The following is a 144,179-nucleotide window of genomic DNA, read 5'->3' as shown; positions in this document are numbered from 1 at the left end:
ATTCGTTGCTTTTTTTCGCCATTAACTTAGCTTTAATTTATTCGATGAGACGATATTAGATTATAACGATGAACAGGTTTCCCAATTTTTACCAGTTTACGGTGCTGTACTTGGGGCTTCCCTTGTATTCACATCTTTAAAAGTGATATCACCATAATATCACAACAGCATGTAGGCTCAGTTTAGATAATTAATGGTCAGAATCACTGCTGATCAGCAAAGCAAATTGACCTGACTGACGTGAAGAGTCGAAGGTTTTACAAATTTATTCCACAGGTGGATGATCACGACGGGGAAATAGTTGTTTATAGACAAGACAATTAACGAAGAGAAAGAAGGATATCACTTCTGAACAAAATAGTATGACAATAGCTTATTTGGATAATTAATTCCAAAAATAACTTGATTAATTTTTTGGATCAGTCTACATTATTTTGATCATGCCACGGGAGGAAAAAATGACAGTCTAGTGAACTTGGCGGAAATACGAAAATCCGGCGGACCTTGTTCTATCGCACCTCCGTGTGACAACAAAATGCCAAGGTCTCACACCCAGAAGACATCTAGATTGTAAATGTACAATGCACCATACATAAAATGTATCAATCAAACAATACACATACAGCGTCTCCGTTCAACCTCAGCAATTCAGGTGTTGTCATTCTCCAATGATTCATCCAACATATCGCTTTTCCTTAGGTCACTCATTATGAAGCTTTTCATGTGAAAGATCGTATTCAAGACCTTTTGTCAGCTGTTTGCTGTCTAATCATCCATACTGTATCTATCTCTTTTGGAATAGTCATAGCGTTGCCACATATTAAAACACACTGTGATTCACAGTGTGAAACACAGTGTGTTATCTCACACTATGGTTACCTGCGAAATTGGACGTAGGGTAATGCTGTGTTATTATCACACTGTGGAAAATCTCAGTATTTCATACTGAGGCATATAGTATGTCATAGTGAGGCATCCCATACTGTGTTATCTTCCACAGTGTCTCATACTGTGTTATCTACCACAGTCTTTCACTCTGTGTTAGCAAACACAGTCAAAAAAAAATCTAAGACAATCAATAGCCATAATAAAATGTATCATAATTTACCCAACAGGCGAGTGATGAATTTCAGGACAACATGTTCCCTCCTATATAACCTGTCCTTCTCGTAATAGTAACCTCAAGCAACTTATACGGCCTATTACCATTGTAGTCCTAAATAAATCTATAACAGTCATCCCATTCCTACTTAGACATCGGGTGTATCAATATATCATATGCCATCTATTCGTAATGCATTAAGGCATGGTTCTCAAATAGACAATACTTTACTATCAAGAAATGAAGTTACACTTTCATAACAAAATTTATAACATTTGGAATATTATAACATTATTAGACAATCTTTGATAAAGTTCAAAGTAAAGACTTATCATAAATACCCTGAAATTAGAAGTATTTATTAGGAATTTTCTAACATTTTGATTGCATTTAATGAATATTTATGAGCTTTATGACATTTTGTGCCATAGTGTTACCACAGGAGCACCACAGGATACTATAGGAACCACAGAAATACCACACGCGAAGTGTCACATACTGTACCTCATCACTCCCACTTAATAGGTTAAATACTGTTTAAATTCATTGTTATAATCATGCTGCAACATATGTGACACGTTCAGTGGTTAGTTTGTGGTAAACTGTAGTTCATGATGAGTCACTGTGTGACTTTTGGGTGACAAACCACATAATCTAGAATTTCGCACTGTGTCAATTCGGTGGACATAATATTCCCACATACTGCAATGTGTCACACAATTCGGTTGTGTGTGTGTGTGTGTTGCAAGCGCTGTAGCAACTGTGATTACTATGTGACTTTCGGTGAAGAACATCATACACTAGAATTCCACACTGTGGCAACTCTGTTGGCACACAAATTTTACATACAGTATGTGACTCACTGTGGTTATTATATGGTAAGCTGTGGTAACTGTGATTTCTATCAGATTTAGCATGTGGTAAGTCACATAGTTTAAAAACACACTGTGCTCTTACGTGAACACATCTTTCCTACAGAATGAAATATGAAACACACTGTGACTATCATGTGGTAGCTGTAGTAACTCTATACTACTATCTGGCTATATAGGAGATAAACCACATAGTATATCGTTTCACACTGTGACATCACTGTGGGGGCGTTATTCCCATAGAATGCAATATGTGACACACTGTGACTATCATGTGGTAACTGCATGTCACATATGATAAGTATGTGCTTAACCACGTAGTCTGAAAATTCATACTATGACAACTCTATGAACACACCATGCCCACATACTGCAGCATATGACACACTGTTACCATTATGTGGTAAGCTGTGGTAACTGTGTATATCTATGTAAGTTATAAGTGGTGAACCACGTAGTTTTCAATTTGAGACTGTGGCAACACTGTGAACACAATGTATTCACACATTTTACACATCGTTAACTATGTGAACACAGTGTGGTAGTACTGTGTTTGTTCCATAAGTTCATGGCTCACGTTCTCTTCGATATTTCATCTGCTTGTCGACAAGGTCCTCTCAATCTAGTTGCACATCACTGTCAAGTGTCCATAATTTGCACAGGAATATTTGATTAGTGAGGGGCAAAAGTTATGAAACTTCTTTTCTCAAGTTGTAGCAGTTGGGCAGAAATCAAGCTGTGGCGCCTTCAGTTAGGAGTCTATTGAAGTAATGATTAAATGTAAGCACAAGGTGCAAAGTTCATTTCTAAGACGTAGCATTTTTTTTTTTGTATTATTGTTCCCCTGCATTAGAACGAAAACACCATGGCGGAAGAAATCACAGTACAAACTGGACGTCAAGCTATTACGATCATTTCTGATAAATCCTTTAAGGGAGAAGATTAAAGTCAACATCATTTCATACTTGTGTGTTTGGAACACCGAGTTACAAATTGCTAATATTTCAAATGCATTTATCACTTCGGAAGTAGCCCTATTCAATTACTGAATTCTCATTTTCGAGTAAATGGCAGAGATAAACAGTTCTATATAATAACTGTAAGTCTTGAAATGAAACCACAACCAAAATAAGATACTCCGTCCCTACGAAGGACCAACTTTTCGAAACTATCGTCCAGTGATAGATATTTAAGAATAGTTTTTTTTTTTTTAATAATGATCATCCAGGGGGGGGGGGGGAATTTCATGAAACATTTTGTCCGACAAAATTGTCAGACAAATTTGCTCTCAGCCAATCAGATGTAAGGATTTCAGTAGCTTGTAACAGTTTGTCAGAAAAATATCCGACCAAAACGCTTAATGAAATTCCCCCAGCTCATACCGCTCAATTTTTTCTTTTTTTTAACGGAAACAAGGTATTCCGTTACGTCATTTTAATGTTTCTTTCACGATTTTTTCTTAACGAGTTGGAATTATCTTCCTTTTTTTGTGATGCGCGTTTGTTTCAGGCTCTGGCTGTGTACACGCAGGTAACGTTATTTTTTTTTATGTGTATGTGTGTGTGTTACTTGCGTTACATGTGTGTTACTTGCGTTACATGTTGGGTGTGTGTGTGTGTCTGTGTGTGTGTCTGTGTGTGTGTGTTATTTCAAGTATGCCTAACTGATTACATTAAAATTATGTTGAATAATGTATGTACAATTGTATGTGCTTGGTCTGAGAGATAAGAAAAAGAAAAACAGTTGACTCACTTCTCTTCTCACTGAGCCAACACCCTAAATCCTACACATATTCGTTGAAATAATATAACCACACACACGCACACACACACACTCACACATACATTCATATAACTTAATGCACACCCGTGCAACAACACGATCAAGTACATCCACATCAGATCTACGTAGCCACACTCAAACTCTTACGCACACGTACAAATGTGAAAACAGAAAATGATACCGGTCACTTGTGGTTAAGCGCCGGGTTACTAAGCAAGTCGGCGAACAGACGTCAATCTGTATTCGATACAATATAGATAAATGCATGTATGCATATGATTTATATACATGAGGAGTTTGTTCGCAAAAACCGATAAGTCCATTTTTTTTAAGATTTTGAATTACGGTCTATGTCATAAAGTACAAAATAATACATTTTATATGATGTATTAGTCACTACATATACAGGTACATTTTTGAAGTTATGGTCAAAAGAAACATTCATTTTATAATTCTCTTTATTTTTCTTGACCTTTAATCGCAAATATCTCCATTTGGCAAATATGGACTTATCGGTTCTTGCGAACAAAAACTCTAAGTATTTGTAAGCTCTTTGGAAGTCAATAATGTGCTCAGACACGATACATGATTCTTTATGCGTTTTATTGAGCTCAATAGATTAGTGCCCTTTTTAGTAGGTACATGCAAGCACAACATGTGCGCACAATCTTGAGAAGTACAGTTTCCCGCCCTATGAGGAAACGGAAATTAAACGTCTAACCATATCTAAACGTTTATTGCCACTTGGTCTATTCCCACTTGGTCTAATCACCAGTTGGGCTAACACCATTCGGGCTAAGCCCATTTGGTCCACTTCTCACTTGGTCTGCTTGCCACATGGTCTAATAACCAGTTGGTCCACTGACCACCAGGGCTAATTGTCACTTTGTCTAATTCCCATTTCGTCTAATTGCCACTTGGTTTAATGTATTTTTTTGCCACTAGGTCCAATTGCACTTGGTCTAATATCAGTTCGTCTAATGTTCAGTTGGTCTAACACCATTTGGTCTCTTGCCAGTTGGTAATTTCCCAGTTGGTCTAATAACCAGTTGGTCTAATATCCACTTGGGCTAATTCTCACTTGGTCTATTTTACACTTAGTCTATTTTCATTTAGTCTAATAGCCACTTGGTCTAATTGCCAGTTCGTCTAATCATCATTTGGTCTAATTCCCACTTTGGCTAATGACCAGTTGGTCTAATGACCAGTTGGGCTACCACAGACTCTAGGCTACTGAGTCTAGGTGTCGATTAATATGGTAATTAAGTTGGCTCAAACACAGATTTAAATTTTAAGGGCAATATTGCGTAAGAAGGTGGAATGGTTAATCATCTTTTTTCGTGAAAGGGTCCGGGTGAAAGCCCACAATTTAAATGCGTGTATTAATTGGCCTTGAATTACTTACTTTTATTCATTCATTTTTTTTTTTTAATGTTTAGTAGTAGCCCTGCAGCAAATCTTTACTGAGGAGTGAGGGGAGGGGGATGATCAGCGATAGTCACCATCACCACAATAACAAGCGCATAACTGAACCGGCGGAGCCTTGGGGGGGGGGGGGGAGAAAAACTTGGTGCCGCCCGCCCCCCCCCCCCCACACACACACTCACACTTTACAGGGATCGAATGTCCCACTCTTTTGCATGAAATGTAAAGTGGAGGAAAGTGGCAGCAAAAATATGAAATATGAAATATGTTTTTTTTTTTTTTTTTTTTTTTTTTGCTTGTCAGATGACTTTCGGTGGAAAATCAGACCTTAAAAGTATGAAGACCTTTTTTTGTTTTTGAAATGTCTGTGCGAGGGAGCGGAGCAACCGAGCGGGGGTAGATTTTGGGAGAGGGGTATCCCCCCACACGAGGAAGATTTTGCATTTCCAGACCTGAAATTCAGCGATCTGGTGCACACTATTGGTGAAATTTTGGATTTTTTTCCTGAAAAAAAATAAGTAAGAAAATGAAATATTAATATATCATTGAATGACTTAATTTATCATTGAATGACTAAATCGTGGTATTTCAGCTCTTGCTCCGCCTGTGTGACATTACTGTGAAGGCCTACTAATCAGTGGGGCCTATCACCGGCGTAGCAAGGATTTGATCTTAGGGGGAGCGGTTATATGCGAAGGAGCGAAGCAAGCGATGGGGGGGGGGGGGAGGTGTGGGAGGGGGATTCCCCCTCCCAAGGTGAGAACTTTTTGCATTTTGATGTTGTAAATGGTGCAATTTGATGTATTTTTTGCGTGTTTTATCGACTTCAAACAATCCCCCATGTTTAAGGTAGCAGCACATTTTGATGTAGGTTATTAGCGAACATTTTGCCTATAAAATTGTGTCATCTGAATAAATGTTTTGTATTAATTATGTTACACTGAACGTCATAAACGCGACCGAGCCCGAGCGAGCGGAGGAGCGAGAGGTGGGGGTTGGAGGGAGATGTCCCCCCTCCCACGGTGAGAATTTTTTGCATTTTGATGATGAACATGGTGCAATTTGATGCATGTTTTTGCGCGTATTGTCGACTTGAAACGGTCCCACTTGTTTGAGGTAGCAATATAACTGACAATTCCGGTTTCCTTTTTATTGGGACGCACTGTATATTTACGCCTGTGGTTCCGTCGAAAACAATTTATAAAGCGCAATTATTTGGATGCTCTGAAATACAAGTTTTATAGACAGATTTTTTTTTTAAATCCCTGGTGTGGGAGGGCTCCCGCACCCTCCCCCCGCTCAAGTCTGCAATGATCAGTCTTGTATTAGGTTTCTGTATCACAAGATGGCTGTATTAAAGATAAAAACACACGCATGTGTGTATATCATAGAGTTGTATGATATATAACGGTTGTTAACACTTCCTTTTTTAAATCCATGGTTCATGTTTCTTATTTTAGACCAAGTGGCATTAGACTAAGTGAGAATTAGACGAAATGGAAATTAGACCAAGTGAAGATTTGCCCAAGTGTTAATTAGACTAAGTGGTAATTAGACCAAATGACAATTAGACGAAATGGAAATTGGACTAAGTGATATGTAGACCAAGTGGTAATAGCCGAAATGGGTGTAGCCCAAATGAATATTAGACTAAATGGCATGTAGACGAAGTGAATATTACACCATGTGGAAATTAGACGAAGTGGAAATTAGACGTAGTGGCAATTAGCCGGAGTGGAAATTAGACCAAGTGGTGTTAGACTAACTGAGAATTAGACTAAGTGGTATTAGCCGAACTGGATATTAGACCAAGTGGAAATTAGACGAAATGGTAAATAGACGAAGTGGTTGTAGCCGAATTGGGTTTAGCCCGAATGGTGTTAGCCCACCTGGTTATGAGACCAAGTGGTAATAGCCCAAATGATAATTTACCAATCTAAACACCCTTTACAGTCATTATATAGGTTAATTTTTTTTTCCACGGTTTCATATTCCAGAAGTTTACATCTGACTTAAAATGTGACACAAAACACACACACACACACACACACACACACACACATATTACTTTTTCGAAACTCCATCTACTTTTTGAGTCATTACAATATACAAAACAGTAAAATACATAATATTACAGTCAGTTTATTGTACAGAGGCTAATACATACATTAACACATAAATAGGTGGGTTATGATACGTATAAATAAATATAGGAATATATTTAACTGCACACTTTAATAGGAATACAGCTTTTCTTCCAGAAGGTAACAACATTATGCCACATAGTGGATACATGTAATGCATGACGTCACACTTGACTTGTTTTCCCGTACTCAAACATTGAGTAATAGAGCCTACATTTCTGTTACAGGCTTCGCAAATTACAATATACAGAGAACTCAAAAAGTAACAAACACACACACAGATCACGTCCTAATGACACATACAAATGCAGGTTGGAAACTGTCAAAAACTAGAATGATGATTAGATTGAAATTTGAACATTATGTGTTTAAAGAGAAAGAGAACTGATTGATCCATTATGCTAACACAGTAGTAGAAGTGGGTCTTAAGCGTCTAACAGTATCCTCCTAACAAGTTGAAAGGACAAGATCACTTTCCTAGACATGTGGATAAAGTGAATGCAGCAATATTAGAACACATCAGCGAGAGGTTGAGGACAATTTGGACAACCCGTTCAAAAGTTTTGAATTTTTGAAGTTTTTGCTAAGTCACTGCTTGATAAGATTACTGCTTGTGATGTCACATGTATAATTATAACGATGTAAATAAAATATAAAGACAATTCAACATATTTTCACTTTCTCGAATGATATAAGAACGCTTGACTTGCCTCTGTCAAAAGGCAGGGGGAATAATATTACCCTTAACATACATCAGTGACAGATTGAGGAAATGTGCACTTTATTCAAAAAAACTCAAAGTTTTTGTGAAATTCCATTTACATCTTCCTTATATCGATGTATGCTTGTGACATCATACACAGTAGTAGACTTCTTTCTTATCCAGCAGTGACTGCACAGATGATTTAAAAATGCATAACTTTTGAACGGATCGTACGATTTTCCCCAAACTTTCACTAATGTGTTCTAATGATATTGCTGCATTTACTTAATCCACATGTATATAAAGGTGAACTTGTTGTTTAAGAAAAAATACTATAACACAAGAGATACATTGCAATTTTACATAACAAATCATCTTGAAAAAACAACAACAATCTACAATATAATTTCTACCTCTCGTTTTAATGAAAAAGACAATTAATCATGAACTTCGAATCATCTATCTAACTACCGCTGCAGCTGTAATTGTTTTTAAGTCAAATTAAATTCTACCTTTTCCTTTTCGAATGTAATCGTCGCTAATTTCAGATTTTCTGAATTTCCACTTTCCGTTATAACGTATAAATCAAAAATATTCATCGATTTGCTATGTAATCATCGTCAAAAATGAACGGAGAAAGTCGATCAGCGTCATTTATACAAACAAACTTCTTGCTCATTTACATAAAAGCCTAATTACATAAGTTAATAATAAATAATTTTTAGAAAGAAATATCTTAACAACAATTCAGTTTTAGTTAGAGCTAGATGGCTCTTGTAGAGCACAAGGTGTAAGGCAAGACTGGAGTTTAGCACATCTTACAAGAATACAGTAAAAATATTTGAACAGTCAATACTGAATACATTGGAGCAAGAACTCAAGACATGGATATTTCACCAACAGCTGGCCTCTTATGCTCGCCTCATGCGCATACAGGCACATGACACAGGGACTTGAAGGGTCCTCTGCTCGTACCGGAAGTGGCCATCCACACACTGGGTCTTCTGAAGGACTTTCATGTTGTACATCACAGGTTGACATCGAAGGTTTGGATCCACTTGGTGTGTGTAAGGATCCAGACATGCAGAACACTGGCACTGAGCCATAGTGATCACCATCGGGATACGGTCGGCATCGAAGCATTCCACGTAGGTCCATGGACACGAGCCGTCCTGGTTCACGATCTCCGGACTTCCAGCGTTTGGTTTCGCTCCTACGGGGCAGTTCTGCGGGCTGGAGACGCCATCAAATGGACAGCTCGACGTGTGGGCCAAGCCCATATCACTGGTCGACAGGTTGAAACTTTGTACGGCGAATGCTGCCGCTTTGGGATAGAAAAGATTAGAGTTCAGTTCTCGTCGATGGGAATCAGCTGCGTCTATTGGCAGACATGCCTGAGAGGTGCTTGGGACTGGTGACGATGTGACGGTCTGGATGATAGCTGCTGCTGCTGCCATCGACGTAAAAAGAAGTAGGGTCTGATGAGGCAAAATGATAAGAAATAGGTAAATGCTACGTCCATACGGCCATATGGATAAAATTTTGTCAAAATAATTGCTAATTTCAATGCAGAAAACATGATAAGTGGAAAACAGCTTCAATACTATTCGCATTTCAACTAGTAACGGAGTTTCAATGCAAATAGGTAATCATTTAAATGGAATACTTAATTACGATAAATCTTGTCCTTTTGTTTCTTGATATAGACAAATTACACACGACTTTTGCAGAAATACATTAACCTGCATTAGTTGACAAATGCAAAATAAATTGAATCTAGTACATAGGGTACACCGCGACAAAATTTTCGAGTGTTTGCTAGATGAAAGACGAGCGCAGGCAGTCAACTGAAATACCATGCGGAATTGTAATTGCAACGATACCAACTGTCAATGTCAGGTGTGATGGTAAGATAGTCATAATGGCACGACTCTTCTTGAATGTCAAACTAAAGTGGTGGTAGGACTCACATTCATTCTGAGCGTGGTGTTGAAGTCCTCTTGTTTCTTGCAGTGTAACGTGCTTTTCCAATTGAGCCGTTTTACACGAGTCCTCTCCACGCAGCAAGTTGACGTTGAGGTATCTTCCAGGCAAGAAATGCTCGGTGATGTTCACTGGATGCTCTAGCATACAGGATTAAGATGATGGAGAAAACACCACACTGACCAGTTTTATACCATCAGCTTACCGGATAGAGATTGTGTCACCTTTATGAACACGGAAGGTATCTTTACAGTACTTCCCACTTTTTTCCTGCTATCTTAGACAATCATTTGTGCTGTTTAAACAAAGGCCTATCGTCTGTACAACCTGTTCAAATATGAGACCTCTCCATGGACAAGGGAATTCCCTGGAGATGGCGCTATAATTACATTTTGTACATGAAATTATAGAGCCAGAAATAGCCTTCTTAAATACACTTACTGTTCCACTTAAAAAAAAATAACAAATTGGATATTTTTCTAATGATCTACTCCTTGCCTTGGAACTGACCAAAGTACTATCAAACAAAAATATTCATTGCAAGAATGCTGAATACAAATTCTGAAGTCATTATTTGATGACGCAGATCTCTGGTGAAATTTTTTAGATAGAGAGAATCCCTGACATAATTTAAACAGTTTGTAACTCTAAATGACCTGTCACTCGACAGGGTTATGTTTCTGAAACAACATTTATGAGAGAAACCCAAACTCACGGTTAAAGATACTGATGCAAAAGGGAAATTAAGAGTCCAGGAAAATTTATCAGCGGGAATATTTTCTGTTTTGCAGTAGGAAAACCAAAGCCGTACAAACGGAAGCAAGGCCAATTTGGTTTATACAAAGACGGATATCTTATTGATAACTTATTAATATATCAAGAAAACAAGGAAATATGAGAATCTGACTTTTTGTGGAGAAAAGCATAGTGAATGATGAATAGCAACTAAGATGTGAAGAAGTCGACATAGCCCTCTCCCCCTAGAAAAGGACATGTAAGGTAGAGTCTGGCCCTCCCCCTCTTTCCGGTTTCGCCACCCTTTTTGAGAATTGCTACGCTTGACACACATATTTGACACCTGAAAGGTGTTCGCACTGATAAATTCAAGCATATCAACAGTTTGAACACATTGTGAATCATCAATTCATAGGTGCGAATCATTAATTGACGGTGTGGAACAAAACATTAATAGTGAGTACCCTTTGAAAAACCACACCACAGTGTGAAATAATCTCCAGACTGTTACATTAAAATAGACTTTGTGGACAGTGTGAACGCACTGTGGGACACTGCGTTCTTTTCAGTAGGGAAGGACAACGTGTTATCTGCCATCTTTAACCAAGACATCGAAAGGATAATATCGAGTCATATTCAATAGCGACATATCTACTTCACTCTGTTTCTATTCTCTACCGAGAACATGCATATAAACCTTAACATCAAATGAGGTAAATACATCGGCATATCTTCCTTCAATTTCTGACACAAGTTTTCTGATACTATGATCAAGGGAAAGTCGCTGCGATAGAACAATTACTTCTGTAATGTAAAGCCATTACGTGCAAGTCATTTTCCAATGTAAAGAAAAAGGAGAAAAAGCCTCCTTCATTGATCTTAACCTTTTCCACTTTTCAAAAAGAAATAATATTTTGTTTAATATCTTCTTAAAGAAAATAATCTATTGATATGCTTCAGTATAACGTCACTGCAAAAGTGTATAATTGTGCAAATATCTTTTATCTCTATTGCTTGAAATCTTCGGCATTTTGAATTATAACAAAGTTGTTTATTTTGGTATACATCTCACGCCAATATTATTCTGTATTTAGGTGAAAAAGAATGAACATTAACAATTCCGTTGTCTCGTTTATGAGATTGGCCATTTCTAATCATAAAAATTGTTCTTCATTATATCAATATAATGATAATAACAATTTCAAACCAAAACACAAACACGAACAAAATCATATCAATCATTATACTTTATTTTCACGAAATATATTGAGTTGAAATATATTTCTTTAAAGTAGCTTTAAAAGAAAACAGAGATGTTCGTGACTTTAGGGAGTCGGGTAAAGCATTCCATGTATCAGGTCCGTGACGCCTCACTGACCTGTGAGCTATAAGAGATTTTGGATTATGTAGACGAAAATCTGTTGAGCGTCTTGTATTGTACGAATGAATGTAAGCATTGTAATCAAAAAAAAGTTTTGAAAGGACTGTAGTGACAAATTGTGCGTCTACTTAAACATAAATACAGAAGTTTGAAAGTTATGTGTAACATCAATTTAATGGTATTCACTTCCTCTTAAACAAAACCTGATTCAAAACTGTTTGATACAATGAAACAACACTTGCAATAGACGTAAAGCTTTACCAACGAAAATGGCATTTCTTTTAATAACATTAGTATTTCTTCTCTCTACCCCTGTCACTTTCGCGCTTGATATTTTACCAGTTATTTTTTTACCTGACACCAAGTTGGATTGCATGAATACGTGTGCGTTGATGACCTGTACTTTCACATGCATTCCGCACTATTATAAATTACGGATGTTGTGGTAGATTTCCTCTTCGTTTGTTGTATTGTTAAGTATTCTTTGAGTAGACGGAAATGGAACTTCCCTTCTGCGAAATCAAAATTCTGCGGGATTCTCCGAAGTGTCTGATGTCATTGTTACACTGCTGACGTATATTATAGTTGTCCGAAGTCTGAAGTTGTAAGTATATCCATTTCTATTTTGTTAGTAACCCATGTGCTTGCCCTCTGTTTTTTTTTTTTTTTTTGATGCAGTTACTACTCCGTATCTGTTTAAAATTTATCGGTAACGTAGTCTAGAAGGCATACAAAGCCGTATGAAAGTCACTCCGTCATTTGAATTCGTTGGCGTTTTTTTCACCATTCACTTAGCTTTAATTTATTCGATGAGACGATATTAGATCATAACGATGAGCAGGTTTCCCAATTTTTGCGGTGCTGTATTTGGGGCTTCCCTTGTATTCACATCTTTAAAAGTTATATCACTATCACAACACAACAGCATGTAGACTCTGTTTAGATGATTAATGGCCAGGATCACTGCTGATCAGCAAAGCGAATTGACCTGACTGAAGTGAAGAGTCGAAGTTTTTTACAAATATTATATTCGACAGGTGGATGATCACGACGGGGAAATAGTTGTTTGTAAAGAAGGATATCACTTCTGAACATAGATGGGACAATAGCTCATTTGGATCATTAACTCCAAAAATAACTATTGATTACATTTTTGGATCAGTTTACAATATTTTGATCTTGCCACAGGAGGAGAAAATGACAGTCCAGTGAACTTGGCGGAAATACGAAAATCCGGCGGACCTTGTTCTATCGCACCTCCGTGTGAATGATGGCATTCTGCAATACCAGGGCGAGGGAAGGTTCAGATTCGAGATCTCTCTCGCCTATGCATTTTGTACACCGTTTGCAACAAAATGTCAAGGTCTCACACCCAGAAGACATTTAGATTGTAAATGTACAATGCACTATACATAAAATTTATTAATCAAACAATACACATACAGCGTCTCCGTTCAACCTCAGCAATTCAGGTGTTGTCATTCTCCAATGATTCATCCAACATATCGCTTTTCCTTAAGTCACTCCTTATGAAGCTTTTCATGTGAAAAATCGTATTCAAAACCTTTTGTCAGCTGTTTGCTGTCTAATCATCCATACTGTATCTATCTCTTTTGGAATAGTCATAGCGTTGCAACATATTAAACACACATTGTGATTCACAGTGTGAAACACAGTGTTTTATCTCACACTATGGTTTCCTGTGAAATGGGGCGTAGGGTAATACTGTGTTATTGTCACACTGTGGAAAATCACAGGGTGAATACTGTGGTAGGTAACACAGTATGTCAAAGTGAGGCATCCCATACGGTGTTATCTTCCACAGTCTCTCATACTGTGGTATCTACCACAGTCTTTCACTCGGTGTTATCGAACATAGTCGGGAAAAAAATCTGGGACAATCAATAGCCATAATGAAATGTATCATAATTTACCTAATAGGCGAGTATGAATTTCGGTACAAACATTTCCCTACCTTTATAATCTGTCCTTCTCCTAATGTATAACATCAAACAACTCATACGGCCTTCTACCATTGTAGTCCTAAATAGATCTAGAATAGTCTTCCTATTCTTAGTCATCGGGAGTATCAGTATATGTGATAAAAAAACCTAAAATGGCAATAGATCTAAAAACGCTTTCTCCTGGCGAGGAAAGCGCATGATTTAGAAACAAGACACCAAACAGGTTAGTAATCACATTCTTCATCAGCGACCAGGATTCGATGTGATGTAAGATTAAAATCCGTTTCTGAAGCAGACATACACACAAGGATATATGTCTGCTCCTGGTCGGACGGATTTCAAAACTAACCTGCCGGTGATGGAATGCGTCTAGTCTGGTAGTTGCCGTCCTCAGAGGGCTAAACTTCCCAGAGCTGCTAATGCATCCTCACAAGACGCCACAAGTTTCACAAGGCCATTCACAATGAGTGAACTGGAATCTGCAATGAAGTCTATGAAAAACAACAAGGCTGCAGGTCTTGATGATGTCCTAGTGGAACAGATCAAACACTTCGGGCCAGGTGCACGCAGATGGCTTCTTGATATGGTCAACGAATGTGTTAAGTCCAACAAGATCCCAAAGATGTGGAGGAAAGCAAAAGTCATTGCTCTACTGAAACCTGGTAAAGACCCTGCCATCCCTAAGAGCTATAGGCCGATATCCCTACTCTGCCACATGTACAAGCTGTTTGAACGCCTCCATTAACTCCTGAACCGCATAGCATTGTTCGTTGATGATCACCTTATTCCGGAGCAGGCGGGTTTCAGACCGGGAAAATCATGTACAGGACAACTACTGAACCTCACGCAGTACATCGAGGATGGTTTTGAGAACAGAAAAATCACTGGTGCTGCCTTTGTCGATCTTTCTGCAGCATACGACACAGTCAATCACCGTATCCTTGCCAAGAAACTGTATGAGATGACCTCAGATGTTAGACTCACAAAGTTGATCTGCAACATGCTATCAAACCGCAGATTCTTCGTAGACCTCGGTGGTAGAAAGAGTAGATGGAGGACACAGAAGAACGGACTTCCTTAAGGGAGTGTGCTTGCCCCTTTGTTGTTTAACATCTACACAAACGATCAACCTACTCAACCAGACACTAGACGCTTCCTCTATGCTGATGACCTTTGCATTGCATCTCAAAAGGACACCTTCGAAGAAGTAGAGGACTCCCTCTCCAGTGCACTGGACTTACTCATTCCCTACTATGCCAACAACCATCTAAGAGCTAACCCAGACAAAACACAAATCAGTGTGTTTCATCTTAAGAATAGGGAAGCCAGCCGTCAACTACGGATTAGTTGGTATGGGAAACGCCTGCAACATGTATCCAAGCCAGTCTACCTGGGGGTGACACTTGACAGGTCCCTCACTTTCAAGGATCACATCATTAAGAACAAGGCAAAGGTGGCATCAAGGAAAAGTATCCTCCGAAAGCTCACTTATACGAAGTGGGGTGCTGATGCGAAGACGGTACGTACAACAGCACTGGCTTTATGCTACCCTACAGCTGAGTATGCGTCACCTGTCTGGAGTAGATCAGCTCATGCCACTAAGATTGACACTGTTCTAAACTCTTCATGTCGTGCTATTACTGGTTGCCTAAAGCCCACAAAGGTTGAAGACCTCTACCTACTGAGTGGGATTGCTCCTCCAAGCATCCGTAGGACCGTTGCATCCCAGAAGGAAAAGCTGAAGCAAGAAAATGACCCTCGCCACCCTCTCTTCAATCATGATCATTCAAGAAAGAGGCTAAAATCCAGGCGCAGCTTCATGCATTCTGTAAAGGCCCTGAACAAAAGCCCTGACAAGCAGCGTGTATCCATGTGGATTGAACGTCTTACCCATACACCGCATACAGTGTCTACTACCGGCCCTAAGGAAACTACACCATCAGGTGCCAGTGAGGCATGGCCTTTCTGGTCCTGCTGCAATCGCCTAAGAAGTGCTGTCGGCCGCTGCAAATCTAACCTAGCAAAGTGGGGGTATAGTGAGAATGATGACACCACCTGCCTGTGTGGAGAGGAGCAGACTATGCAACATCTCCTGGTCTGTCCACTTCTACCAGAGCCTTGCACACAGGAGGATCTGGCAGCTCTAACGCCCTGTGCCAGGCAGTGCATCCAACATTGGACTGGACGAATCTAACGTTCCTTTCTGCGTAGTGACTCGAGAAGAAGAAGAAGAGGTTGGTGCCACAGTGCATGGTAACCGCGCAGTGTGTCTGTGCGCGTTAGGCGTAGCAACGACGCATCCATGGACTGGTTCCCTCCATGAAGAGCCAAAGATGAAAGGATGAATTCAGTGTTAAAAAAAAAAACATGACAAAATGAATCCCTGATAGCTTTTCAATGGACTTACATTGCCAATGTCATTGCTCCGATTTACTATCACGAAGATAAACGGTTCAGAGACCCACCTCATCTCGTCTTTCACTGACGCAACCTCACACCTCCGGCCCCAAAGAGACATCCCAGCCAGTAGTTGTGCCTTGTCAGTGATGGAATACTGTATCAGACTTTCCTGATAGTCAACGGTCTTTCCCGTAGTCAATCAGACTTTTCCTGATAGTCAATCAGACTTTACCTGATAGTCAACCAGCCTTTCCTGGTAGTCACTGATCAAAAACGAACAGAAGTGAATGTGATAAAAAACCTAAAATGGCAATAGATCTAAAAACGCTTTATCCTGGCGAGGAAAGCGCATGATTTAGAAACATGATTTAGAATATACATACATATATATATATATATATATATATATATACTTATCGGTGTTTGCAAATAAACTCTTCATATATATATATATATATATATATATTTATTTATATCAAGAGTTTATTTGCAAAAAAAGTATATATATATATGTATGTAAAGTCCATTTTTGAAGATTTTGAAGTACGGTCTCTGTCATAAAGTACAAAATAATACCTTTTTAAATGATATATTGTTCATACATATAAAGATATATTTTTGAAGTTATGGTCAAAAGAAGCAAAATTTTTCTTATTATTCTCTTTGTTTTTCTTGATCTTTAATCACAAATATCTCCACTTGGCAAATATGGACTTATCGGTTTTTGCGAACAAACTCTTCAATATGATAATATACATGTACAGACCATCTATTCGTAATGCATTAAGGTATGGTTACTAACTTGACAATACTTTACCATCAACATATGAAATTACATTTTCATAACAAAATCTATGACATTGGGAATATTATGATATTATTAGACAATGTATGATAAAGTTCAAAGTAAATCGCATCATAAATACTCTGAAATTAAAAGTCTTTTATGTATTTTCTTAAATTTTGATTGCTTTTAATGAGTATTCATAACCTGTGTAAAGATTTGTGATACAGTGTTACCACAAGAGTACCACAGGAATACCATAGGAATACCACAGAAATACCACATGAAGTATCACATACTGTACCTCAGCACTCCAACTAAATGGGTAATACTGCAGGAGCATATGTCAGGTTAAATACTGTTTAAATCAATTGTTATGATTCACAGCATTACTTATTTATCAATTACATTTTGGAATATGTGTGTGGTATGTTAGTTTGTTAGTTTATTCCAGTAGGACCTACTGCTGTGTGTTACTCATGTGAGGTACTGCTGTGTGGCATATTGTATTGTCTTGTGATAGTCCTGCGATACTGTGATTAGTTTGTGACTTTTGGGGAAGAACCACATAGACTAGAATTCCACACTGTGGCAACTCTGTGGGCACACAAAATTTCACAAATTACAGTATGTGACACACGTTGGCCAATGGTAAGCTGTGGTAACTGTGATTTCTTTCAGATTTAGCATGTGGTAAGTCACATAGTTTTAAATACACAATATTTGTGTATAAGTGAACACATCTTTCCCACAGACTATGTAACACACTGTGGCTATTGTGTGATAGCTGTGGTAACTGTATACTTCTATGTGGCTAGTAGGAGATAAACCACATAGTTTATCGTTTCACACTGTGACATCTCTGTGGAGGCACTATTCCCATAGACTGCAATATGTGACACACTGTGACTATTATGAGTTAACTGCATGTCACCATATGATAAGTATGTGGTTTACCACATAGTCGGAAAATTCAAACTATGACAACTCTTTGAACACACCATGCCCACATACTATACCATAGTACACACTGTGACCATTACGTGGTAAGCTGTGGTAACTGTATGACTACGTGAGTTGTATGTGGTGAACCACATAGTTGGTAATTTCACACTGTGTCAAAACTGTGAACACACTATATTCACACATTTTACACATAGTTAAATATGTGAATACATTGACAGTGGTAACACTGTGTTTGTTCCATAAGGGCATGGCTCATGTTCTCTTCGATATTTCAACTGCTCGTCGACAAGGTCCTCTAAATCTAGTTACCCATCACTGCCAGGTGTCCATAATTTGCACAGGCCTATTTGATTAGCGAGGAACAAAAGTTATGAAACGTCTTCTCTCAAATATTATTGTTTCAGCTCAGCAGAAATCTACTTCTGGCGCCTCCGGTTAGGAGTCTTAGATATAATACCGCCCCCTCCCGAAAGAAGAGTATAAGGACATCAATGAAAACTAAGAAACGTACGTTGTAAGGTACAAAGTTGAGCAGTTGTGAAGAAATCTTGAAAAAAAAATCAGTAGAGCTAAAATCTTCCTGTGGCGCCTCCTGTTAGTAGTCTATTAAATTAATATTTGAATATAAGGGCAAGGTACACAGTTCACTTGTAAGACGTAGCAGTTTCTTATTATTATGCCCCTGCATTAGAACGAAAACACCTTGACAGAAGAAATTACAGTACACACTGGACGTCAAGCTGTTACGATCATTTTTGATAAATCCCCCAAGGGAGAAGATTCAAGTCAACATTATTTCATACTTGTGTGTTTAGAACTCCGAGTTACAAATCGCGAATATTTCAAATCTTGGATCGAATGCATTCTTCACTTTAATTCTCATATTCGGGTAAATGGTATAGATAAACAATGATTATAATACCTGTAAATCTTGAAATGAATTCACAACCCAAATTAAAAACTCCGTCCCTACGTAGGACCAACTTTTTTAAACTTTTGTCAAGTGATATCTAGAAATTGTTTTCAAATAATCATTTACCTCAAACCGCTCATTTTTTAAATGAAAACACGGTATTCTATTACGTCATTATATTGTTTCTTTCACGATTTCTTCTTAACGAGTAGAAATTTTCTTCCTTTTTTGTGATGCGTGCTTGTTTCTGGCTCTGGCTGTGTATACGCACGTTACGTTTGTGTGTGTGTGTGTGTGTGTTACTTGCGTTACATGTGTATGTTGTTTGGGTGTGTGTGTGTTTGTGTTTGTGTTATTTCAAGTAGGCCTACATGATTACATCAAAATTATGTTGAATGATGTATGTATCTACTCGGTCTGAGAGATAAGACCGAGTTGACCGATGTTGACTCACTTCTCTTCTCACTGAGCACACACCCTAAATCTTACACATATTCACTGAAATGATATATCCACATACACACACACACACACACACACACACACATACATACAACCAACTAATGAACACCCTTGCAACCATACGATCAAGCACATCCACATCAGATCTACATAGCCACACTCAAACTCTTACGCACGTACAAATGTGGAAACAGAAAATGATACCGGTCTCTTGTGATTAAGCGTCGGGGGTTACTAAGCAAGTAGAGGAACAGACGCCAAACGTCAATCTGTATTCGATACAATATAAATGTATGCATGTATGTATGTAATATATATATGATATATATATATATATATATATATATATATATATATATATACATATATATATATATATACATATATATATCATTATGTCATTGAAGTATTTGTAAACTCTTTGGGAAGTCAATAATGTGCTCAGACACGATACATTATATTTTATTTGTTTATTGTGTTCAATAGATAAGTGCCCTTTGTAGTAGGTGCATGCATGCACAGCATGTACGCAGAATATACTTGAGAGGTGCAGCTTCTCACCCTATGAGGAAACGGAAATTAAACATCTAACCATGTCTAAACACTCCTTACTATGATTATCCTGGTTAAATGTTTTTTAACGGTTTGGTATAATATAGAAGTATGCATCAGACTTAAAATGCGACAAAAATCCACATTACTCTTTCGAAACCTTATAGTATACATAACAGTTAAATAAATAACATTACAGTCAGTTCATTGCACAGAGGCTAATAAATATAATGTATAAATGAACAAATAAATAGGTCAGTTATAATACGTATAAATAAATACATGAATATATAACTGCACACTTAGGAATACAGCTTTTCTTCGAGAAGGTAACAACATTATGCCACATAGTGGATACTTGTAATGCATGACGTCAAACTTGATTTTTACCGTACTCAAACATTGAGTAATACAGCCTACAACTTGTATATTTCATTTACAGGCTTCGCGAATTACGATATACACAGAACTAAAAAAGTAACAAACACACACAGAGATTACATCCTCGTGATATATCAAAGAAATGCGAGTTAGAAATTGTCAGAGGCTGGAATGATGATTAGATTTGAATGTGTACATTATGTGTTTAAAAAATAGAGAGAAATGATTGATCCATATGTGAGGGTACACAGTAGTAGAATTGGGTTTAAGCGTCTTACAGTATTCCTAACAAGTTGAAATGACAAGTTCACCTTCATAGACATGTGGATGGAGTGAATGCAGCAATATTAGTAAACAACATCAGTGAGAGTTTGAGGAAAATTGGACAATCCGTTCAAAAGTTGTGAATTTTTGGAGTTTTTGCTCAGTCGCTACTTAATGAGACGACTACTATAGCTCGTGATTTAACTTGTGTACAACGAAATAAAGAAAACATAAAGAAAAGTCAACATATTTTAACTTTTTTCGCATGATATTAGAACGCTTGTCTTGCCTCTTTCAGAAGGCAGGGGGAATAATATTAGCCTTAACATACTTCAGTGACAGGTTGAGGAAATGTGCACTTTATACCCCCCCCCCCCCCCCCTCCCAAAAAAAAAAAAAAAGTGAAATGTGATATCAGGCACCTAAGTAGTCTTCTCATCCAGCAGTGACTGCACAGATAATTTAAAAATGCACAACTTTTGAACAGATTATACGATTTTTCCAAACTTTCACTAATGTGTTCTAATGATATTGCTGCATTTATTTCATCCATGTGTATAGGAAGGTGAACTTGTCCTTTAAGAAAAATACTATTACACAGGAGATACATTGCAATTTTACATTACATACCATCTTAAAAAAAAAACTACAGAATAATTTCTACCTCTCGTCTTAATGAAAATCATGAACTTCGACTCATCTATCTCACTACAGCAGCGGCTGTAGTTGTTATTAAATCAACTTAAATTCTACCTTTTCCTTTTCGAATGTAATCGTCACTAATTTCTGATTTTCCGAATTTCCATTCTTCCGCTATAACGTATAAATCAATAATATCTATCAATTTTCTTTGAAATCATCGTCAAAACTGAACAGAGAAAGTCGATAAGCGTCATTTATACAACAAGACGTCTTATCCATTTATATAAAGGGCTAATTACATCAGTAATCAAAAATAAGATAACAAATATTCTTAAGAGAAGAAATATCTTAACAACAATTCAGTTTTAGTAAGAGCTAGATGGCTCTTGTGGATGACAATGTGTAAGGCAAGACTGGAGTTTAGCACATCTTACAAGAATAAGTAAAAATATTTGAACAGTCAATACTGAATACATTGGAGCAAGAACTCAAGACATGGATATTTCACCAACAGCTGGCCTCTTATGCTCGCCTCATGCGCATACAGGCACATGACACGGGGACTTGAAGGGTCTTCTGCTCGTACCGGAAGTGGCCATCCACACACTGAGTCTTCTGCAGGACTTTCATGTTGTACATCACAGGTTGACATCGAAGGTTTGGATCCACTTGGTGTGTGTAAGGATCCAGACATGCCGAACACTGGCACTGGGCCATAGTGATCGCCATTGGAATACGGTCGGCATCGAAGCATTCCACGTAGGTCCATGGACACGAGCCGTCTTGGTTGACAATCTCCGGACTTCCAGGGTTTGGTTTCGCTCCTACGGGGCAGTCCTGCGGGCTGGAGACGCCATCAAACGGACAGCTTGATGTATCGGCCAAGCCCATGTCACTGGTCGACAGGTTGAAACTTTGTACGGCGAATGCTGCCGCTTTAGGATAGAAGAGATTAGAGTTCAGTTCTCGTCGATGGGAATCAGCTGCGTCTATTGGCAGACATGTCTGAGAGGTGCTCGGGACTGGTGACGATGTAACGGTCTGGAAGATGGCTGCTGCCATCGACGTAAGTAGAAGTATGGTCTGATGAAGCAAAACGATAAGAGATTGGTAAATGATACGTCCATACGTCCATATGGATGAAATTATATCAAACTAATTGCTTATCTCAATGCAGAAAATATAATAAGTGGAAAACAAGTTGAATGCTATTCGCATTTCGACTAGTAACGGAGTTTCAATGCAAATGGGGAATCATTTAAATGGAATACGTAATGATGGTAAATCTTGCCCTTCTGATTCTTGTCTTAGACTAATCACACACGGCCTTTGCAAAATTAACCTGAATTAATCGACAAATACATGATAAATTGAATCTAATACATAAAGTTCATGGCGACACAATTTTCGAGTGTTTTTTAAATGAAAGACGAGCGCATGCAGTCAACTGAAATACCACTCGGAATTATTGTAATTGCAACGATACTAACTGTCAAATAATGTCAGGTGTGACGGTAAGATAATCATAATGGCACGACTCTTTTTGAATGTCAAACTAAAGTGGTGGTGGGACTCACATTCATTTTGAGCGTGGTGTTGAAGTCCTCTTGTTTCTTGCAGTATAATGTGCCTTCCCAATTGAGACGTTGACGAGTCCTCTCTAGTAAGTTGACGTCGAGGTATCTTCCAGGCAAGAAATGCTCGGTGATATTCTGGATTCCCTAGCATACAAGCTTAAGATGACGGAGACAACTCCACACTGACGAGTTTTATACCATGAGCTTGCCGGATGGAGATTATATGATACCTGTACGGACACGGAACATGTCTTCATATACTTCCTAGTTCCTTCCCGCTATCATAGACATCCCGAGACTATTATTTGTGCCGTTTAAGCTAAGGCCTATCGTCTGTATACCCTGGTCAAATATGAAACCTCTCCACAGGCAAGGGAATTCCCAGGAGATGCCGCTTTAATTACATTATGTACATAATACATCCAAAAATAGCCTTCTTAAAAATACACTTACTGTTCCACTTAAATAGAATAACAAATTGGAATTTTCTTTCTAATGATCTAATCCTTTAATATCGTGTAACTGACCAAAGCACTGTTAAACAAAAGTACTCTTTGCAAGAATACTCAAGAAAACTTCGGAAGTCATTATTTGGTGACGCAGATCTCTGATGAAATGTTTTAGATAGAGATAAACCCTGAATTAAACAGATTGTAACTCTAAAGGATCTGTAACTCGACAGAGTTTATGTTCCTGAAACAATATTCATGAGAGAAACTCAAACACACAGGTAAAGATACTGATGCAAACGGGAAATTAAGAGTCCCAGAAAATTTACCAGCGGGAACATTTTCTGTTTTGCAGTGGGAAAAACCGAAGCCGTACGAACGGAAGCAACGCCAATTTGGCTTATGCAAAGACGGATATCTTAGTGATAACTATATCAAGAAAACAAGGAAATATCAGAATCGGACTTTTTGAGGTGAAATGTATAGTGAATGATAAATAGCAATTATAACATAAAGATGTCGACTAAAATATAAAGATGTTCTCCCCTAGAAAAGGAAATGTAAGGTAGCGTCTGTCCCTCCCCCTCCATCCGGTTTTGCCACCCTTGCTACGCTTTACACACATTATATTTGAGACCTGAAAGGTGTTCGCAACTGCATTCAACACACTGCAACACATGGAAAGAACACAGTGTCCCACAATGTACAACACTATGTGAAACACAGTGTGAAAACATTGTAAACACAGTGTGAAATCTCTTCACACTGATAGATTCGAGCATATCAACAGTATGAACACATGAAGAGTTTGTTTGCAAAAACCGATAAGTCAATATTTGCCAAATGGAGGTATTTGCGATTAAAGGTCAAGAAAAATGAGGAGAATAATACGAAATGTTTTGCTTCTTTTGACCATAACTTCAAAAATATACCTTTATATGTAGTGACCAATGTATCATTTAAAAGGTATTATTTTTACTTTATGACAGAGACCGTACTTCAAAATCTTCAAAAATGGACTTATCGGTTCTTGCGAACAAACTCTTCACATTGTGAATCATCAATTTATAGGTATGAATCATTAATTCACAGTGTAGAACAAAACATTAATAATGAATACCCTGTGAAAAAACACACCACAGTGTGAAATAATCTCCAGACTGTTAAATTCGAGCGTTTTCTCATAGTAGACTTTGTGAACACAGTGTGAACGCACTGTGGGACACTGCGTTCTTTTCAGTAGGGAAGGACAAAGTGTTATCTGCCATCTTCAACCAAACCATCGAAAGGATAATGTCGTGTCATATTTAATAGCGACATATCTACTTCACTCTGTCTCTATTTCTCTACCGAGAACATGCATATAAGCTGAAACATCAAATGAGGTAAATACATCGGTATGTCTTCCTTCAATTTCTGACACAAGTCTTTTTATGCTATGATCTAGGGAAAGTCGCTGCGATAGAACAATTACTCCTGTAATGTAAAGCCATTAAGTGCAAGTCATTTTTCAATGTAAAGAAAAAGGAGAAAAATCCTCCTTCATTGATCTTGACCTTTTCCACTTTTCAAAAAGAAATATTTTGTTTAATATCTTCTTAAAGAAAATAATCTATTGATATGCTTCAGTATAAAGTCACTGCAAAAGTGTATAGTTGTGCAAATATCGTTTATCTCCATTGCTTGAAATCTTCGGCATTTTTATTAAGCACGCAAGTTGCTTTGAATTATAACCAAGTTGTTTATTTTGGTGTACATCTTACGCCAATGTTATTGTATATAGGTGGAAAAGAATGGGCATTAACAATTCCGTGGTCTCGTTTATGATACCATGGAAAGACTTCATGAATATCTTCTTGACTCCCAGAGCGCCAACTTGAAAAACATGTAACAGACTGCATAGCAGTCAAAGATTGGAAGGACAACAAACCTACTTTTTTTTTAACAGCTTGTTTTGTCAGCATACCTTGATACAGATCCGAGACATGGACCATGAAAAAGGCCCTGCAGGACCGGCTTGATGACACATACAGCCGACTTTTTATGAGAGTGCATGATATCAGTTGGGGAGAGCACAAAACAAGCAAAGAAATCCATTGAGATATTTAATTTGGTTTTTTTTTCTCTCTCATCCGCTTTTAAAGACATTAATTTCAACATTATGATGTTTCCGGGAAAAAAAAAATATCAATGTTAATTATGTATTACAATCGGTCTTTAAAAACATATTTTTTATACATAGGATGTTAATAACGGAAGAAAATATGCATTTTAGTTTTTCCCACGTTTTCCAGCATCTATTTCAATTTTTAAAACACTCCAGACTGCCCGCAAAAAACAACAACAGATATTTGTTCCTTTTTTCCTCCCTGTTTTATTCCCCAGAATTAACACTTTATAGATAGTTCAAAATTCAAAATTTACCAAATGAATCAGCTTTCATTGAAGAAAGAGTCTCTGCATTAACCTTCCATTAACCTCTTGTTTTTTGTTTTTTGTTTTTTTTTTTTTTTTTTTTGGGGGGGTGTTTGGGAAAAGACATAATATATATCTATTCATCTTACAGTACAAGAGAACATGTTGGAAGTCTTTCCTGCAACCACAAATATTTCATAAATCTCTGTCACTAAATTTCCAGACAAATGGTTTGTGTTTAACCGATAAAGTATTATAACATAAAGAGATCCCTTTAATGCGTTCTGATTTGTCTGTGTTACTCTTTTCAAAATACTTCCAGTTTACATTCAAATTTTATGATCTTTTCACAATACACCTCTGTCAAGAAGAATTCAATTAAAATGCTTCCCTGACAAACTTTCAATCATGGGCTTTTGCTTTCGTCTTACAGTTATAGTTGGGACTACAAAAGATACACATTTTGGTATCGCAGATTTTATTTCAATTCAAAATATTCAAAAACCTGTTTATTGACTATTCTTTATCATAATCTATGATATCTTCTGTCGACAACAAATTACTTAGCCCAGTACAGATATCACTCAGATGCGTAAAATAATCACTCCATATACCTATCTTCATTCAAACTACGTTTGAGCTTCATAACAAATGTATTTATTATCATACATACCATGAAATCTCCTTACCTAATAGAAAAAAAAAAACATTTTATTCATCCCGACAATGTAATAATTGACCACGCGCAAAATAAAATATCGCACAATTTGAATGTCCTTATAAAGGATCTAAGATTTTTTAGGGTGTTTTATTACTTTTTACATCTTTGTTCGGAGACAGTGCCGAATTGAATAATGATTTCTCATACTGAATAATATTGTCGTAGAACACGGTTGTCCCTGTTTCCGTGTAAAGGAATAAATGTCCGATGTAATTTTTTAAAGATTATCCTGCCCATGCAGACAAGGGAGACCTCTGAACTATACTGATTGCATTACACGAGATATTGAGCATGAAATATCCGACTTCCAAATTCTGATGACTGACTGAAATATTTGGCACGGCATAGTGTCTCTATCTCCGATGCGTTCGTCTTAAACAATTACTGATTTAAAACCGTTTGATACAATGCAACAACACTCTATCTAATTGTGTTGCAATGAATGTAAAACTTTACCCCAAAAAATATATTTCGTAAAATTGGCATTTCTTTTAATATTATAAGTATTTTGGCCCTCCTGACACTTTCACTCTTGATATTTTACCTGTTATATTTTACCTGACACCAAGTTGGCTTGCATTAATATGTGCGTGTTGATGAAGTGTACTTTCACATGCATTCCGCACTATCATAACATGACGGATGTTGTGGTCGGCTGGTTCTTCCTTTGTTAATGTAGTTTAGTAATCTTTGAGTAGACGGAAATGTTAGTTCCCTTCTGTGAAATCAAAACTATGCGGAATTCTCAGAAGTGTTTGATGTCATTGTTACACCGCTGACGTATATAATTGTCCGAAGTCCGAAGTTGTAAGTATATACCTTTCTATTTTGGTAGTAACCCACGTGCCTGCCCAATAGTTTTCCTTATTTTAATATCGTTAATACTCCTTATCTGTTTAGGATTTATCGGTAACGATAATCTAGAAGACATACAAAGCCATATGAAAGTCACTTCGTTATTTTGCATTCGTTGCTTTTTTTTCGCCATTAATCTAATTTATTCGATGTGACGAAATTTAATCATAATGATGAACAGGTTTCCCAATTTTACGGTGCTGTACTTGGGGCTTCCCTTGTATTTACATCTTTAAAAGTAATATCACCATAATATTACAACAGCATGTAAGCTCAGTTTAGATGATTAATGGTCAGGATCACTGCTGATCAGCAAAGCGAATTGACCTGACTGAAGTGAAGAGTCGAAGTTTTTACAAATTTATTCCACAGGAGGATGATCACGACGGGGAAATAGTTGTTTATAGACAAGACAATTAACGAAGAGAAAGAAGGATATCACTTCTGAACAAAATGATGGGACAATAGCTCTTTTGGATTATTAATTCCAAAAATAACTATTGATTACTTTTTTGGATCAGTCTACATTATTTTGATCTTGCCAAAGGAGGAGAAAATGACAGTCTAGTGAACTTGGAGGAAATACGAAAATCCGGCGGACCTTGTTCCATTGTACCTCCGTGTGACAACAAAATGCCAAGGTCTCACACCCAGAAGACATCTAGATTGTAAATGTACAATGCACTATACACAAAATTTATTAATCAAACAATACACATACAGCGTCTCCGTTCAACCTCAGCAATTCAGGTGTTGTCATTCTCCAATGATTCATCCAACATATCGCTTTTCCTTAGGTCACTCCTTATGAAGCTTTTCATGTGAAAAATCGCATTCAAAACATTTTGTCAGCTGCTTGCTGTCTAATCATCCATACTGTATCTACCTCTTTTGGAATAGTCATAGCGTTGCAACATATTAAACACACACTGTGATTCACAGTGTGAAACACAGTGTGTTATCTCACACTATGGTTTCCTGTGAAATAGGGCGTAGTGTAATACTGTGTTATTATCACACCGTGGAAAATCACAGGGTGAATACTGTGGTAGGTAACACAGTATGTCAAAGTGAGGCATCCCATACTGTGTTATCTTCCAGTCTCTCATACTGTGTTATCTACCACAGTCTTTCACTCTGTGTTAGCAAACACAGTCGAAAAAAATCTAAGACAATCAATAGCCATAATGAAATGTATCATAATTTACCTAACAGGCGAGTGATGAATTTAAGGACAACATGTTCCCTCTTATATAACCTGTCCTTCTCCTAATAGTAACCTCAAGCAACTTATACGGCCTACTACCATTGTAGTCCTAAATAAATCTATAATAGTCATCCTATTCCAACTTAGACATAGGGTGTATCAGTATATATATATATATATATATATATATATATATATATATATAATATGCTATCTATTCGTAATGCATTAAGGCATGGTTCTTAAATAGACAATACTTTACTATCAAGAAATGAAGTTACACTTTCATAACAAAATTTATGACATTTGGAATATTATAACAGTATTAGACAATCTTTGATGAAGTTCAAAATAAAGTCTTATCATAAATACCCTGAAATTAAAAGTTTTTATCAGAAATTTTCTAACATTTTGATTGCATTCGATGAATATTATTGAGCTTTATAACAATTTGTGCCACAGTGTTACCACAGGAGCACCACAGGATACTATAGAAATACCACAGAAATACCACATGAAGTGTCACATACTGTACCTCATCACTCCCACTTAAAAGGCAATGCTGTAGGAGCATAGACTAGGTTAAATACTGTTTAAATTCATTGTTATAATCATGCTGCAACATTATGTCACACGTTCAGTGGTTAGTTTGTGGTAAACTGTAGTTCATGATGAGTCACTGTGTGACTTTTGGGTGACAAACCACATAATCTAGAATTTCACACGGTGTCAATTCGGTGGACATGATATTCCCACATACTGCAATGTGTCACACAATTCGGTTTTGTGTGTGTGTGTGTGTGTGTTTGTGTGTGTGTGTTGCAAGCGCTGTAGCAACTGTGATTACTATGTGACTTTCGGTAATTAATACACTAGAATTCCACACTGTTGCAACTCTGTTGGCACACAAATTTTACATGTTAAGCCTACAGTATGTGACTCAATGTGGTTATTATATCGTAAGCTGTGGTAACTGTGATTTCTATCAGATTTAGCATGTGGTAAGTCACATAGTTTAAAAACACACTGTGCTCTTACGTTAACACATCTTTCCTACAGACTGAAATATGAAACACACTGTGACTATCATGTGGTAGCTGTAGTATCTCTATACTACTATCTGGCTATATAGGAGATAAACCACATAGTATATCGTTTCACACTGTGACATCACTGTGGAGGCGTTATTCCCATAGAATGCAATATGTGACACACTGTGACTATCATACTGCATGTCACATATGATAAGTATGTGGTTAACCACGTAGTCTGAAAATTCATACTATGACAACTCTATGAACACACCATGCCCACATACTGCAGCATATGACACACTGTTACCATCATGTGGTAAGCTGTGGTAACTGTGTATATCTATGTGAGTTATAAGTGGTGAACCACGTAGTTTTCAATTTGACACTGTGGCAACACTGTGAACACAATGTATTCACACATTTTGCACATCGTTAACTATGTGAACACAGTGTGGTAGTACTGTGTTTGTTTCATAAGTGTATGGCTCACGTTCTCTTCGATATTTCAACTGCTTGTCGACAAGGTCCTCTCAATCTAGTTGCCCATCACTGTCAAGTGTCCATAATTTGCACAGGAATATTTGATTAGCGAGGGGCAAAAGTTATGAAACTTCTTTTCTCAAGTTGTAGCAGTTGAGCAGAAATCAAGCTGTGGCGCCTTCAGTTAGGAGTCTATTGAAGTAATGATTAAATGTAAGCACAAAGTGTAAAGTTCATTTCTAAGACGTAGCATTTTTTGTATTATTATTCCCCTGCATTAGAACGAAAACACCATGGCGGAAGAAACCACAGTACAAACTGGACGTCAAGGTATTACGATCATTTCTGATAAGGGAGAAGATTTAAGTCAACATTATTTCATACTTGTGTGTTTGGAACACCGACTTACAAATTGCGAATATATCAAAACTTGGATCAAATGCATTCATCACTTCGGAAGTAGCCCTATTCAATTATTAAATTCTCATTTTCGAGTAAATGGCAGAGATAAACAGTACTATATAATAACTGTAAGTCTTGAAATGAAACCACAACCAAAATAAGATACTCCGTCCCTACGAAGGACCAACTTTTCGAAACTTTCGTCCAGTGATATTTGAGAATAGTTTTTTTTTTTTTAATAATGATCATCCAGGGGGGCATTTCATGAAACATTTTGTCCGACAAAGTTGTCAGACAAATTTGCTCTCAGCCAATCAGATGTAAGGATTTCAGTAGCTTGTAACAGTTTGTCAGAAAAATATCCGACCAAAACGCTTAATGAAATTCCCCCAGCTCATACCGCTCAATTTTTTCTTTTTTTTTAATGGAAACAAGGTATTCTGTTACGTCATTTTAATGTTTCTTTCACGATTTTTTCTTAACGAGTTGGAATTATCTTCCTTTTTTTTTTGTGATGCGCGTTTGTTTCAGGCTCTGGCTGTGTACACGCAGGTAACGTTATTATTCTTTTTTCTGTGAATGTGTGTGTGTTACTTGCGTTACATGTGTGTTACTTGCGTTACATGTTGGGTGTGTGTGTGTCTGTGTGTGTGTCTGTGTGTGTGTGTTATTTCAAGTATGCCTAACTGATTACATTAAAATTATGTTGAATAATGTATGTAAAATTGTATGTGCTTGGTCTGAGAGATAAGAAAAAGAAAAACAGTTGACTCACTTCTCTTCTCACTGAGCCAACACCCTAAATCCTACACATATTCGTTGAAATAATATAACCACACACACTCACACATACATTCATATAACTTAATGCACACCCGTGCAACAACACGATCAAGTACATCCACATCAGATCTACGTAGCCACACTCAAACTCTTACGCACACGTACAAATGTGAAAACAGAAAATGATACCGGTCACTTGTGGTTAAGCGCCGGGTTAATAAGCAAGTCGGCGAACAGACGTCAATCTGTATTCGATACAATATAGATAAACGCATGTATGCATATGATTTATATACATGAGGAGTTTGTTCGCAAAAACCGATAAGTCCTTTTTTTAAGATTTTGAATTACGGTCTATGTCATAAAGTACAAAATAATACATTTTATATGATGTATTAGTCACTACATATACAGGTACATTTTTGAAGTTATGGTCAAAAGAAACATTCTTTTTATAATTCTCTTTATTTTTCTTGACCTTTAATCGTAAATATCTCCATTTGGCAAATATGGACTTATTCGTTTTTGCGAACAAACTCTTCATACATATACATATATATATATATATATATATATATATATATGTCATTTAAGTATTTGTAAACTCTTTGGGAAGTCAATAATGTGCTCAGACACGATACATGATTCTTTATGCGTTTTATTGAGCTCAATAGATTAGTGCCCTTTTTAGTAGGTACATGCAAGCACAACATGTGCGCACAATCTTGAGAAGTACAGTTTCCCGCCCTATGAGGAAACGGAAATTAAACGTCTAAGCATATCTAAACGGTTTATTGCCACTTGGTCTATTTCCACTTGGTCTAATCACCAGTTGGGCTAACACCATTCGGGCTAAGCCCATTTGGTCCACTTCTCACTTGGTCTGCTTGCCACATGGTCTAATAACCAGTTGGTCCACTGACCACCGGGGCTAATTGTCACTTTGTCTAATTCCCATTTCGTCTAATTGCCACTTGGTCTAATGTATTTTTTTGCCACTAGGTCCAATTGCACTTGGTCTAATATCAGTTCGTCTAATGTTCAGTTGGTCTAACACCATTTGGTCTCTTGCCTGTTGGTAATTTCCCAGTTGGTCTAATAACCATTTGGTCTAATATCCACTTGGGCTAATTCTCACTTGGTCTAATTTACACTTAGAATTTACAGAATTTATATTGTTACGAATTTAGTACGTCCTTATCTTTTCCTCGGGCCGGCCATCTTTTCAAGCAATGCTTATAATGGCGGCCCTCTGCATAATCGTTTCTTAACTATAAATGTTATTCTTATCACTGCTGCATAGACATGCATACTGTATATTAAATTTCTTTCATATCGTTGTTTATGCAAGTCAAAAGACTGTGTTAAATTTACTTTACATATGTCCTACGTGTTCATGATTATGTACTTAGTATGTATCTTGGTTTATGCAAGTCAAACGACTTTGCGTTTAATTTACTTTGTATATTTCCTGCATTTTCATGATTATGTAACTTATGTATATTGATTTGCAGAAAATAAAGTATCTATCAAACAAACAAACTTAGTCTATTTTCATTTAGTCTAATAGCCACTTGGTCTAATTGCCAGTTCGTCTAATCATCATTTGGTCTAATTCCCACTTTGGCTAATGACCAGTTGGTCTAATGACCAGTTGGGCTACCACAGACTCTAGGCTACTGAGTCTAGGTGTCGATTAATATGGTAATTAAGTTGGCTCAAACACAGATTTAAATTTTAAGGGCAATATTGCGTAAGAAGGTGGAATGGTTAATCATCTTTTTTTCATGAAAGGGTCCGGGTGAAAGCCCATAATTTAAATGCGTGTATTAATTGGCCTTGAATTACTTACTTTTATTCATTCATTTTTTTTTTATGTTTAGTAGTAGCCCTACAGCAAATCTTTACTGAGGAGTGAGGGGAGGGGGATGATCAGCGATAGTCACCATCACCACAATAACAAGCGCATAACTGAACCGGCGGAGCCTTGGGGGGGGGGGGGGGGGGGGGGGGGGGGAAGAAAAACTTGGTGCCGCCCCCCCCCCCCCCCCCACACACACACACTCTCACACTTTACAGGGATCGAATGTCCCACTCTTTTGCATGAAATGTAAAGTGGGAGGAAAGTGGCAGCAAAAATATGAAATATGTTTAGTTTTGTTTTGTTTCGTTGTTTTGCTTGTCAGATGACTTTCGGTGGAAAATCAGACCTTAAAAGTATGAAGACCTTCTTTTGTTTTTGAAATATCTGTGCGAGGGAGCGGAGCAACCGAGCGGGGGTAGATTTTGGGAGAGGGGTATCCCCCCACACGAGGAAGATTTTGCATTTCCAGACCTGAAATTCAGCGATCTGGTGCACACTATTGGTGAACTTTTGGATTCTTTTCCTGAAAAAAAAATAAGTAAGAAAATGAAATATTAATATATCATTGAATGACTTAATTTATCATTGAATGACTAAATCGTGGTATTTCAGCTCTTGCTCCGCCTGTGTGACATTACTGTGAAGGCCTACTAATCAGTGGGGCCTATCACCGGCGTAGCAAGGATTTGATCTTAGGGGGAGCGGTTAGATGCGAGGGAGCGAAGCAAGCGATGGGGGGGGGGAGGTGTGGGAGGGGAATTCCCCCTCCCAAGGTGAGAACTTTTTGCATTTTGATGTTGTAAATGGTGCAATTTGATGTATTTTTTGCGTGTTTTATCGACTTTAAACAATCCCACATGTTTAAGGTAGCAGCACATTTTGATGTAGGTTATTAGCGAACATTTTGCCTATAAAATTGTGTCATTTGAATAAATGTTTTGTATTAATTATATTACACTGAACATCATAAACGCGACCGAGCCCGAGCGAGCGGAGGGAACGAGAGGTGGGGGTTGGAGGGAGATGTCCCCCCTCCCACGGTGAGAATTTTTTGCATTTTGATGATGAACATGGTGCAATTTGATGCATGTTTTTGCGCGTATTGTCGACTTGAAACGGTCCCACTTGTTTGAGGTAGCAATATAACTGACAATTCCGGTTTCCTTTTTATTGGGACGCACTGTATATCTACGCCTGTGGTTCCGTCGAAAACAATTTAGAAAGCGCAATTATTTGGATGCTCTGAAATACAAGTTTTATAGACAGATTTTTTTTTTTAAATCCCTGGTGTGGGAGGGCTCCCGCACCCTCCCCCCGCTCAAGTCTGCAATGATCAGTCTTGTATTAGGTTGCTGTATCACAAGATGGCTGTATTAAAGATAAAAACACACGCATGTGTGTATATCATAGAGTTGTATGATATACATTTGTATAACGGTTGTTAACACTTCCTTTTTTAAATCCATGGTTCATATGTTTCTTATTTTAGACCAAGTGGCATTAGACTAAGTGAGAATTAGACGAAATGGAAATTAGACCAAGAGAAGATTTGCCCAAGTGTTAATTAGACTAAGTGGTAATTAGACCAAATGACAATTAGACGAAATGGAAATTAGACTAAGTGATATGTAGACCAAGTGGTAATAGCCGAAATGGGTGTAGCCCAAATGAATATTAGACTAAATGGCATGTAGACGAAGTGAATATTACACCATGTGGAAATTAGACGTAGTGGAAATTAGACGTAGTGGCAATTAGCCGGAGTGGAAATTAGACCAAGTGGTGTTAGACTAACTGAGAATTAGACTAAGTGGTATTAGCCGAACTGGATATTAGACCAAGTGGAAATTAGACGAAATGGTAAATAGACGAAGTGGTTGTAGCCGAATTGGGTTTAGCCCGAATGGTGTTAGCCCACCTGGTTATGAGACCAAGTGGTAATAGCCCAAATGATAATTTACCAATCTAAACACCCTTGACAGTCATTATATAGGTTAAATGTTTTTTTTTTTCCACGGTTTCATATTCCAGAAGTTTACATCTGACTTAAAATGTGACACAAAACACACACACACACACACACACACACATATTACTTTTTCGAAACTCCATCTACTTTTTGAGTCATTACAATATACAAAACAGTAAAATACATAATATTACAGTCAGTTTATTGTACAGAGGCTAATACATACATTAACACATAAATAGGTGGGTTGTGATACGTATAAATAAATATATGAATATATATAACTGCACACTTTAATAGGAATACAGCTTTTCTTCCAGAAGGTAACAACATTATGCCACATAGTGGATACATGTAATGCATGACGTCACACTTGACTTTTTTTCCCGTACTCAAACATTGAGTAATAGAGCCTACATTTCTGTTACAGGCTTCGCAAATTACAATATACAGAGAACTCAAAAAGTAACACACACACACAGAGATCACGTCCTAATGACACATACAAATGCAGGTTGGAAACTGTCAAAAACTAGAATGATGATTAGATTGAAATTTGAACATTATGTGTTTAAAGAGAAAGAGAACTGATTGATCCATTATGTATACACAGTAGTAGAATTGGGTCTTAAGCGTCTAACAGTATCCTCCTAACAAGATGAAAGGACAAGATCACTTTCCTAGACATGTGGATAAAGTGAATGCAGCAATATTAGAACACATCAGCGAGAGGTTGAGGACAATTTGGACAACCCGTTCAAAAGTTTTGAATTTTTGAAGTTTTTGCTAAGTCACTGCTTGATAAGATTACTGCTTGTGATGTCACATGTATAATTATAACGATGTAAATAAAATATAAAGACAATTCAACATATTTTCACTTTCTCGAATGATATAAGAACGCTTGACTTGCCTCTGTCAGAAGGCAGGGGGAATAATATTACCCTTAATATACATCAGTGACAGATTGAGGAAATGTGCACTTTATTCAAAAAAACTAAAAGTTTTTGTGAAATTCTATTTACATCTTCCTTATATCGATGTATGCTTGTGACATCATACACAGTAGTAGACTTCTTTCTTATCCAGCAGTGACTGCACAGATGATTTAAAAATGCATAACTTTTGAACGGATCGTACGATTTTCCCCAAACTTTCACTAATGTGTTCTAATGATATTGCTGCATTTACTTAATCCACATGTATATAAAGATGAACTTGTTGTTTAAGAAAAATACTATAACACAAGAGATACATTGCAATTTTACATAACAAATCATCTTGAAAAAACAACAACAATCTACAATATAATTTCTACCTCTCGTTTTAATGAAAAAGACAATAAATCATGAACTTCGAATCATCTATCTAACTACCGCTGCAGCTGTAATTGTTTTTAAGTCAAATTAAATTCTACCTTTTCCTTTTCGAATGTAATCGTCACTAATTTCAGATTTTCTGAATTTCCACTTTCCGTTATAACGTATAAATCAAAAATATTCATCGATTTGCTATGTAATCATCGTCAAAAATGAACGGAGAAAGTCGATCAGCGTCATTTATACAAACAAACTTCTTGCTCATTTACATAAAAGCCTAATTACATCAGCTAATAATAAATAATTTTTAGAAAGAAATGTCTTAACAACAATTCAGTTTTAGTTAGAGCTAGATGGCTCTTGTAGAGCACAAGGTGTAAGGCAAGACTGGAGTTTAGCACATCTTACAAGAATACAGTAAAAATATTTGAACAGTCAATACTGAATACATTGGAGCAAGAACTCAAGACATGGATATTTCACCAACAGCTGGCCTCTTATGCTCGCCTCATGCGCATACAGGCACATGACACAGGGACTTGAAGGGTCCTCTGCTCGTACCGGAAGTGGCCATCCACACACTGGGTCTTCTGAAGGACTTTCATGTTGTACATCACAGGTTGACATCGAAGGTTTGGATCCACTTGGTGTGTGTAAGGATCCAGACATGCAGAACACTGACACTGAGCCATAGTGATCACCATCGGGATACGGTCGGCATCGAAGCATTCCACGTAGGTCCATGGACACGAGCCGTCCTGGTTCACGATCTCCGGACTTCCAGCGTTTGGTTTCGCTCCTACGGGGCAGTTCTGCGGGCTGGAGACGCCATCAAATGGACAGCTCGACGTGTGGGCCAAGCCCATATCACTGGTCGACAGGTTGAAACTTTGTACGGCGAATGCTGCCGCTTTGGGATAGAACAGATTAGAGTTCATTTCTCGTCGATAGGAATCAGCTGCGTCTATTGGCAGACATGCCTGAGAGGTGCTTGGGACTGGTGACGACGTAACGGTCTGGATGATAGCTGCTGCTGCTGCTGCCATCGACGTAAGTAGAAGTAGGGTCTGATGAGGCAAAATGATAAGAGATTGGTAAATGATACGTCCATACGTCCATATGGATAAAATCATATCAAACTAATTGCTAATTTCAATGCAGAAAACATGATAAGTGGAAAACAGCTTGAATACTATTCGCATTTCAACTAGTAACGGAGTTTCAATGCAAATGGGAAATCATTTAAATGGAATATTTAATTACGATAAATATTTTCCTTTTGTTTCTTGATATAGACAAATTACACACGACTTTTGCAGAAATACATTAACCTGCATTAGTTGACAAATGCAAAATAAATTGAATCTAGTACATAGGGTACACCGCGACAAAATTTTCGAGTGTTTGCTAGATGAAAGACGAGCGCAGGCAGTCAACTGAAATACCATGCGGAATTGTAATTGCAACGATCGCAACTGTCAATGTCAGGTGTGCTGGTAAGATAATCATAATGGCACGACTCTTCTTGAATGTCAAACTAAAGTGATGGTAGGACTCACATTCATTTTGAGCGTGGTGTTGAAGTCCTCTTGTTTCTTGCAGTATAACAACGTGCCTTTCCAATTGAGACGTTTACGAGTCCTCTCCACGAAGTAGGTTGACGTCGAGGTATCATCCAGGCAAGAAATGCTCAGTGATATTCTGGATGTTCTAGCATACAGGCTTAATATGATGGAGAAAACCCCACACTGACGAGTTTTATATCATCAGCTTACCGGATGGAGATTATGTCACCTGACACGGAACGTGTCTTCATACTTCCTAGTTCCTTCCCGCACGCTATCATAGACATCCCGAGCTCTAATTTTGCGCTGTTTAAACTAAGACACATCGTCTGTACACCCTGTTCAAATATGAAACTATTCCCAGGGCAAGGGAATTCCCTGGAGATGTTGCCAGAAATAGATTACAATATGTACATATAGATCCAAAAATAGCCTTCTTAAAAGTACACTTATTGTTCCACTTAAAAAAATAGCAAACTGGATTTTTTAATGATCTAATCTTTATCTTGGAACTGACCAAAGTTCTATCTAACAAAAGTACTCATTGCAAGAATACTAAAGAAAACTTCGGAAGTCACTATTTGGTGACACAGATCATGTGATGAAATGTTTTAGATAGAGAGAAGCCCTGAGTTAAACAGTTTGTAACTCTAAAGGATCTGTCACTCGACAGAGTTTATCTTCCTGAAACAACATTTATGAGAGAAACTCAAACACACAGGTAAAGATACTAATGCAAAAGGAAAATTAAGAGTCCCAGAAAATTTACCAGTAGGAGTATTTTTTGTTTTGCAGTGGTAAAAAACCAAAGCCGTACAAACGGAAGCAAGGCCAATTCGGCTTATACAAAGACGGATATCTTACTGATAACTTATTGCTATATCAAGAAAACAAGGAAATATCAGAATCCGACTTTTGGGGGTGAAAAGTATAGTGAATGATAAATGGCAACTAAAATGTAAGTATGTCGACTAAAATGTACAGATGTTCTCCCCCTAGAAAAGGAAAGGAAAGGTAGAGTCTGCCCCTCCCCCTCCTTCCGGTTTCGCCATACTTGCTACGCTTTACACACATATATTTGAGACCTGAAATGTGTTCGCAATTGCATTCAAAATACTGCAAATACCCCTGCTGGAAAGAACACAGTGTCCCACAATGTGAAACACTAAGTGAAACACAGTGTGAAAACATTGTAAACACAGTGTGAAATCTCTTCACACTGATAAATTCGAGCATATCAACAGTATGAACACAATAGTGAATCATCAATTTATAGGTATGAATCATTAATTCACAGTGTGGAACAATACATTGATAATGAATACTCTGTGAAAAACCACACCACAGTGTGAAATAATCTTCAGACTGTTAAACTCCAGCGTTTTCTCATAGTTGACTATGTGAAGACACTGCGTTCTTTCCAGCAAGGAAGGGCAAAGTGTTATCTGGCATCTTGAACCAAAACATCGAAAAGAAAATATCTTGTCATATGTAATAGCGACACGTCTACTTCACTCTGTCTCTATTTCTCTTCCTAGAACATGAATTTATAAACTTAAACATCTAATGAGGTAAATACATCGGCATATCTTCCCTCAATTTCTAACACAAGTCTTCTGATGCTATGATCAAGTGAAACAATTACTCCTGTAAATTGATTAAATCCAAGTCATTTGACAATGTAAATAAAAAAGAAAAAAATCCTCATTCATTTATCTTTACCTTTTCCACTTTTCATCTTGTAGAAAAAACAATTTGTTGATATGTTTCAGTGTAAAGTCACTGCAAAAGTGTCTAATTGTGGAAATATTTTTTTATCTCTATTGCTTAAAATCGTCGTCATTTTTTAATAAGCCTGGAAGATGTTTTGAAGTATGAGAAAGTTGTTTATTTTGGTGTACATCTTACGCCAATGTGATTGTATTTTTAGGTGGAAAAGAATGGGCATTTCCATGGTCTCGTTTATGAGACCATGGTAAGACTTCATAAACATCTTCATGACTCCCAGAGCGCCAACTTGGAATACATGTAACAGTCACGTTTTCCAGCATCTATGAAAACACTAATTCTCCGGAAAAAAAAAACACCAAGCAAACACAAAATCATTAATAGCTGTTCCTTTTGTCCTTCCCTGTTTAATTTTCTCATAATCAACACTTCATAAATACTCCAAAATGCCAAATTTACCATATCACCCATTTTCATTTTCTTAGCTCCAATGATAATAAAAAAAGCATCGACTCTAGAAAACACATTTTACCTATTTCTTAAATTGAAAAAAAAGAACGATTCATCTTACAGTACATAATATGTGACCCTGCACCTCAAAACAAACAAAAAGTCGCCAGACTTGAATTTTTAGTTAAGACCATATTCTGAAAGAGCAGACTTTAAGCTTTAAAATGATGTATAACTCACATCAAATGGATTCTCCTAACCTATCTAGATATTGGAAAGAAAGCACAAACTCAGGAAAAGTGTGAATTGAGAAAAGAGGCTTTGAAGTACAGTGTCTATTCAAGCGCTTAATCTTTACCAAACCGTGCTGGCTGTGCGATGGAAGTTATAAAAAAACAGGAAGTAAACCACCAGAGTAACAACAATGAAGGGATTATCAGATTAAACTGAAATTAAGCATGCCTCATTAACACATTCTGTCCATAATTAACGCCAACTTTCAAAGCAGTAGCACTATCCTTTTAAAAGTTATTAGAGTTGAAAGTGAAGAGTGTGGACAAGGTTTTTCAGAAATGAAAAAGGGATTCTAAAGACACACCTAATCACACTATTCTACCAAAAATGTTCGAGATAAACTGCTAAAAAAAACACACTTTCCTGCCCGTTTTGTGATACCAAATGTTAGCATAATGTAAAAGAAGACCCGCTCTTTCAGAAAATGTGAAAAAGTCAAGTTCGGGTAGGTTGACCCATTTCACTTATTTTCAGTCCTCACGCAAAATCAGTGTGTGCGACTTTATGTTCGTTTTGAGGTGCACGGTCACATATGGATGCTGGATGCCTTTCCTACAATCACAAACATTATATAAATGTGGGTCATTACATTGCCGAACAAACTGTTTTTGTTTAAACTACAGCATATCTTTGAAAAAAAAAATGCTTTATTCCGTTTTCCTATGTATGTTAATTTTTTAATACTTCCTCCCAAATTACATTCAAATTTGTGATCTTTTCACAATACAATAAACTTTCATATTTCTCTTTCGTGAAAAAAGCAATAAAAAAGTTGCCTTTACAAATTACCCTTGGGCTTTTGCTTTCGCCCAACGGTAATAGTTGGTATCAACAAAACATCAGATGCTTTTATGTTATTGGTAAAACCACATACTTGATATCGCAGATCTTTCATTTAGAAATATTAACAAAAAACCTTTCTTCTTCTCCGTCATACCTATGAAATCTTTTGTCAACAACAAATAGCCTAGTTGGGATATCATTCAGATACATAGTATTACTCCATATACCTAACTTCATTCAAACTACCGTTGATCTTCATAACAAATGTTTTATAATACATACCATGAAATTTGCTTATCAATATTGAATAAATACATTATTTTGTTCATATTCATATTCTATAAATGGACCACGCACGAATATCGAGCAATGAAAGGTTTTCAATATTTCTTGATGTTTTTAATAGCCAGCTGTGTAACTTTTTACATGTCTATGCGGAGACAGTGCCTAATTGTATGATTATTCCTCTTACTTTATCTAGTCGTAGAGCACTATTGTCCCTGTTTCCGTGTAAAGGAATAAATATTTGATGTAATTTTGTTGAGACTTTCCCGCAAATTCTGAGGGGCCAGACCTTTGACCTACGCTGGTTGCATTGCACAATATATTGAGCATGAAACATCCGACTTGAAAACTCTTAAGATGGACAGATATGTATGGCACGGCATTGTTTCCCTATCTCAGACGTGTCCGTCAAGCTGTATAATTGATTCAAAACCTTTTGATGTAATGCAAAGACACTCATATCAACTTCTTTTGCAACTAAGGTAGAATTTCATCCCTGATATTATTTTTGTAAGATATGCAGTTCTTGTTAAATTGATATTTTTCGCTCTTAATTTTTTTTTTTACCCTGACAATTTTTATACTTTGCCAGTACCATTTTGCCCTTCCACCAAGTTGCCCTGTATGGATATGTGTGTGCTGATGAAATGTACTTTCATATGTATTCCGCACTGTCATAACGTGACGGATGTTGTGGTGGACTGTTTTTTTCCTCTGTTATATAGTTTAGTTCTCCTTGAGTAGACGGAAATGTAAGTTCCCATCTGTGAAATCTTAGTACTCTTTGAGTAGACGGAAATGTATGTTCCCATCTGTGAAATCCAAACTATGCGGAATTCTCCGAAGTGTCTGATGTCATTGTTACACGCATATCGTTGTTATTTTATTCCGAAGTTATAAATATATCCCTTTCTATTTGAGAAGTAACCGTATGTGCTTGTACTCTAGTTTTTCTGGTTTCGATGCTGTTACTTCTCCTTGTCTCTTTAGAGTTTATCAGCATTGATAGTCTAGAAGATAATAATAAAAAAAGGTCATATGAAAGTCATTGTGGTATGCACATTTGTTCGATGTTTTCTACGCTATTTATTCAGGTTTGGTTTATTGGATGTAGCAAAGTCTATTGGACCTAACGAATCTCCATCAAAACAATCACAGGTTTCCTAATGTTCACTTGGAAGCTCCCCTTTTATGCACATTTTCAGAAGTAATCCCACTAAGCAACCAAAACAGTATGTAGACTCAGTGTAGATGATTATCGATCAGGATCCCTGCTGATCGGTACAGCAACAATATCTGATTGGAGTGAACATGAGCGTCAAAATGTGTACAATCTTATTCGACAGGTGTATGATCACGGCGGAGAAATATTTGTTTATCTACAAGACAATTAACGAAGAGAAAGAAGGATGTCGATCTAACGGGACAATAGCTCATTTGGATCATTAACTCCAAAAATAACTATTGATTACTTTTTTGATCAGTCTACATTATTTTGATCTTGCCAGGGGAAGAGAAAATGACAGTCTAGTGAACTTGGCGGAAATTACGAAAATCCGGCGGACCTTGTTCTATCGCACCTCCGTGTGAATAATGGCATCCTACAATACCAGGACGAGAGGAGGCTCAAATTCGAGATCTCTTTCACGTATGCATTTTTTTTACACCGTTTGCAACAAAATGTCAAGGTCCCCAAAATATCCAGATTGTAAATGTGCACTGCACTGCATATCAATTTCAAATTAAGATGTTGTGATTCTCCAATGCTTCTTCCAACATATCGCTTTTCCTTAGGTTACTTAAGATCCTTAAGAAACTTTGCATGTAAAAGATTGTATTCAAAACCTTTAGTTGTCTAATCACCCACACTGTATGCATGGCTCAGGTTCTCTTCGATGTTTCAACTGATCGTCGACAAGGTCCTCTCATTCTAGTTTATACCCGTCACTGTCAGGCAATGTCAGGTGTCCATAACTTGCACAGACCTATTTGATTAGAGAAGAGCGAAGTTATAACACGGCTTCTCTCAAGTTGTATCGGTTGAGGAGAAATCTAGTTGTGGCGCCTCGGTTAGGAGTCTTTGATATACCCCCCCCCCCCCCTCCCCCGAAAGAAGATTTAAAAGGACTGGAAACTACGAAATGTAAGGTACAAAGTTAAGCAGTTAAGCAGAAATCTAGACAAAAGTCAGTAGAGCAAAGGTCTGCCTGTGGTGACTCCGGTTGGGAGTCTTTTTAAGATATAAGGGCATTGATGGAAACAAAGAAACTCACGGTTAAAATTCATTTGAAAAATGTAGCAGTTTCTTATTATAATACCCCTGCATTAGAGCAAAAATACTCTGACAGAAGAAATCACAGTTCTCGTTGTACGCAAAGCTATTACGATCATTTTCCGATAAGTCCCCTATTTAAAAGGGAGGAAATTAAAATCAACATTATTCTATACTTGTGTGTTTGGAACACCGATTTACAAATCGCGAATATTTCAAAATCTTGGATCAATGCATTCTTCACTTCTGAAGTAACCCTATTCAATTCGTTCATTCTCATTATACCGGTAAATGGCATAGACAAACAGTATAGTACCTGTAAGTCTCGAAATGAAATCACAACCCAAATCAAAAACTCCGTCCCTACGTAAGACCAACTTTTCGAAACTTTCGTCCAGTGATATCTAAAATAGTCTTTAAATGATCATCCAACTCATACTCCTCATTTTTTTTCTTTTAAATGGAAACAACGTATTCTATTATTCAATTCAATTTAATTCAATCATAGTTATGTCCAATCAACGAAAATCAAAACATGGTATAAAGTTTACATGTCATGAAATAATATTGTTCAAACGTTGACATGTAGTATCCGAGATAAATTATATAACAACATACATCTGTATATATACAATAATTACGAGGAACAATACATTTCTACTTCGGGGGCGTGCGGAAAATATATTCAATTATGGAAAATAGTGATCCACTAAAAAGCAAAGCTTGTGGGACGTGGATCGCTAGATAAATAATGAGTAAAATATATATTATTCGAGGGTTTTTATAGCTATCATATTTGATATAGATTATTTAAGTCATTTGTAAAGATTGTAAAAATGCGTAAAGATTAGGCATTTTAATGTTTCTTTCACGATTTCTTCCTAACGAGTAGAAATTGCCTTCCTTTTTGTGATGCGTGCTTGTTTCAGGCTTTGGCTGTGTATACGCACGTTACATTGGTGTGTTTGTTTGTGTGTGTGTGTGTGTGTGTGTGTGTGTGTGTGGGGCGTGTGTGTGTGTTATTTCAAGTAAGCCTACATGATTACATCAAAATTATGTTGAATGATGTATGTATCTGCTCAGTCTGAGAGATAAGAAAATGTTGACTCACTTCTCTTCTCACTGAGCGCACTCCCTAAATCTTACACATATTCACTGAAATGATATATCCACACACACACACACACACACACACACACACACACACACACATACATGCATACATACAACTAAATGCACACCCTTGCAACCACACGATCAAGCACATCAACATCAGATCTACAAGGCCACACTCAAACTCTTACGCACACGTACAAATGCGGAAACAGAAAATGATACCGGTCACTTGTGGTTAGCAGGGTTGCTAAGCAAGTCGGCGAACAGATTCCACACGTCAATCTTTATTCGATACAATGTATGTATATATATATATATATATATATATATATATATATATGTATATATATATATATCGTTATGTCATTTAAGTATTTGTAAACTCTTTGGGAAGTCAATAATGTGTTCAGACACGATACATTATCATTCATGCTTTTTATTGTATTCAATAAATAAAAAGTGCCCTTTGTAATAGGTACATGCATGCAAAGCATTTACGCGGAATATACTTGAGAAGTACCGTTTCCCACCCCATGAGGAAATTAAATATCTAGCCATGTCTAAACACTCCTTATAGTCATTATCTTGGTTAAGTGCTTTGGTTTGATATTACAGAAGTATGAATCAAACTTAAAATGCGACAGAAAACCACATTATTTACTCTTTCGAAACCCCATCTATGTGTACTTTATGAGTCATTATAGTATACCTAACAGTTAAATACATAATATTACAGTCAGCTTATTGTACAAAAGCTAATAAATACAGTGCATAAATTAACAAATAAATAGGTGGGCTGTAATATGTATAAATAAGTATATACATATGTATAAATACACGCTTTAATAATAATACATCTTTTCCTCCAGAAGGTAACAACATTATGCCACATAGTGGATACTTGTAATGCATGACGTCAAACTTGACATTTTTTTTTCCATACTCAAACATTGAGTAATACAGCCTACATTTCTTTTTCAGGCTTTGCGAATTACAATATGCATAGAATTCAAGAAGTAACAAACACACACAGAGATCACGTCGTCATGACACATATAAATGCAGGTTGGAAATTGTCAGAAACTGGAATGATGATTAGATATAGATTTGTATATTATGCGTTTCAAAAAGAGAGATATCTGATTGACCCATGATATGTATACGGTACTAGTATTGGGTCTCTCACGTCTCATAGTATTCTCCGAAAATATTTAAGAAGAATACTATAACACAGAAGATACACTGCAATTTTAGATCACAAATTATCTTGAACAAAACGATGTACAGAATATCTCTCCCTCTCGTCTTGATAATAAAGAAATTATGAAAGTATATTCATCTATACTGCGACAGCGGCTGTAATTTGAGTTGAGTAAAATTCTACCCTGTCGGTTTTCGAATGTAATCGTCACTCTTTTCGGATATTCTGCATTTCTACCTTTCCACTATAACGCAGAATTCAATAATATGTTTAGACTTTTCTCCTTCGATTTGCGATCAAATCGAAGTCAAAAATAAAGAAAGTCGATAAGCGTCATTCATACTGGACGACTATATGCCCATTTTCAACAAAGACTAAATTACATCAGTTATCAAATGTAAGATAAGAAATAAATCTAAGATAAGAAGTATAATAAAAGCAAGTCAGTTGTAATAGAACTAGATATAATGGCATTTGTATAGCTTCCTACTATGGAAGTGGAGAATCGTATCTTTCATAAGGACAAGGTGTACGGCAATACTGAAGTTTAGCACATCTTATAAGAATACATTAAAAATATTTGAATAGTCAATACTGAATACATTGGAGCAAGAACTCAAGACATGGATATTTCACCAACAGCTGGCCTCTTATGCTCGTCTCATACAGGCACATGACACGGGGACTTGAAGAGTCCTCTGCTCGTACCGGAAGTGGCCATCCACACACTGAGTCTTCTGAAGGACTTTCATGTTGTACATCACAGGTTGACATCGAAGGTTGGGATCCACTTCGTGTGTGTAAGGATCCAGACATGCCGAACACTGACATTGGGCCATAGTGATCGCCATTGGAATACGGTCAGCATCGAAGCATTCCACGTAGGTCCATGGACACGAGGCGTCTTGGTTCTCCTGACTTCCAGCGTTTGGTTTCTCTCCTACAGGGCAGGCCTGCGGGCTGGAGTCGCCACTAAACGGACAGCTTGACGTATCGGGCAGGCCCATGTCACTGGCAGACAGGTTGAAACTCTGTACGGCGAATGCCGCAGAGTTAGGATAGAATAATTCCGCACTCACTTCTCGACGGTGGACGTCAGCAGCGTCCGTGGGGAGACATGCCTGAGAGGTGCTCGGGATCGGCGAAGACATGACAGCTCCGAAGATTGTCGCAATTAATGATGCTATAAGATATGCGCTCTGTATTCAAAACAAAAGAGGAACAAATAAATACTTTTATTTCACCTTGGAATAGCAGTTTCCGATGGCTGACTCTATATCATGCTTGTAGACATATCATTCTAATTCTTATGAAAAAAAAATGGTTTTAAAATCTCAAAGGCCCACAGACATATTCGTTGCTTCACTGAATGAAACTGGTTGTATTATTCATCATGTGATCGCTCATGATAATCTTCTCAATAGGTAAACCTACTTTCTCAAAGACGAGCTTCACATTACTTACATTCATATTGACGTTTCGTATGATGTCCTGCTTGTATTCGATCGTCACCGTGTTCTGTGCTTCAAGACCGGTTGGGAATCAGAAATGCTGAGTGTCTGTTTCCGAAGGTGGCTAGACGAAAGAGCACTTGGGGTTTGATGTTGGCTGTGAAGGGATGGTGGTTGATAGGACCCATCGAATTGATCGCAGCTATATAAACCCTCGACTTGCCGGACCTATATTACGTCATGTTTGCAAATTCGGAACGTGTCTTCATGCTTTCCACTTCCTTGCCCCGCTACCCGGAGCCGTGCCGTGTCTTCCTCAGCGTTATAGTTTGTTTGCAGGCGCACGCCGGGTTTATGCCACGGAGTGCACGCCTATTCAAATATGAAACTACTATTCTGGTCCAAGAGGGCATTTCCTTCCAGCAGCGCGCCTCCCTTGTTTAGCTAGCCTTGTGAATGCGAGGATAATAGGCTATTTAAGAGAAGAGTATCTATCTCTCTACCGTTTTGTTTTCGTTGTTGTTTATTTCACTGGATTTTTCACGAAATATCATTTCCTTTCTTCACAATTGTTGTTGTTGTTGTTGTTGTTGTTAGAACCCGTTTGGGGGAATCCCTTTTTACCTTCACCCTCGACCTATATCATTACCAAATGTTTTAACAATTGGGCAGAAAAATGTGCAGATAAACACATTTGCATAACTATGTTAATCATTGTAAAATAATTAGGTGGACCCCCTATTTCTCATGACAATTGTGCCTTTGCGAGAAGTCCAATGTGATTTCTGTTTTTCAGGATGTGACTGAATTCTCAACGACAGTGCAAAATTGACGTCGTTACTCGTCCTATACTGTAAACGTGCAGTTATTCCATGTTATCCATGTAATCGTTTTTCCCTTTCGGGTTGTGATATTAATCACGATAACGACAATATTTTATTGATTGGATAAGAATCAATCCCAGGCAGGCGATGTATCTTCCTTGTGTTACTCTAGATTTGTGTTGGAGGAAAACAGAGAGATTTAACAGTTCGTATCGTACCGTTTTCCGCTGATTTTATCTGGTCTGACCCTCCGCAAGACACATCTAGATCATTGTGGTACATGAATGTCTTTATAAAGAAGAGGTCAGTTCATTGTTCATAAAGGAGAGCAAAGATCTCAACTGTGGTATTATCTTTGATTAGTTAGATTGCCACTGCGAAGTAAAGATGACATTTGAATAAGAATGCAGCATTGTTTTAATGGCAGCTTGCACATGAAGAAGTGCTATAAAAATACACGAGAGTCACTAAACTCTCGTGACACATTATGAAAATATCACGCACAACGATGCCAAATAAGGGTAAGCTCGATTTTATTATATACATGTATTATGGAACTTCTAATTATACTTATCAATAAACCACAAATTGTTCAACTCTTACAGAAGAGAAGTGTTTCATGCAGCTGCTGTGGTGCTGAAAATAGAAATGAAAAAAAAAAAAAGAAACGGAAAAAGACGAAAGCTAATAGTGGAAAAGGCAACCGAGTAATACGAACATATTGACGGTCAAAATTAATCATAAGTCATCTGGAAATTTGTCTGATTGTGTTAAGTTTGCGTTGATGGATATACATTTTTTTTTCATATTTACTTTTTTTATCGGAGGAAACAGTTCGCCAAACATTTGGCATATCTAGTTGTGACTGCATAGGGTATTATGAAAGATCTCACAAGTGTCCAGGTGAGCTGCTTCTTTACTGTATGTCATCATAATGATAGTGGCATGTATATACTTCCGGTTGCTGACTCTTTTATAATTATGTCCCACTGTCACTTTTACAGAGAAAATTTCAACTTAGTAATGTCTTCAGATTGAATAAAAATCAGCATTAGAAAAAAGAGGGACAAATTCAAATAGAGGCCTGAACATGGAAAACACACTGCCAATCAAGATCTCATAAAACTGAAATTTGGAAAGGATTGCGTTTGCAGTGTACTGTTCCTTTCATTTTTATGTAATCTACACTGGGTTTCATATTTAGGGTTGGCTCGGTGGCCCGGTACCACTAAAATTTGGTGTCGGGTCATGAAACTTCTATTTTGGTGGCCCGATCGGCAACCAAAATTCAAACTGGATTGCTTTCATGGCTTTTATTTCGGGCCACCAAAACTTGATTTAAAGATTTTCATGGTTTTTCACATATAATTTGTGACCGTGCATCACAAAACCAACAAAAAGTCGCATCCCTTGATTTTACGTGAGGACTCAAAAAAAAAAAAAAAAAATACCGTGAAACGTGTCAACGAAGTCAATCTTGGGGTTTTCATATTTTCTGAAAGAGCTATCCTTCTTCTCTATCATTCTTGATTTGGGGATCATAAAATGAATGGGAAAGTGTGTCTTCAGCAGTTTTTCTAGAACCTTTTTTGTAAAAGTAGTGAGATTAAGTATGTATTTTATGATTATTCTGTCATTATTTGAAAGTGAAAGGTGCTCAAAGGATTTTCAAGAAATGTAAAAGGGGGCTATATTATATTATAATCACTTTCAACTCTAGTAATTTTTGACAGGATAGTGCTACTGCTTTTAAAGTTGGTATTAATCATGGACAGAATGTGTTAATACAGCATGCTCAATTTCTCCTTAATCTGATAATTCCTTCATTGTTGTTGCTCTGGTGGTTTACATTGTGTCTTTTGTCCCATTATTGGTGGAGATGAGAATTGGGCTTTGAACTTTTTGTGTGATACCAAGAAAACACTTATGAAATAGTACAGAGCATACCATTTTAAGAGGAATTCAAAGTTTGTTTGATGAAAATCAGGTTTGGAATGGCTGAAACATCCAAAAACAAAGTAAAACAAAGCGATCGTAATGAAAAGTGGGTTCCACACTTTATTGAATCACTCTGTTTTGGATATCTCAGCCATTTCAAAACCAATTTTCATCAAATAAACGTTGAATTCCTCATGGAATTACATGCTCTTTCATACTTCATAAAAGGTTTCTCATTATCTCACCAAAAAGTGTCAGAAACCTGAACTTAGGTCTCAACCAAAATTATACGATGCCTTTAAGCACCTGAATAGACCCCGTACTTCAGAGCCTCTTTTATCAGTTCACACTTTTCCAGAGTGTGTGCTTTCTTTCCAACATTTCGATAGGTTGGAAGAGCCCATTTGAATCGAGTTATACATCATTTTAAAGCTTAAAGTCTGTTCTTTTACAATCTGCTCTTATTATTTAAAAAAAAAACATGTTTGGCGACTTTTTTCTCGGTTTTGTATGCAGGGTCACTTTTGTGACCCTTTTCACATTATGTAGATGATTATTGCCGACTTTTAAAGCAGTAGCATGATTCTTGCTAAAGTTATTGGAATTGAGAGCGAAGAGTATGGTCAGGGTTTTAACGAAATGAAAAGAGGACTCTATGGGAAACACGTAATCACACTATTCTACCAAAAAAAAAATGTTCGAGAAAAAATTGCTAAAAAGCACAATTTCCAGTTCGTTTTATGATCCCGAATTTTTATAAAATGTAGAAGAAGACTTGCTCTTTCATGATATAATATATGCAAACTTCAAGATTAGCTAGGTTGACACATTTCACCTGTTTTCAGTCCTAACACAAAATAAGTGCGTGCGACTTTTTGTTGGTTTTGTGATGCACGGTCACATTTCATATTTTCATTCGACTATTTCTTTCCAAGGCCGCAATAATACTAAAGAAGATGTTCAAGTGATTGATGACAACTTCCTAAATTCGTCCATAAGTATCTCTCTTATAATCCATTGAGCTGCTAGCATAACAGGATACATTTTGTTGTTTGTTCGGTACTTGGGCTTGTCCCGATACTCCGTCTTACGCATCTAGTGCAGCATGAGAACACATGGGAACACACTAATGGTCGAACGTACGGGGAAACCCTTAATCAGATAATTTTAGAAACGCTACTTTGGAATCCGACGAACTTTGGAACACAGCAGTCCATGAATCTCTCTGAGTGAGTACTGGATACCATTGACCAAAAGCAAACGATAAACAAACAGAAATTTCAGCTCGTGATCTAACACAATTGATTGATTGTTTAGATGTCTGATTTTCCCAGGCTGTCCTTGGTTTGACAGTGGTGACACATCCGGTAAATTATGGTATATATACTACCTAACGAGTACCATCGTCATCAGAGTAGAGTTCCATCGTTATCTGTTGAAAATCATAGCTTAAGGAAAAGGGGCAAAACCGCGTACAGGATACATTTTCACATCTTGACGATATACTTGGATGTCACCACTCTACAATATGAAAGTAAGTATACGAATTCAAATCGTAATTTTAAAACAAAACAAAAATCTTAAGGATGAGGCAAATTTGTTGTCTTTTTACAATTCAATTATTCCTTGTGGATTTTAATCATCAGTTGATTGATTTATATATAGGTGTGTAGGTTAAAAGCTTCGCACTTCGAGAAAATAGTGTACTTTATTTTCATATCAAACTTTATTACCAGCACGTACACTATGTAAATACATTATATAGGCCTATATATATTATATAATCTTATGTACATACTATTTGTATATAATACACTATGTATGTATTGGTAATATATATATATATATATATATATATATATATATACATATACATATACATAAATACATACATATATTAGTATATGTTATATATTATTCCATTTTCAACTTTCATTAAGTGTCATGCTCTAAAATTAATCTTTCCAACTGTTGCTAAGTAAGTTGTCGTTTGATATACTGTTAACGAGAGTGTTTTGTTCAATGCAAATCTTTTGTTGTGTACTGTGACGGAGTAAATATGAACCATTAGGCCCCCTATTGTGAATTTAAATCTTGAAATTTACTGGAGCTTATTGTCTTTTTTTCTGTTTAAAGGGTCTATGTATCAAAGTCGCCCTGGTGGCTACGATCTTGCAAATAGTCAACTCTTCACAAGTCAAGACTGTCGCTCAGACGTGTCTACCCCTGGACGCTGCAGATTCACACCGCAGGAAGATGAACGCCAATCTCTTCTACCCCAAGGCCCCGGCATTTGCTGTACAGAGTTTCAACCTCTCAACCAGTGACATGGGCTTCGCCGATAAGTCAAGCTGTCCGTTTGATGGCGTCTCCAGCCCGCAGAACTGCCCCGTAGGAGCGCAACCAAACCCTGGAAGTCCGGAGATCACGAACCAAGACGGCTCGTGTCCGTGGACCTACGTGGAATGCTTCGATGCCGACCGTATCCCGACGGCGATCACTATGGCCCAGTGCCAATGTTCGGCATGTCTGGATCCTTACACACACGAAGTGGATCCTAACCTTCGATGTCAACCTGTGATGTACAACATGAAAGTCCTGCAGAAGACCCAGTGTGTGGATGGCCACTTCCGGTACGAGCAGAAGACCCTTCAAGTCCCCGTGTCATGTGCCTGTATGCGCATGAGGCGATTCTAGAAAAACATTTTTCTCTGTCCGTTGTAAGTTTATCTTGCCATTACCTGCATTATTGATTTAACATTTCAAGGAATATGATTTTTTTTTGCCTGTGCCTGCCTGATTGACTTAGAATTTCAAAGCATATGAAACGATAATACAATGTGCAATATTTGAAATAACTTTGAAAGGTGACTGAAGTATTCTGCTAAAAGTTTTTTTTTTTCCTGAAATACACGTGTCAAGAGAGAGAGAGAGAGAGAGAGAGAGAGGGTGGCAATATCTTATCGCAGTTCAGTGGAATGGAGTAGTAGTGGAAAGAATTTTGATATATATTTGTGTGATGAATTGGGACAAGTATTTTCGTTCTCATGTTTGTTAGCCACTTTATGGCAAATGAAAAAAAAAGTATAAACATTAGTGCTAATTTCACAAATTTGTGTCTACTGTACAGTGGTGATATGATATATCATAAAGATATAATATTGTAACGATGCTCTTATACTGCAGCTGACATCGGATAAAAAAAAAGTATCGAAGAATATAACGCTTTACATGTAATGATGCTATCATTCTTATAAGATTCGAATTTTTTTTTTCAGGTTTGAATACACATTCTAAATCATTTAAACAATTTTGGGAGTGCATTTTTCTTCGAACCATTGTGGCTCGTAGTTATCGATTCAAGGATTATATGAGGCAGTTTCATTTTTTTCACTGTTCGTTTATGCTTTTGTTTCCTCTGAGGGATTTACACGTGTTTTGTTGCCTCTGGGGGATTTACACGTGTTTTGTTGTGTCCATTTTATAGTACTCAATTGTTATAAAACAAATAAGCATCATAGCACGTCTTCGATGTAGAATATGAAGGTGGATTATAGCATGGATTCATAAGGAGAAAATGCAATAGAAGGGAAAAAACGTTTTTCTCCTTTGTTTTTACACGTTATATGAATATGGTTTTGATGTTTGTATGAATCTTGACAACCCATACAATTATATATAAAAACAAAAGTTTGATAAAGCAAAAAATACAGAAAATGAGAAGTTGCCATTCTCATTTTTAGTTCATGTGTTTATTATATTATTTGAAAATATTCCTGGATTTTCTTTTCCAGTTATCATGATTTTATGCGACTTGGAGGCATCTTATTTGTAATCATTATTTGTGACCCTGCACGTCAAAACAAACAAAAAGTCGCCAGCTATGAATTTTTAGTTAAGACCATATTCTGAAAGAGCAGACTTTAAGCTTTAGAATGATGTATAACTCAAATCAAATGGACTCTCCTAACCTATCTAAATATTGGAAAGAAAGCACAAACTCAGGAAAAGTGTGAACTGAGAAAAGAGGCTCTGAAGTACAGTGTCTATTCAAGCGCTTAATCTTTACCAAACTGTGCTGGCTGTGCGATGAATGGGACAAAAAAACAGGAAGTAAACCACCAGAGTAACAACAATGAAGGGATTATCAGATTAAATTGAAATTAAGCATGCCTTATTAACACATTCTGTCCATAATTAATGCCAACTTTCAAAGCAGTAGCACCATCCTTTCAAAAGTTATTAGAGTTGAAAGTGAAGAGTGTGGACAAGGTTTTTCAGAAATGAAAAAAGGATTCTAAAGACACACCTAATCACACTATTCTACCAAAAATGTTTGAGATAAACTGCTAAAAAACACACTTTCCTGCCCGTTTTATGATACCAAATTTTAGCATAATGTAAAAGGAGACCCGCTCTTTCAGAAAATATAAAAAAGTTAAGTTCGGCTAGGTTGACGCATTTCACTTATTTTCAGTCCTCACGCAAAATCAGTGTGTTCGACTTTATGTTCGTTTTGAGGTGCACGGTCACATTTATTCTGTCTTCTTTGTATTCACTATTCATCAGTGTTCATGTACGTTGTACAATGTTAACATTTCTTTCTAGGATGCCTTGTCATGTAGACAGTTTATTTTATTTTTCCTGGAATATACGTAAAGAAAATGGAAGTGCAGCTTTTTTTTATTTCTCTCGTAAGAGATACAAGCTGCTGTATAAATGAAACCTATTAATATCACTCGTTGTTGAGTGTACTAATCCACGTCAAGTGTGCCCTAGCTGATAATGTAACCACTATGTGGCAAATTTAAGGATATTGTCCGTTGTTTCTGTATCATTTTCTGATATTCATATTGCATAATATTATTGTTATATTTATATATCCGCGATTATTTTGTATAAAGTGTATATATACACATATTTTATGTGCTTATTTCTATTAAGCATAATGTCTTTATCTAAATACGACCATCGGCCGTCCTATAAACTCTGCACTATGCACACGACTGCGACAGGTATACTTGATGTATAAATTTGCAAACACTGTTAACTATGATTCAATGATTCACTGCAATGTAATTCCATTATACAAAGAGTAACACATGATTCAAATTTTACTTTCTATTTATTCATGAGAAATTACCAAAAAAAAAAAGCAAACAAATCATGAAATATTATGTAATATCAAATTGAAGCTTTGTAGACAAAAACCTTACCAGTAGAATAAATTTGGGAAAAAAACAAAACAAAATGATTTGCGTCTTCGGTTATGTAAAGTTTCTATGTGTCTGTGTGTCTGTGTCTGTCTGTCTGTCTGGCTGTTTGTCTGTGTCTGAGTGTGTGTTGTGTGTTCTTCTTGAAGTTTGCGCGCACTTTTCTGACCCCGCATGTGTAATGTACGCTACCTTTAAAGGGATGGAACATTTTCAGTAATATGCTCTTTCAGATAATTATAATTCTAAGAAGAATTAAGAGTGTATTTTACGCAATTTGTTTTTGAAATACTTGAGATATCCAAAACAAAGCGATCCTAGTGAAAGGTGGGACTCACCTTTTATCATGATTGCTTTGTTCTGCTTTTTTTTTTTATTTCAGCCATTTAGAAATCCATTATCATAAATTAAACTTTGAATTCCTCTTAAAATGTATGGTATGCTCTTCAACATTTCAGAAATGATTTCTAAATATATACACCCCCAAAAAATAATACTTATACTTCCTCGTTTTCTGCTTTCTATTGTCTAGTTTTTGTTGTTTTGTTTCATCTTGTCCACCTGTTGACCGTCATCCACATACTGTAGAGTTCAACGTTCGTCACTGCTCGTATCAATAAATCCTTAGCGTTAATCACTCTTTAAATCCAATACGACCTTCATGCGATATGGGAGTTTCGGGTCGGGTCAGCTTGCAACGTCATACCAATGTCTTAACCCGTCGACAGCCAAGATCAGATCGATTATGTTGTGACGGGGAGCCAATTAAACCAATATCCGCTCGACCGTGTTCGCGCCTTCCTCCTGAAGAGGCATATATGCCCTTTCCGCTCCCGGCAACCAGGTGTACCACAAATAGAATTCCAGGATTTGATAGTTCTCTGCAAAGGTCTACGTTCTAATGTGCCTACCTGATATTGATAGAAATGAAAACAGTGGTTCTGGTGATAAGAATAGTGGTGAAACCGATTACGCTTCGTTCGTAGACTGCTATCTGTATGTTCACCGATGGTAATCTTTGTAAATATACGTATATAGATATTACCGTGATAATCTGATAATAAAAATGCGAAGACATTTTTGCCCGAAAAGCTGTGGGCTTTTATCAGGCTACCAGCATTATGAAGTCCTATCCATTTCCAGCTAAACCGCTCAGGATGGCGGTCTTCTGCGTTCAATTATTATCTCTCTTATTTACTGGAAAAAATACCTACTATGTATAAATATGATTCGTATAAGTTATTGCACAATACAATTGCTTATTTGTGTAATGTTTTATCATTTCAGTCATTGCACTTGCTGCACTTTATATCTTGGAAAAGATTATTTGTGTTGGGCTTGTTCTTTACTGAAAATACAGAAATAAACCAAACCAATTTATTTTCGCTTCTATATTTTCAAAACTCTGATCTTTACAGATAATCATTGTGTAGGGCATAAAGCCTTTCAGGCTGGTTTTTCGATGAGGAAGACCGTACTAGAGAGACATGGAATGGCTATCCACGTACGTTCAAATATCTTGATGAAGTCTTATAATTAACATCATTTTGATCTGAATTTGTTAAAAAAATGAGAGAAAAAGAAATGAGGGGAGTTGGAATGCGAACAATGATAACAACTTGACAAACAAAATAATGATAATAATAATATTCGACATAGAAACACATGGAACGCTCTTTGATGAATTCATTGCTGTTAAAGCCACTTACAGGAAGTATCGGCTGACAAAGTTCCAGTGATCACCATTCAAATACCATCGGGACAGGGATCAGTTGTTTTATGATGGATAGTAAATACAGAATCAATGCAATGTAATTATCCAATTTACCCATTTAGAATTGTTAATTGCAACACGTGCATGTGGATTTCGCTCATTCGTGGGTACGTGAGTGTCTGAAAAATTTACGAATATTATGGATATGACAATTAAGAATAATATTGTAAAAGCTCTTTAACTAATCAAATCAATTCAATGTTAAGATTCTTCTTCTCAGTACTTGTAAAACTGTAACCTCAAGAACATCGGGGGTTTACAGTGTTGCAGAATGTCATTGCTTTTGATATAGACGGTCTACTGTATTTCCAACAAAACAGCTCATAAACGATTTAGTCTGCTATCGGCAACACAAACCGAAAGTGAAAGATATAACTGAGAACAAAACACGTCCCCAAATCAAGCTAGTAGTCACCGCCCCCAATATAAGTCTACTTTTATTGTTTGCTTATTTACACTTCTTATTCATTGTAGGTTTACCACGAATCCAAAAGTGATAATCAAAAATCATGCTGTTTGCTGTTATAATACGTCGGTTTTCGAGGAATGGATGAATGTCTGTATGCGTCTACGTATGTATGTGAAATTTTAGGACACAATTGTTTTGCCACTATTTCTTTGAAATTTCACATCATAGGCCTATAGCTGTGATGCTCGAGGCACTTGCTAGAAATGTAATATTAGATCAGAAATAATGCATTTCATAGCATTAACTGACAACAATCAAAATGATAATACGGAGCCGTGGGTCTGTAGACCTTGCATGGTTTGATTGATTCATGGCCATTTGGATAACAAAATTCATTTGAGGGAAACAAACGAAATATCCCCTGATGTGTCAGCATAATGCAAATTCTAGTGTATCTGAAATAGGCACGCAATCCGATTCTATATCATGGTTGGTCTCTTTCGAAGAGATATATCACTGGAGCTGATTATCAAAACAAAGCACAAAGAACAATACGGAAGGAGGGTCTCCACGCAGTCCAGTTCAGTTTAGTTATATATCTGCATTTCATTGTCGATACACTGACAAAGAATCTATTAAAAAAAATGGAAAAAAAATCTCAGAATTAGTGTATATAAAAATTAACACACAATGTCGCACATATTTATTCTTTATGTATGAAAAAACGTTAAAAATTAAAGATAAAAGCTATGCCATGTAGAATTTACAATGAGATATGGAACACTCAAGATTAAAGTTTACAAAACTTACTATAAATTTAATGCAGAAGACCATCTTCATGAACATAGCTTGAATAGGAAGGAGGTTTTTTTTCTACTAAAAACAACAAAAATGACATTATTTTACATATATCTAATTCTGCTATCAAATCTGCAGTGAACTTCATCAAGTGAATATCGATGTTGTTCAGGTTCAAAATTATTTCCTCAACAACTTAAGACCTTTATCAAAGCCTCCGTGGAGCATATCTTAATCTAAAGCGCACGACCTAAATTCCACTTTTTTGAGAGAGCAAAATATGAATTGATTGTAGTCTTCAATTTGCATATGAATATTAGCACATACCAGAATATGTTTCTTTTATTTCGGTAAATGTATTGTAGTATTTAGAACATTGATTGTAAATTACAGAATCCATGACTTACCATTGTTTGATCATTGCTACGTGGCACTGAAACTGAAAAGATTAAAATCATTTTAGTGATCATACCAACACTACAACTCTACAATTCATACAACCACACACACACACACATACACACACACAAGCACACACCTCAAAGGCAATTTGTGGATGTGTGTTACAATGTGTTTAAGCGTGCGTTTGAAAATGTATACACACTTCTGTCTCTATTCAAATAATCAGAATACAATGCAATCATTATTGTTGTGTTTCATTATTTTATTCATCTGTCTGTTGATTTATACATTTATGTCTATCCATTTTTGCATTGATCTATTTTTGTTAATTTTCGGGATTAATATAATATGTTAAGGCAAGAATATGAAAAGCATAAGAGAAAATCCAAACTGACGGAAGATTTATATATATATATATATATATATATATATACACTCAGTACCTAGTACGATTGATTGTCGTATTCGTATTTGATATGCAAAGAGCACCCCTTCCGCGAAAGCAAAAAAAAACAAGACAAAAGATAAGAAAAGGGAAAATAGACTGGACATCAAGCATTTTTTTAAAGCCACACATTAATAATAGGCAAAAAAAAAAACAGTATGGACCGCTTCTCATAATCAAGTGTATTATTCCCCCCCCCCCCCCCAGCATGTCCTCGTATTAGAGAAGTTCAAAAGTGCTGAAACCTCGACCCTTTTTTCAGACCTTGACGAAGGACGACTTGTTACGGAAATGCACCGGTGCTAACTTCAGATAAGCGATAACAAAAATCACAGGGCATTAAACGGGCTAACATAGCCCTTACAAAAAATAACCATGAAATTTACGGTATTACCATGGTAAAACCTCAATTGCCATAGTAAAACCATGGTATCGATGGTATTACTATGAGTACCACAGAAAAACCATGGTGATGCATGGTGATACCACAGAAAAACCATGGTAAAACCTCAATTGCCATAGTAAAACCATGGTATCAATGGTATTGCTACGAGTACCACAGAAAAACCATGGTGATGCACGGTGATACCACAGAAAAACCATGGTAAACTATCAATACCATGACACGACCATGGTACTGATACGTATACTATAGAATAACTGTGAAGTCTATGGTATTTCCATGGTTTTACCATAGGCGACACAAAATAACCATGGTAATAGTATGTTATAATTTTTATACCATAGCACTACCATGGTATTACTACCAGTACCATGGAAAAACCATGCCATCTACTGTATTTGCCTGGTATAACTATACAGGTACAATAAAATAACTATGGTGATGCCGGGTTATGGCCATCATACCATGGCATCACCACGGTATTACCACTTGTACCATAAAATAACCATGGTATATAAGGAATTTCCCCAGTATCGCTGCACTAATTAACCATGGATATACCATGTAATAACCATCATACCATGGCACGGTTCTGGCACTACTAGGCCTACTTGTACCATAGAATAACCACGGAGATACCATATGATAACCATCATACCATGTACTACAACCACAAGGTCTTTAATCGTACCGCAGCATATATAACCATAGTCTTTTTGTCATCTTCTGTATTTCTAAGGGTACACAAAAATAGCCATGGTGGTACCATGGTTCAACAACAACATATCAATTATGATATTCTTATAGCTGAAAGGGACTGTACAGTAGGTACTGGTTGAGATGAGGATTCAGATTTACAACTTATTTTTTTCTGTTAGATGATAAACCTCTCATGAAATAAAGTGTATGAAAGAGCATATACAGCTGTAATTTCAAGAAGGATTCAACGTTTTGAAGAAAATTCGTCTTGAAATGGCTGAGATTACCAACCCCCCCCCCAAAAAAAAAAGAAAATTAAAATGAAATTGACAGGCCCCATCTTTCATTAGGAGCTCTTTGTTTTAATTTGTTTTTAGATATCTCAGTCATTTCTCAGCCTGTTTTCATTAAATAAACGTTTGAGTCCTCTTCTGCTCTTTATCATTTCAAAGAGTGGTTTCTAAATATCTCGCAAAATGTTACAAGCTGAATCCTCATCTCATCCAGTACTGTATACTCCTTTTAAATGTCAAATAATGACGAAAAGGGTACATTCTCTACTGGTATCACAAGGAAAAAATGGTCCCATTATAGCTATCCGTTTGACCCAACTTGTTCAAATAGTTGCAAACTGGAAGTAGGCCGATACTCGTTCACATTACCATGGTGTGAATTACCATACAATTAAAGATGAAAATTGATACCAACTCACGCCATTCCAGCTGACACTAAATTGAATGAGCTGGCACACTCTGAAAAAAAAAAAAACCCAATCAATTCCAGCTGAATATTATGGCCTGGCTCTAAATCATTGATTATGAAGTTTTATTTGTACCAACTGGAAAACATGTCGTTCAACTGGCAGACTCACTAGTTGACTCCACTTAGACAAGTTGACTCCAAACTAACATTTCATTCCAACTGACAGACTGAAACAAATGAAATAAACTAGGCAATTGTCTACCAATTAGAATTCATTGACATAACCTACAGATTCACCACTGGATTCCAATTGCAAGAAACGGAATAAAGTGTCATACTGAAATATCAACTACCCGATTCCTGTATAGATACAATAATTGTATTGAACTTGACTAGACACAACTGGCAGATTTACCAGTTGATTCCACTTGAAAGCGATGGAATGGACTGGTACACTGAGAAAACATAGATGACTCCAGTTTGAACAAATGGATCAAACTGTGATGAGTGAGTTACATGTGTGTAATAACAACATACCTAATAGTAGTAGCATAGTGGTACTGGTGATAATAATGATGATGATAATAATAATAATAATAATAATGATAATAATAATAATAATAATAATAATAAGGTCTTATCCAGGAGAGCCTCTCCAGTGTTGTCGCTGCTCTATACCACAGGGCCCTGCCATACCACTAACAGTTGAACTGTTCTAATGAAAATGACAGATTAAAAAAATTAGATCTATTGTGTAAACTGGAACATTAAAGCCTATTGGTTGATTCCAGTAGGAAGAAATAGACCAAAGTATGCCCTTAGACAAAGTGGGATCAACTGGACACAACAAGCAGATTTTTCAGTCGATGATCCACTTGAAAGAAATTGTGTGAAATGGCATACAACAACCAGTTGATTACAGTAGAAACAATGAGTGCACATTCGAGTTCGACACCCACAAATCATACAGCCAACAAATCAAACAACCCATGAATTTGACACCTAGCGAACAAGGCCCACATGACTGCGACACTAGGTAAATAAGGCCCACGACACTTTTACAATAAGCCCCATGATGCAATGTCGAGCTTGTGGGCCGTATGACTTGTGGGATGACCCCGAAAAAATTGGACCAATTTGGTGCAGGTTGAATCGACTGGACACAACTGGCAGATTTACCAGTAAGAACTGGCATACTAAAACATCAACTCCATGATTCCAGCAGATTCAACTTTTTTGAACCAGGCTCTTGTATACCTGTTGCAAATGACTTGACACAACTGATAGATTTATTCAACTTCAAAGCAATGCAGATTTAACCTACATGCACTTTGATAAAATTTAGGCTGTAACAGTTAGTAGAACCCAGCCGGGTAATGTATCAAACTGGCATGACTGGGGAAGTTCATACCAGTTCATCAAATCTGGCAGTTTTACCAATTGATTCCACTTTTTAAACGATTATAAACGTACCAATACATTACAGTCAAAACTATTGGACCATTATGAGTATACTTGCAACGAATGGGAAAAATCAAAATATATATCAACCGATTCTAAAGGTAAACCCCTTAAACTCTAAGGGACGTGGCAGGAGAGGGAAGGGCGGAATCCACCCTCGATGTTTCGAGTCTGCGATGGAAGAGACCCTGTCATGAGACATTTTCCTGACTTTTTTTCAAGTTCAACTTCAAATTCATTGTTGTTTTTTCCACAGCAAAATAATCTATTTGGTGAACATAAATCTCGCTTTCTTCAATGAAAGTAGAATGCATGTAATTTGTACAGAGAAAGCAATAATTGAAAACCTAAAGTAGGGGTACAATGCAGTGGTTGCTGAGGTAACAAAAGTGAAATAAATGAAATATGCATTGTGTGAAAAAAGCAGGGACCCACTAAAAAGACAAAGCTTGTGAAGTACGGTCCCTTCTCCGATTGAAAAAAAAAAATCGACGCAAAGATTGATTGAAAACAGCAACACAGAAACTCTTTAAAAATCTGACTATTCTTTATCGGAGCAGATCCAGGAATTCCGTAAATAGGGTGGGGGTGGGGATGGGGGAGGGATCTGTCATGGTGCCACTTCCGCAATTAAAGGGGGCAGACACGCCCATTTTCATTTTGTTTTCTTTTTATTTATTTATTTTTATCTTATCAAAAATTAAAGAAGGGGCCCCCTGGAGCTATCACTGCTGTAACATTAATCACTGCGATTGATTGATCTTATGCTAATTATGGTATAAAAGTGGTCAATGAGAATCTCATAAGAAAACAAAGGAAACAATAAAAAAACAAAGAAATACATTTGAAACTCAAAAAAAATCATATACATAATAAATTGGCTTTTGGAAGTCCTTTAATGTCTGATGCATGGTCTTTAAACATGTAAAAACAGACTTACAAATGATTAAGAAATAGACTCTTAATGCTTTTAATTAGGCTAAAATAAGATGATGGGCCTAATTTGCACAAATAATTAATTGATGAATTAAAATTAGAAATTGACAATAAAAAAAATATTATAAGATATATAACACATAATTTTGTAGATTACAATGTGGTTGTAACTTGGGCCAAATTTCGCTACGATCGTAATACTAATGGTCGAGATCTTGTGGAGGGGGGGGGGGGGAGGCGAAATTCCCTCCCAAAATGCAATTTTTAGCATTTATAGCCAAATAAGCCTGGCCCGTTAAAGATAAGCAAAGTTTTGGAACTAATTCACATTGTGTGTTATCTCATACAAATTCCAAGTACGACCCAAAATATTATACCGGTATGTTCATGTAATAAATGTACTACAGCCTGTATTTAGTATATGTGTGAATGTGTGTAGTGTGTGTATGTGTGTATGTGTGTGCTTGTGTGTGTGTGTGGGGGGGGGTGTGGGTGAGTGCAAACACCCGGTTAGTACTAATATATCCATGGTACCAAGAACTGACTTCTTCCCATGCAGTTTAAACCTCATTAACCCAACTGGAAAATGTAACACAAGTTGATTCAAGTTGCACGAACCATGTTTTGACTTGGTTTCTGTATCGCTCATGAATATTCATGAGAGAGCATCTAACATGCAAAAGGTGAGAAAATAGATAAAAGACATAAAAACCCAAAGTATATATTCTGGGTTTAAACTTTGAAGTATGTTGGGAAATTTCTCTTTTGTTACCAACTATTTTAACTTGTGTTATAACAATGCATATTCATATTTTGATAGGACTAATATTATGCATGACATGTAGTTAGTAACCATGCCTTAAACCTTTTCAGATATCAGCCCATATATAAAGAACTGATACACTAGCAATGTATCTAGGAATAGGATGTATACTCTAGGTATACAGATAGGTAGACCTGTATAGCTTAGGATGTAGGTCTTGTACAATAGTGTAGAAATAGGTGTATGTGATTCGAGGCCAGGTTATGTAGGTAACATACTAGTACTGCATGCTGTAAATACACGACCATTAATGTTATTTTTCTTTTCAAATTGTAAATACCATGGTAATACCATGGTAATACCATGGTAAAATCACCTCAGAAATACCATGGTATTGTACCATGGTACCGGTACCATGGTATTTGGTAAGCACAGTAATACCATGGTAATATACCGTGGTACATGGTAACAGCAGTAATACCATGGTATTTTGCCATGGTAATACCATGGTAATGTACCATGGTTTTACCGGGGCAAAATTACCAGGTTTCCATGGTTCATTACCATACCATGGTATTACCATGGTAAAACCATGGTTCTTTTTTGTAAGGGAGGCGATATTTCGGCCAAAATAGCGTGAGTGTGTCTTCCATAATAATTGCTTTCTCTCGCAGCGCTCCTTCTCTCTCTCTCTCCTCTTGAGCAGGCCACATGAGAGCGACCCGCGTGCATGCTATATTCATAATGTGGAGATTATGAGATAGGTTTGTTTGGAGGTGGCGATTCTGTTTAGGGGGTTCGGCGGTGTCGACTATCCCCCTAATACCCGGGCTGCGGGGACTCACTCTCACCCGCTCGTCACAGCCCCGTGCACGTGAGGACGGTGGAGTGATGCGATAAGTGTGATCTGTAACAGCTTTGGAATGGATATGTTACGCTAAGTTGGCGATTTCCATGCGCAACTCGTTAAATTTCTTTGCCTATGGTTTGGTTTCCTGGTTCTCTTTGTCTATGCAACTGTTGGTGCACATTACACGAATTCCCGGGATGCTGTTTCAGATTGGAATACTCAGTGTATTATCAGTTCTGGCCGAGGCCATAGGTGAGTACTGTAACGTAGGCATTATACACTGTTACCCACCGCTTAATTACCCAAGCCTATACTGAATAATGAACAAAGTCTAGGCTGTCATTGTGCTATGATATCCCAAATTGGTTAATGTTGATGTTGGGATGGAGGATAGAGGATGTGAGAGAGAGAAGTGTCCAGTTTAGGATCGAGTTGGCATGTACAGGTGCAAGGTATGTGTGTTGACATCTATGTATATTACATGGACAGTCCATCAGTGTCGCGTGTGGGTTCTGTTTTGAAACGAAGCCAGGGAATTCTGCAACGTAACCCATTTCCATTCTTCACACGAACAATCAGAATTGGACCTATCTGCTATCTCTATACCATGCTTCTATTCGGTATCATGCTCGTGTTCAAATATCTAGTGGAGGAATTACACAATGTTCTCAAGTTACACAGTACGCTGATACACCACAAGGTGGCCTGTACTTTATTGAAAGAAGAAGAAGAGGAAAAGAAGGAAAATCTATTATACATAAATGTGAAGCAGTATTCCAACAGTCACTGAACTTGGAGGGTCGTGATATTCAGTATTCAGCAAATTCATAAGGCACACTTGCACTTGCACGTATGGAGTTAGAATGTTGTTAGATGCTTTAGAGACTTTAAAGGGATGCTATACTTCTGGTTGAGATGGGTTTTAATTCATATTTCCAATACTTTTTGTGAAATAATGAGAAATCTCTTACGGAATATGAAAGACCATATCCTATAACAAGAGGAATTCACAGTTTACTTTATATAAATTGGTTTTGAAATGGCTGTGATACCCTAAACAAAGAAGTCCTGATAATGGGACCCATGCACTTTGTATAAATGTGACCACTTTGTTTTACTTTGGTTTGTTTGTTTGTTTGTTTGTTTGTTTGTTTGTTTGTTTTTTTGGATATCGCAGCTATTTCAAACCCGATTTTCATCAAAAAAATTTTAAATTCCTCTCAGAATTATTAATTTTCTTTAATATCTTATTTAGGTGGCTTCCAATTATCTCTCAAAAAGATTAAAATCTGAATCCCTATCGCAACAGAAATTATATCATTCCTTTAACTGCTACTCTGTAGGACCCATACATACATCGGCCCATTAATACAGCTGTAGGTCACTTTCTTAACGTTCAGCACGCAGCCTGGCAGACGAACAGACAGGTGGAGACATTGTTGAAGATAATTGGCCTTGCGCTGCATGTCGTAAAATTGACGATTTTTCTGTTTGTCGCGATACACTTCCCATGCTTGTCAATGTCATTCAAATCATGTGCAACTATTGAAAGCCGGGGCGAGGATAAGCATTATTTGCTTCGTGTATGTAGAAGAAACATGCCCATGTTCTTCTACTCACGTTGCAAGTGAGCTACCACAGAAGAACCCCAAATGGGATGGAGGCATACTCCTATAACATAATATGTTATTATGTGAGTGAAGTTGATCGTTTACTGTTTATGAACTGCGTAACAATAGAGAATATGCACGGTCAAATTGAGTGAATAAAACTCGGTCCTGAGAAGCTATCAAAAGACTTCGACTGAAGATCATTGAAGTCTGCAAATCTGTACATTGTTAAATGGGGACAAAAGGTTACGTCACACATGGCAACCGTTTTTGTCCTCTGTGTTCCTTGCCCGGATTTTTAATACATCCAGGGCGTCAAGGTCAACGCCTTTTCAGCGACAAGTTCTCGATTTCAGTCCACCGGAAAAAGATAGTTCCAAAAAGAGGAAACTCGGTGAGGCGCAATAAATGAAACAAGGTACCAGCGTTGTCAAAAACAATGTCGCAGCCACTCAACTCGAGCAACTGACGTACGTGCAGCATTAGAGTACCACTGTACACATGATGTGCCCATGGAGCTACAACTCTAATTAACCATTTTTCAAGATGTCGTTGGACGGTGTGTAGCACAAACACCTCCTTTCTTGTGAAACCACAGCGTTGGTATTTCGAGCTCTACCTATCAAAAGTACTGAAAAGAAAGACACGCCCACAAACATGCAATATTTATTTGCACTTCCCCCACCTGTTCTCTGCAGTTTTTCTACCCCTTCCATAGACGCGCAGTACGGATTTTGGAACCTTGAATCTTTGTCTTCCTTCCTTACCATCATCCTATATTTCTTCATCAAAAAAGGGAGCGTTTACCATAGAAGAGATATTAAATTCATTGTTAAAGCAAATAGAGACGCGGGAACCATGTTCGCGATCCTCGATGTCAGTCATACACTGTTCTCTCTTGATATAACCGCATTATATAATTGTTAAGCGCCGCAGGATGTCGATTATTTAGCAGCCGACGTGCGCTGCCATGCCCTTTTTACCTTTGCCATTAAATCTCCAAACTTCAAGTCTAAATCAGGACCTGGGCCCTCAGCGAAAAAAAAAAAGAGAAAAGAAAAATGCAGATTAAATCAATCGGGAGTTTCTTCAGTATATTACAGTGGATTCACAATGGGCAATTAATCTTACTATCCTTCGCAACAGTTGATATCAACACGACGCATATAGAGTGCAACCTCAAACCAAATCCTTTAGTACAATATTGGTTAAACCCCACTGGTTATAGTTAAACTCAACGTTTGTTGTCCTGCACATAGCATCCTACCAGAATAATCATTTTATATGCTGAACTTTTCAGGAAATTCTACAAAACTATTTCCTAACGCATGCAAGTGGCAATCTTCATAGGAGAGCACGTCAGGTTAACTCATTCGGTGCGAGAGGTATTAAAGTTTTGAGACAACAGTCACAAAGGCTTACGAGTCGGATGTGATTTTACTTCCCGCTTTGGACAATGAGTCCTATGACATACGTGTATTCAAACCAATTTTCTTCAAAATATCTGTCATCTGACTTTAAATAGGTAATGGTGATAATAATCTCAAAAAAATCAGCCTAGAAAGGAAGAAGGCAACGATCATCCCTTTAAAGAGCTCTACATGTCAGTATTGTTCCTCATGATTCACCGGCTGACCTGCCTTCGCCAGGGATTAGAGCGGGATGTAAGGCGGGAGACAGCGGACGGCTCGGAGATGACTAACTCCCTGCCTGCCACGGTAGTAGCTAACGGTATCTTTTGAGTCTTTTGACAGGAACCCTTCCCAGCACCAGCTCCCCTGCCTCAAAGGTGAGATCAAGAGCCAAGCACGACAAGTGTCGTGGCATTTTAAAGGGAGAGCTAATCAAAGGCGAGCTCGTAATAATCCTCCTTAGTTTCAATATACAATTATACCACATCCGTCCGGTGCATTTTCCAATTACCTCTCAATAATCACTGAAAAAGAACTGTAAGTCATTTTCTCTTGGTTTTATTCTTCTTCCTAATTGTGTAAGAAAAGCTTGAATTATTAGAATGCCCGTCAATCTAGTTCGCCAGATACATTAATCCTCCATAGAAATAATGACGGTACTTTCTTGCATTTTGCAATGCTCGTATGTGTCTTGCAATAGCACTGCTTATCATAGTAATCACGTTGGGGGGAGATATGCTCCCCTAATAATATGCTTTATCACAAAGGCCGCAATATACATGCACTGACTAAACTGCTTTAAAACTATATAACTTCTGGGTAAAACGACACCTATGTAATGCGCATTTAAACTTACTGAACTTTACCCTCCGCAACCAGCAATCTCTCATCACCTTCAAAACACATCTTAAAACTCACTTGTTTCATTAATGTTAATAATCCACTAATAAAGCGCATTTGAACATGTACGTTTACGGAAAATGCGCTATCTAAGCGTATTATTATTAATGTTATTATCATTATTATCAATATTAGTATCATTATTATTATTATTACCACTACTACTACAATACTACTACTATTATTACTACTGCTACTACTACTACTACTACACTAATACTACTACTGAAATCATTATTATTATTATTATTATTATTATTATTATTATTATCATTACTATTATTATTATTACTATTACTATTATTATTATTATTATTATTATTACTACTATTATTATTATTATTATTATTATTATTATTATTATTATTGTTATTGTTACTATTATTGTTATTATTATTATTAACATCATCGTTATTAACATTTAGTTTTCCTGTCTTACTCGGACCATGGAGCTACAACAGAAACGCCATGCTCTGACGTTCAGACTTTAACCGTTTACAGTTTAAGGCTGTTCACATTCAGTACATTACCAGGGATGTGAAAAGAGTCAATATAGATCGAACATGCAACTTCACTTTACGGAGAGTAGCGGCAACAACAGTGACTGCGTTAAGACGTGCTGTTGAAGCTTGATTTCAGTAAGTAAATCATTTTTTTTTTTTAGTTTAAAAGGTGAACCAAAAAAAATGATTGTAGTGTCATCTTTAGCATGAAGAATTCTACAAGCAATTAACTATTATTGATAAAATAATCATAATGTAATTGATTGGTTGGTTGATTGATTGATTGATTTATTGTATTTTCCATATAAAAGACGAAAGATGGATTGCCCATATTTAGCAATGCCAACGTGACATCGCAAGTCTCCCATAGGGTCCATACCGTCAAAATTACAAAATGTGTTCATAAAATAATTAATTTAGTATACAGAATGAAAGAATAATCGCATATTACAATGGGTATTCGCAAAATTCAAAACGAAAAGAAAAGAAACGAGGGGAAAAGAAGGAGGATAATATAGCAACTCATAGCTTAAATTAGCTGTAACAATTGAAATGAAAGAACTATTTCTCATTGACCAAAGACTTTTAATCAGTAGTCAGTGACCTAACAGTATACCTATTTTACATTTGAATAGATCAACACTGATAGGGAACGACTTTATCGCCATAGGAAGGTCATTCTACTCTGTGGCGTATCTATTTCTAAACAATTGCCTAAATTGTTCAGTTCTTGGTATGGGTAATCTTAATCTTTGTCCGAAACAGGAAGGATAAATCTAAGTTATAGTTAAATCATTCGTCATTTCAAAACAAAAATAAGAGAGTGGCCATGTTATGTCTGAACAAGAAGTTGCTTATGTCAAAGTGTTGGGCATCTCGAGGACAGAAATATGGGAGTCAAGTTGTGATCTCAAATTCGACCAGCCCTAATAATAAACAAAAATAGTTCCAAAAATCCCCCTCCCCTTCCCCCTTCCACCACCCTGACAGACTCTATTATAATTACCCCTGGACGCTGTTTTCATTGTTTGTCCGTAGTTAGCCATGGACATACTGTGATGGAATGTTTTTGGTTTATAATTTGACTACGAAATATAGACGCCTATGGATGGGGCTTGTCAAAGTTTCAGCATGTAGCCTATTTGCGTGTGTTAATTGTTATCAAAATACCTCTGCTTACACTGTGTGACTCACTTCGCCTGTAATGTTGATCCAAGGATTCTGTTCAATAATGTGAAAACGATTATATTTTGGAGCGCGTCCAGAGTTAGGACTAAAATACAGTTGAGTCAAGAGGGTTACAACTTCATTCATCTGTGACTGGACCAGCGGTGTTGCCCTATTTCCAAGGCCTCGCTGAAAGCGATGCAATTAATTATAGCAGCTATTGGCCGGATGTACCAGAAGGGGTTCCGTTGCAAAAGCAGTCCGTAAAGTTATGTGTATAATATATACTGTATTTGTTTATTCATTTATTTAACATATAAATATATATGGAGGGGGACGATGATGATACGATTTTCATTTCATCAATCTTGCAAAAGTCACCACTTGAAGGATAAAACAATGAAGGAGACAAATGAAGAAGAAAAAAGGGGGAAAGACAATTACAATGAATTGACCAAAAAGAACGAAAAATAAAAAAGCACCAGGAAAAGTAAAAAAAAAAAAAAACAACACACACACATGTAAATTACCTAGAAGGAAATAGAAAAGTAAGAAAGAGAAATAGCAACCTCCAGCCATTATTCTTTCACTGTGTCTCAGGCCCAATGTAAGGTGTTAAGTTCATCTCTGTCCAATCATATCTTCACGGAAGAGACGGATTAGCGTCCCTCCCTTCACCCGTCCTTCAGAGACGACTGATAGGGGTGTTTGAAATAGCCATGGCAGCTAGCTAGCTAACCCCTGTGGGTCAGTAACGAGACACCAGTCTTCAGCTTGTCCTTCTCACCGTATCTCTCGGTATACAGTAATCATGCAGAGGTGTCAAGACAAGCTATCGGCAATGTTGTTGTCCCAAGGAAACGCTAAAAATGGCACACGCGGGTTATTTTCATTCTGGCCCAAGATGTTCCCCCTTTCTGACACATTGTTGACGCGTGGCAAATTTATGTGCAGAAATTTCACCAGATAATTAACATAAATTTCCCGGTTTTTTGCTGTTGCTGTTTGTTTTGAGTTTTTTTTTTTTATTCCCTCGTGAGTTTCAATAGGAGGAAGTTGTCTGGGATGCACTGACCTTCTGCTTTTATCACTCTGGAAACGTAATGGATCAGTTGCCATAGAAACTGCTGGAAAGCGGATGTTGGTGCCTGTCATCAGTGATGACACACGAAAATTACGAATTCTTCACCGGTAATTCCTCGGCAATACACTTCTCTTTGATGTTCTTCGGGGGGGGGGGGGGGTGCGATCTAAGCAAACTCCCTGAAATATGTTCACGCTTACAGAGACATGCAGATACATGTAACATCATTATTACTTGTACGCGTAGGAGAAAAGAGGGGGGAGGCAGAAACAGAAAAAAGAAACTGTACAAATGTAGTTTCCAATTGTAGAAATATACACATTAATTTTTATTATGGGTATTTGTTTGTTTGTCGGCATTATGAGCATACACGACTAAGATATATAAAGAAGAAGAAGGAGAAGAAGAACTAGACATAGATATGATTGTTGGCAAATATAATCATGATAACACTTGCAATATGGTATAGCACATTTAGCATGTTTAGTGACGATTCCATTATGATCACTGTGACGAAAAGACAGCGACGAAAAATGCCAATAGAGTGGATAGATTTAACCCCTTCAGCGGCAGTCAAATATGCACGAAATTCACAAACACACACACACACACACACACACACACACACACAAAAGAGCGAGAGAGAGAGAGAGAGAGAGAGAGAGGAAGTAAATGTTGCACACAGAGGGTTAATTAGAATTATTAAAGACTTTACTAATGTGCCACATCTCGACCTATGTACTTTCCCGGCCAAGTCCATACTCAAACACGCAGCTACATACCTAAATGATTTCCAGGTAAGTGTAACGATAGTATATGAATTACTGTATACATGTATCTTGTGTGTAAATTACTGTATACATGTATCTACTGTGTAAGTGTTTCAGTATATGAGCACATGGGTGAGTTAATGTGCGGTACACGCGCGCGTGTATTGTATAGTAATTTGAGTTTGTTTAACTAAAGAATTTGAGGTATTCATAAATATCATATGAGCTCCCTCGTGGAGACCTATTTAGCTCCTTTGTGGAGACAATATGTGCTCCCCCGTGGAGACTTGATGAGCTCCTTTGTGGAGACAATAACCCTCGTGGAGACGATATGAGCTCCCTCGTGGAGACTTGCTACATATATATTCAATAAACATGTTTATATTTTTCTAAGATTTATAATGTCTGTTTTATGTTAAGTGCTGTCTGGGAAAAATTATTTGTATAGGGCCCCATTTTTCTCTCTTTTCTTTCTTTCTATAAAACAACAACAATGTATCTAGTTTTTAATTAGCTTATTCATTTATTTTCTTCTGTTGTTGTTGTTGTTGTTGATGTTGTTGTTGTTGTTGTTTTGGCGTTACTGTGCCCATGCCAGTGGATTGTGTCTTGGTAATAATGTTCTGGATATGTGCTGCGGACCTCTGCTTCCTCTCCAATAGTCCCTCCTTCTCCCTTGAACTGCCCCTTCCCAACACCTTGCCCGATGTCTCTTGCTATTTTGTCCTGTCTACGTCTTTATCTTCTCGATCGCTTGTGCCCCCATGTTCGTGAGCGTGTGTGTGTGTGTGTGTGTGGGTGGGTGGGTGGGTGCCGTATCATGTGCCCATTACTTTACCTCTTTGCTTTTGTATTATACGTCCCTAAAGTGGCCCACATGTCTACGATCTTGTCTTTTTACGCAGGGGCCTCTCTTTTCCAATAACACGATGATTTTGAGCAACTCAATTAATATAGATTATCTAACACTTGCTCATTTTTCTATTCAGCTGTCAAGTGTATGTTTATATATTTGGCACTACATCAATTTGTAGTAATTGTTGTATTTCAAAGAATCTGTGATATAGGAAACTAAGTTTGATTTGCATTGACTTGAATTGATATCAACTGTCCGTTTATGAACAAATTATCCATCGTCCCTTACAAACTTTTGTGTATGACAAAATAATCGGTAATGCACGTTCACATCATTGGCAAATTCAATGATGTCGTGTTTGTTGTTATAGTGAAATGACCCAGAAGCGTATCTCATTTGGGAATAATAATTCCAGTGAGGAGTTTTCATGTTACGTTGTTGCGCTTTTTCTTTCGTGTTCATTTTTAGCACTTGTGCCCTTGACTTTTCGTAGAATAATATCTTTCCTGATTTTGTTTGTCCATTGTTGATGTGTATTATGACAAGGACAGTTGAAGTATTGTTATCTAAAGTGAAAACAACAATCGTGTGAAATGTTTCTTCATGACTTTATGATGTGAAATGTCTCTGCAGACGTGCGATTGGTCAATGGCTCGACGCCCAACGAAGGCCGCGTGGAGATCCGGCACAACGGCTCTTCTGATTGGTCGACAGTTTGCGGCACTTACTGGGACATTATTGACGTCATCGTCACGTGCCGTCAGCTGGGATTCCCCGGAGCCCACGCGGCGCTCAAGAGATCGGAGTTCGGGCGGGGCACGGGACCAATATCAAGGACACTGCTCTTCTGCAGGGGCGGTAAGTAGCTTATCTTAGCACAACGGATTTATGCTGTGTCCTCTAGCATGTTATGCGGCAATCAAAAGCGTATACACTGCTGCAAATTAATTGCACTTAATTGCGTCCATGTAGACATTTCCAGACACAGAGCCTATATACATATGGTATATACTGCAGGATGTAAAACCCTTAAGTTTTATACGCTTCGTAGAAGACCACGACGTCTAAGTAAATTTCCCGCCATGTTTATGGTGGTTATGATAAAGATTGCTAAATTGAATGAATAGAATGTTGGAGGTTCATCGCGATCGGACTTTATACCTGGTAGTTACAAAAAGGGATATCTTTTTGATAATTTGACATGTTTTGGCATAACAGTGATATTGATAGCAACCCTCATCAGCAAATGAGCATCAAATGTTGATTTATGTAGCAATTTTGTACCAATAATGACACGAAGGAGAAAGGAATCGAAAAACATGATTTTGTATGTTTTGTGGGGGAAAATAATCAATGTTAGAGCTGTAAGTTGAAAGCATCATCAGCTCTGTTAATTTGCATGCCTGATTTTTCATCACTCTTTAAAAAAAAAATGAAATGGATAGATAACAAAAAATAAATAGTATAAAATCTTTGAAAGCCCTTACATGCCATAACTTTCCTTTGTCATGTTCGATTTTGCAAAAGCGTCTGCCATAATAACTGGCTAAATTTACTTTATCGACTTTAAGTCAACATGGTCACTGTGTGAAATTACCGATAAGGTATTAAAACCGAGCACTGTCGAGTATTGGTTATTTATCATCGGATTGGGGGTGGCGTTAGGTGTAAAACATCTTCAGAGGAAACACTAGTGTACACCTCAGGAAGGATTCGATCTCATGTGCAAGGATGCAGAACCATTCTGTCCTTTACACCCACGCGCCCCCCACAGGGTACGCGGTATCATAACCGCTGAAATATTTTCCGTCTTGATTTCGGTGTTCATCATTATGTGTTCAATTTGGACAATTTTGAGAAGAAATCGCCTTATGAGGAAGAATGTATATCCGGAAATTGAAGGAACTGAATCAGCACCTCATGGTTACAGTCCTTGGTATCATTCTCAAGTGGAAAGTATGAGGCGCAGTTTTGGGATTTTGTTTTGTTTTGTTTTGTGTGTGTGTGTGTGTTTGTTTTTCTAATTGCGTGGAAATACAGTCAATAACATTTAGATTTTAGGATATTGTACTGAAATAAAGGGGGTGGAAAGGCGAATTATTCATAACGCCTCTGAGATATTACTGTTTCCCATACGAGAGAGGAGGAACATCGCGGATTACAGAGCTTGTCAAAACCATCAATATATTGCTACTAAGAGTGTGCGACCGCAGGTCCTACCTGTCGAGTGCTATTAGATGCAAGACCACAGACACACAAAGCAAATGTTTCTGGTCATGAAATGTGTGGCTATTAGTACCCGATATAGCAAAGCCTCCCTTTGCTGGATACTGTCGAGATTTGGGATTAAACACAGAGTTTAGAAATTCAGGTGATTATTCACACTAATTAGTCATTATTGGTGTCGCTGTATTTTGCTGTCATTACCTAATGTTACCTGAGATTTGGTGAAATTTCACTTGATCTAAAAACTTGTTAAAACTTCAACAACGACTTTAAGGCCACATGCGTTACGCATTCTCTAACACTGAATGTCTGATTTAATCCGGTTTTGATCAGTCAGTTCTGTACAGTGTTACTTACAGTGTCTCTTTTTTGTTTTACTTTGAAAAAATACGTGCAAGATTATGTAAACATCAAAATAATGTGATAAAGACATTTCGTGACTAGCGTTTTACATAGACTGTATACACTTTTCATGCTAAAGAGAAGTTGCATTATCAAGGAGTCATATCACTTCTTTACTCTCATCTCAAAGTGTTGTAGTTTATGCGCATGTCTATTGTTGTTGTTTTTTTATTCTATATGGGGGTGAAGTAGAGAAGGGCCGATGAAGTTTCATTAAATTCTCGAAGAAGATGCCTGCTTTCCCGTTTTACATGACACATATATTGCTAATCCCTTTGCCTAGGTTTACACACTGTCATGAATGAATGCGTCTTATAGCACGTGTCATAGTTTAATGGGAGGGCAGCGTCTATCTGCTATGCTGAATAACGTGTCAACTCGTACGTCTTTGACTTCGCAGCCGAGCCAAGCTTGAATGCGTGCTCGAGATCGACGTCGCTTGTGTGCCGGGAAGGATACACTGCAGGGGCTGTCTGTCAAGGTAAGATGGTTAATATGAATGTAGCCTATTATTATCAATATTATTGTTATTATTAATATTATTGTTATCATTATAATTGTTATTATTTTTATTATCATTATTATTACCATCATCGTCATCATCATTATTATTATTATTATCGTTATTATTGTTATCATTATTATTATTATTATTATTTTCATTATTATTAGTAGTAGTAGTAGTAGTAGTACTATTATTTGGAATTACGGTTCTTGCAGATTGTGTGTGTGTGAGGGGGGATCGAGGCTTCCTTTTTTATCTTTCTATCCCTCACACACACACACACACACACACACACACACACAAAGAGCGTATACACAAAGGGTTTAAAGGGTGTGTACAGTTCTGGTCGAGGTGAGGATTTAGCTTTTAACGTTTTGCGAGATATTCAGAAATCACTCTATGACATGCCAAAGAGTATGCAATTCTAAGGGGTATCAAAAGTTTATTCGATGAAAATCAGTTTTGAAATGGCTGAGATATCCAAAAACAATGTGAAACAAAGAGATCTTAATAAAATTGTGGCATGTCGCCTTCTATTATCACTTTTGGGGATATCTCAGCCATTTGAAAACCAATTTTCATCAAATAAACGTTGAATCCTTCTTAAAATTACATGCTCCTTCATATTTCATAAGAGGTTTCTCATTATCTCACTTGAGAATGTTCAAAACACGAATTCCCACCTCAACCAGTACTGTACAGTCCCTTTAACATCCGGTCGCTCATTTTATCGAAAGAAAACCATTGTCAGCTCTCTTAAACTTTACTGTTGTATAACAATCTTTATCAGGCTCACTTAAACAAACCGACAAGTACAATTTTTCGGCCTCTCCCAAGTCGTATACAGTGACATATACAATCAGGAGAACAAACATAATTACAAAATAAAGGAAGCAATCAGGCAGGAGTCAGCTAAGATGCAAGTAATGACAATAAGAATGAAAATAATGATGATGATTTCTTCTGTACAACACACATATCGGAGTAATCAAACTGTTGAAAAGTCCTCCAAACATTTTGTTGTTAAATCCCCTACTGGAAGAACACAGTGTTTCACAGTGTGTTCACAATGTGTTCACATAGTCCGCTATGTGCAAACGCTCGAATTTAATTTCACACTGTGTTGTATTTTGTTTGTTTGTTTGTTTGTTTGTTTGTTTGTTTCTTGTTTTTTCACACACAGTTTATATAGTGATGTTCTGTTTTACACTGAATTGGTGATTCATAATGATTATCATGTTCACGATGTTAAAACGCTAGAATTTAGCAGTGTGATGAGATTTCACACTGTGTTTTCACACTGTGTTTCACAGTGTGTTTCACATTGTGTTTCACAGTGTGGATCTTGTGCTCTTTCCAACAGGGTGTAAAAGCTAATTTCGAATAATGTTCTTCATACAGAGGAGACTTGGAAGTGAGACCCATTTCATCAGTTTGAATCGATGTGAGATGGTGTGGAAGACTAGTAGAATGAACGGTAAAATACTTCCTGAGAATGACAAACCGCAAAGGATCAGTATAAGAAATATTCATCATAGCTATATTTAGAGCAAAAAGAATCCTCAAATGGTGAAATTACGATTCATTATCAAAAATAAACTTCGAAAATTATGACGAGAACGATATAATTGATTATCTCTTTCTTGCCGTCAAGGTGATAAGATAAGGATGGGAATACGTATGAAATCATCATATTTCCGTGTATTCCCCGAATATCGTTCGTTACAACATCTTTGGGGAAAATTTACAAGAGGACGGAAGATGACGATGATATTCCAACCCTCTTCTGTTACAGACACCGAAGTCAAGAAGTAATGTTCCACTATTTTTCCTCCTCTCCTTTTCCTTTTTGGTGATGAGTTTACCTTCCTGTGGCTTTTGAGGTTGTATAAGAGAAAGGTGTGTGTGTGGGGGGGGGGGGGGGGGGCAGGTGGAGAGAGATATTCATAGAGAAGACAGAATTCCTCTCAATGTACGGCGGTACTTGCACCAAAAATGCTCTGCGCGAATCGGTTGCTTTGTGAATGTTCATAAACGTGAAAACCCCTTTAAGTTAAACATAATGAACAGGGTTAGAGCAATTATGTCATGAAGGGGTTTGAAGGAATGAAACGATTGTTAAGAAAGTATTGAAATATTGGATTTTGTTTTCATTGAAAAACTATCACCGACATCGTTGATAATAACATTTTTTTAAATGAAATTATTTAGGAATAAAATAATATCCACACAGAACTAAGTCAACCGTTCAACATTCCAACAGAGAGCGGAAGATATACGCAGGTGCACATTTTATCATACTAACATTACTGCTAAACTGTGGCCTCATGTGTACATAAACAGGATGGTTGCACAATCACATGGTTAATTCCGTTCCTCTTCCACGTCTGAGGAAGGGTATTTGAAGGGAAATTAATGCATTGAAAGGAATCAACGAAGCCCCATACCAAATCTTTCGAGGATTATGCGCCTGACGAGTTTAGAACAGAAGGTATATACTCGGAAAGAAGCTTCGGAGATGTAGACTGTATAAGGAAACCATCAATTCGTCATCACCGGATTTGGCTTTGTGTCTTGCTTTCTTTACTAGTTTAAAACAAGAACGTTTACTATACTCGAAATCATCATGGGCTGTTAGAACAGTCCTATATTATCATGAAAGGGAGTTTGCATCAGATTTTCAAACATTTAACGAGAAGTGATCACGACAATTCGTCATCAACGAATTAGTTTATTCTGTTTTCTTTTTGGTTGTTGAATTATGACAATAATGTGCCTATCTGAAGAGTTGCAGCTCGTTATTCCGAAGGTTCGTTAATCCGAAAAAGAAATGAAAAAAAAAAATCGGAATTCCGAAGGTTCGTGTGTACGAGAAAAAAAACAAACCGTAAGGGTATTTTAACATTTTTCTTGGTTTAAGAATGATTGAGATAAGTGTTTCACGCAATGGCATTTTCTTTCTTTTTTCCACTCTCTTTCCTTAAATGGGCTTTGATATTTTTTGCTTGTGTTTTCCTTGTGATATCAGAATGTCAATAGTGACTTTAATCGGTTTTGTGATTTAATTTTAATCCTGATTTTGCAGTCATTTACCGAGGAATACCGAAACATATTTGATTAACCGGGCTTGCAAGGGCCTCATTCCAGTTTACGCGATGAGGGTAGAAGACCATAATTAACTTCTAATTATGCACGTACACTGAATCTCCATAATTATAATCGCAAGAATTAATGGGCTTAAGATTTCAAGCGAATGACCACATAGCCAGGCATAGCGTATGAACTATATTTTGATCATGAATCTTCCTATAGAGGATACAATGTATAAGAAGCCCCCCCCCCCCCCCCCCCCTCTATCCATCGGCCTTCTTACGGAACCTTTCGAAATTCTTAATCCATAGAGAGCAGAACCTTCCGCTTCCTAGATAGATAGTGCCTATCGGTTTGCCTAATATCACTGAAAGCAGAGAATTCGAAACGGCAATTAATTGTCACTTGTGTTGCAATCAGGAAGGAACAACGCTTAATGTTCAAAAGAAGATGAAGAGAAAAAAAAAGAAAGAAGAAAGACGTGGAAGGGGAAAAGATCTGCCTCTGTTCCATTGCGACATATAGATGAATTCATAATGTTGCAAGGTTGATTGTATGCAATTACTGCCTGGTCCAAATTGAGGACTAATATGCCTTCACTTCATAGAAGTGAACAATGTAACCTACCCCCCCCCCCCTTAATTTCAGGTGAAACGCATGATCCACAAGTAACAATTTAGACAAACTTGTAAGCTAAAAGGGAGAAAAAAAGGAAAACATGTAAGGACGGGAAAGATGATTCCCGAGTTTCACTGCAGTGTTCCCTGACAAAGGTTGTTAAGTATCATGAGTGTGTCCAAAGCAGATTGAACTTTTTCTCTGTATTATGCATTTTCGCGTCCATCACTCAAGTTACTTCATTCTTGGGGTTGTTGAGTCTCAGGTCCAAGTGAACGCCTGCAAGAAAATGTTTGCATTCTAGTTATTCTGGTGATATCAGATATAAGAATGAGCTCCTTCCGCCGTTAGGTGTAACGAGTCAACCCGCAATATTTGTGAACATGAACATTCTTATTACCCATGTCTCTTTACATATATGTGACCGTGCATTACAAAACCAACAACAAGTCGCATGAACTGATTTTCTGTTAAGACTGAAAAAAAAAGTGAAATGGGTCAACCTGATCAATCTTGAGTTTTTTCATGTTTTCTGAAAGAAGTCTTCTTCTACATAAAAATATGCTTAAGTTTGGGGTCGCAAGGCGAACAGGAATTGTGATTTTAGCAGGGTTTTTTTCACACATTTTTGTATAATATTGTGATTAGGTGTGGCTTATTGAGTCCCTTTTTCATTTCTGAGAAACCAGGCTCTGATAACTATAGAAAGGATGGTGCTGCTGCTTTGGAAGTTGGCATTAACTATGGACAGAATGTGTTAATAGAAGATGCTCAATTCCAGTTTAATCAGATAATGCATTCATTGTTGTTGCTCCGGTGTTTTACATCCTGTGTTTTGTCCCATTCATCGCATTGTCACTGTTAGCCCGACGTGGTAAAGATTAAATGTACACTGTACTTCAGATCAGTTCACACTTTTCCGGAATATGTGCTTTCTTCCTAATATTTGGATAGGTTAAGAGAGTCCATTTTAATCGATTTATACATCATTTTAAAGCATAAAGACTGCTCTTTCACAATCTACTCTTAACTAAAAATCCATGACTGGCGATTTTTTTGTTGGTTGTGTGATGCAGCGTTATACGTACAATAATTATACGAGGTTGAAATGCATGAGTAATTAGACAGCTACCATTGCTCTTGCTCTACGATTAATTTCTTGAGACCAATTTCATTTCAGACACACACAACGCCCGCACACGCAATCTGTAATTCAAGGGGCTGACATTCTGATATACCCAGGTCCATGCTAACTCTTGAAGGCTCGCAATGTGTGCCTTAAAATAAGAGAAAAGAGATACAAATTTGCTCCCAATTATCTCATCAGACAGAAACGGAAGCATGACATCATCTGCTGCGACATAAAGATGAGAAACGCAAAATGACTTGTAGATCAGCCCCTTAACCTCTCGTGGGTTACAGTGCCCGACACGTTTTGTCTGTGTGCTAAATATTGACGCGTGTAGAACACATCAGGTATAATCACATTACGGACCATAATTACATTATCCACGATCTTAAAGTGCCATTGTGTGTGTATATGTGTGTGTGTTCAAACAATGCGAATTTACGCAGTGTACTGCTTTACATACCCATTGTTGTCATTACGGGGCCCAAAAAACCATTACCAGCGATTACTCTCGCGTATGAAGCGGATTTACCTTTAACTGTGACGTCATAATGTTGTCATTTCCTAGTTCCCGCGCTATTTGCATCCCAGCAGGTGTGTTCCGGCAGGCTTGCTTGCGCTTCCGTGGTTGAAATGGCTCATCTCGTATATGAATTTTATCTAATCTCTCTCTTTGTCTCTCTTGTTTTGTATGTTTTTTATTTGCTACGTGTTTGCAGTGTTCATTGAAAAAAAAAGAATGCGCTTACGGGTTTGATTTCACAGAACATTGCTTTCTATTTGAAGGAAGGCAGGTTTAAACAGTTTATCATTCAAGAATTTACTCACACAATACGTCATGTGCCTTTATGAATAACACATGTTATAGTAAGTCCAGTATCAGATAGAGCAAAAAAAAAAAAACCTTTCCGATGATCCCTCACTTGTTGTATAACAATAAATATTCTTTTGACTTGGTGTTGTAACTAAAGATATCCCATATTTTCGTATTATTTTCTAGCAAGGTTAAATCCAGAATTTCTCAAAATTGACCCCCGCCCCCCCCCCCCCCAAAAAAAATGGAGTTAACTCGTTTCATTCTTCAATTTCTACAGACCCGATTTGAAAGGAAAAGTAACAAAATATACCTTGGTCCCACATGATAGGAGCTCGATGTATCTAGAACAAAGAATAGGATAGAAGGAATAGCAACATGCTGACTGGTTGATTATGCTGGCATATATAAAAGCGTTATAACAAGGTAAAAAGGGAACTAATCAGACAATTAGCAAATTTTCTATGCCGAAAATTGATAAGCGTATAGTTAAAAAAAAAGTGACACACCCACTGGCGTAATATAGTGCAGTGATCTATAACTGTGGTCAGAATGTGCTTTAACCAGCAGGTCTCAATTTGAAGCAGTTTTCCCACACTTTCAAATATCAGGAATGTGTCAGAAATGACGGCGTTTGTTTGTTTGTTTGTTTGTTTATTTGTTTGTTTGTTTGTTGTTTTTGGTTGTAATTTCCGGCAAGTCAACTTTTGAATGTTTTTTTAACCTACTTGTTTGCCTTGATACCATTTTTTATAGACTTAACATAACAAGCCCTGCCAAAATTGTAGCGTCCGAACGAATGTTGCAAAGTGAAATGATTGATTTTTTTTTTTTAACAAAAAGTATGATCGAATCATCATAATGTGTTTTTTCACAGTGTATAAACTTTGATGAAGTGGTAAGTTATATTCAAATGTTATTCATATGAAAAACAATTTATTCTTGATTTTATAACCTTTTATATAAGCACGGTGAGGTATGAGAGTGGTCTCTATACCGTCACCTTCAAGGAATATCTAACGTCTTTTGTTAAAGGTCCTTTGCTTTGGATTTGAATGTGTACTTATATGTATTGCAACCAGAGTTTGTAGGCTTATCATTTCCATCATTTGACGTAGAACTCGGCTATCTTGGTTGCTATGGAGACCAGACGTATGCACGTGCCTTGCCCGACGCTGTCTACATCAGCAGCACCAACATGTCCGTCGTGGTGTGTCTCAACTACTGCCGAGAGAGGGGGTACTCCTACGCCGGCTTGGAATACGGGGAGGAGTGCTATTGCGGACGCGCAGGTTCGCAATACGCGCGCTACGGTCAGCACTGGGATTCGGGGTGCCAGCATCCCTGCTCGGGGTACGCAAACGAGAGATGCGGAGGAATTGGAAAAGTTGCCGTATACAAAAGTGAGACTTCTCCTTTCGATTCACTTTCTTTTCTTTTGTTTTTTAAGTTGTAAATCTGATACGTCATTTTATTCGGAGAATGATATTTCATACGTTCGTTGCTTGTTTCTCTTTCGTTTTTTTTTTTTCCGTTGGTTAGATTGTTTGTTTGAATTTGGTGGATGACAGACCAATATGCAATTCGAAACATAACAATTGATTTGTATCTAACTGCGTCTTCAGACTTAAGTATGTAAGAGCCAGTAAATTCTTTGATTAAAGTTGTGTGAGAGCATTATCATTTGTAATTTTTCTGTGCCTATATCATTTTCTTACCCTGTATTTTCGTCGACAGTGCGGATAGATCAAACATAAGTAAAAAAAAAAAACAAACATAAGTCTTCAGATACTCAATTCTGATTGGCTGATACCTCACTTGCTTTTTATTTTCTGACTTTATTTTGATTGCATCTTTTTATGCAACAGGGCCCTGATGACATTGTAAAATTTCATGTGTCTCCTCCCAAAAACTACCCAAATTTTCAGTGTAAAAATTGTGATGCAATTAAGTTATTCACAGGACATTACTGAGCGTCTTCCTATGTCAACGTCTTGTGGTGTGTTTTTTCTTCACACATCAATATATATGAATGAAAAAGAAAGATAGAATATTATACTCTTTATCCGCTTGCTGATCGTTTGTCCTTAATATTATGTGATGGTATGCAGTAAATACGACGCTACCTACTGGCGAGGCATCGTCACCGAGTATTACAACACCAGCATCATCACAGACAACGAGAAGGACGACGACAACGTCGACGCCAGGCAAGTCCACGGAATTATCGTCGACATCTTCACTGAAATTCGTGAAAACTGTATCATCGAATACAACGGCCACAACGCCCTCAGCGACGGTTTTAAAGAGAACCAAAGTACACACAACAAAATCTCCCCACGTCTTCACTGAACGAATGAACGAGACAAATTTTGACGCCCATTCAAGTAAATATAACTTTACTGTAGTACAAAGGGGAAAGTACGAAAATGATTGTGAATTGTAATAATGCTTTTCACGTCTTTCATGATACATAAAGGGAATATCATTGGTGTTGCTGTGTCTGAGGTGAAGCCTGTGTATAGAATGAATTGATCTCATATTTATTGAATATTATGTTTGTAGTGACGTTATAGTGATATTGAAATAAGGAGATTGAAGTCAAATCGATTGACCATCATTGTATGCCGGGAATTATCATTTCATCTCATCAGTTTGAAGCGTATTAGGATCAATGCCTGTGGAGACGCGAGGGGGGGGGGGGGGGGTGTGTGGGGGAGGGTAGCTGAACTGTAAATTGTGGTGACACAACATCTGCTGCGACAATTGCTCCTGTCTTATTTTCTTCAAGGGCTTGGGGTTAGCATTAGGGTTGTGACAGGGTTTTAGGTTTGGTTTGATGTCAGGATTAGGATTAGGGTTAGGGTTATGCTTGTTGATGGAAATTGTGTTTGGATTAGCATGCAGATATTCCGTGGAAGCAATTGTCACAGGAGCAAAATGATGTCATGGAACTATAAATTGTACACATGGTTCTGCACGACACTCTGTTTTCTCCCTCGCCTCAATTCTTGCTGACACTGTTGAAACTTTCCGCCATGTTATGATCTCACGTTTGTGTTTTCCTATTTGCACTCTTGCTTCCACGACAGGTGAAGAAATGAAGTACCTTGCAGTCATCATGGGCAGCCTGTTCTTCGTTGGTATCCTCGTCATCTCCTTTGTTCTTGTCTGGAATTTCAAATTAAGGTAAGAAGTGCCAGGGTCGACTAGCATTGGACAGTATTTTGCTCGTTGAATTGTTTTGTATTCCATCGTACGTTCTGTCCTTAAAGCTCCAAAAGTGTAAAGGGGAAGAGGTGGAGGAAGGGGTGTATTCTTCGGGAAGCCAACGAAAAGAAGAGGGAAAGCCTTGAGATAGCAAGAACCGTTCTTAACTGTGAACATAGAAACCGACATTTTGAAATACATAGTGCATACTTACACATTACATGTTAATGACACACATGCCAAACCCAACCTACCATGTAATATATCCAACTTCACCACTGGAACCCGTTGAGGACGAGTATCCTCAGTATTCTGGTGCAGGTGTCTATGGGAAACACGTGTTATAGCAAAATCAGTCCGTTCTCAACGGGTTAAGTGTAGAATCAAAAAACAATGTACAGAGCTTGACACACACATATACGCTGGTTATACAATATTACTAATCGTCGGTTTCATGATTATTTCAAAGAAGTTAATAGCAACGTTGATGATAATAAATATTATTATAAGGATATCAAATTTCAAAAACAATGATGATAATACCGAAGTCATTCAAATTGTTACTCATCAGTTGTGATATTATCATCATCATCATCATCACTGTTGTCATACAGTCACGACTATCACCGGGGCAGTAATTATTTGTCTCCTATTAAACCGATCTTGACAGATCCAGAATGCGAGCCATCGAGGACAGCCCACTCCACCACCAATCGCCCGAGCTGGCCACCAATCCCACCTACGAGCAGGAAGATAAAAAGATTCACCTCGTTTACTCTGACCTCCTCACCAGCGACCTCACTGATAACCATTACGAGTCATTAATCACTTCCGGGGTAGGGGACGCAGATGGCCCCGCCATACTTTGCCCGAGGAAACTGCTACGAGGTGGACACGATAACGACCGCTACTCAAACTTGCCCAATCGCATCCCGTCGTACTTTCCGCAGCCAGACTTATATGAGAATTACCGATATTCGTACATGCAGTGATTAAAGCAGTTGATGAACCTAAGACTTAAGGTTTGTTTTGTTTTGTTTTGTTTTGTTTTTTTTTTTGTTTTTTGTTCGACCTTGCATTGTAGAGTTCACACTGCTGTTTGTTCTTTGAGAACTGAACGGTGATTGTTTTGACAATTCTGGGCACTGTCATCGAAGTTCGACGGCGCCATCTTTAGCCCTTGCAATGGGAGGAAACGTGTTGAATTTGTTGAAAGGTTTCTTCATAATACAGTGCGCCAGGCATCACAGAAGCAGCAAAATGGCCGAAGAGCTTACCTAGCCGGAACAGTTTCGTGCGCAGCTGCCAATAGTGTTTCGTCGAGATATATTAGCATGGACATAGGGAACCGCGACTCCACCTGAACAGACATTGGTCATGCTTATGATCATGCATTCTTAGAATATGGCACTTTCTGGGGTTTGTACAATGTATGATCAGGTTCATGGTTGATTGATGTCAAATGCGAGCAAGACCAGAGAGTACTACAGATTAAAAAAAAAACAGCAACAAACGAACAATGATAGCATTGAATATCAACGGAAATGTAGAAGTCAGTTCAGACAGATTACTGAGTTGTTATTATAATGTATATTTGAATGTGTATTTCTGACGAACATTATTTTCTCTTCCTTGACGCTTTGTGTGCTGTGAGTGCTGATTGGCACCAAAAACCCCACAGCCTAAAACACAAAGCACTGTCCAATTTAAATCCCTGGCACAGAAAGCCCTGGGATACGAGTGAATGTCCTGCTTTCACCGTTGAGGTCCTCCTACATGTTAACTCCTTCGGGACTACACTACCAATAGATACCTTTCACATAGTGAATAAAATGTTTTGCCAATCTATTTTTTTTTTTTTGACAAATGCCTCCCTCTTGAATTTCTATTTCTTCCTTTGTACAATGTGCCACCTCGGAGATTGCCCATACTGTGCGGACTATCTTCTGCTCTTTTTTTTCCATTCCCTTTCAAAAATCTCTCATTAGGGAGCTTTACATTTTTGCGACGCAAGCGAACAGAGGAGAAGAAAACAACAACAACATGAAAAAACACACACAAAAAAGCCATGTTTTGCGCATGCACAAAATTACTTTATCAAAATCGATCTATTTATAGCTCGCATCTTTTGAGTTTTCAATTCTCGTTTTGGGCTATTTTACGTCTGCTCAATTCACGAGGCAGAGATGCACTGTTCCTATTTGGGGGCGCCATTTTACTTTGGATAAGTTTAATGAGTCTCCACGTAATCTAAAGCTGTTTTGCATCATAACCCGGGGAGAGGAGGGAACGGCCAATGCGATCGTCGTATTAAACGTCGTAAATTTAACATTGTGCCACGTTCGCACGTCCGACTCAGTCGACGGCGTGCCAACTTCGCATATTCTGCTCAAGCGCACCAATCCGCCTAATCCGATCGAATCGCCAAATGCCGCGGTACAATAAAAGCGTTTCTCGCGCTTCCGTTCCTCACACATATAGCTTGCATTTTATGTAGTGATTGATTATCAAGAGGTGTTCTCAACTGGATTTGAGAGTAATTTCTAAGTTTCTGTCACTTCTTTGTGTGCAAAAGTCATGCCTTGGCAGTAATGTAGCTACTGGTCATGTGAAAGAAAAACAACCATAGATTTGTCATACAATAACACATCAAAGCAAAGTTTGGCATTTTCTCTATAAATTTACTCACTATTTGTCCAGATCAACAGAAATCTATAGAAGTTACATAGACGTGAAAAACAGGATGTTTTTTCAAAGCATGAAACCTATAGTTTCTCAGAATAATGTGGCACAAGGGGGGTTTCCACCATGGCACATGAAGAGTTAATGTCTATCTGACATAACGCTGTCCCCCGATTATTCGAGCCGTCGCGATCACTTCTTCTTTCCTCGCGATGTTTTCAACAATTCCCTTTAACTCCTGACCAGTTTTCTTGCGGCACATTGTAATTCCTTTCCTGCCTATCCCTTATGCTGTATCCTTGACATAACGATAAGATCATTGTATAGGCACTTCCGGAAACTGACGTGTTCCTGTAATTTATGGATATCTGTTGTCCATACCACAGGATATCACGATTGAAACTGACCCTGAGTCTTTAAGTAATTTATTCTGGTAAGAAGGTAGAAACTCCAGTATATGACGTTGATATCGTGTAGCATGTAGTAGACTCTGGTGTTGCTGTTTTCATTATTTTCTTGCATTGTCAAACTTAGATTTTACAACGTATTTCTCTTGGGGTAATGGTGTTCTTGTAGTAGACTTTATCTCTTTTAGGATTGACTTGTTGCTCATTTGATGAAAATATCACTCAGTACATGATTTGGGGGAATGGCAACTCATCTGTTATGATTTTATGCGGATGTATTTAGTGATTTGGCTGATTTGGTTAGTTGGCAGGTTGATGCTTTGCCCTTTATTCGTCTGCCATTGCCTGCTACGATCTGTCGTCTGTGTGTATACGTGTTTTGCTATGAAAACCCAACGTGTATGAATCTACTACTAAAAGGTGAAACAAGCCGTAAAATAGGCAAAAAGCTGCAGCGTTGAATATTTTATCATTCACGACTACGTATGTCGCTACAGTAGTGTATACATATCGGCTATGAGAGACCGGCCATCAAAAAATAAATATGTAATGAAACATGATACTCAAACCTTCGATAGTGTGGGTAAAAGAGATAATATTATTGTATTTCCATGTGTGGGACATAACCGTGATAAGTGTGTAATTCAAACGCAAGCAAAACACAGAGACACACAAGACACAAATTTGCGTTTGTTTGTTTTGTTTCTTTGTTTCTGTTTGCTTTGCCCTGTTTTCTTTCAACGTCCGAGAGCAGGAAGTCGGGTGTTGATTTCTCTTTCATTTCAACAGCGTCTAATAGGCTCCATTGTATTGGATTAAGTTCAAGAGTATGTGATAAAGCCACGGTAGGATTGTGTAATTGCCTAAAATACGTATATCATTTTGTGTCGTGTCGTATCGATAGACCAACATCTATTTCTTATAGGTACACAGAAGGAGCACTGGATGTTGATTATACATCCATCTCACTGTTTAAAGGTATTGTTTACCAGTGGGAGCAGTTCTTTAAAAGGAGAACAATGCTCTAGTTATCATATTTGATGCATATGTGTAGGTCAGTAAATACATGTATCACAAAGCATCCTACGATACAAAAAAAAAATGCAATAAACCCTAAAATATAAGGAGATATCACTATATTTCTCACTAAACCATAACGGTTAATTCTAGAAACAATTTTATTATAACTATTGTTTGTTTATACTGATTAACATTCTTACATTGGTTGCCTCTGTCTCTAATACCCCCATTCCACAGAGATTTCTTTCTCATCGGTCACTCATCGGAAGCAAAGATTTTTGCTTCCAGCCACACACCGACGTGTATCGGATAGCAGTCTGATGAATCCGACTTGCTTGGTCGACCTTGCCTCATCGAATCACCACCCGGCATGTCTGACACTGAGCTGATAGTCGACCAACACAAGTCTGATTCGTCTGACTTCGATCCGATACTCTTCGGTGGGTGGCTGGAAGCAATACAATTTGCTTCCGATGAGTGACCGATGAGAGAAAATCTCTGTGGAATAACTCATATTTTAGAACTATTTTGAAGCACTAAAGCTGAATTTTGTTTCATCTGCAAATGATAAATAATGCCTTTAACCGCGATGAGGATGGACTATTTGCTCTGACGAACGGTAATAAGTTATTGTCATGTAAATCATCATAACATGCACATGAATATCTATTTGTTGAACTGGTGTAGCGTTAAACCCCTGTACTTTTGTTGTCGTCGTCCAAGTGAACTTGCTTGTTTAGGAGGAAATGAAAACGAAAAGACATAAGAAACAGAGGATTATTTAGACACAGAAAGGAATGATTTTAAATGTTTGTTCCCGTTTTTGCTTTTGTTTGCTTATGTACGGACTGAGCTTGTATTGGAAGAGTATAACCAGAGTTGGTTCTGGCTGTGTCAGCATTCCTCTATTGAAAAAGGATCCTCACACATTACGTTATTTTATTACTTCAAGAATGTTGTAAATGGCATTATGCATGTTAACTTTATCAGTCAACTAGATTCTTTTTAAGTGACGTCATTCTCTTTGCTTTATGTAGTTTTATGCCGACACAATTCGACAGGCGACACTTCTTGATGGTCAACCGTGTAATAATAATGCCTGAAGAGCCAGAGTTATGTAATGATTTCAAGATGGAAAGGTTGTTCTCTTTCTGCTCGACATCTATGAATTCGCTAGCCACGATAAACTCTTACAATGTTCATCTGTAATAATGGCGCTCTTACTTGTTTATTATGGTCAATACCCTTTATTGGTAATGACGCTAACCGTTTCCCTACGAAATTCTATACTATCAACATTGATCTGCACAGGACGTACAACGTTTCCCTAGGAAAACTGACTGTAACAGTAGCAGTGAGAGACGAACATTTTATTTTAGAGATAAGGATACCTGCAAAAATAAAAAGTACTAAGAAGAATTTGTTGCCTTTAATGCGCATGAAAGACGCGGAAATGCATTACGATAAAAAGCTATGACACCTTCGTACGAAGCAAGTAATGTTTTAGGTGCGTATTAGAAGTACTTGAACACGAATTTTGCTGCACTTCAACAAAATCTACAATCCACAGCTATATAAACCAGGTGTTTACACCCGTGAGTACACTATACAACATGCTACAGTAGAGGTATGACATATCATACTCACTTTGTTTTATTTTAGAATCGGAGTTCGAATTGTAAGCACGCTGTGTATTTTGTAGCAGTATAAACATTCGAAGTGTAGCTCTGAAATAAAAGTCAAATTGATAGTGTGTATCTCTGCCTTGTTGTTCCTAGTTTGATTACTGATTTGTTTGTGATTTTGTGTCAATTCAGCAAATTGTACATTTATAAGATCGAAATAGAAAATAGGTAGAGAAAAAAAAAAGTTCAACTTCTGATAGATACGCACCTGTGACTTCGAGTATGGGCTTCCCTTTGATCGAGTTAAACAGACCACTTCCAAGAATTTATTCGAAAAAGAGAAGCTTAGAAAAGTACAATGCAAAGAGATGCTTTCTAAGTATGAACACATGGTTAAGAATGATACTCTGTAATTGAGAAATGGCATATTGTCATGACTTATGAACCAAGTCATATCTATCTTTTAAAGCCGTTTGTTTGAAATCTTACATTATTATGACGTCAAATCTATTTGAGTCAATGCATCCATTACGGCACATACCGTTTTGATCACATTTTTCCTGCCTTTACCGTAGAGCGAATACTCGGTGATCTAACATTACCTCGTGACCTTCCCCTTATCACCTCAATGGCACCAGATTGCATCAGAGATAATAGGGAGCTTTAGATTTTAGACGCGCGGACGTTCAGAGGGGAAAAAAACAAAACAAAACATGTTCTGAGCGTACGCAGAAGCGTGCGTCAACTTGACCCGCGCTTCTGCGCAAGCTCAGAAACATGTTTTTTTTTTTCCCTTTGAACGTCCGCGCGTCTAAAAATCTAAAGCTCCCTAATGTCATCGCAGTGAGGGAAATTTGCCACCATTTGGTTGATCATTTTTATCTCTTAATTCGGTTCCTTCACTTCATATCTGACTTGCTAATATTTTACTTTTCCAACAACTGACACTTTTGAAAAAGAGCTGTTTTTCACAGGGGTCCGACCATATACAGTATTACAAAAGAAAAAAACACACAAAAAACAACATACAATCATTAAAATGTACAAACACTGAAACACACGTAAAAGGAATAAGAAAGAGATAGAAAAAATATTTGTACAATATATGCAATATACTTAGAAATACATACAATACATTACAATATAATATGCATTACATCATTAAAAAAAAACACACAAAAGAAAGGATGCCTCCATCGCTACACATTTTTTCTGTTTTTATATGTAATGAGTTCCATGACCTTTTACCCCATGGCCCTTAATCCAGATCAGTTCAGAACCCCAAAACCCAAAACCCAAACCCAAAACCCAAGCCCCCAAACCCCAAAATAATTAATCACTGCCACTTCAAAATATATTGTTATTACATGTCAGGATGAATCGTTTGAAGGATAGGATAGAATGTATATCCTGATAATTCAAATCATTCCATAATTTAGCTCCTCTGTACCTTAGGGATCTTTTCCCATAATTAGTTTTTGGTCGAAAAAGTTGTAGTTTCTTTTCACCTGACCTAGTACGATACACTAACTCACGGTAACAAAATAACTCACATAAATATGGCGGATAAAAATTAAACACAGCTCTGAACATAGTACATGCTAACTGTTTCCACCACCGTAAATCAAGACGGTCGAGTTTCAGTTCAGTGTACAATGAATTTGAAGGATATCTATAATCAACATTCATAACAATTCGTAAAGATCGATTTTGAAGAACTTGCAATTTTCTCAAAAGCGATTTGCTAGCGTTGCTCCATACAGAACTGCAGTTATCAAAATGACATTGAATTAAAGATTTAAAGAATGTCAAAGCAACATCTTTATCAATATATGGACGTAGTCTTCGAAGCAGATACATATTCTTCACAACTTTATTCATTACAAGATCAATATGTTTGTTCCATGTTAAATTGTGATCAATGATCACACCAAGATATTTGCAAGATTTAACTTGTTTAATTTCATTACCATCAATATAAATTAGTTAGCCAGATCATTTTGAACATATTTCAAACGTTGTTGTGTTCCTATGAACATCAGTTCACATTTTCTTCACATTCACTAACAATTTATTTTTCTTTAACCGCAGTGATAAACTGTTTAAATCGTGATCAAGTTTAGTAACAATTTCAGGTATGTTCTCTGAAGACGTAAACAGGCACGTATCATCTGCATATAGCGATACATTGCATCGCAGTCTATTTGGCATATCATTGACGAACAAGGAGAACAATAACGGTCCCAGCAAGGACCCTTGTGGTACACCGCATGTTACTCTACTACTATGGGATGCATAACCATTAATGGACGTGAACTGAGTTCTTCCATCAAAGTAGCTCTTAAACCAGTTCAGAGTAAAATTATCAAACCCATACAATTTTAGTTTCTTGAGCAATATACTATGATTAACCATATCAAAAGCTTTACGCAAATCAATCATTACCAGCCCAGTAAAATTGCCTTTGTCTGTCTCACAAAGCCATTTATCTGTCACATTTAATAAGGCAGTTTGTGTAGAATACTTAGGTCTGAAACCTGACTGACAGTCAGATAACACATCATACTTACTGAGATAACTGTACAGTTGATTGTACACAACACTTTCCATAACTTTGGCCAAGATCGGGATTACAGAGATAGGTCTATAATTTTCCAACAATGATTTACTACCCCCTTTATGTACAGGTGTTACCCTAGCACATTTCCACTGACTGGGTACAATGCCTGTATGTAGTGACAGATTAATAATGTGAGTGACAACAGGTGCAATGATAATAGATACAACTTTTAACAACTTAGCTGGTAGATTATCTGGACCTGTTGCCTTACTTTCAGATAATTTTTTCAATATCATTTCAACGTCAGAGGATATGACATCCTGAAACACAAAGGAGGGCAGATCAAGATAAGACAAAAATGACTCTTCACACTGATCTGTATCATCTACAATTTGTACATTATCATCATGTAAATCTTTACCAATGGATATGAAATAATCATTGAAAGTATTAGACAATGCCTGGCCGTGTACAATATTACCGTTCACTTTAATAGAAGTTGCTTGCTTGCCAGTTTTCTTTCCAGGGGTTAATGAATACAAGGCATTCCATACTTTTTTAGGATTTTCCATTGCAGACCCTATCTTCATAGAAATAAATTCACGTTTAGCTTGTCGAATAGTTGCAGTTACATTATTACGTGCAATCTTATATTTTTCCCAATCATCATCATACTTAGTTTTCTTGGCTTTAGCCTTAAGGCGATCTCTATCACGCATAAGGTGTAGAATAGAAGGAGTCATCCAAGATGACTCTTTTTGTTTAATACGAGTTTTACGAAGTGGTGCATGTTTATTGGTGACATCCATTAACATGGTGAGAAAAATTGAACAAACAACTTCAGGATCATTTAACAGAAATAATGGCCCAAAATTTAATTGATCCACATCTCTTTTGAAGGCATCTGCATGAAAATGCCTCATATTTCTTCCAGTTTTATACTTATGACCAGTAAAACTAGATTGTTGCCTACCAAGAATGCAATATATCATGTAGTGGTCACTGATGGACAATTCAACAACACCACTTTTGATTATTTTATCTCTAGTACTACAAAATATAAGATCAACTGTTGTGGAAGTTACATTAGTTACTCGTGTGGGCTTATCAATAATCTGCTGACAATTATATGACTTCATAATATCTAAGAGCTTATTTGTGTGCCATGCATTCATTGTGACATCACAATTCATGTCCCCTAAAATAAAATATGGTAAGCCCAAGTCGTCAATCTTTTGCAAAACTTGATCAAATTCATTAAAAGTTTGAACATTTGAATTCGGTAGTCTATACCACGTTATGACAATAAATGACTTTTGTTTTTCATTGTGAATTTCTGTGATTATCATCTCCAGTTTGTCATTTATGCATAGGTCATCTCGTTGAACAAATCTAATGTTGTTATTCAAAAAGACTGCAACCCCACCACCGCTTCTGTTACGATCACGTCGTAGTAGGGTATATCCATCAATACATATTTCAGCATCACTGATACTTTCACACAAATGGGTCTCACTAAGAGTCATCATGTCAATTTTACACTGATATATTACTTCTCTTATTTCATCAATATTTTTTACCAGTGACAAACAATTCAAATGTGCAATTTTCATGCCCTTACATGATTCCATATTTTTAAATTGAATAGATGGTAATGCATTTGTAGGAATGCAGACATCAGCTGATAGAAGCGACGTGGCAGTGACATTTTTCTCAATCGTATCATCCTCATCGGCAAAAGGGAGCTCATGGAAAATACATTTCTGACAAATCCAATCATTGTCACTAGAAAACAGATCCATACATTCATTAGAACATTTTAAGTGGCACCATTTTTCACAAATGATACATAACATAGCATTTTGATTATTTTTAACACTTTTATTACAAACTATGCATGGATATTTTATCCTCATATTATTAACAAGTCTTTATAATAATGAAAACAAGCGATCATGACTTAAATTCGATCGAGATCAGCTGCTCTCGTCACTTTCACCTTTTTGTTGTCTTTTGTCAGGGCAAAGATTCTCCCATCATATGTCCACGTTCTCAGCACATTTTCGAGTTCTCGTGTTTTGTACAATAGATCACTTCGTTCACGGGTTAGATCTTCATGAATGTAAATGTTTGTACCTTTCAGTTTGGATCTTGCCGCGTATACATCACGTCGCTTGTTGTACCGGGTGAACTTTACTATGATTGGTTTCGCGGGGGGTCTGCGTTCTCCAGCTCGTTGGTGGACGCGAACCGGTATTCGATGCGATCTGTCCAGGTCGTCTGATTGAAGTTCGATGTCCAGTTTTTCTTTCACCAGCTTGATGATGACCTGGTCAGTGTCTTCGTCCGCCGTTTCGTCGATACCATGGAAACGAAGACAGTTCCTCCGGCTATATTGTTCTTGCTCCTCTGCTATTCTCTGGAAAGTATGAACCTCTTTTTTCAAGGTCACGATCTCCTCCTCAAGCTTCAGAATTTGTGCAGTTTTCGCCTGGAGATCGAAGTCGATGGCCTTGTACACCTCCGCAGTGACATTTTCCAAGATGGCGTCGGCGACAGCCTTCACTATAGTAGCAATCACTGTTTCGGACATCAAGGCATTGTGAATTCGCGTTTGTAGCTCGTCACACAAAAGAGTTCCATTGTCTGCCCCCTCTGTGGTAATGGCTGACTGACCAGCAGAGTGGCCAAGGAGTGCAGACGGATGACTCATCGCCGAAACGTCGCCTGTAGAACACTCCGGGGATTCCGTTCTCTTGTTGTTGGCGCTGGAGTTCACATTTGAAGCACCTTTCTTCTCTGAATGTTTCGTCATTTCTCTGGTTTTCATCATAGTATCATTGTCACCAGCAAAGTTCCGGCATATAATTTGAAGTCTAATGTTGAAACATGTGACAGAAAACAGTAGTTTGTTAGATTTTTGACGGTAAAAACGATGACCAAAACTGCAGCGTGTCAAGCGTGCCAAGCGACCTTTTACATCACGAGGCTTATGGATGTTCGCCTTATTCTTACAGGGTAGAAGATTGGAAAGATTTACAAGCAATTCTGATATTCATCGAAGGCACTGACATTTTATACCTCTAACAAGCTGACAAAATACATGCATCTAGTCTTGCAATGTAGTAAGATGACAAACAGAAAATTTAAAAAGACATAGAGACAGGCAGAGAATGTGAAAGAGAGAAAGGGCTATATCACTGAACTGTTTCAAATTGACGATTTTTTCCCCCAAAGATACACAAATTCTATCCTTCCCTAATAATCTACCTCCGGTTTAAAAGGGTTTTCTCACACAAATGCCGTACAAAATAAGAAAAGTGTATTTACAGGTACAAATTCGGGCAGTTGTATTTTCCTTATTTTGCTCTCAGCTTCAAGGCTTTTGAACTGTATAGTACACGGAAGTATCTAAAATATCACTTTCAAAACAAAAACACTTGAACACAATATTGAACATTTTCTCCAGCTCCTGTAGTTGGCAAGCAGTCCTTCGAAAGAGATCGTGTACCTCAACTTATCGGTTTAAAGACCTTATCTTCTACCCTGTAAGAATAAGGCGAACATGAATATGAAAGCATTTACAGGCGAGATATTCTACACAGCAAACTTTATGTAATACGATCACAGACTGCGATTAATGGTATGTTGTTCAATCTTCGACATCTACTTTCGCTGCTTCAATAATATTATGTATACATTTACTTTTCTTTGTACTGAAATATGATTACAATTGTACAACGGTTTTGTTACACTTTTTCTGTGTCAACATAACTTTATAAAGCAGTCCTTGCGGCTTGAATGGCACTACCCTGCTTTTATAAAGAAGACATTAAATTAAAGATCAATGAATAAATAAATAACAACGCTTGTCCCCGACAGCTAGAAAGCTTGCCCGATACTTGCCTGACATAGCAACACGATCGTGTTATATACAGACTGGATTCAAAGTATCCCAAATTGCATTGACCGTATCTACAGGTAGCTGGAATAACTTCTTTCTTTTTCAAACTTGCTACTACGTCTTCTGCAGAAAAAAAAAAAAAAAAAAAAAAAAAAAAAAACATTTGTAAACCAGATTATTAAATAACAGCGATTACAAAATGTCTGCAATTCCTTTTATCGGTGTCTGGACCCTTGCAGGGATTTGCGTTCAGCATTTCGGAAAGTGTCAAGAAAAGTCGAAAATCGATGGATCAAACTTCAAGGAAGGCGATTTCAATGGGCACTGGTCAGTACTGCTATCTTCACAGCAGGTGGACAGGTCGAAAAACTCAACCCCATCCACACTGGGCAGAGGCGAAATGTCCACAGTCTGCACTTCGACGGTGAGTTTGCCGCCATTCATCGTCATGGATTCCTCCAAACCGTTCTCTACCTTGATATTCGAGTTGTGGTCATTGCAGAGATTTCCGAAAGACTCTCCCTCCGAAAGCGCCATTTCAACGTCGTCGTCAGCGCCATTGCAAATGCACGCGGGCGTGGTCTGTTGCTGGGTGGAACTGCAGTGGGTATCGGCTGCTGATAATGGCCTAGTATGAGGTTCTTTCGTTGGGTGTTGCTGGTTATCATCCGCGGAGAGACCAAGAGAGTTCGATGACCGAGAATCCGAGCTGGTATCGCTCCACCGATGTCGTTTTCGCGCGTTTGATCGCAGTCGTAAAAACACCACCACGGCTAACCACACCACGTTAATTGCAATCGCTAATATTCCCAGTATCGTCACAATGGTTTTACTTATAACAGCGTCTAACATGTTTGTCATATCCTGATTGCCGGAGATCTGGATATCGCATTTCACAAGTTTTGGTGTAGTAGATGAATCATTTTCATGTTTCCCGGTCTGTGGTGCGATAGGTGTCGTGTGACCTGTAAAAGTGAAAGTAACCAGAATTGACTTGTGTTTTAAATTACCATATACCTATCAAGTGAATTGGTAATCTGATACAAATCATTATACTATAATCCACTCAATGCAAGCACAACAATGAATTCCATACACTGTGTATGTTATACTAATGATGCACAGGATAGAGTGTGTTAGTGAAGGTGCGGCGCGCTCGAGAGTATTGACAATGGTGCGACATGCACGAGGCGCAGCCGAGTGCATGTTTGCAACCGTTGTCAATACTCGAGAGTGAGCCGCACCTTCACTAACGCCACGAAATAATCCTGTGCAGCATTAGTTTTACAAAATGGGTCGAAAACTAACAGCATTATTCACGTACCTTTGTGGGTCAATACCAGTCAGCTACATGTAGCACTCGCTCAAAAGTCAAGATGTCCGAAGATGTTCGTCCCAAACATTTACGCACGTCGCACTCGGAAATCCCGCACACTCACCTAGTACTGTACGTACGTATAAGAGTACGGCCGTAATCTGGCAGAACTGCGTATCTCCTTTAACACATTACGCCAGAAATTGGGTTTAAAGATTCAATGTTACACCTTTCTAAACTGAGATACGATGAGTTGCATTTTTCCTCTTTTCTCGGTCATAATTGGTCTAAAGAATTTATTTCCAGCAAAAAAATGACAATCTGACCTTTTTAAGTAGTAAAAATTACCAATTTAAAAAACTTACGCAGTTCTGCCAGATTAATCGTCGCCAAATTTTTGCGATCGTAATCTGGCAGAACTGCGTATCTCTGGTCACGTGCCCGGGTTGATCAGCCAGAACTGCGTAAGTTTTTGGCCATGCGGGGGGTTTTTCAGGCAGAACTGCGTATCTCTAGGAGATACGCAGTTCTGCCTGATAAGCACGTGTTTCATCAGGCAGAACTACGTATCTCTTTTTGTCGTCAACCACGTGCTTATCAGCCAGAACTGCGTATCTCCTAGAGATACGCAGTTCTGGCTGATAAACACGTGGTTTATCAACCAGAACTACGTATCTCGGTCTATTTTCTGCGGGTTGTCTATCGTATTTTACCATCCACCCTCTTACTATTCAGCGGATGCAGTGTCAAAACAATGAATATTTTAGATCGAGTACAATTTTTTTGAAATATTTGTATTGTATAAAGTCATCATTATTGATTCACATTTAATTTCATTTTATCCATTCATTTGTATATGGAAAATAACTTGCTTTCCCCAAATGTTGTCAGTCTGTGTTCATGTTTCAGTATTATTTAGCGGCACAAGAAGTACTGCTACATCAAAAGCCTGGCTGCTGCTTGGGTTATTGTCGATCTCATGAAGCATTGCATTTGGACTAAGAATAATATTAGACTAGGTTCTAGATGTTAAGCTATATTGTTCATCAAGACTATAGGTACTACACTGTAGACCGTCGTCTATTCAGGCCTAACGATACACTAGACATCTAGAGACTAGTACTAGTAGAGCGGTACGTAGGAATCTGCATACGATAGGCCTACTGATCTCATCATTATCCTAGTATTCCTACTCTATGCCCAAAGTAAGAGTAAGCCTAGACCCTTTTGGCTGAAGGCCTAAACTCTATTTAAACTAAAGAATATTAGGAGCTAGGCCTGACTAAAAGTTTATTTACAGCTTTATTAGAAAATAAAAAAAATAGACCCTAGTTCTCGTTTGTGTCGACTCCTAGTCCTACTGTAGGCCTTATTGTCACTACAGTACTAACGTTAGGGTAGTAGTGTTCTAACCGTTACTATCTATTTCTACGCAGGCCTATTAAAAACGTACGAGAACTCTCGAACTCTGTCTACTCGATTGTCTAGGTCTATGTAACATCCAGACGTCTATTTTGGGGCGTCATTATAACAGACTAGTAGATCAATGAAAATTAGTTTCTAGATTTTCTAGTCTAGACTCTAGATCTAACGCTAGACTCTATATCCAGGTAGGGGCTAAATCTAGCGTTACAGCTAGACTGTTTATTGGGGATCTAGGCCTAGAAGGTACTAATGTTGTAGATCTAAGAACAACATAAAGCCTAACATGCCTATCTATAATGACTAACGGTAAGTCTATAGAGTCTATAGCCTATAATGTCTAGTAGTAGGCCCCTAGTACTGGTAGTAATGTATAGAACACAGATCTAAATCTAAGTTTCAGATCTATTTCTAGGGCTAAATGTTTATAATTTAGCGTTTAACCTGTAGATTCTAGATTCTTCATATTACAGACTTCAAGAATGTCTGGCCGAATCAAATCTAGAAAAATAGAAAACTGAGTAAAGACAGAATAACCGGCGATTCAGCCTAAGTTAAGTAACGGTAGGCCCCAGTAGTCTACTAGTAGTAGGCCCCTACTGCACAATTTACTGGGAGTACCGGTACGGTACCGGTATTAAAAAGTAAACTGTAAAAGTGTTAGTATTGGTCAATTTCTGACGTCTGTAGGATTGGATCGAAAATGCCATCGTTATAGACGGTATCCTAGATATTCATTAAACTTCTCGAGATCAATCCCATAGATCCAAGCCCACTAACCGCTTATTACAATGAAAAATAAAATAAGAAGCTATGGTCAATGGATTACAGATATTGTTGTTCGCGTGACCTACGCTACCGCACAGTACATTGATTTCACGTACACTAACAATCATGGACAAGTGCTGCAGCAGTACCAAGTAGGCCTAAAGTTGACTGGAGCGTGATGTCAGACAAGATGAAAACTATAACGTTTGTTAGATCTAGAAATGCTCTAGGCTTAAAAAACACTAGATTGTAGCAAAACTTAATAGTAAGGCATACCGCATATTGACCTGTTTTGAAGCCTGCCAGTCTATGAAGGGAAAGAAAGTGGCAATTTCCCCCAAGAGTAACGAGGGTTATTGCTTTAGCGTGACTGTCGTCGTGTACAATACACGTAGCCGCACGACGTGTCTAGCTAGCTAGCTAGCTAGCTAGGCACTGCTAACCTGAACGCGCAGCGCGTTCGTCACTACCAAGGTCGCGCACGCGCGTGTTAAGATATACCATGTCCGTGCGGGACGCAGGAACACCTTGGTCCAAGCGTTGTCGTAAGTCGACTTACGCAGTTCTGCCTGATTAACATCGGAAAATTCATTTCGAATCTCGACTTACGCAGTTCTGCCAGATTAATCGCCCTCTCTCCTCAGGAATTTTGCCAAAATCACTTTCTAAAAATAACTTTCTGTACCGATTCACAACTTATTTTTTGGCCCACTTGAAAGAGCATGAGAAAAAACACTCAAAACACTCAAAACCTGAAAATCGACCAAAATCGACTTAGGGAGTTCTGCCAGATTACGGCCGAAGATACGTACGCCACGTACTGTTATGCACAAGAAAGGCCGCCGGCTGTTGTGGCAGCCCGCGGCCCGAACTAGAAGTTGTTTACAGGATTGACAGCGCGTATAGTAGCGCGTGACGCACTTGTAACAACTGATTGAGTGCGCACTGCTAATGTAAAACATTGTGACGTAAGTCAGGCCAGGGAGGTGGAAGAGAGACTCTTCTTAGTGCTTACCTGAAGAAAATAATGCACGCACACGTGACTCATTTCAGCGCTTCCAATTGGCTACATTCTTGAACCCATTTTATAACATTATACATCAACATAAGTATAAGAATATAACTTGTGTGTGTGTGTGTGTGTGTGTGTGTGTGTGTGTATGTGTGTGTGCGTATGTGTGTTCGAACGGGACCTCGTGTGCATACAGGAAATGACATGACAAATAGCTTACCTGTAAACAGTGATTTTGCGATTTACTATTCCTATTTACATTTATAGCATTAAAGGGCTGGTATAGTATTGGTGGGGATGAGAATTGGGCTTTTAACTTTTTGCGAGATATCAAGAAAGTACAATAGTACAAAGCGTACCATTCTAGAGGAATTGTGAGCATTTATGAGAATTTCTTCCTCATTCTAAGAGGAAGTTTATTAGGTGAAAGTTGGTTTTGGAATGGCTGAGACATTCAAAAACAAAGTAAGACGAAGCGACCCCAATAAAAGGTGGGTCCCACCTTTTATTAGGGTTGCTCTGTTTTGGATATCTAAGTCATTTCAAACCCAATTTTCATCGAATATGTATTGAAACCCTTTTGAAATTACATGCTCTTCCATATTTCATAACAGGTTTCTCATTATCTCACAAAAAAAAAAACAACAACAGAAACCTGGAGTTAGGTCTCATCCAAAACTACACTATCCCTTTAAAGCAGGAACGAAAACAGAAGAAAAAAGCTGAGATATCTAATTCAATATTTAGTATTAAATATCAAAGTTGCATTCTTATTTTTTTTTCTTATCTACTTGTCTTTTTGTTACATTAGTTGATTTCATTTGTTTCGGAACATTCAAAAACAGTTTTGACTTATTCTTCTTTTGGCAGCTAATTTACTCAAACAATGCAATAATCTCAAATTTTGGTATAACATAAAACTGCTTTAACATGTAACGCGCAACCCTAAGCAGGAAAAAGTTCTATACGAAAATGAGATGTAAGAGTACAGAAAATAACTTTTGAAAAAAGAAATCATCTTGGGACTACAGTATTTCAATATTAAAATCAATGAGTAGCTTTTCTTCTTGATCTATGTTAATTATCACGAGTGAATAATAATATATTTGCGAGACTTAGGCAAGTTGCGAGAAGTAGCGTTACAGGAACTAATGAAAAATTAATGCATGTTGACTAATATGTTGATTCATGATTGTACCCTCAGCATCACTTATGTTACCAAATTAATATATAACTAATAATGTATGTGTGACATATTTTCCGATAATTTTCTACTATTTTTCATTCTTTTTTCTTGGATACGTCCACACACAAAAAAAAACAACTTCTAAACCAAAATGTCATACCAGTAACATTTTCTGTAAATTATCGCTTAAGTGCTAGCGTGATTAACAAATATATTGGTATGCACCTTTCCCTGTACTGAGCATAACTTAAACATTTTCATTTTACTAACATGATTATCAGAAGACATTACAGGGAGACGATGAAAGTTATGCTCGATCATTATAGGGGAAGGTGCATTCTAATGTCTGTTGCTATTCATATTATTAGCAAGGAAGTAGCATATCAATATTTCAACAGATAATGTCACTGGCACAATATTGGTCTGAAAGGTTTTTTAGTCGTATTCTTTTTTTTTTCTTTTTCTTTTTTGTGGGCGTATCCAAGCAGTGTGAAGAAATAATTAGAATCCTTACTATGTAGTATAATCACGGTACATACTTAGCTGTTATTTTGGTCAGATGAGTGATGAGTTGGGCATCATCAGTCAATACAAGTCAAGATCCTGAGACTAGTAAAGTTACTTACCACTGAACACGGTTGATCCCTCACTCTCAGTGATCATGGTAATTGATGGCGAGCCAACATCGGCTACGTCAGTTGCGTTTGTACAAAAACATCCTGGTATCGCCAGTATGAGGGGAACCAACACCAACCGGAGACGAGAATTGTCGTCCATTTTAAGTATGAACACTCTGAAACTCGGGGAAAAGGTAACAGCGCAAAATATATACTGAGCGACACGTCCTAATAACCGTCCCGGCTATTTACGGGCATGATCGTGAGTGTGTAGTACTTCACTTAACTTCGATATAGTGCCAATCTTGTCCACTTGTTTATACCAAGTAATGTGACACGACCACATCATGCTCACACCATCGCGTGGACTGCTCTATTACTAAAATGCTTTAGTAATAGACATGGCGGTCACGTGACAGCTTGAAGTCCCTGGAAAGTGTCTCTGCGGACTCTGCAACAGGTCAGGCAACTGGTTTCTGTAGGATTTCATTCGATGTGTTAGCTAACAGTCAAGAGCAGCTGGAATTCAAGGAAGTGTTACGAAAGTGAGAGTGATTCGTGCCATGCCATAACATGCCAACTAATGTTGATGTGCCAGGGACGGGAAAAGGTGTGGGAAAGTGAGCTCTCGCTTGTAGTCATGCAATATTTCACGCGACCGGAAATATTTTGTACGTTGCCAGTTATGCTTCCAGGAAGTTATGATTTCAATGGAGGCTGTGAGCTAGGCAACCAACGACCAGCAGCCCGGTAAAAGTATTACAAGAGGAAAGATAATTCAACAAAAATTTTGAAGGAGGGGAGTTATTAACACACCTAGCGTGACCTGGACATTTCAAGCATCACACATTTTTTTTTTCAACTTTGCTTTGTGTGTGTGTGTGTGTGTGTGTTTGTCAGTCTGCTTGTTTGTTTTATTAATGGGCATTCAAATCATTGCCTACATGTGCTAGGGGATCATGTGTTGATTTATAAATAAACTGTGAATTTAAATTCTCGCGCTAACCGATTTAGGATCTCGTGATTGTGTGCAACTAACGCATGAGCTGCAGTGTTTGCTTGTCCCACTTTCCTTTTGGCAGGGGTCAAAGTCCATTGGCCACTGCATGCCATGAAGCTTTGCTCGATGTAATTGTGTGTTTATTTTTCTATCCTTCTCCCTCTTTCTGAATAATGTCATAAGCTGGACATCATAAGAGAGCCTCACTACGAACATTAATTACACACACTCAGGGAGTTCATCTCCTTTGTGGGGCAAGTTCAAGAGCGCCATCTGCCGTTAAGCTGTCGTCAGGGTTCGTGACTTCTTACCTACTGCTCAATGGCCAAATTGCTTTGCATCAGAATGAATATCAGGATAAAGTTTCGTCTTAATGACTTTCAGTACAGGAATCGGTTTTTAGAAAACCCCATTTACCCCTCTTAATGGCGTACCTATAAACAGGTATTGCACCTGCAAGTGCAAAGGATCTCTCTAAACCTTACTATCGAAAGACGTTGAAAGTAACACACCAAAGATGTCACAAGCATTATCTATTTGAAAGATGTACGCCTGCTTGATAAAGACTACGAGGCCGTGGTTGATGATAAAAATGTATCGTCTTTTGGGGCTGAACACAGGGCCGGCGCAGTGTTTTCAAAAGTGTGGGGGCCCACTTCCGGGTTTCATGATGTAACAAGCAAAAACAAAAAACGGTCACAGCTCATCTCTCCCCGTCCACTTCCGGGTTTCTTCAGCTGACAAGCAAAGAAAGAAAGAAAGAAAAAAAGGTCCTCAGCTCATTCTCTCCCCTCCCATTTCCGGGTGTTATAAAAAAAGGTCTTCAGAGAATGACACCTTATGTATTCTTTTGTATGGTGCACAAAAATGTGGGGGCCCGAGCCCCCACGGCCCCCACGGCTGCGCCGGCCCTGGAACACGTTATGTGTTTGTTTGGTTGTTGTTGTTGTTGTTTTTTCTGCTCACATTACAAAACACTGTGGTGTGTCGAACTATTTATTGTAATTTATTTATTCTGAAACCAACAAAATGCTGCAAAACCTGATTTCCCATGAAGGTTCAGAAAAGGTGAAAAGGGAAAACTTAATCAATTTTAGCTTGATTTAAGCAATTTGTCGAGCAATTATTTTCTGTATAGAATCAACACATGGAATAAGTATTCGTTCTTTGTGTTTTTTTTTTTCTAGTCCACTTTGTTTGGTTCCCACTCAGACTTTCTCAGATTAAACGATTTGGAGCACTAGAAACTCTTCAAACTTTTTTTGTTCATTTTCAATTCTAAGAACTTTTGAAAGAATGATGCTATTGGATTGACAGTTAGTATCGGTGATGAATAGAATGTAATACTTCATGATGCGTAAACTTTCAGTTTGGTTTATTCCTTGATAGTTGTTGCCAATGGGGCCTTATATCCATTCATCACAGACAGCACATGCAGCTGGATAGAATTACCCAATTGACTATTGACTAAAGATCTCGATCTTCGAAACTTCTTTTCTTAGTACACACTTTTCCTGAATGTGTACTTTCTTTCATTTATTTCGACGGGTTCGTAAAGTTTATTCGCATTGAATTATGTCATTTTAAAGATGAGACTCTGCTATTCAGAATCATCGGGAGCAGTGATTTAAAAAAGAATAGTGTTCGAGATATCACATTTGATGCATACGTGTAGATCAGGTCAGTTGCATCACAAAACATCCTACCACATAAAAAAAAAATCGTAGTAAAGCCTGAAATATAAGGATGATATCACTATTTTCCCTACTTAACCATAACTGCAGACGGTTAAGTCTAGAGGCATTTTTATCATAACTCTTGTTCACATTTTTTATACTGATTCGAATTTGTGCATTTATTGTTTCTGTCCCTAACTCACCTTTTAGAACTATTTTGAAGCACTAAAGCTGGGTTTTTGTTTCATCTGCAAATTGTAAACAGTGCATTTGATTAAAAATACATGTCTGACAACTTTTACGGGGTTTGTGATGCAGGACCACATATTATCACATTGACTAATTCCCACTAATATTCTACTCGTGATTTCTAAAAGTGTCATTCTAATATTCTATTTTTCATTTGATTTTAGCACAGTCCCTTGGGAATCCGCGTGTACGTGGTATCATTTGAATGTTACGTGTGTTACTATAGCTCAACATGAGTCGAATAACGTAGATTGAGAAAACCAATTGTAGAATACATCTCCTAGCGTGATGGACGATTATTGTATTAGGGAGGTCAGAAGATGGCGAACTAAAGAGACGATATCAAAAGAAAGACCTTCCTTTGAAGGCTGCCCTCAGCCTCATAATACGATTTAGAACACCATGCAGGAAGTTAGCCTCAATTATGCACAATGAGCTCCAAGCATGCCATAAATCAGGGACATTTCATCTTCATCAAGATTATTAGACAGCTAGTTTCTTTCCTGAAACCGCGCAATCTCCACACCATCTTTCACTTTCTGTGCTCTTCGAAAGGTGATTGGTTGACCTGAGAGGCAGATCTGCTAATGAGAAGGCCCCAATTATAATGTAGACAGGTTTGATTGAGAGTCTCAGTTCTTATGGTCATAAGACCATTCCTGGTTTCACTCAGCTTTCTTTGACATTAACATAACACCACGAAGGAAGTGGTTTGCTGACATGACATGCATGATGAAGAAAGCTACAAACACCATGACAGAGCTGACCAAAATATGGATGACTCTTAGTTTTCTTGTAGGGAAAGGAATGGCGCTGCAGAATGCTGACCTTCCTGAAATCGACGGATTATTGGCAGAAGATGATACTTTTGATTCCTCGTCAGGTAGGTACTGCATTATTTTGTATGAACTGTGTCTTGTCGTTTCGGTATTATAAGGGTTGCAACACAAAGTGAGCGTGAACTGAACCAGCTTTGTGCATTACCAGATCTTCTACACAATATAACAGAGTAAATTAGTGAATGCTAAGGCATTTGCGTAAAATTTTCAGTCACGGGTTTTCATTTAACATGGTTGTAGAGCAAAGTCAAACCATGACGTTGTGCAACGCAAATGCCTTACAGGTTAGATAAGAATACTGATTCGTTCACTGAATAAATGACAACCTTTTTTTTTTCCTCTGTTGATAAGAATGTCGTTATGATTTTGTGGAAAAAAAAAAACTAATGAAGGCGTTTCAATGGTATGCAACAAATGAGCATAATAGAGGTGGTGTGACAAGGAATATTGCTGTAAATTCAGTGATATAAAGTAAAACTGAGCTTCATGTTTAAACACATCTAATGTATTGACAAATTTCACATTTATGGAGTCAAACTGAAAGAAATTGGTCATTTTATTACATAAACCAAAGTACGCAAAACACATCTATGTTGTCAAAATATTAAATTTATAAAGTCACACTGAAAGAATTCGAGCATTTTATCACATACATGTAAACCAAAAACGTCATATCACATAAACGGAAAACATATCTATAATAAACGTTGTCAAAATTGAACTCTCCTCTCCTCATCACAGGCCAATATTCCACCATTATGTCAACAGCTCAAACGCAGCCTTCTTACGTAGACATGGGAATAACATTCACTGCGTTTCAACCGGATCAAGACGAGGACTTCTGTGCTGATCAAGTCTCTTCGAATAATGTAGGCTTTCTCAAGGCATTCTTAGTTATTATCGTGATCAGCGTCATTTGCATCTATATTGCCTCCATGGCCGTCTGCCTCAAGAGCCGATACCAACGAGAAGATCTGCTGGAAACAGTCGAGACACTAGTCAACTGTAAGTGTATTCAATCACTGGAATCATTGACTCAGTCACGTGGGGAAGGTGAAACATATCCTGCTCTACACGCAGCTGAAGAAGAGTCATCGACGTCAACAAAGGCAAAGACCACCACAATAGTGTCCAAGATTGAACTTATCTCCCGCCCTCCTCTTCGCAGGGATGAGGATCCGACACTCGCGCCTACCGAATCTCGTGATGACTTCGACATCGGGAATGCAAGAAAGACAAGGGTGCCATCAGAAGACAAATCACAGAATGGGCACAATGAAACAGTGACCCAAGTGATCCCTTCATCTAGGAAAGACCATGACGTCCACGGAAGAAATAGCCCAAGCTGTCGTGTGGCTGACGTTGAGGTCGCTACTAAAGCCTACAAGAGAGTTGTCGAAGGCGATAAACCGATGGAAGATGTCATTGACGTGGACGTCTTTCGACCTCCACGTTCGCGTGAATGTACATCGACGAACACGACAAGGAGCTCCGCCACTCTCAGAGACAGGCCAGGAACATATTATGAAAATGTTCCGAGGGCATACCAAGGATTTTAATGCAGACGTCTTCATGCAAAACTCTTGAGTGGTTCACAGTGTACAAGCATTGCTTTTTAGTGGACCTCTCAGTTCTCTTTTCCCCCTCTAAACATAACTTAGTCCTTCCCGGTATCTATGACTATCTCTGTTTGTTGACTATCGTTTATTTTTCACACTTTGTAATATATATTTATGCTTATGATATAGTTCCTGATTTATTCTCAGTTATGTTTTGATGGAAGAAAAATGAGAATGAAACATATATGAATCAAATTGATTTGAAAACAAACCAGGATGGACATAGACGCAGTTGATAAAAGGGGAACCCCAGACCAGTTGAAAGTCAGTCAGTAAAGAAATAGTAAGATTTTACAAAGACAAAAGTGAAAGTTTAGTGTGGCCAACATTCGGGAAAAGATACGGAAGTTCCCTCCATTTCCGATGTAGTTTGTCTTGATACGATTCAGTAGTATAGGCTTACAGTTTGACTATGCATTTCCTTAAACTATGTTTTGTTTTATTGTTTAAAAAAATAATCTGAATTAATTTCGCTTGAATATGCAAAAGTCACATTGTTCTGTCATTTTGGTATATACAAGTGTCATTTATTATAGTATTGTATATTTTTGTAGGAAATGAAGATGAAGTGAAATGAAGTTATGAAATTGTAAACTTTAGCTAAATTTCACAAAATAGTTTTTGAACAGAAAATAGTGTGCAAAAAAAAAGTGACTTCATCATGTCAGAGCCTCATCATTTGTCAAAAAGTTTGTACATAAGATCTGGAAATTTCTAGTATTTTCTTTTCTTTCTTTTTTCCAAATACAATAATTATGCCCGAAGCGCCCAAATTGCAAATCCTGATATATTTGATTGATTACATTGCAGTCATTACACCAGTAGTAACATTCCTTACGCTCTTACATCAGGAGAATCGAATTATTGTCAGTTATTGCAATGTTATGATTCCAAAGAATTGGACTAGCCTGACGGCTTATTCAGCATTTTTTTTTCGAAGAACTTGCGTTACCGGCACAGGTGATTTACTGTCACGTATTTTCTCGTCCCTATTGTCCAGGGCTAGGATTCGAATTTGTGTATATTATTTCTACATCTATTATCTCCGTGTCCTTTTCACGCGTCCCATTATTTTTTACGATATACTTCTGTAGAGGATCGCTGGATCTGTTGTGTCTTTTTGTCTTGTATGGTGTCTGCCTGCCATGTTTCGTCTTGTTTCATGCTGTTTTGTCTCTTAGTCTCCCTTTATTAGTTTCATTGCTGTTTTAATCAAGTCTCATGTTCATTCGCGTGTGGGTAAGTGTGTCTGCTTGTTACTCTTTCTTCTAATTTGGCTTCCAGATCTTCTTTAGACCCTTTTTGTTCTTTGTGCATTAACTTATTTTTCTATTGACATTCTGTACCTGAGGGGCCCACATTTTACAAGCTTCGTCTTCGCCTTCACCTTCGCCTTCGCCTTCGCCTTTGAAGTTTGCGTATTGTTATTTTAGTTTCATCACTTCAGTTTTCATGACAACATATAATTACTACAAAGTTCGACAATATTATTTTTATACTCTTCTTAGTTTACTTTGTTTTGCTTCTGAAACCTTATTCTCTGTTACCAAAGAAAGTGTAATATCTATGTCCTTTTCGAAAAAGAAATGAAATTTAAATTGTATTGAACTGAATTGATTTGAATTGAAATAGACCAACTGTTAGTATCATTTAGTGATAAGATTGGTTATTCTATATGATAAGGCAGTAGAACATAGAAAGATTCATTCACCTACAAAATTGGAGATATTGTAGCAACGCATAATCTTTCTGTTAGCTAGTGTGTCCATGTATATGTGTGTGTGTCTGTCCCTCTGTATATCTGTGTGTGGTGTTACATTTTGTATGTATCATGTAGAGAATTGGTATGACATGATCCTCAGAGTTATCATATCCTATAACCATGTGAGTATACAAAAATGGATTCATTATTCTTTTGGGGGGGATCAGATTAGAGGTTTCTAGTTGTACATGTATAATGAATTACAATCTTTTATTATAGTAAAAAGATAGATCAACAATAACAAAACCAAAGACTCCTAATTGTTAAAGGATGATCATTATTCGTTTCAGCCTTTAGCACTTGCAGTTTATGCAGAAAATGGAATGATCAATAAAGCATTGTAAGAATCAATGACAGTGGATAATCCAAAGTATGAGATTGTTGCATTCATGTTGTTCTCCACGTTGTCAGTTATTCGATTTACAATAATATTCTCTTCTTGTCGTGGGTGTTTCTTCCCTTTTCTTGTTTTGACTCTTCAAAATCGAGGGAAACGTGTTTTTGGAAGGTACACGTCAGAAAACGAATATGGTACTGCTATTTCCTTCTGTTACAATGGAAGAGGAGATACACAAAAAACCCGGAATTTATTAATATAGCATCTTACTCGACAGGAATATTTTGAGTGTGCTTTCTACATTGTAACTTCCACTTTGTTATTTTTCATACCGAAACAGAGTGAGTGAGTGAGAGAGAGAGAGAGAGAGAGAGAGAGCGGGAGAGAGGGATGGTGAGAGTGCGCAGAAGGGACTAATATATGCATTTTGAGAATTAGGTTGCCACATGCTATCACAACATCATAAAAATCATCAGATTATGATTAAAAAAATAGAAACGTTTAGCTACAGAAATAAGTTCAGTTAGATAAAAAAACACAAGTTTTATTCAAGTAAATGACTGAACCCAGGCTATTAAAAGGGCTATGTGTGAAATATGACGGAACCATTTAATCAAAAGCAATATATAAAAAGTATCAGTCCGTTCCTAAGGTCGCATGCGTTTCGTATACCCGGTTATACATAATAGAAAACAAACCACGGGAATAAAGATACTCAAATTTTGGTGATATTGAATATAATCCGACCACGCGACGTACAATCAATTTTGTGAGATCTCATTCTTTTTTGTTTCACTGCTGCCAGTCCTAGCCTCGCGTTGGAAGAATTAAACAAAGAGAACAGGGCCTTAGTGTTACAATATGACAGAGGAATACATCGGTGGACAATAAAAGGAAATAAAAGGAAATAAAAGGGAAGCAGACAGGATTCCCATATTGCAGTGCTGTGGCCTTGGGACACACATTCATACAGTATGCGTCACTTTTTTCTAGGCAGTGTGTTCCGCTCTCATATTGGGTTTTTTGTTTGTTGATGATGCACTGGACCGTGTATAGTCCGTGTGAAACTTTTCAATCAGCCTACGCTCTTGTTTGGCCTATTGTAGCTTAGCTTCGACGAAACTTATGTTATACCAGCGTTTAGTGCTGTTGTAGGCACACCTCATACTGAGGGGGATGGCGGCAGCTGAATAGGCTAAGAGTACGTGTGACTGGTCATACTTTGTTATCACAGTACCGGGGTATGTTGTAGATTGTGGCTGTTCTATACGAATAACCGTACGAAAAGTCGTTTGCGCTGTTACAGGAACATTGCGACTGTGGACAGTGCTGTTTTCAAACACCGGGGGATAATACCAGGGCATGATGGCAGTCATTACAAACTACTTCTGGACATTTGGGTCGAGAACACATCTCTACTTTACTTTTTGTTTCCTTATGTTCGCCGCCGTGTACATCAATGGATTCCCTGATTGTGGTAAGTTGTCCGTAGCTTTCTCTGTAATCAAGTTAGGCCTACATGCCTACTTTGATTTTTCAGTGCAACTCTTTCTCAAGAGTACTGTCTTTCAAGTTTGAGGAAGTAGCAAACCATGCATGGGAGTTTGGCTACCTCCGGTGGCTACCTCCCTTTAGGCGTGTTCTGGCACGCACACACTCACGAACACTCTCACACACAAATAGAAGAACATCAAGTGACGTCATGGCTTTCCGTAAAGTAGAAGAACGCATTCTTTCATTTGAATTACTTAACACGTGGGCAACATAAGTCTTAGGACATTTTGAAGTTCCTCAAAACAATAGTGCATGGTGCTTCTAAATTGTGATTTGATGCTTGTTCATAATCATAAATGCTTTCTTTATACATCGCATGTGTTCATAATCATAAATGCTTTCTTATGCATCGCACTTTTCGATTGCGTTTTACTTAATGGTATCCAGATAGAGTGGCGATGTCCATTTTTTTTTCCGAGATGACGCAAAAAGGCTTATAACCAATCGAGCCAAAACACCCGGCATACAGTCTGTGCAATCGTGCAAAACTTGGTACATACTTACGGTCCGAGTTACGTAGGCTCTCAAATCGGCTAACAATAAATGGTTCTCCGTTTTGACAATAGATCGTGGCTACGCCTTTTTAAGGCTATTGCAATAAATGTTACGTTTGTGATGACAATACCAACAATGGCAACAAGGTAAAGTTTTGTCCTTTTTTGTTTTGTCATGATCTCAAAAGTTGCAAATACATCGATATACAGTTAAGCCTAAACCAAAACCACAAACCACTCTAAGGCTGCAGTGTGCGATCCATACTACCAAGATACTTAAAAAAATATGAAGAGACATAAATCATGGGAGCATGATGGACTAGTGGTGGAAAACCGAGGCGCTTTACCATGAAAACTAGAGAGATGAAAGCAACCACATTTTCCTTAACCTGCGTGGTTTCTGTATCAATTACTCAAGTTCCACGGTATTTTATCTTTCTCGTTGATTTTCACATGGTTACATTATGGAATACACACACACACACACAGACACAATTAATCAAAATATGACATTCTTGGCTGCCATATTCACTCACACACAGGCAGACATGACCTTAATCCTAAACAAAAACCACAAAATATGCATTTATAATCATCATAATGGCGACTTGATTGCATTATCATGATCAAAATTAATGTCTTTATTCGGAAAAAAAAAACAGTTCGGAAGGAAAACATAGCAAAAGTGATTACAAGGAAAGAAAACAAAATCAGATAAGATTGAATCTTCCAGTTTCTGTTGTAATTATTGTTGTCATGATCATTATCAGTGTGATCATGAGGACCTGTATTCTCATCACTTTCATCTTCATTATTACCATCGTACCAAATTTTCGCTATCACGTTGAGAATGTATACGTCGCCATTTTTTTTTTTTCTTTTGAAGTCCTTGAAAACACTCTGGTTATAACGTCACTACTCTAGAGTAATGGCTCAGTTAACTTTGTTACTGCTAAGCCTAACAATACACTACGTACCACTACCTCGTCATTTGTGCTGTATGGTAGCACAAATCTCTTTTAGAGAACAAAAGAAAACCTGATAACGCATTCTTTTTTAAAAGAGGGGAACATGGTTGAATGCAGCTCTCACGCCAGCACGGGATCGTATGTGCACTATGGTGTTTCTTCTCATGGTTCAGTAAAATCACTGAGTCAGTCACTCTGTCGTCCGGAAAAGTTAGAGAAAAAAAAAAAGCACACACACATATGTGGTAGATAAACTGGGTTCGTTCCCGTCCGAAATATAAATTTAAAGGGAATAGAATGACATGAATATTAAGGCTAATATATGATATATAAATATAATGCTGGTATTTTTACGGAACCCTTCTGTCATCTCGAGACGAATTATATTGTATAATTGAGACAATGAAGACAGAAGATGTCGCACGATGCCGGCTGGTGGTATAGAGGCTTTGGACATCAGGTCTTCGTCAGCTTTATTGTCTGTTGATACAAAATGGAATAGAGGTTTTGAGCGTATAACATCTGTCTTGATGTACATGTATATCTTTGTGTATAGCCGTATTCACAGATTTTCCTAATTTACCTAGGGGAAAGGTAAAAATTATGATATTGACTGGCCTTGAGGGAGATACCAGAAAATATTGCTCGCACTGAAAGAATATTTCCTGGTTTCTCCCTAAAGGCCACTCAATATTATAAATATAATGCGAGAGATCGATCCTGACCGAAGCGTACACAGGTTTCATTGGGAACCACAGAAATGGAAGCAACACAGTTTGAGACGGACGTTGCTCTCTACTTATTCCTACTTATTCTACTTATTTCTCTATTTGTCTCTACTTATTATATTTATTTCTTTACTTATTCCTACTTACTCTACTTTGTATGGATATTTCAAGCATTTGGTGTCATGGTCTTAACCATAAGGATTTACCAAGAGAACACAATATGGTAGCCTAGATGATATGCTGTGTCATGATATAGCAGGTCCAATATCACACAGTAAAATATAATTATGACCTTGTAAAATTATAACGTTATTGATTTAAATCTGTCGAAATATTAGTTTTGCACAAAATGAATAAAACACTTCAACATCATGAACATGGAAACGGGATCTAACACAACACATTTTTGTTGGCGAGATAACGTTTTCATCTTCCCACACCCTAACAGCAGCTCATATGGTGAGTGAATGAAAGCATTCAGGTCTGACATTTCTGACACGTTTGCAAAGGACATTTCTGACTTGTTTGCAAAGGATATTTCTGACACGTTTGTAAATAGCTGAAACCAAAAAGAGATGTAGCAGTGAAATGATATCATTTGTTCCTGTTTCGCTTCTTCAATTACAGTCTAACACTGGAAATTGCACTATTCGGTAGTGAACAAGCAGCTGCAGTATTACTGTCATTTTAACATTCTTACTTGTTGTCAATATCTGGACAGTATATGACAAATATCCATGATGACACAAGACATTAATAAATGACAGTAGATATAATTTAAGACAGACATGGTTCGATTTCGTCTCCTCCCCACCCCCGCCCCTCTTTCTCTCTCGTTTCTCTCTCGCAGTTCGTGTTGTTACGGTCATCATGCCCTCGTTACTAAACTTTGTTTTCTCATTCGAGAAGTGGCATCTAAATTCGCCTATGATATACGTATTATGCCGCATATTGAGTCAGTCATGTATGGGTATAATAATAAAGCGGATATTGATATACCTTACGTTTCCCCTTCCTTCCTGGATTATGCTGCGCAGTATACTGAGTGTAGGTGATGCGAGGAATATGACAACGAACCTTGAGGCTACAATAATTAGTGCAATGTTTGCTGTGACAATGACGTTTTCTTTGCTTCATGGCCTGCTTGTCAGTTTCAATAAATGAATCCGTTTATTGAGTACCATTTTAATTCGATCTCTTTTTTACGACACTGGATTTGTCGAGCTATTCTCTTCCAATAGTGTATAGTTGACATTTCAGTGGAAAAATACCCATACGTCACAAGAGAGACAGACAGAGAGACATTCACACTGTTCCTTCCTTCCCCCTTGCAATGTGCAAAATCAAAAGAACTGGGTATCATCACAGCTGCTACAATGCCCTGTCAGCATGGTCACAGTATCTTTTAATAAACAATATACGTGAACCATAGGTCCTATGAAGGGAAAGCACATCAGAAAGGGCCTAAATACGCGGAAGGTAATGAAAAAAAAGGGGGGAAATTCCCTCATCAATAGAAATGTCGTTGGCAGTGTATTGTTCTTGTTTTTTTTATTTTGTATTATTTTAGTCTAAATACATACTATTCCAATAGCTCATCCTTGCTTTCTTTTGAATAGATGACTCGTCATGCTGTTCAGAAGTGGGCCAGACAGCCATTTCCTGTGAACAAGTGCATCTTTCTGCATTGGAGACATCACCAGGTATAAAGATGGATTATCTGAACAATGAAACGTCTTTAATTCAATAGTAACCCCTCTTGTGCAGATTCGACTTTTGTGCACAACTTTCACAAATACACATAAATAGGCTCAAAAAAAGAAAAAGAAAAAAAAAGGCAGTTTAGAATTAATCATCTGCTGCCAAAATGAAAATGAAAGCTGATGTCATAAGTTCTTCTTCTTCTTCTTCTTCTTCTTCTTCTTCTTCCTTTTCTTCTTCTGATTAAGTCTGCCTCCTTCAATAGACTGAAGATTCTTGCAGACTGGTGCTATTTACATTATAATATAATTTATTTACAGATATTTACAAGCACATAGAAAATTTGACGAAAATACTAGCCACTGTGATCAACCGTTAGACGGTTTCGAAATGATCCCACAGATGGCGCTGAAACAATTTCTGACGACAGGGAATTCCAGTTCCTTACAGTTCTTGGGAAGAACGAATGGCGATGCGATTCAGTTCTCGAATATGGTACCTGATAGGAGTGTGGTTGCGAGGCTCTCGTTAACTGAGTAGCCTGTTTGATGATATAGTCCTGTGCTGAAAGAGGAGTGAGATTATTGTGTATTTTGTACATCATAATTAGCCTGTCATTTTCTCTGCGCTGTTCCAGAGCGGTCCAATTAAGTTCTTGTAGCATTTTGGTGACACTCGAGGTGTTATGGTAGCGATTTAAAGTGAATCGCGCAGCTCTTCTCTGGACCATTTCCACTTGGTGGATTAGGTACTTGGTAGATGGGTCTCAAACTGTGGAAGCATACTCAAGTCGAACCAACGTTTTGTAAGCTGTGGCTTTAACATCAGAAGATTTTATGCGAAGATTGCGTTTTAGAAATGCAAGCACGTTATTGGCTTTATTAACTAGATCCCTCTACGGTGGTTTTGACTTCAATTGTTTGCAAAATGTTAGTTAATTGCAAGGTTTGGGGGCAAATTACGAATTAACCCTTTCGGCAGGGATTTAAGGCAATGTGAATTGGTACTGGTTTTCGGTGCCAATCGACAGTGAGTCAGAACACACAAAGCATATGGCGTCCTCAATTTCAAAGTGTGGACTTACCTTTACGATAATTACATAATTTCATGATCCCAATAACACTGTTAAAATTGATGGTTATCGAAGTCATATTTTATCTACCTGCTTTGATGCTCCGCCTACGAGGCAGGCCTGTTTTAATAATAATAATAATAATAATAATAATAATAATAATAATAATAACAATAATAACAATAATAATAATAACAATAATAATAATAATAATAATAAAAATTGGTAGTATTAGTATTATTAGTATTATTATTATTATCATTATTATTATTATTATTATTATTATTATTATTATTCCATTGTACCTGTTTGGTTTTATATTTAATCCTAGCTCTGTGGGCTAAAGGCAACCATCCATCTTTCCGGTACACCACAAAAGAAGCCAGTTTCTCTTGAAATACAAAGTGTTTACAAAGTGGACAATGTGGTTTACTCGTATTCATTTTTGTTTTCATCATACACAATATTAGCTGTTTATGTCACATTAATCGTATCATATATTCTTGGTTTTTGTTCCCCCCCCCCCCCGCCAGTTTGCGAGGAAGGTATGTATCTTTTCGACACGTCGTGTTACCTTTTTGTAACGGACAAAGTAAATCAGCCCAGTGCCAGCCAGTCCTGTCAGGAACGCGGCTTCCACCTCGTCTACATCAACTCAAACGCGGAGCAGGACTACCTCGCGCAAACAGTCGCCAGGTCTATCGGGGTAAAGACTGACTACTGGATCGGTCTAACGAAAAATGGATCCAGCAGCGCCCAGTGGCTAGATGGCACCGTCTTACCATACACTAACTGGTTCCAGGGGACAAACACTGAGTGCGCCATCATGTGGCAGAACAAAAGATTCACGTGGGCCACTCGCAACTGTGAATCGGCCTTGAATTCTATCTGCGAGTTCGAAAAAGGAGACGGTATGTGTGATCAACATACGAAGAATTTTATTGCAAAAATTACTAAAACGCCATTTTTAAACATTTCAAAGTAAATCCATCATCAGATAAAGGAAAATAAAACCTTTACATTCATACTTTACTTTTCATATAACATGGAAATGTTCCAGAAGTTGTGATTAAGAATATCCTGTATTTTCTTATCATTTTCGTTGTTTTTGGCAGCTTTAATCACAAATATCTCAACTTACCAAAAATGGAGTTAGCTCGTTTTGCGATAAAACGCTTCATACCATACACAAAATGAAGAATTTGTATCAACATAATATTTTTATACAAAATGAAGAAACACCTGGAGTTGAATCAATAGATGAAACAAAGACAATTTCTGTATTTTCTTGCGGGCTACAATAAGGGATTACACTATTATAGTATATTATGGAGGCCCTATGTTAAAGATAAGGTTGAGTTGAAGAGAAAAGGGAAAAGAGGGAAACGTAAAGAGTGATGGTTAGAAATAATAGATATTGTGACGATTCCAATTTACTATATTCACTTTAGTCCATTAACGGATACGTAAAGTGAAGTCCATTTAAAACACAAGAACAAAAGAGCATACACTTTTCTGCTGTTACTACAACAGTACAATGCTCATCTTCTCTACGTGTGTTACATGCAACATCATTATTCCTACCTGATTTGTTGATGATGCATTATTCTTCTGATTTTGCTTCTTCATCCTCGTAAGTTGTAAAATTCACTTACTCAAAAACTTTCATTCCAGCATGTCTGATATTATCCAATCAGCATGGATCTGTCTACCCCCTTCAATATTGTTTTGGGGTTGTTTTTTTTTTTCTTTCTTTCTGAACGATATGAAATAAAGGACAACGATTGATATTGTCACCATTCTGTCTACAGGTTGCAACGAGTACAGACCGCACGAGTTTGGCTCATCATGCTACCAGCTGGTAGAGGCAAAAGGAAGCTTGTCAGCTGCCCGATCCATTTGTGCCCCGGAGGGGCACCTCGTGTACATCGAGTCGGCCGAGGAGCAGGCCTTTCTGGAGTCTGTGGTCACCAACGGGAGCCTCTCGTCCAACGCCAACGTTTGGATCGGACTCCAGCACGACGAGTACGGGTTATGGACCTGGATGAACGGGGAGGATCTCCCCCAGTGGGCGGGAGACGCGTTCTCGTCCGACTCCCCCTGTTTCCGTATGAGGAGCAACTCGGAATTCGAGTGGAGTGACCGGCCATGCCGCAACATCCATGCCTACATTTGTGAGCAGGATTTAGGTAATGTGCAGTGTAACTGCAATCGCTTAAAATCATTTTCGGAGCCCGATAACATTCCCTGATAACTTACCGTATCCCGCATTTAACTGCATTTAATGAACTACTTAGTTTCTTTGTTAATATTACTTGTATATTTCACAATTTGTATGAAAGATTTGAATAAGAAGAAAGTCATGTATGGTAGTATGGGCTTACGGGAATGCAATCAGTGAATAACGATCGTGCAATTATGAGACATTCTGCTCCACATTGTAGTCTGTCATTTCCGACAATGGTATTACTCATGATTACATTCGTAATATAATTGCTGTATTTCTTTTTCAAATAAGTTTGGGTAACGTCTCCTTAAATAAATGTTCTGGGTACATGCTGTTAAAGTTTCACTTGCAAATAAATAGATTACCCGAGTGGACATTATAGCTTGGATTGATTTAACTTGATCGGTTGTGATATTCATTACCAAGAAAACGGGGTCGATCGATCGGCCTTTATACGTCCCTTCCATTGGGTCTGGGCAATAAGGATATAGTGCTTGCTTTGACTGGGAGTACTGTAATTGATCTATTGCTAACGGACTTGTAAATTACGAATACAATATCTGGCACTGTTTAGCAAATATCAAGAGTCTGAGGTTTGTGCCCATGCATTACTGATTCTTGAAACTGCTACACTGTACTTCATGGCGGACGCAACGGAGGTGAAGCAACAACACCTCCCGGATTATTCGAAAGTGCTGCGGATGCATCTAAAACCGAGCGCTGTCCAATATCGATAATACAAAACAAGATTGCAGGTGCCTACGTTATGATTTTAACGTACAGACATTATCTCCAAGTCTGTGATGAGTGTTATTTCATCTCCTCCGTTAGAAAGCTACAGCTGCGGAGTGAAAACAAAGGATTACGTCTACTCAAATTCTTCAGAGGAATCTTTGGAAAAACTGTGCTATTCTCGAGGTGATGACACCGGTTGTTTCGAAGTAATAAAACGACGTAAGTTCACCTTTTGAGAAACCAGTCTGTAAGACCTAGTAATATTTGGAATATGATAATAGTACCCTTGTAGTAGTAGTAGAAGGAGTAGTAATAGTAGTAGTAGGGGAAGCAGAAGTGTTTATCTTCCATAATCATTGTAATGCAATAAAAACGTGTGGATTGCCCATATTTATCCTTGTCAACATGGGTGTACACAGAGAGTGCATACATATAACAAGCGAGTAAATAAAATCAAAGCATGCAGTGAATAATTAGTCGAAACAAAACAAACAGAAAGGACATAATCTATGTTGTTAATCATAATGAAACAAAAAATATGCCCAAACTTTCACATGGATCATTACACGGAAGTGAAATACACCTATACGTATCATCATGATGAAATCACTGAAACTGTTGAAAATGAAAATTGTTACATAAGTGAATAAAACAAGTAAATTCCATCAAACAGGAAATTTAAGGTAAAGGTACAGAAATTTACGTATTGCACATAATTCATTGATTGATCTGGAATGCAATATAGTAAAAATGATATTATGATACTATTCCATGATAGCAAAATATAAAGATGAGCAGGTTTTATCGTTTGTGTATTCAGACTAAGATTTCAGAATTACATGTGCCTGCTGTTCAGGAGGCAAATAAAGCGACTCTCCAATGTAATGTACAGAAATACAGGGGACCATAATCAGAAGGAAACGCTTGGCGAGGATTATGGCCTCAGAAGTAGTTGTCATACAGTATACTAACTAAAGGTATAGACTACATAAATTATTCATGGTAAATATAATGTGTAATAATTTGATTAATTAAGGGAGAAAAATATTGTTTACGATCCTCTGATTTCCCTCTTCAGAAACAACCACGTGTAGCTTGTCCTCGCTAACTCTGAGAAGTTCCATTGATGACTGTACCGTGAGCGGTGGATCCGGTTGGGAACAGAATGGTAAAATATTACATATTTTTTTCACATCCCCTTGCAAGTATCAGGCCGACTGTAGTCACAACGTTATCATGTTCGCATCTGAATCATTAATACGAGTCTCAAGCAGACGCAAGTGTACTGCGAGTTATTATACTTCTAAATCACATTGTCATAGAAGTAAACACACACACGCACACACAGATAAAAATGGCTTCTTCCTCTTTAAGGTTATGGAGATTTCAAAATGTGACTGAGAATGAGGTAATAAACGGGAAAGTTTAGTTAACAAGAAGTTATGATAAACCGAGACTATCTATTTCCTAGTGGCTACTCGAACATGACAGACAGATTCAAGAAATTTACAAAATTATGAGAAAGAATTCATGCAATCACACATTGCTAGTGTGCATTCCAAATGCATATCAATGGTACATAATATGTTATTAGACATTATCATTATGTTGAATATGTGTACCAGAGTGAACTTTTATAATAAAAGTTCACTCTGGTACAGATATTCCACATTATAATAATGTCTAATAAATATAATACTCGCTTTTCGAATGGTGAACATCTTATTTCATACTACTGCACATTTCACCACCCGTTACATGTTATAGAATATTCATAGTTACTTTATTTTACAGGGTTCTTAATGTGGATGACCACCTACTCCTTCCAGGACCATTTTTAAAGCATTTTTAATGCCCAGTAGAGCCTGCAAAGACCTTAAGTGTGAGACATATTATTCAATATCAAGTGCGAACGACGAATGGAAGTCCATGAGGTGACAGGCTACACGTGTGCCACACACGTTCTGTAACACGAGAAATACATAATTTAATAGAAAACTTGATACATATGCGAATAAAATATAGCATAATATTTTAAGCAGCTGTTAAGTATCTTTGTTTTTCGATCGTGTATTGTACTCTTGCAAAAGTTGCAGAAGTAGGTAACTGAAAAAGATGTATATTTTTAAAAAGTGAGGGGTCTACTTAACTTCGTAGCATTGCTGCCCCTGTTTTTCTTTTCTTTCGTAGATATGAAATAAATTAGGATAATCATGTAAATAATTTGACTTTTCTAACCATTACTTCTGTTCCTATCATTACACAGGAAGAGGAATTCACTTCTCTCAACCTCGAGTATCAACTCAGTCGATTTCGATCGGCCATTTTGTCGAAATAAGCGTCCGAAACAAAACTGCCCAGGGAGACATTGGCGTGCTGGAGTTTGATTATTCGGCGAGAGTTGGTTCGGTGTACTACGAAACGAGCGTCACCCTCGTTTGCCCCGGGAAGACATCCACGATCTGCCCGGAGCATCAGCAGGACTACTCTATTGATTTCTCCATCAGCTGCAACTATACCGGGTTGAAGGTGGAATACTATTCAGTCAAGAATAAAAGTTCATGTTATTTTATTTCATCTATTTTTCCCCTTACGATTTGTAAGGCGTCAGATTTTCTCTGAGATCAACATTTTCGTAGATGTGAAATTAATGTGGTCGTCATAGTTTTTGCTCTTGATATATCATTTCTTTTAATTCCAATCATTTTCAATATTCTGGGATAACGCTATTTTCTGACCAATTGCTGACACTTCAAATACAAAATGTGCCTCGGTCAAGCACAAACATCATTATCCCTTTAACAATAATAAAAAAATGATTCCTGTTTCGAAGACGTTTGTGATTTTCACCCTTTCTGTCCTAACAAGCACAAACAAATTCACCTATCCAATCTTATGAATAGTCATTTTCTAATATTGGCTGTTTATAGATGCAATTTCAGGGAGTTTTAATTTATGAATATAATTATTACCGTTGAATACTGAAAAACTTCATACCAACTCGAAGGCTACTTACCTCTACTTATAACTCTCAATAAGGTGCTTTTGAGAGCCTGGGCAGGTAGCAGTCAGGTCTAATTTTTGAGAGATTTTATCTACGACAATAATCAGTGAAAATAGATGTCGATGATAAACGTGCAAACGATGGAAGAAAGATGATCATGAAAAATACAATGGTAATTCCAATGATAATTCTCTTGATACACACTGTGACAGTGAAAGGAATAAGCTAGTTGTGATTTAAAGATCCTTAATGTTTTCCTCGGTGTACAAAGTGGTCGCATATGGCGACGAAAGATGACTACAGTGTTATTTGTTTAAAACAGCAATATTGTTATTTACTTTTTTACATTCAAAGGACCTTCATACTGGTCAGTATGATCTCCCGTTTACCTTCACATCTTTACGCTTTTTGTGTTATACTACAGGTTGTACTTTCAGCTCGAGGATATGACAACCTGTCTATCAGAGACTTGACTTTTCAACATTTCTCAACGCTAAAAAGTGCACCTGCAGGTAGATATATAAACATTATATTGTGTGTTCTGGGCTTATTCCTTGTCATAAACGATCGATTAATAATGACATTTTAGCGGAAAGCGAAAGTGCAAGTTGACTCCTGAAAGATGGCTGATGTTTTCACCGCTACATTGACCTACGCTCAACAAGCTCGCTTTTAAGTAGGTTCCTTCATATTTCTTTAGCATTCATTCACAGATTCCAAACTTCATAGATCGACCACTATATGTTTTATATATTTGCAATACTTTATGTATGTCTCCAGCTGGATATCATGTATTTCATTTAATTTTTTTATATTTGATGTACTTTTTCATCGATAAGTATGAAAATGAATTGAAATTGACATTGACATTGATTGTCATAAAATAAGAATTAAAGAAAGGTTTACCCATGGTCGATCCAAAGCCATCATTCTTAATAAGCATAGTAACGTTGCATTGAAATTATAAGCATGCCGCTTTAACAAAAGAAAAACAAGTATACTATTAGTAATTAACTATTAACAATCAAACTTGTATCCTCGTAAATTACGTAGTTGCAGAAACGTTTGGTGTTGCAGTGCTGTTGGTTTGCATCGCTTTTTAATAAGAAAAGGCAAATACCGTACTAGTATGTCAAACAGAAAATGGGGCTGTACATCTCGTTTCTGATGCAAATAAAGACAAAAGACGGTCTTTAGATATAATACTTTGAGCAATCGACGTCTTTCATTCTTTAGAATAAAGACAATGACCTGTAGTGTAACCCATGTTATAATTATTAATGTTCCTACTTTTCTTTTTCCACATTCAGCTTCCTCAGTGATGTTGGCAGTTGTTGCATCAGTTGTAGTTATCTGTATCCTGGCACTGGTTGTAGGAGTTGCTGTCATCTTCTGGTGTCGAAGGAGGTGGGCATATACAGTTTGTTTGTTTGTTTGTTTGTTTGTCTGTTAATTTTCCATCTGAGAAGATGGCTTGATAGCCCACATTCAGCTACACCAAGCCGGTCACCGGGTTACACACCCTGCTCTTTGCGATGAATGAATGAAGCGGGATCTTTTACGTGCATGAGTTGTAACTCTCTCATACACAGGACCTCCAATTTATGTCCTTCCCCAGGAACAAAGTGTTTTGCCTCTTGTCAGAGGGGACAGTATAATTACACGCAACATTGCTCAGTGAGATTCGGGTATCGAACCCGGCTCGCTTGGGTCGAATGCAGACACGCTACCGACTGAGCCATCTCACCTCTCTTTTCGTAGTTCATATTTTGTGGGTGAGCGCTATCCGTCTCAAAAGTTTGATGCAATCGCTGTTCGATACAAATTGCGATTTGATACGTATTCTATTGTAACATGCAACATGGCATTCACCAATAACCTCCAGGATGTCAGAACCCGAAGGGATTACGTGCCGTTTTCTTATCTTAGCATTTCTCATGCTTCATTAACTCTTTATGTGCCACGTTCGCACGTCCGACTCAGTCGACAGCGTGCCAACTTCGCATATTCTGCTCAACAAACAAAGCCGCGAAAACCGATCGATATATCGCTAATCACTGCTAATCCCGCGGCACAATGAAAGCGTTTCTGGTGCTTTTGTTCCTCTCGTATACAGCTTGCATTCTATGTGGTCATGGACTATCAAGCGGTGTTCCCAACTAGATTTGCTCGTACATTCTAAGTTTCTGTCAAGGTTTTATGTGCAAAGTCATGCCTTTAAGAGTAATGTAGCAACTGGTCATTCAAAAGAAACATTGAAAATAGATTCGTCATACAATTTATATCTAAACAAAGCTTGGCATTCCTCTTTAACTTTGCCTACTATTATGCCCATCTTAACAGAAATTTGTAGAAGTTATACAAATTGAAAAAACAGAATTCTTTCTCAAATCATGACTACCTTCGTGTCGCAGAATAACGTGGCACACAGGGGGTTTCCACCATGGCACATAAATAGTTAATATAAAGCAATCGATATAGTCACCTTTGCAGTAATAATCAATCAACTGACATATTAGATGAGAATCAGCCTCATTGAAATAATTTTGATAAACATAGAATCGAATTGATATAAAACAATTATAAATAAAATTATGTTGTACATGTGACCGTGCAGCACAACAAAAAGTCGCACACACCGCGCTTATACATGGGCACTCTAAATAGGTGAAATGGGTCAGTGGTCAATGTTTAGCTTTTTATAATTTCTAACAGAGTTCTTCTTCATTATTTGTATGATTGTATTCATTATCTTTATCATTTTTACAGTTTAGATTAAAGGGTGACTGTGAAATTGCCATTTCTTGCAGTTTTTCTGTACATTTCGTCACAGTTAGGATGAGCCCTTTAATGAGTGTTAGTGGTTGGAAGTGTTCACCTTTTTTGTCTTCTACCAAATACCCATTCTATCATCTACTTTTCATAAGACTTCACCCTGAAATTTACAATCAGGTATAGAAAATAACATAATATATTATAATGTTGTCATCGTTTCAGATCCTCCGGAAAAGCGCACGCTAAAGACGACTATCAAGACCCCACAACCTCACATGGTAATCCGGGGTACGAAGGGACTGGTTCCAGTAGCATAATTCCCGGGAGCGCTCCCCCGCCGTACAGCCCCTCAGCAGGTACATCGCACTCAGGTGTCGCTGGGGGTGATCCTGATGGTGGTGGGATCTACGCTGATATCGGCGCCAGCGATTACTCCGCCGTTACTGATGCCAAGGGTGTCGACGACTACCACGTATACAACTTGCCTGACGTAGCTAATCAGGCACTCTCGCCGAAGGACGCTGGGCGGAAAATGGACGATCCGTACCCAGCTCTGGTAAAAAAACCTGACCCAGCTGGCGCGAAGCGACGAAACAAATATGAGGACCACAATCCGTCTCATCCCAAGGTCTTTCCAGGCCAGCCAGGGGGATCCGCCCCGCCTGGTCCCTCTGACAGTGGTCCTTACATGGATTTACTGAACGGCGAGGAAGAATACACTGCCATACCTTCGCCTCCTGATGCTACGGGAATGGATCCTTCAATAAGTGGTAATCACTACCAGCCACTGCAACAGGACAGGCACAGTGAATACGCCGAGCCCGACCCGCAGACAACATACCAGGGACTGCACTCTCCGCCACAGTCAAATCCGGATTACGTGAACGCCGAACGGACTAACGAGTACACAACGCTCAAAGTTTAAACCTGGGGATATTATCAAGAAGTGAAGGTAGATTCAGTACATGCTGTCAGCTACATGAACCTTATGATGAATGTAGCAATGCAGATTTTTAGTCATCCAGGTAACACGATGACAAATCAAAATCTGTTCTACTGGATATACTTAGGAAATACAGGTCAGTTTGGTGCAGTTTTGTGACTTCTCTGAGTCACTTCTTCAGCTCTGACTGGCTGGTGAGCTAAAGATCTCAAGGGCAACCTTCCGCAACGCAAAGGGAACAAAGTAGCTTATCGGATTCAGTGACAATTGGATGTCTGTAATAAGTATTATAGTGGACTCCGTTGTAATAAAGTCCTCGGGACCGGCAATTTTCTTTCGTTTTATCGAAATTTCGTTAAACCGAACGAGTAAACAGTAAAAAAAAACAAAAAAACGTCGAGCTGACAATGTTACGGTCTGAATTTTTACTTCGTTGTAACCGGTATTTTGTTATAGGGTAGCCATCATCGTTATAACGGGAGTGCACTGTAATTGAATACCAATGACACTGGTGAGACCAACGGGTCTCTTTATACATGTTTTTTGTTCGTTTGTTTTTGTTTTTGTTTTTGTTTTGTTTTTAACCAGCAGAACAGATTCGGGTCAGCGGAGAACGAATCAGTCGTTTTCTCTTCTGCATCACGCTTCTGCATCACGCTGGGCACCATTGTAAGGACACAGAAGATGACATCCTTGATAGTATAAATCAAATTACTTTGGAAGAATTATTGCCCAAGTTGTATAACTATGAATGCAGAAAACTTTTCCATTAACAGGGAAGGAGTAATATCACAAGAAATTCAAGTCGATCAGATTTAACTACGTCTTGTTTTCTTACGTCGCTATGTTTGTTTATTTTCTTTAATGTGAGGTTTTATATTCAACAGAGATCATTCATTTCTAAATCATTTTGGATGTTGAAAACAATCATTAATAAGATACAATGCGATTGTTCTTATAATGTTGCATGAAAAAGGAGAGGGATTTTTAAAATACTTTTTAATATTTCTTTTCAAATTTTTAGCGACGATTACCAATGGTTGAAACTACTAGTGAATTTCAAACCAGACTTTTTTTTAAATTTCTGGTATTAAAGTAGTTTCATGTTTGACGATTTCCTAGCATGCAAATTCGGACTTTTGTTCTAATCCCATACACGCTTAAAATTGTTACGTAGTACGTTGCTAAGTAGATCCAGGAGACAGTGAATGTTTTTTTTTTAATCCGTTCTTTTATCCTTCTTCACTAATTTAGAAATCATTTTGAGGAAATACGCAGTTAAAAATTATCGCTGAGAAGTTCGAAGTATTTAATCCTGAGCCTGTATTGCCCTTGTCATACATGTGCCGTTAAAGATAAGTATTCTTCAGGGACAAACTTTGTAGGGTTTATCGGTTGGAAAAGTGGAATAAGATATTTTTACACTGTTTATATACTTGCAACATATATCGGATTTATAATTGTTCACGCGAAGCCGTGCTAACCAAGTATTACCAAACACAGAATGATGTACAATGTATAGCTGTCGTTTGACGTCACAATGTTGTCGTCACTGAGGGATGCTTAACAGCGCAGCCCTTTCGACAGCAACGTGGAATGTATAGTTAACGTGCCAATGTTTCATTAGAAAATGCCTCGATTTTGCTGGTGATGGTGATGGTGGTACCATCATGGGGTCAATTGCACAGAAGTCTTTCCATACTTCTACCCGGCGCTGCACTGTGGCACTGGACTTTTACTCTGTTAGGCAGTATGGGTTTGTACAGTCGTAAAATATTGGATCCAATATCGTATTATGCAGGATTTACTGAAATAATCATTCGCGTGTTAGTATGGTAATGGAAGTGATAAATGTCTTCGCGTATTTGGTATCGTTTGCAATGTAAACTGTGACGCATTTACTCGTTTATAAAAGAATCTAGTTTTAAGTGCTGAGACACAGAGCCTAGCTAGCAAGGTTGCGATGGATACTAGTGATATAGTGCTCTATGGATAATATACATGTGTGTAGTACATAATTGTCATTATTACTAGTACTATAATTATTATTTTACTTGCCAACAATATACATGATGTCTACACCGCCGGCGGAACGTTTTCAAAAGTGAAGGGGGGGGGGGGGTCCACTTCCGGGTTTCTTGAGCTAACAAGAGCAAAAACAAGAGCAAAAACAAAAACAAAACAAAACAAAACAAAGGTCTTCAGCTCATCTTTCACATTTCACTTCCGGGTTTCTTCAGCTGACAGGCAAAAAAAAAAGAAATAATAAAAATAAATGAATAAATAAAATAGCCTTACCACGCTCACACTTCAACGTTTCTCCCTATTTCTTTCTAGTACCACTTACGCGCTCCCGGGAAAAAAAAAACAACAACAACAACAAAAAAACGGCTGGGGGGGGGGGGGGCAAAGTGGTGACACCTTGTGTATACTTTGTATGGTGCAAAACAAAACAAAAAAGTGGGGGCCGTTACACTGGCCTTGGTCTATACATGAAAAAAAAAAACAACAACTGTACAGAAAATAAAGAAAACATTCAAAAGAAGTCAAGTACCAGGAAGTTGACTCTCAAGTAAAATATGATGGCAGCACAATTATCTTATAGGCCGACTTCAAACCTAAAATCAGCAAAACACATTAAATTCGTCATTATGATTCACATTTGAAGAAAAAAAGAAGAAGGGGCAAGCAGAGGAATTATCCGAAATAATGTGATAAGCGGTTGCTTATGTCACGGCGAAACTAAAATTGAGACAAAAAAAAAATACAAGAAAATCCACATAAGGAATGTCAAATCCATTTGAAGCAAAACCAAAAATTGTTTGATGCAAAAACTGTGAGTGTAGCTACATATACATGTACCTGATCTTTGAACTGGTGCGTGCGGTTGTTCGTTCAACATCTTGATACTTGTTGTCGTAAAATGTTCCAAGTTATATGATTTCCTATAATGTTTGTGCTGTCGCCACAAAGACTGCTGTGGCGAAGTATGTTGCCACATTTTTTACATGAGAGAGAGTACGCTGAAGGAAGGTTGCAACGCGGCACGCAAGGAAGCATTGTCTTCATTCCCGGAAGTGGTAGAGAGAGAGAGAGAGGGAGGAGACAAAGGATACGTAAGGGCACACAACTTCAAATTATTAGTGCATGTACTGTATTCCATTGTACAAAGTATACACACACTCTCTCTTTCTCCCGTCGTATATTTTATTCGGGTACTGTATATTATAACGTTCACATCATGTTCCGGAAAATCAGAGAGGATATTTCAGTGTCGCAGTCGAAGGTAAAACTGCCAATTAAATGTTGGTAGGAAAATCAGAATTGCACGTTTTCAACCCTTCTGTCCTGTCTTTTTCACCCCCCCCCCCTCATGTCAATTCCATGTCGTCATCTTTCGCATGTCGAGAGGCAAACTTTGCATGAAGTAATTACCTCTGAATTGATATTGGAATCAGAGTTAACATTTAAAATGTACATATATATATATATATATATATATATATATATATATATGTGTGTGTGTGTGTGTGTGTGTGTGTGTATGTGTGTGTGTATGTGTGTCAACGAACATCAACCCTATGATCTGAAATAAAATTTTGAGGAGACACAAAGCCAGGTTAAAGCCGGCCATCATACAAAAGGGGTCATCTTACGAAACCGACACCCACGAGTCATTAAGCCCATGAGTTCGACATTTTAAAAAGGTCCAAGAGTCATACAGCCCATGAATTCGACATTAGGCAAGTAAGGCCCATGAGTTCCATACCGGGTGAAAACAGCCCACGACTTCGACAGATACAACAAGGGGCTTAATGCGTCTCTCTTTGGGGGCCTTGTTTGCTTAGTGTCGAACTCAAGGGCTTCATGACTTGAGGGCACTGTATGATTCGTGGGTGTCGGTCTCGTGACATGCATCCATATAGAGCCAGGTAAACCATAGTATGAGAAAAACAGCTATTAATTTCAGAGACAGATTCGTCTAAGGGCAATATATTTAGTTAAAGGGTAAGTTCACCTTCAAAGACATGTGGATTGAGTGAACGCAGCAATATCGGTAGAGTATATCAGTGAGAGTTTGAGGAAAATCGGACAATATGTTCAAAAGTTATGAATTTTAAAAGTTTCTGCTAAGTCACTGCTGGATATTAGAAGACTACTACAGCTTGTGATGTCACATGTGTACAACGATACATATTTTTACTTTTCTCCCATAATAAATGAACACTTCACTTGCCTCTTTCAGGAGGCAAAGGGTAATAGTATTACCATTCACATACGTCAGTAACAAGTCGAGGAATGTGCAGGGTTTTTCTTTTCAAACAAACAAAACAAAGAATCTGAAATTTCCTTTATATTTTCCTTATATCTTTCTACGCATGTGACATCATACACTGTAGTAGTCTTCTCATTCAGCAGTGACTGCTCAGATACTTTAAAAATTCATAACGTTTGAACGTATCGTCCGATTTTCCCCAAATTCTTACTGATGCGTTCTAGTAATATTGCTGCATTTACTCGTTCCACATGTATGTTTATATGAAGGTGAACTTGTCCTTTAAATTCTGAAGTACCAACTCGGCCATGTTTTCTCAAAAGGATAAAACCCTCGAATTGAAATTGGTTTTGACATGGAAATGTGGTGGATACTAGCACGATTCGTGAAGCACGTGAAGAACTACAGAAAGTGTTTGTTTGCGTATTTGTTCCTAGCGATATGATCTTTGCATTCTCCAGTATACCTTCTATTCGAATATCGGCGTTTCTTTTCGTGGAAACGAAGTAACAGGTTACAAATACAAACATTGTATTACAATATTTTTCATTCAAATTGTCATTAAATTCTGGTTGATTTTATCCTCCTTCAGAAGAAAAAGATATCACATCGAAGAGAAAGGTTATTGACCATCTATGATTCGGTGACCACAGCAGCAAGACGATATCGAAAGCATGAAATGAAACTGACAAGCTTCCTGTCGAAGCAATTGTAAACCTTTCACCAAGTTAAGGAGAACAGGGGATGTAATTGATTCGCCCCATCAATTTGTCAAAAAAGGATGGAAGTTTCACTTTGCTTGTATATTCCATTTTTCTCATTCTAATTGATGAATACAGCGTGGGAATCTTAAAACACGAAAGCTAATCGCGTAAAAAAAAGTGATTCTAAGAATCCCTTGAATCTAATATCTACATACTAGGCTTCTGATCCGGGGCAAAAAGAAAGAAGCTTGAGGAAGTAGCTCTTCACAAATATCAGTGCACTGATCGCTTGAAAACGTGCGTATATACTGCAAAAAACAGATGGTGAAATGACATTTACCTTTTGGAAGAACATCTTTACCAGGGAGGTCTTTCCAGGCCAGTTACAAATTAATGCGAGAAGAAGAGTGCAATGTTACAACACAACAGTGAAAATTTAAACAAAATCAGATTAAAAGGAAGAAAGGTGTATTGAATTCTAAAGATTCACTAATTCTTGCAAAACAGTTCTCGAACAAGTGATATTAATATGCAAATGAGTGATCATCCCCTCACAATTTCCCATTGATAATGTACGAAAAAGTGAAAAAAAAAAAATCAATGTTTCTATCATTAAAACGTCAATCATAAGTTCAGTCAGGTAGATTAAGTGACAATTTCACAATGTCCCATTTTTTTTATCCGGTCCTGATCAAATTTTCACTAAATATTTTGCTTGTATATAATTACTCTTTATTTTCAGGCTAACTCTTAACTAGTCCGGAGTTCCCAATTTATCAAAGCAAGCGTACATTTCGCTATGAAATGTAACAATGTTTTTACATGTGCATATAGAATCATTGCAGTACAATTTTCATTTTTAAAAATATATAATTCTCCACACTTATTTTCCTTTTTAGAGACTGAGGTTTTAATGGCTATTTTGACAGTCCTGACATATACATAATTGTGGATAATCACGCTTGACATAATGATGAACCATCACCCTCACCAACACGTCTACTTTTACCTCCATATCTGTAAATCACACTCATTGTTGCCAATTTGTCATCAATGTTAACTCATGCTTTACTCATCCGCTAGGAGCATTACCGTGCAAGAAAACAGTGTCCCGTTATGGCAACGTGAGTGTGGGTGTTGTTATGTTTTGTTGTTATCTTTTCTAATGTAGACCATTATATCCGTCATGTTCTACGCCGTACGAATGATGAGAGAGGAGGATGTACTCTCTATCGAGTGAAAATTTTCACTCTAAAAAGAGTGAATACAAAAAAGAGTGAATTTCGAGTGAAACTGGAGTGAATTTTGAGTGAAAATGCTCATGGAGTGACGTCAGGGATCACTCGAAGATTTTGGAGTGATCCCTGACGTCACTCCAAAATGAGTGAAAATGAGCATTTTCACTCAAAATTCACTCCAATTTCACTCGAAATTCACTCATTCACTCTAGAGTGAAAATTTTCACTCGACTAATTATGACCGTAATTATCCTGTTGAATTTCTGTTTTAGAGCAAGATACTAAGCTCACGGTCATAGCAGCTTAAACAGGGCTGGTTTTAAAGTATATAGTAAAACAGAAACCATGACAGATTTCTAAGGCAAGGGTTATCGTCACTTGATGTGAGTTGCCCAAGTAGGAGTTGCCGATAACTAGTTCTTCTTAAATGCAGCAACAACAACAACAACAACACACAAACAAACAAACAAAAATTTAATGTAACTTTTACTTCTTATTGCATATCATATTATTGTTGCAATTAACAATGTAAGCATGCATTCAACTCCGTATATCAATGGCAGTTTTATCATGGAAGGCCTATTTTTCGATATTTAGTCGTCAATCGAGCTCCTTTAACAACAACAACATCGGAAACGCTGTATTCTCACACTGATGCATTATTATAGGAAGTCGGAAAAGGGGTATGAAACATGTCATTTTGGATTTAATGCATTCTTAAGCTTTAACGGACGTTTCCAGGTCTGATGAATTTACCACACTTTACGACGACGGGAAATTACCTAGTGAATTTCTCCTGTTTTATCACGAAACAGGCAATGACAACATGGACAGATCATGACTTAACGCTTCCGGATTGCTATCTCTCATTATTGCAAGTACAATGTACAATGTACAATATACTGCTAGATGCATGCACATCAATGTTGTGGGTCGTTGTTTCATATGGGAAAGGATAAGCCGCCTATAACTATTGTAGTGCGAACCATTAATTGGATTAATGAAGAAAATAATTCTAACTTATATATTATAACTCTCCTGTCGGCTTGCCTTAGGTGTAAAGATTCTGTTCGAGGGAAATGAATCTATTAAATTTAGATATGATCTTCTTTGTTTATGGTAAACTCTTCTGTGTTGCCACTGTTCATATACCAAAAACTTAGCTATAATTTTCAAAGTAGTGTTGCCAGGTATATCAATTTATACACTTTGGTCGAGAGGGAGAAGGTGCGCTATAGAACATTCTGTTCAGGGAAGTGTAGGCACTTGATGAGATTCGAACTCGGGACCTCCGATTGAGCGTCAGGGGTTTATTCCGCATTTCCAAAGTCCCCAAGATGAAATAAACAGGGCAGAAATTGATCAGAATCCTGGCTGAAGGACTTTTTTTTCACATTATTATGTAGTCACAAAACGTAAGCATCAAGAGTAAATTCACATACGCGTTATATGAATAATGACTCGAACATTTAGATATTCTTTGTAAAAAAAACACACAAAAAACATATCATTCCATTACAGATTCAATTTTAGCAACATTACTATAACCCATCCTCATTGCCAGCGCCTTAAAAGTCGTTGTTGTTAAATTGTTTCAAAAGTATTACGTTACATCATGCTACCAGGAATCAATCTCTTCACACTGGACAGACAACTTAGCTAGCTTCCTCCTCACACTGAGTTGTTTATTTCTGCCTGCAGAGCAATAAAACTATCAAACAAGTTATAAAATGGCACTTGTATCAATTCACTCCTTTCTAATAAACGGCATTGCATTCACCGATGTGGGGTATACCGATGGTTTTAATATTCCTCTCTTCTTAGCCATAGTTTTTATCTTTGACTTACGGTGCGTTTACTGTGACATTAATGTTGCCATTTTTTTTCCTGTAAAAGCCATGCATTTGCTTGGTCACTCAATATATGTATATATAATGTGTGTGTGTGTGTGTGTGTGTGTGTGTGTGTGTGTGTGTGTGTGTGTGTAAATATAAAATGTGTGTGTGTGGTGTTAAATCCTGTGTCAAAAGTGATTTTTTTTTTTTTTTTTTTTTGTAAAGGGCGATATCTTTCAGAAGGTGCCATGGTATTACAAACTATATGTTTACACGTTCTATTAAAAACAGGATATCAAGGCTTGCTTAGCCAGAACTGTAAAAGAACAACGGCAGTACTGGCAGTAAAACCAGGTGTTCAGTTCTGAATCATTCAAATATTAACATCGGCCGCATTAAAATTATTTTTATTTATGAATAGAGGAGTGGACGTATCTACAATTGAAAAAACATATTTTTTCATAATTATAAGAGTCCAGTCAGGAGCAAAAATACAATTCTCTTCCATGGACTGTCGATAGCAACAATTGTTTAAAGTTTAAAGACTCTCGTTGTTTTAAACAAATTTCCCGTGTTCAAGTCCTGCAGAGCACATACATCCTGTATGTCCCATAAAGGACGAGTGAGATGTGCCTGGCAATGATTGCTAGGGTGATGACCGTGGCAGAATTCTAACTCTTTAGATACCAGCTCTAGTGTTTATTCTTGATTGAATAGTTCTGGTACGCCCGTGAGAACTGTCAAATTTCGCTCCAAAATGTACACGTGTGCCTAAGATATGTGTGAACTAACGCTGTAATAACAAGATATTTGTTGGGTAACGACGAAAATGCGATATATTAACCAAAAAGTTTCAGCGAAGTCGCAACCTCAGAACTTACCCGATCGGGTTAGGCTAACTCGGACTCAGGGCGAGCCGAGTTGTCCCTCTGGATTGAGGTGACAGTGTTGTATTATGGGAGCCCGGCCCATAGCCGCAGCGGTTCGCGTTATGGCTGGTCGCGCATCAAAGAACCTCTTTGAGGCGCGTGCAAAATGAACGTGCGCCCATGTATAATATGGCGATCACGAACTGCGTTTAAATTGTCTAACCTAGGGCTGAGTTGTCCCTGAGACCGAGTTAGTCTGGATCCTTCTGGAATAAAAATAGGTACACCGACTTTCACTTTGATCTCAAAATACTCCAAAACAACTCATCATCCGGGTAAATCGCGTCAGCCAGACATAGATTCTTGGTCGACTCTTTCAATGTAATATAAGCAATTTAGGAAATGGTGCAAGACGGCTTCTCAAAACCTTACCAGAACTATGTCTTCATTTTAAAGGGGGGGGGGGGGGTCAATTCCTTATATTATGTTGCTTTGTATGAAAGCAGAAAAATCACAAAAACAGATCAGTGAAAAAAGGGGGCGTGGAATAGGTACACGCGTACACACATACATACAGGTTATGAATTAGAGATCAAGGCAATTTGGCAACGAAAGTCACAAATTTTAATTGTTGTCAAGAGGGGAAAAAAATCCTTCCGATCTGTTCTTAGTATGGGGATAAAGGTAATACGCATTTGAATGTCATCCTGAGGGAAAAAGTTCTGACTGTGCCAAAATATTTGAGAGAAAGATTGAAATTAGTGACATTTTGTGTCCAAAACAAAACGAGAGCTCCTCAACACCTATACGTCATACAGAATTGACAATATGTCTCACTCTCTAAACTTTGCCAGCTCATTTTTTTTGTCTGATTTTTTTTTTTACATTTCTTGATTTTTTACTTGACTTTACATTACATGATTTTTTTCCCAATTTTCACTGCTCTTGTTCTCTGATTATTATGCTTCCAAACAAAGCAAGGTAGGATGGACTTTCCCTTATAGAAAAGCCCATTTACTTTGATTAACATTAGTACCATGTTTAACCGTATCCGGGCAATTACCCCCAGAGGGCAATTACCCCCCGGCCAATTACTGGTTTGTGGTAAGGTTAGAGTAAAGATTAGTGTTAGGGTTAGGGTTAGGTTCAGGATTAGGATTAGGATTAGGGCCAAGGGAAGGGTGCGGGGTAATTGCCCAGGGGGTAATTGCCCTAGACCCATGTTTAACATTGGAATCATAACGCCATTATCGTTAATATTAATTGCCCTACCCAAAATTAATAGCTTTGACTGAAGTAGCGTTTATATGCAACTTTGTTTGGGAAGACCAAAGTAGTGTGTGTAATCAAACACGTTCCAGCTTTCGCGTGCACAAACATAAAAACAATTTCACGATAGAAACCTTTTAAGAAAAAGATGTAATGAACAGTTCAAAATTGATTGGCACTGGGTTAAACAAAGAAAAAAAAAGATAGAGGGAAACATGTAACGGAAACACAGATAGAAATTATGTGGTATAAGTGGAGTGGGCGAAATGATAACATCGAGTCAACACATTTCTAGAAGGCATGTTGACCAAAGGCTCGCGAAAGGAATAGGAAAAAAATCTAAGCTCTTACCAAACTACAATCATCATTACACATTACTCACTCACTGAAAGGGGTAAAAAAAGTAATCGTTTATACGGCAAAAACATCTTATGCAAGTCAATTTTATATCATCTTAAGCGCAAGGATAAATTACTATTCACCACAAATCGGAGTCGCACTGGCGAGAAAAACGACTAAGGCCCATATCGTTGTCCTCTCCTCGGGTCTTTTATTTTTTTCCCCCTGGTTATACTTCTGCTTACCAGAATCGAAAACAACAACACCTAGCGGAAACGCCCCGCAGTGTTTCCTTCCAACACGGGATATGAGTACGATAGCGCAGCACGCTCGAACTCATCATTGCCAGTACCAGACAGTTTTGTACAAGCACAAAGAGGGGACACCCGCCGGAATCATGGAGCTTTGTATGCGAATGGCCGCTTGCTGGGGAATAATATCATCAATCGTGTTTGTGTCGGGGACATTACCATCGAACAGCGCTGTGAACATGTGCCAGGGTGGGTAACTTATTTCTCTGCACCATGTTTCACAACTATAAAAGGCATACATTGTATGGTAAAATGCAGTAAATGCGTTCAATTTGAATGTTTCGCTTCTTAATGAAGAAATTCACTCAAAATATTCCTCTGCCACCGTTGCCTGCAGAACAGTGCAAAAATTATCAAAATCCGATGGGAAATAAGAAAGTTATCATAGTTATCTTTAAATAGAAATAAAAATATGAAAACACTTCTTGACCAGTCGTTATGGACATTCAACTCTGCAATTCAGCAGGAAGATGACAGAAATGACAAAAACTGTTTCACCTGTATGGGTATCAAACCTGTCATGAAATCACCAAAAATAAAGAAGAACAAAATAATGTGGTTCTCTGTTGTTGTTGCTGTTGTTGTTGTTGTTGTTGGGTTTTTTTTTTTTGGGGGGGGGGGGGTTGGGTTTTTTTTTTTTGTACGGGAATATGCTTTTACCTATATTAGGTAAAAATATTCACGCCTAGTATGCATGAAAAAATTGTGAGAGCAAGAAATCATCCACTAGCTCATTTGAATATTCATAAGGACTGGCCTGGAAATATTTTCCGACGAAATGTGAAATTTCAAAATGGCATATATATCTATTTTATTTCTTCTCCAATTTTTTGTTATTTTCTCAACGTTCTGTTTGATTTTTTGTTCTCTTTCTTTTATAATTTAGAGAGACATTTAATAATAAGCTGATATGAAGAAATTAATATGAAGGTCCACTGTCTGACCGAAAGCTCGGCGGCCATTAAACCTGTTGAAAACTAAACATACTCCTTCCGACTTCTCATTATACATGTAAATGTATATAATATATGTACGGTATATGTATGTATTATATATATATATATATATATATATGTGTGTGTGTGTGTGTGTGTGTGTGTGTGTGTGTGTGTGTTGTAAAGATTATGTCAAACCGTACGGTTCCAATTCCAAAACGTTCTTCCTAATCTAAGTCAGATTTTATCTGTCTGACGTAACTGTCTGATGTCCATGAACGTGAAGGAAGAATAAAACAACACGAAATGCATTTTTTTCTTTTTTTTTTCTTTTTGTTCCCAGACACGCAAGGTGAATCAAGTACATGTGTGGTGAGCCAGCAGGTCTCCGAAAACGAGCGCTTAAAGATTCTTTGCAAACTGGGAAAATCGTCTGCTCCCCGTAAGTCATGACGTTAAGACCGATACAAGGCCTGAATTTTTACATTATGACAGCATAACATTGGTAATGATTTTAAGGATTGCAATTAAAAACAGATAGAGGTTGTTTGTATAAGATTATGTTACCAATTCATCATTATTATGTTTGATAAAGAGACATCAGCAACATCCGTATCTGTGGATGTTATGTGTGACCAAGCAAGTACAATTGTCGTAAGGCTGCAGCCGTTGTCCTTATCAATAGGTCAGCGGATGTTTCATGGTGATGAGGAAAATGACCTGCGTTGGTCTGCATTAGAATCCCTGGCACGCAGGCCTTTTTTGTTTATAGTATTCCATAGAAATTGTGTAATCCTTCTAAATCTTCCTATCCTTATCCAAATTTAGATTACTACCTCCACGAAAGGAGACATGACAATGAGTGATCGATAACTCGGGAGACAAATTGTGACCGTGCACCTCAAAACGAACATAAAGTCGCACACACTGATTTTGCGTGAGGACTGAAAATAAGTAAAATGGGTCAACCTAGCTAGCCGAACTTGACTTTTTTATATTTTCTGAAAGAGCGGGTCTTCTTTTACATTTTGCTAAAATTTGGTATCGTAAAACGGGCAGGAAAGTGTGTTTTTTTTTAGCAGTTTATTTCGAACATTTTTGGTAGAATAGTGTGATGAGGTGTGTCTTTAGAATCCCTTTTTCATTTCTGAAAAACCTTGTCCACACTCTTCTCTTTTAACTCTAATAACTTTTGAAAGGATAGTGTTACTGCTTTGAAAGTTGGCATTAATTATGGACAGAATGTGTTAATGAGGCATGCTCAATTTCAGTTTAATCTGATAATCCCTTCATTGTTACTCTAGTGGTTTACTTCCTGTTTTTTGTCCCATTCATCGCACAGCCAGCACGGTTTGGTAACGATGAAGCGCTTGAATAGACACTGTACTTCAGAGCCTCTTTTCTCAGTTCACACTTTTCCTGAGTTTGTGCTTTCTTTCCAATATTTAGATAGGTTAGGAGAGTCCATTTGATTTGATTTATACATCATTTCAAAGCTTAAAGTCTGCTCTTTCAGAATATGGTCTTAACTAAAAATTCATGTCTGGCAACTTTTTGTTTGTTTTGAGGTGCAGGATCACAATTATGGCATGACCTATGGGTGACCAGGAGAGCCATAAGTCTCACAGTTGATACGTATCCCCAAACAATATGCATTCAGATACGCATCAAAATTTTACCTAATCAGATGCTTTATACGAGAGATACTATCCCTTCACAGCCAGATACGTATCAGATAAATCAGATACAAATATTGTCATGTTACTGATTAACTATCTCTTGTCTTGAATACTTATCGCATTAGTTTAAGAGACGTCCCTGGGTTTGTTTGTTTTTTTTCTTTTCTGATACGCATCACGTATTCTCTATGCGTATCGCATTGTTTTGTAATGCAACTGTCTAATCAGAAACATATTGAATATTGTTGCAAAGGCTAGAATTTAGTGTTGTTTAGGTTACGTGTATTACGCATACATGAATGGTTTAACGGAAGTCTATATCAAATTTGGCCAAGGGAAATTCGACCAGCGTTTCTGATACATTGTACCTGCATTGTGTGTCAAGATCACCCCTTCTGTCTTGTCTGACTTTGAGAAGGGTTGGGTATAAAACGCGGCTTCTGATTGGACATTGACTGTTGCATGAACACCGCGATACGTATCGAGAACGCCTGATACGTATCAGAAAGAGGACACATTTACGTATCCCAAAATAATGTGATACGTATCAAGAACAAGAGATACGTATCAGAAACACAGAAATGTTTGTATATGAAGGGTTTGTTTGCAAAAACCGATAAGTCCATTTTTGAAGATTTTGAAGTACGATCTCTGTCAAAAAGTACAAAATAATACCTTTTAAATGATATATTGGTCACTACATACAAAGGTATATTTTTGAAGTTATGGTCAAAAGAAGCAAAAATTGTCTTATTATTCTCTTTTTTTCGTGAACTTTAATCGCAAATATCTCCATTTGGCAAATATGGACTTATCGGTTTTTGCAAACAAACTCTTCATATGATTTATTTGACACGTATCTGACTGTGACGGGGTACGTATCTGTTGTATGAGGCATCGGATTGGTCACGTCGGGATGCGCATCTGTTGTATTTTGAATACATATCGTTTAGGATGCGTATCTACTGTGCAACTTTTGACCATCCTGGCCAACCATAATATAACCAAAACTAGAGTTTGTTTTACAACGTATCTGTTTTACACACACGATTTATTCTCTCTCCCTCTCTCTCTCTCTCTCTCTCTCTCCCTCTCTCTCTCTCTCTCTCTCTCTCTCCCTCTCTCTCTCTCTCTCACTGAAAATCTAAGGTTAAAGGGTGTGTACAGTTCTGGTCGAGGTGAGGATTTAGCTTTTTACGTTTTGCGAGATATTCAGAAACCACTCCGGCCATATGAAATGTCAAAGAGCATGCGATTCTAAGGGGTATCAAAAGTTTATTTGATGAAAATCGGTTTTGAAATGGCTGAGATATCCCAAAACAAGGTGAAACAAAGAGATCCTAATAAAGTTGTGGCATGTCGCCTTTTATTATTATCACTTTTTTGGATATCTCAGCCATTTTAAAACCAATTTTCATCAAACAAACGTTGAATCCTTCTCAAAATTTCATGCTCTTTCATATTTGATAAGAGGTTTCTCATTATCTCACTTTTGTGAGTGTTCAAAACATGAATCCCCACCTCAACCAGTACTGTACAGTCCCTTTAATGTCTGCTTAACTTTATTTATTGAAAATAAGTGAAGAAACGTACTATGTCGATTTCCTAATTCATTCCACAGCGGGAGTCAACATTCGTGATACGATTCTTGACACGTTAACCCCAACCACACAGTGTAACGAGTTCATGGTGTGCTTACCAACATCGGTGACAAACATACGTAATTTCACCTGCGAATATTCTGGGGCAGTGAGTACGGTAGCGGCGATGCCACTATGCCCGAGCTCCGGGGTGCCAGAAGGAGAGAGAATGCTCAACATGCTGTGCACCTACACCTTGCAAATGGTATGATGATATTATGAAGAGTTTGATCTCATAATGGGCTAGCGCCATTCTCAAACATTTCGAAATATTCATAATCAGACAGAGCCAAAAAAAAATGATAATAATAATGATAAACCCTCCAGCGTAGCTCACTCTAAACATACCAAGAAATATTCTTGAAATAATGAGCAACTATAATTATCCGCTTTTCTTATCATAACACCCTTTGATTTTATCAGTTTCAATAGCAAATATCACAATTAAATAAAAGTGGAGTTAACACGCTTTAGTATCAAACTCTCAATATCTTGCAAATCTTGAGTTTGAATGTCCAGTGCACTCATTTTCATCAATCATTATTTTACCGAGAATCTATCATTACCTATTCAATGCCTTTATTCTCAATCGTATTGTTACTGCCAACATTAGTACTACGTTCGTTAAAATTTTGGAGCAGCTTAATGGATAGAGTAATAAAACAGATGACCAAGTATGATGGACTGGAACGCACAAACACATCGATATCTTTTTCTCATATTTTGTGATAATGGATGATTCCCCTTATTAATGAATCGTTTGGCCGTGAAACCATGACACTGTGCGCTTTCTTTTACGATCGGCATGATTTGGCGGCATCACATTAAATCAGGCAAAATGAACGTCACAAAATTCTTAGACAAATCGTGCAATCGTCTCTTCACCTATAAAATACATTTCAAGTTGACCATTTTGTCAACTCATCACAGATGGAATGATTATCTAGTCAAACGTTTCCTTTATGTTGGGGGGGAGGACTAATCAAATAAACAAACAAACAGACTTCCTAAAATGGTCATATCTGTAGAACATTCGTCATTTTTATCGACCATTCATTTGTCAACTCATCACAGATGGAATGATTACTATATCATTGTTTCTGTTGTTTTTGTGATTTTTTTCTTTATTTTCCTCTTTATTTTCTTTAATTTGATCTCATGTCAATTGACATTAGTTCCTTTGATTTTTTTTAATCTGTTTGTAGTTTCATTAATTCATGATTCGTTCTTATATACATTATCTGAGGGTCCAATATCGTACATGCTTTGCCTTTCAGTGGGACCCTCCATTCTCA

The 144,179-nt window shown here is 37.6% G+C and overlaps 9 protein-coding genes across 10 annotated transcripts; 4 read left to right on the top strand and 5 right to left on the bottom strand.

The window, feature by feature from the left end:
- Nucleotides 1-8,939: 8,939 nt before the first annotated feature.
- On the bottom strand, nt 8,940-9,485 carry LOC139729638 (interleukin 17-like protein). Its single transcript, XM_071640568.1, has one exon. The coding sequence runs from the start codon at nt 9,483-9,485 to the stop codon at nt 8,940-8,942; it is 546 nt and encodes a 181-aa protein (XP_071496669.1).
- Nucleotides 9,486-21,977: 12,492 nt separating this feature from the next.
- On the bottom strand, nt 21,978-22,517 carry LOC139729628 (interleukin 17-like protein). The gene has a single exon (XM_071640558.1). It carries the CDS (start codon nt 22,515-22,517, stop codon nt 21,978-21,980), a length of 540 nt encoding a protein of 179 aa, XP_071496659.1.
- A 14,510-nt stretch (nt 22,518-37,027) lies between these two features.
- On the bottom strand, nt 37,028-37,576 carry LOC139729617 (interleukin 17-like protein). Its single transcript, XM_071640547.1, has one exon. It carries the CDS (start codon nt 37,574-37,576, stop codon nt 37,028-37,030), a length of 549 nt encoding a protein of 182 aa, XP_071496648.1.
- Nucleotides 37,577-46,874: 9,298 nt separating this feature from the next.
- On the bottom strand, nt 46,875-47,694 carry LOC139729606 (uncharacterized). The gene is made up of 2 exons (XM_071640537.1): nt 47,659-47,694; nt 46,875-47,423 (listed from the first exon to the last, which is right to left on the bottom strand). Exons 1-2 carry the CDS (start codon nt 47,692-47,694, stop codon nt 46,875-46,877), a joined length of 585 nt encoding a protein of 194 aa, XP_071496638.1.
- A 4,253-nt stretch (nt 47,695-51,947) lies between these two features.
- Nucleotides 51,948-53,134, top strand: LOC139729595 (interleukin-17C-like). The gene is made up of 2 exons (XM_071640526.1): nt 51,948-51,971; nt 52,574-53,134. Exons 1-2 carry the CDS (start codon nt 51,948-51,950, stop codon nt 53,132-53,134), a joined length of 585 nt encoding a protein of 194 aa, XP_071496627.1.
- A 15,369-nt stretch (nt 53,135-68,503) lies between these two features.
- On the top strand, nt 68,504-86,580 carry LOC139729586 (uncharacterized). Its single transcript, XM_071640513.1, has 6 exons — nt 68,504-68,633; nt 74,228-74,452; nt 83,497-83,781; nt 84,490-84,765; nt 85,471-85,567; nt 86,259-86,580. Exons 1-6 carry the CDS (start codon nt 68,504-68,506, stop codon nt 86,578-86,580), a joined length of 1,335 nt encoding a protein of 444 aa, XP_071496614.1.
- An 11,349-nt stretch (nt 86,581-97,929) lies between these two features.
- LOC139729897 (uncharacterized) lies at nt 97,930-104,455 on the bottom strand. Its single transcript, XM_071640822.1, has 2 exons — nt 104,116-104,455; nt 97,930-98,751 (listed from the first exon to the last, which is right to left on the bottom strand). Exons 1-2 carry the CDS (start codon nt 104,264-104,266, stop codon nt 98,054-98,056), a joined length of 849 nt encoding a protein of 282 aa, XP_071496923.1. The 5' UTR covers nt 104,267-104,455; the 3' UTR covers nt 97,930-98,053.
- A 3,283-nt stretch (nt 104,456-107,738) lies between these two features.
- LOC139728993 (uncharacterized) lies at nt 107,739-109,962 on the top strand. Of its 2 annotated transcripts, none has more exons than XM_071639928.1 (2): nt 107,739-107,914; nt 108,639-109,962. In XM_071639928.1, the coding sequence occupies exons 1-2, from the start codon at nt 107,752-107,754 to the stop codon at nt 109,427-109,429; spliced, it is 954 nt and encodes a 317-aa protein (XP_071496029.1). In that variant the 5' UTR covers nt 107,739-107,751; the 3' UTR covers nt 109,430-109,962. The 2 variants fall into 2 exon arrangements, with proteins under 2 accessions (XP_071496029.1, XP_071496024.1); XM_071639923.1 differs by having other exon boundaries at nt 108,612-109,962.
- Nucleotides 109,963-118,652: 8,690 nt separating this feature from the next.
- On the top strand, nt 118,653-127,771 carry LOC139729576 (uncharacterized). The gene is made up of 8 exons (XM_071640503.1): nt 118,653-119,016; nt 119,917-120,294; nt 121,164-121,250; nt 122,146-122,235; nt 123,334-123,596; nt 124,496-124,583; nt 125,382-125,478; nt 127,069-127,771. The coding sequence occupies exons 1-8, from the start codon at nt 118,653-118,655 to the stop codon at nt 127,769-127,771; spliced, it is 2,070 nt and encodes a 689-aa protein (XP_071496604.1).
- The last annotated feature ends 16,408 nt before the right edge of the window (nt 127,772-144,179 follow it).

The sequence above is a fragment of the Diadema antillarum genome, unplaced genomic scaffold (genome assembly GCF_040938485.1).
Source record: "Diadema antillarum isolate AM-2024a unplaced genomic scaffold, OU_Dant_1.0 scf00000020, whole genome shotgun sequence".
NCBI lineage: Eukaryota > Metazoa > Echinodermata > Echinoidea > Diadematoida > Diadematidae > Diadema > Diadema antillarum.
This window is presented reverse-complemented; position numbering and strand designations above follow the sequence as displayed.

Coding starts and splice junctions, on each gene's coding strand:
- LOC139729638 (XM_071640568.1), bottom strand. CDS start 9,485: ATGGCAGCAGCAGCAGCTATCATCCAGACCGTCACATCGTCACCAGTC.
- LOC139729628 (XM_071640558.1), bottom strand. CDS start 22,517: ATGGCAGCAGCCATCTTCCAGACCGTTACATCGTCACCAGTCCCGAGC.
- LOC139729617 (XM_071640547.1), bottom strand. CDS start 37,576: ATGGCAGCAGCAGCAGCAGCTATCATCCAGACCGTTACGTCGTCACCA.
- LOC139729606 (XM_071640537.1), bottom strand. CDS start 47,694: ATGAATGTAAGTAATGTGAAGCTCGTCTTTGAGAAA. Junction 47,424..47,658: donor TGAAGCTCGTCTTTGAGAAA/GTAGGTTTACCT, acceptor TTTTGAATACAG/AGCGCATATCTTATAGCATC.
- LOC139729595 (XM_071640526.1), top strand. CDS start 51,948: ATGTCACCACTCTACAATATGAAA. Junction 51,972..52,573: donor CACCACTCTACAATATGAAA/GTAAGTATACGA, acceptor TTCTGTTTAAAG/GGTCTATGTATCAAAGTCGC.
- LOC139729586 (XM_071640513.1), top strand. CDS start 68,504: ATGTCAGTATTGTTCCTCATGATTCACCGGCTGACCTGCCTTCGCCAG. Junction 74,453..83,496: donor ACTGCTCTTCTGCAGGGGCG/GTAAGTAGCTTA, acceptor CATTTGACGTAG/AACTCGGCTATCTTGGTTGC. Junction 85,568..86,258: donor GTCTGGAATTTCAAATTAAG/GTAAGAAGTGCC, acceptor CGATCTTGACAG/ATCCAGAATGCGAGCCATCG.
- LOC139729897 (XM_071640822.1), bottom strand. CDS start 104,266: ATGGACGACAATTCTCGTCTCCGGTTGGTGTTGGTTCCCCTCATACTG. Junction 98,752..104,115: donor GGGATCAACCGTGTTCAGTG/GTAAGTAACTTT, acceptor TCACTTTTACAG/GTCACACGACACCTATCGCA.
- LOC139728993 (XM_071639923.1), top strand. CDS start 107,752: ATGACATGCATGATGAAGAAAGCTACAAACACCATGACAGAGCTGACC. Junction 107,915..108,611: donor TACTTTTGATTCCTCGTCAG/GTAGGTACTGCA, acceptor TCCTCATCACAG/GCCAATATTCCACCATTATG.
- LOC139729576 (XM_071640503.1), top strand. CDS start 118,653: ATGTATCTTTTCGACACGTCGTGTTACCTTTTTGTAACGGACAAAGTA. Junction 124,584..125,381: donor GCTAAAAAGTGCACCTGCAG/GTAGATATATAA, acceptor TTCCACATTCAG/CTTCCTCAGTGATGTTGGCA. Junction 125,479..127,068: donor ATCTTCTGGTGTCGAAGGAG/GTGGGCATATAC, acceptor TCATCGTTTCAG/ATCCTCCGGAAAAGCGCACG.